General features: G+C 48.2%; 2 protein-coding genes across 7 annotated transcripts; one reads left to right on the top strand and one right to left on the bottom strand.

Annotated features, from left to right (window-relative positions):
• Positions 1–61521: 61521 nt before the first annotated feature.
• C16H10orf71 (chromosome 16 C10orf71 homolog) lies at positions 61522–89931 on the top strand. Of its 6 annotated transcripts, none has more exons than XM_057531442.1 (4): positions 63686–63966; positions 80478–80580; positions 84795–85019; positions 85391–89931. In XM_057531442.1, the coding sequence occupies exons 3-4, from the start codon at positions 85006–85008 to the stop codon at positions 89232–89234; spliced, it is 3858 nt and encodes a 1285-aa protein (XP_057387425.1). In that variant the 5' UTR covers positions 63686–63966; positions 80478–80580; positions 84795–85005; the 3' UTR covers positions 89235–89931. The 6 variants fall into 6 exon arrangements, with proteins under 6 accessions (XP_057387422.1, XP_057387425.1, XP_057387421.1 ...); XM_057531438.1 differs by adding an exon at positions 81316–81439 and having other exon boundaries at positions 84795–89931; XM_057531439.1 differs by lacking the exon at positions 63686–63966 and adding an exon at positions 61522–61613 and having other exon boundaries at positions 84795–89931.
• A 22905-nt stretch (positions 89932–112836) lies between these two features.
• DRGX (dorsal root ganglia homeobox) lies at positions 112837–142881 on the bottom strand. The gene is made up of 6 exons (XM_007178723.2): positions 142848–142881; positions 138349–138446; positions 137378–137479; positions 134253–134431; positions 134056–134168; positions 112837–113102 (listed from the first exon to the last, which is right to left on the bottom strand). Exons 1-6 carry the CDS (start codon positions 142879–142881, stop codon positions 112837–112839), a joined length of 792 nt encoding a protein of 263 aa, XP_007178785.1.
• Between the last annotated feature and the right edge of the window lie 1298 nt (positions 142882–144179).

Below are 144179 nucleotides of genomic sequence, written 5' to 3'. Positions count from 1 at the left end.
GCCTTTAAACTCACACACCCAAATCAATACTGTATTCAAGCCTATGGAAGCCATTACATACAGCATGATAACTTTGCACTCAGTAAACAAAAAAACTTCCAGTTAGCGCACTCATGTTTCTCAGAAGGCAGTAAGGGGGTATATATAAGAAAAGAACCCTTAGATTTGCTGCAGCATACATTATCACATATAATCTGTTTACACGCACACTCAGACCTTGCTGGAATGACCTTCATAGCCTAACACAGTGGAATCAAATGCCTGAACTCTTCTCAGCCATTCTGACATCAGCCAGTGGCCTCTGGCCATCCTGAGGCATCGAAGCAGATCTAGAAAGGCCAGGCTGGGGTGCAGGAGAAGAAAAAGCCTAAAGCAGGTGAAAGAGAGAACCAGAGGAAAGAGCTGGTTCGCTGGCCCACTGCAAATTTGGGGGATTCCAGCTCCACCTAGCCAGGTGAGTCAAGGTTCTAGACGAATTATGGCTATGGGAAAGACAATGAAGGGAAAAGTTGTCTCTGACACTTGAACCTGAATTTCAACTGCAGGCACTACCTGTACACTTGACTTTTCTACCAGAGCTGAGTAGAATTTGGCTGCAGCCAAATACCCCAACCCAGATTTTATCAGTAATAAACATGAAAATATAATCATTAGTCATCATGGAAATGCAAATCAAAACCACAGTGAGATACCACTTCATACCCATTAGGATGGCTAGAAACAAAAAGTCAGATAACAACAATCATTGTCAAGGATGTAGAGAAAAGTGAATCCTCATACACTGCTAGGGGGAATGTAAAATGATGCAGCCACTTCAGAAACAGACAGGCAGTTCCTCAGATGATTAAATACAGAGTTACCATAGGACACAGCAATTCCACTCCTAGGTATATATCTGAGAGAAAGAAAACATATGTCCACACAAAAATTTGCATACAAATGTTCATAGTAGCAGTATTCATGACACCCAAAAAGTGGAAACAGCTTAAATGTCCACCAGCTGACAAATGAATGAATAAAAAATGGTATAGTCATACAATAGAATATTATTCAGCCATAAAACTGAATGAAATATTGACATACGGTACAACATGGATGAACCTCGAAAACATCATGCTAACTGAAGGAAGCCAGTCATAAAACACCATTCATGTGAAAGTCCAGAACAGGGAAATCTATCAAGATATAAAGTAGATTAGTGGTTGCTTAGAGTAGATAACGGAGATGAGGGATAGGAGAGTGACAGAGTGTGGGTTTCTTTTTGAGATAACGAAAGTGTTCTAAAATTGACTGTGGTGATGGTTGCACATAACTGTGAATATATACTTCAAGTGGGTGAATTGTATGGCATGTGAATTATATTTAATAAAGCTATTAAACAAAAAGTAGATATAGACAGACAGAGATATAGATGTTATCAAGAGGGGAGAGACAGAGAAAGAGGGAATATGTCAATCATATAGGAAGGGTGTTAGTTTCATTTTCACTTTAACTTGTTTTGTTGCCCCCAAATTTGTAACTGTGGGCAAGAGCTGGGGATGAGGGGTGTTAAGGGTCCCACATTCTGAAAAGTCACCAAGGGCTTTCAAAAGAGTGGCTAGCAATTGGGAACAGACAGCCTCTTCAGAGGTAATTAAATGGAGCAAACCCACCTAATTACCCCAACTGTGATGGTTAATTTTATGTGTCAATATGGCCGGGCCACAGTGCCCAGATATTTGGTCAAACATTATTCTGGATGTTTCTGTGAGGTGGTTTTGGATGAGATTTACATTTAAATCAGTGAAATTTGAGTAAGGCAGATTGCCCTCCTTAAAGTGGGTGGGCCTCAGCCAATCAGTTGAAGACCTGAATAGAACAAAAGAATGATGTTCCCTGAGCAAGAGGGAATTCTGAAGCAGATGACCTTCAGACTTGAACTGCAGTATCAACTCTTTCTTGGGTCTCTAGCCTGTCAGCCCACTCCTGTAGGTTTTGGACTTGCCAGCCTCTATAATCATATAAGCCAATCTCTTATAATAAATAAATAAATGTGTGTGTGTGTGTGTGTGTGTGTGTGTGTGTGTGTGTGTAAAGTCTATATAAGCCCAAGACCAGGACTAGGGAGGAGATAGACATGTACCACTGGTCTCTGGAGGAATCTCCCCCTCCCCCATCCTGGGGGGAGTTTCCCTCCCCTGTCCCCTAATCCAAGTGGGTGAGGGGCTCTCCTAGGGATTTAGGTGCCAACAAAAGAGGAAATTGGCCTCTAATCCCTTGGTTGTACATCTCCTTAGGATTGTTCACCTCCCTTACACCTCCCTGAGCCAGAGAAAACAGAAAGGAAGAGTGTGACAGCCAAACAGCCCACACTCCTGTCATCTGAGCATCAAAAATATATGAGTATTCTGTGGTCAAGCAATACTCCAAAAGATGGCTCAGCTTGAGCTGTCTTGCTGATACCCCACCCATGAGCCTGGCCCCCACAAGGTGGGATGCCAGCAACAAGAGACCATTGGGGGGAGTGGAGGAAAGCATAGCTGTGGGAGCTGAAGGAGGAGAGGAGTGAAGGAGGTTGTGCCAGAGCTGGGTTTCCCATCTCAGGAAAGGCCCTGCAGAGAGGCCCCCAAAAGCACGCACACATGCCAGGGTGTGGACACCTATCACACCAATTGCATCAACGGTGATTCAACACTAACCAGAGAAGCAAAAGCAATGCCCAACAGAGGGCACACTGCCTGTCAATTACATAGAAAGGCTCTACCATTTTTCCTAAGCAACGGTCCTTGCCCGAGTCCTAAAAGAAGTAGAACCAAAAGAGGGCGGGAGAGGAGGGGTGAAAGACAGCAGACCATTCCCTCACACCAAGATGGAACCTGGGCATGTGGTGGGTGCACATGGCCTCATGGCAGCAGGAGAGAGGGGGCCTCAGACTCAGGCTGAGTCCTCACCCCCCTCTACCACAGCCTGGCTGGTCAGGTTTCCACCTGGGGCTGCTGTCCATCAGACAGACAGCCTTTCACTGCACTTGACCACAAGACATCCTGTGGCACCCAGGGCTGAGCTCTGGATTCCACCATTTCCACTTGGCCATGGAGTGCCTGCACATGACATCTCTTAGAACTCCACCACCCTGTGCTGCCACTGTGTCCTCTCACCAAGCACACAACGTCCCTGGTATGGGACAGAAACCCTGTTATGCATTCCTTTTCCTTCTAGGTACAGAGCCAAACTACATTGTCCAGACTCCCCTACAATTAGGGGAGTCATGTGATTTAGTTCTGGTCAAAGATGTGGATGGAAGTGGTACACACTGCTTGCTGGCCAAACCCCTGTAGTCTCCTGTGCCATCCTCCATGGACTTCCCTTCCTCTTTTTACTTGCTTGTTTTGGCTGGTCATATAGAGGGCATGTAGCAGAGAACTGAAAGCTAAGGGGGCAACAGAGCCACCAGATGCAAGAGCTTGAGCCCCTGCCCAGGCACCCGCCCTCTGATTGTTCCCACTGCAGGTCAGTTAAGGTGATGAATTGTCACCTGTCTTCTCCCAAGGCCCATAGCCTCCCAGGATAACACGCAGGAAGTGAGCTAGGAATTTTTGATATTTGAGGAGTATAGCAATGTTTCTAGCACCCCAACCCCACCAAGTTGTGTCCACAAGGTGGGCAAGATGAAGATTCTGCATTTGACCAGTTTGTCCTGATCTTTCTCTCTTCTTCTACAGCCCACCAGAGTGGAAGGGGTGAGCTTTGTGCTTCCTTTTCCTGTGTAGCAGGGTCTATTATTGTATTATACCCTGAGTTTCTCTAACCCATGTGTTATTGTAGCATTGATGTTCCTGTTGGCCCCGAACATGTTCATGGGAGCTTCAAGAATTTATAAGAAGCTTTCTCTCCCTACAAACCCTGGCTCTTAAGACCACTGTCCTGTTAGAGACTCAAAAAAGCATTTAATTTGAAAAGTCAGAGCTGAGTAATGACATGGTGTTCTAGCTAATATCTGCCTTCTGCCTGAAGCACTGAAAACTATTGCTACCATGGGGGGGTTGGCCAATCCGTAAGCTGGCCCCCTGAAAGCTAACTCCCTTCTCACTAGACATGCAGAGACTGGGGGCTAGACACTACATTTCCAGAGAGAGTTCTACGTACCACCTAGCATCTGCCAAGCTGACGCACCGACTTGGAAAATGAAGTGAGCAACAGTGACTCTGGCCACACAGCAGGACATGGAATCTTCCAGAAGTCTGATTGCAGAAGCAACTGACTCTTCTCAGCAGCTGAAATGAGATTTTGAGAGCCCGGTGTCATAGGTGTCAAGCAGGGGGTGGCAGGGGCTGTGGTATTTTATTTGAACAGTCCTGTGTGTGCTTGGGCAATTTTCCTGGCTGAGTGGTAGCCAAGATCATTCCCTGGTTTCCCAGGAGATCCTGTAAGCAAACAAATATGATTTTTAAACCCCCTTTCTGATTAAACTAACTAGTACCGATATTGTTTTCTCCTGGTAAGAACTCTGTCCAACACAGGTGGGGAGCCCAGGGCATGAAGAGTTACTGGATATGAAAATACTTCAAAAATATTATCCCCTTTAAACATGTTCTCTGAATGCAAGCCAAGTGAATTTATAAACATCTTGCTGAAATTGTGAGGAAGAGATATCTAAAGATTCTAGGGAGGAAGGAATGGTAAATGGAAATTAATTATAAACTTCCTGCTATTACAAACATATGATGTGTAAGAGGCCAATGCTTTTGCCTTTATTTAGTATGCTGCCTTTGTTTTATTGTACTGAAGGTTAAAAAATATATAGATGTATAGTGCTTCATGGGTTCATTTACGACCTCAGTCCTCAGCCCTATTTTTCCGAAAAGCTTCTCAACTACGGGTTCCCCTACTACTGAGGTTTCAAGGAAACTCACCATGAGGCTGAGCACAGATTCCTAGCCATACATCGTCAGGATGACGTACTCAGTAACTAATTAAGTATGACCTGGTAATTGCAGCCGTTATCTTGAGCAACCAGAAGATGTTCAGGTTTTTTCCAGCCACAGCACTTTACAGCTCCATATATACAATTTCTAAGGCACTGAGGTCTTGTTTCTCCAACAGATTGCAAGCTTCTCGCTGGCCAGGACACCCTTCTTAGAAAGCTCCGTGATTCCCACATAGATTGTCCTACATGACAAGCAGAATCTATGCCAGCGCCCCAGGAAGGGGATTTGGGACCCACAGGCATCTGTCTGAATTGTGAGATGAGGGAGTACTTTGGTGGGTAGCAGTTTTCCCCAGACCACCAGGAAGAGACGATGGACTAGCCCTCCACAGCCAGTCTGTGGACAAATCTCACAAAGGGAGGCAGGAAAGGATGCCGAGCGCAGTGGGGAGGAGCATCTCAGTCAGCCCTGGCACCAGCGCTTGGGAACCGTGGAGCCATGTGGCTTACTTCATCTCAGCGAGCCTGTCGGATTTTTATGAGAATTCACAGGCGATCATGGATGTGAGGGCTTTGCAAAGGCCATCCCTGAAGTGATGATTATTGTTGGGTGGTGGGGCTTCCCTCACCAGGCTGTGTTTCAGACATGCTCTAAGTGGCTCAGTCCATTCAGACTGTGTGGTTTATAAACAACAAACATGTATTTCTCACAGTTCTGGAGGCTGGGAAGTCCAAGATCAAGGCATCCACAGATTTGATGTCTGATGAAGGCCTGCTTCCTGGTTCACAATCGTGTTCTCACTGTGCCCACACGTGGCAGAAGGGGCAAGGGAGTTCCCTGGGGTCTCTTTTATAAGGACACTAATCCCATTAATGAGGGCTCCACCCTCATGACCTAATCAACTCCCAAAGGCCCCACATTCAAATACCATCACAATGGGGATGAGGTTTCAATGTATGAATTTGAGTGGTGCACAAACATTCAGTCTCTGTCACTAAGAAAACACACTTTGGAATTCCTGGAGCTGAGAGATTAACAATCTGACAGAGATGGGTGCTCAGATTCCTGTCTGCTGAAAATGTGATGATGCACACAGCAACCTGAAGGATCGCATCACCCTCTTGCTTGGAGCCTCTCGGAGGTGTTGCATGGGGAATAAAATCCCACCCCTCACCCTGGGGTTTGGGGCTCCATGGGAGCTGCTTCTGCTATCTTCTCTCAGCTCATCTCACATTCCCTCCCTTACCCAGCCATAGTGCTCTTCTCTCTGTTACTTGGGCATTCTGAAGTCTTCCCTTCCCCAGGGCATTTGCACATACCATCCCCTCCCTCTCCTACACGATCCCCTACTCACTCCCTGATCAGTGTTCCTTCATTCTTTGTCTCCCTTGTTCACCGCCAAATGCTTCACTCCTAAAACTGTGCCTGGCTTAGAGTAGGTGCTTAGTAAATATTTGTTAGTTAATGAAAAAAAGATGTATTGAAGAGCAGTGTGGTTTCTAACTAGCATGATTTATTAATGTATAATGGAAAGAGTAGTAGCTACAGCTTTCCCCCTCCTTCTTACCTTTCTACTCTTAGGTTCCCAAGCTAAAGGCAAGAATTTGATAGAGTCCCAGTGGGTTTCTTGGATCCAAAGCTTTCCTTTATAACATTTCCCAAAGGCTTGCCTGTGTCATCTTTGAAGCTGAAGTCTGTCTGTGCCATGACAGTAATTAGAGGCTTAGAGCTAACAAGTATTAAGCCTTTGTCTTATGCCATGTTCTCTCTATTTAATACTTCTGATCCTCAGAACAGCCTCCTTGGTTTTTCTATTCTTATGTGATAATCAAGGCCCCCGTGTTTCAGGAGCGTTAAGAAATGTGTTCAAGGTCGTACTTCTTATAAACTGTACCACCAGATTTTGACTCTAAAGCCAGTGGTCATTCCTTCACGATACAGTAGGTTGTAAATCTGAGAGCATTCCCCAGAGTGTCACCGAGGTCATAAATTACAGCCATTCCTTGCAGGATGCCTCACTGGAGGATTGGGGTGGGTTGATGACAAGGTTGTAAGAATGAAACCTGCAGGTAGCCCGAGGATCAAAGGCAGTGACTCAAGCCACCCGCGCTGGGTAACCCTGGACGAGGTGGCCGACCTCTCCTGACTTCAGCAACCTCACCTCCAGGTGGGAGAACATGGCAGCTGGAGTCCACTGACAGCTCTGGAGTGCTGAGAGAATTAACTAATAAATGATTGGGAAGTACTCGGCCAATGTAAAGTGCTATATAAATGCTTAATAGTAACAACCACCCTGTCAGGCATCCAGGGTTGCTTTTGAGCCCTGTGGTCCCTGTGTAATGATACTGAACCCTACAAAGTGCTTTACAAATAGTAAATAATTCATTCTCAGGGCACCCCAGGGAAGCAAGAAAGGATTCCTCTTACTTTAGAGGAATTGATATCCAACATTTGTTGGGGCTGCTCAGCCAGGAGTCCTCGCAAAGCCAAGTTTGGGTCTCCGTGGCCCTCTGCGTCGGGCCAGGCTGGGCCCAGCTGCTCCGAGCTGAGAGCAAGCTGTGTCCCCCAGGGCTCTGGTCAGGCATTTGTCTGTCAGGCTCCGGAGCTCAAGGCCGTGGCTTGGAAGGGTGAGAGGCACGGGAAGATGAATAAACATAGCTGGAAGTAGAAAACATACAGCGGCTTCTTGTTGATAAGGCACTTGGCCTTTGAGTAGGATGGACACTTCCCGGGCCTTGGGGAGGGAAGCAGCCAAGGAGGGGAGAGTACAGTGCAGGGTGACTGGAGCGAGGGGACACTGAATTCAGCCACCACTTAAGGTCCAAGGACTCCCTCACCTCACTGATGGTCCAGAGTCCACCAGGCCTTGAAGGGGGCCCTCCTCAGTCAGGAGTCATAACCTGACCTTGGCCAGCGAGGCAGAACTTGGAGAAACAGGAGGTGCCTAAGTTCCCTGGTATCAGGGCAGGAGCCCACCGTTCAGAGGGCTGCAGCATGGGGCTCAGGTCCAGGGGCCTGAGGTTGAGATAACGGGACAGGGATGGTCAGGCCTGGAGAGGGTGGGTGTTAGAACACTCCTTACTCTAGGGGGGCCTGGGGAGGGGCCCCCGGAATTGAGACCCCAAGTCTCTGCATGTCGGTTCTGACACTGTCTCCCTCCTCTGAGACCCCAGAGAGGTCAAGGACCCTGCCTGGGTCTCTTCACCCTTAGAAGGGGGATCAAAAGGCCTGACCATTGTCTTCCCAAGAAGTGTGAGTGTCAGACATGACCGAAGGTCCTTCACCTTTGGGGATGCTGCAGATGCAAGTACGAACTCAGGCGAGACCAGAGGACTCAGCTTCTCCAATGTACGGTCCTGAATTAATTGAAGATATTAATAACTCCAGCTTCCTACCGCTCGCTGTGTGACACAGGACGAACCTCTTAACCCCATTCCCAACGATAAAATGCGGATAACCATCACAGGTCACTCCGCCCTCTCATGTGGAGAGCAGATGCTCCATTATCAATCGGGTCGCTCCCTGGTGCTAGGGCAGCATTAATGTCCCTCTTCCCCAGGTCCGGCGACAGCACTTGGCACATCTAACCGTCAACAGTTCTAAGACGTCAGCCCACCCACAGGTCAGTTACAGCAACCCTCTGGCAGGTGACGTTTTGATTGCTGTTTTCCCCTGAAGGGTGGGACTGGAAGGCGGCCAGCGGAGCGACAGCTTCGTGTGGGGTCAGTGCCCTACGACATCATCTTCCTTATCCCCACAGCAGGTGAGCAGCCTGAGGTCCGGAAGAGTTAAACCGTGTCCTCAAGGTCTCTCCGCTGGTCAGGCCAGGGTTATGACCTGGGCACTGATTCCAAGCCGAGCTATGCTACGCCCCCTGCCCTCAGGGCCCTGCGAGGCAGCGGTGGAGCACACAGGCCAGGAGGAGGAAGAGAGACTGGAAAGCAGGCTTCTCCTACAGGACACAGCCGCAGGGGGCGGCCAGACGACCCCACCCTCCCGCCAGGAACCAAGGAGGGAGAGGAAAGAAGAGCAGGAGTAATCAGATTATCTTCAGATAAAACAAAAATCAAGGTTAAAAAATACTATTTAATATTGTCAAAGAGGGTCACTTGTTTCCCATTCCTTGACCACATGTTTATCAAGTGTTTTGCATGTGCCAGAGACTGTGGTGGGCACCGGGAGGAAGTGGCAAACTGCCAGGCAGGCCTGGCTCTCAGGACCTGTGAGGCACAAAAGGGGCGATGGACAAGGAAGAAGGAAACCAGGAACCAGTGAAGGGATCATAAGTGGTGAGGAGTGTTCCACAGAGAACAGGGGATGCGCATCTCAGAGAAAGCCACTTTCAAAGGGAACATTGAAGGCAACAAAAGAAACCATTCAGAGTAAATATGTAACACCCATGAAACTTCACCTTCAGAATAATACAGCTTCAGTAGATATGAAGCACTGAAAGGACTATGGAAATAAGAGACTAGAAGGAAAAATCATTGTGATAGATTTTAACATACATCTTTTAACCTCCAACGAACCAAGTAGTTAAAAACAAGGGACATAGAAATGAGAATTATAATTAATAAGATTGGATTAACAGGTAGAATTTAGATGTTGTGCCTTCCAGGGAATATACCTACTTATCAGGTATCCTGGGACATTTATAAAAGAAGACACAAAACCTAAACAGCAGAAATTATACATACAGCAATCTAAAAACAAACAGCAAAACTAGAAGTTGATAACAAAGTTTAAACAAACAAATGAAATTTAGCCCCATGGAAATTTTTTAAAAAGAGAGAGAGGGACCGCTTAACTAACTTGAATCATGGAGGTTGCATTTGCAATTACAGTTTTTTGTGGAGAAAAAATAAAATAAAACCAAAACAATGAATTTCAAAGAATATGGAGTGTGGCCCAACATGGAAGTAGTAACAAGTTTATAATCTTAAGTGCTTTCATTTCATATATATATAAATGAAGATTAATCAAGAACATGAGAAGTTAGCAGAAAATAAACAACCCTCAGTAGAACAGGGAGATGGAAACAATAGAGATAAAAGCAGAAATCAGTGCAGCAAACAAAACAAATAAGCAGAAAAGTCTCCCATCCTAAGAGGAGGTAATTAATAAATCCTCCTCAAACTGGGTCTTTGGGTAGGGGGGTGATAATCACTATAACATAGAGAAACCTCTGGTAAATCTAATCGCAAAAAGAGAGATAGACAAATATAATCAGTTATGTGAAATGAGATGTAACAAAGGTAAGGAAATTACAAAAATTATTATGAAATCTTACATTGAAATTTACTCCAAAAAAATACAGACTTCCAGATCAAGTTAATCAATTTTCTGGAACAAGCAAATGATTAAAATTGGCTTTAGAAAATTAGGAATCCTGTGGGGAATAATATTCATGGTTAAATTTTTTTTAATATTTCAAAATAACTCCTCAAGAATGCCCCCTGGCCAAATGACCATGTCTAAGTGTCCCCTTCACATTTTCAAGGAACAGTTAATCCCTATGCTATGTAAACTCTATCAGAGGACACAAAATATAGTAAGCTACCGTACTGGTTTTCTGAAATTAATATAAACCTGATGTCAAAACTTGACTGAAAAAACAAAGCTATGGACCAATTTCAACTTCATGTGTAAATATAAAAGCAAAAATCAGGGCCAGCTTCATGGACTTGTGACCTATGTACAACACAGGGCCTTGTGCTCGGAAGAGCCCCATGCTTCGTTTAATGCTCTCTGTCACAAGCTTGAAATTCTTAATAATTTTTCAACAAGGGACCCTACATTTGCTCCTTACACTGGGCCCTGCAAATTATGTATCCAGTCCTGGCAGAAATATCAGCAAATCAAATGTGACACTACAATAAAATAATCCTTACCTTGATCAAGGTGATTTTACCTGAGGATGCAAGGAAGATTAAATATTAGGAAATCTACTAATATACTATGAGATGTATTGTAAAATGATGGTGTTAACAGATACTGAAAAGACATTTGATGAAACCTAACATGAAGATGACTCATAATTTTAAAACTTGAATGATATATTTTTGAATGGTAAAAGCCAACCTTAAGCCAAAATAATACTTAATTCATTAATACACAGTTTTATTACCTTTGAAATGAAGTCCATAAAAAGAAGCCTGCTACCCCAGCACTAGTGAACCCTGATTGGAACGTTCTGGCTGGTGCAATAGGCATGAAGAGTGAGAAGTGGAAGGGCTCCAGGAAAGGAAAGTGCAGCGTTATGTTATCTACAGACAATATGATTAGAAACTAAGAAGGCTCAGGAGGACTGGCCAAAAAATCTGTTTACATCAGTTAGATTGTTGGGCGGATGCAGGATAAATAAACCTAAAACAAGATCATCGCTAAATACCAGTGATAATTACTAACCCTAACCCTAACTTCATAACAAATTTGTAAAGCATAACATAACCACGAGTAATTATTACAATACATATGTGGTCAACATAAGAGCTTACTGAAACATATAAAGTAATATTTTAATAAATGGAGAAAAATATTGCAAGTATATTGCAAAGTTGCCATAGGGTCCCGTAAATAGGCAGAAATAAATAAATAAATAAATAAATAAATAAATAAATAAAGTTAATTGCTTTCGAATTAAATAGTTAAGACAATTACTATCAATATGGCAGTGGAATTTTTTAATGAAACAAATATTTACAAAATAATTCTAAACATTATCTAAAAAAATAAACAAGTGAGAAAGGTTGGAAGCATTTTTAAAAAGCAGGGGGAATTGTTCTGCCAAATTTTAAAGTGTGTACTAAAGTTCCAACAATTAAGTGTTTTATTGGCAGAAGAATTTGCAAACAGATCAATGGAAGAGACTAAGTAAGCACAGAAAGAAATCTCCAAAATATATAAGAAATGAGAAGATGATAAAGGGACCATCACACCCAAGAGGAAAGAAATGGATTAGTCATCAAATGGAATTTTTACTTATAATGAAACCTTAGAAAATAGAAGTAAATATATGTCAATAATTACTGATATCAGGAGGGTGGAGGCACTTCTAAGATCAGCAATAAAAAATATCGCAGAGGAAAATATCGATCAATTAAGCTGCATAATCTATGTATGTATATCATATACAGGTTATATCAAAAATGCCACATTTAAAAAATAAAAGGACAACAAACTAAAAAAGTATTTTCAACAAATATGACAAAGGGGTTAATATTCTTACAACTTAAGGAACTCTTACAAATCAGAAATAAAAAGCTTATCAATATCCCAATAGAAATATGAGCTAAGTATGAAGGTAAATGGCCAATAATCCATACATATGAAAAAATGTTCAGCCTCACTAGTAGTCAATGGGAGGGGAATTAAGACAATGAGACATTGTCTAGTGCATATAGAAATGGAAACAAGGAAGGGAGTTGTTTTTGTTCTTGTTTTTAACATTGAAAGATGATTAATACTGCTGTGGGCAGCATAAAACAAATTCCAGTGGGTGCATAAATTGTGCATATTTTCTGGACAAAATTTGATAATGTGTATAAGAAGCCTTAGAAACGTTTCACCTTTTGATTCAATAATTCCATTTCTACAAATCTTTTCTGAGAAAAAATAACCAGAGAAGCACCAAAAGATATAAGTACAGGAACAATCAATACCGTTTTTCCAAATACCTTTGCCTTTAATTATTTACATTTATTCACATTTTCTAATTAGAAAATTCTATTTTTTAAAAAATTTCTATTTTGAGATCATTGAGATTCACATGCAGTTATAAGAAAGAAGATATACAGAGAGACCCAGCACACCCTTCACCCAGCTTCCTCCAATGGAAACATTGTATAACTCTAGCCCAATATCACAACCAGGGAACTGACATAGACACAATATCACTATTCATACTTCCCTGCTGTACTCGCTCATTTGCATGTGTATAATTCTATGCAATTTCATCACATGTGTAGACCAGTGGGACCATCACCACAGCAAAGATATAAACAGTTCTGTGACCAGGAGGATCCCCTGTGTTTTTATAGCCACACCCACCTCCCTCCCCTCACAGCCCCTAACCCCTGGCAATCACCCCGCTGACCTCCAACTCTTATCATTTTTTCATTGCAAGAATGTTATATAAATGGAATCAGAAAGTATGAAATGCTTAGGGATTGGCTTTTTTTTTCACTCAGCATAATTCCCTTATCATCCAAGTTGTTGCATGTGTTAGTATATTGTTCCTTTTTGTTGCTGAGTAGGATTCCATGGTACAGATGGACGGCAGTTTTGTTTAACTGTTTACCTGCTATGGAACATTTGAATTGTTTCCAGCTTTTGGCTGCTATGAACATTTATGTACAGGTTTTGCAGTATTATTCTTAAAACAAAAAAATATAAAATAAAAACAACTTAGAGAAATGTTCAACAATAGGGAAATAAATAATGGCAAATTGAATATTCCAGTGTCATTAAAAATTATGTATAATTAGTATAGTCAATGAGCTAGACTCAAAGGTACAAGTAGAAAATGATTTTTCCCCTCAACACTGTTTAGGAAGGGAATGTCTGATCACCCCTGCTTGCCCTGGAGTGTAGGGCAAGTGTAGGATACAGTGAGTGTAGCCCTTAGCCTTTCAGTCACTTGCAGGCTTTTAATAATGTTTTTTGGGTATTAAAAAGTCTCATGACCACCTAGAGGGGTGGGATAGGGAGGGTGGGAGGGAGGGAGATGCAAGAGGGAAGAGATATGGGAACATATGTATATGTATAACTGATTCACTTTGTTATAAAGCAGAAACTAACACACCATTGTAAAGCAATTATACTCCAATAAAGATGTTAAAAAAAAAAAAGTCTCATCCAATTGAAATCAAAAGCTCCATTTCTCATCCATTAAAAATCTTCTCCCTTCTTCCCAGTGGGAAGTGGGGCATGATGCAGCCTTTCTTGCCCAAGCTCCTGCACCCCTCCCTCTGCATTCTGCCGCTTCTGCATCCTTCAGGGCTGGGGTGGGAGGATGGAGAAGAACAGGGTGCCCTCCCACTACTGTGGGGTCCCTGCCATCTCTTGACGTCCTCCCCTCCTGTCAGCTGTGCAGTGTGAATGCTCTACCTCTCTGGCCCCCTCTCCCCTTTCCTACCCCTTTCTCTTTACTCCTCTCCCCCTTGTCTTCCTGCTGTTCTCTGTGCCCCCTACCCCCAGGGCCTCAGAATGCTCAGGCCAAGCTCTTCTAAAAACTCTTCCCCCGGCTCTTTCCCAATAGCAGGGACAGGAGTTTCTAAGCTTAGGAAGTATTCAGATCAGTGGGGGAGGACGAGACGTCAGTTTCCCTTCAAGCACACACTCCCTGCATGAGAGATTTCCCCAAGCACTCTTCAGTTGTCTTGAGCCAGGAAAGCACCCCACTCTGGGAGGGGCAACGCCACAACCCTCCGTATCTTTACTCTGAGGCCTTCCCAGCCTGAACATACACTAGAGGTTGATAATTGGCTAAAGGCACCAGGACCCATTGTGGTTGGTCCGGCCAAGTTCTGTGAGGATAGGTCTAGAATCTCATTTTAGGATATGTGTGCACTTCACATCTCTGTTTTTGTCTTTGTGGTCTAGTGTGAGACCCAAACAGAAAAGTGGATTTAACTCCCGTAGTAGACATGTTGGGGACCTGCCCAGATCCCCTGGGATCTTTTTGACCATATCTCTGCTCACTCTCCCAGCTCAGTAGTGCTTTCCCCTCCTCTTTGAAGGAGAACTGCCCTCAGGCTGCTGGAGCTCCTTTGCCAGCACACACAGAGTATCAGAAGTGCCCCTTAGCTGAGAGCTGGTGGGTTCAAGAGTCTGGAAGCCCAGCCCCAGGGCCTTAGGTTGGAACAACCCTGAGATGGAACTGACCCCCAGAGCCCTCTGGAATCAGCCTGAGGCTAACCTCTGAGGGATTTTGCTTGAAATCACACACTGACTGGCCTCCTCCCTTTCCCTGCCCTTCCCCCCCCCCCCCCCCCCCCCCCCCCCCCCCCCCCCCCCCCCCCGCTTACCAGTTTCTCCTTAGGAACACTTCCTTAACAAACCCTCAAGGTCTGTCCCTGGAGACAGTGACCTAAGAATTGTTTAAGCAGAGGATGTAAGCCATGCTTTGGGGATGTTCAAATAATGCATCCTTGCATTAGGTAGGAGCTTAGAATAAGGGGACTGAGTATGAATCATCTGTTACATGAAGGCGCTCTTCACACACTGTCTCATTCAATCTGTACAGCAGCCCAAAACATGGGAATTGTGTTCCCACTTTATAGATGAGGAAAGTGGGACTTACTATGAAGTTACGTACTTTCCCTAAACCAGGCTCTCTCAGAGTGGCCCTGACATATATAATAGCAGCAGCAGCACCTTGACAGGAGCTGGGCTGGGCGCTGTTCTCATGATGGCCCTGCCAAGTAATGGGCATTATCCTCATTTGTCAGACCAGGAAGCTGAGGCTTGCCACACTGAGGGCTAGCGCCAGCATCACTGTGGGGTAAGAGGCCAGGACTCTCTGGCTCCCAACCTGTACCATTCCCACCAAAACACGCTGCCCAGCATGAGCAGCCTCTTTAAGCAGCACCCAAAACATTCTTATGGCAATAGGACACTGGAAGACCATGGGCACCCCCCAACCCTGGCTGAATGGCTCTGCAGCTCCCTGCTTTGAAAACCACAAAGGAGCCATCGATGTGAAGCAGATCACTCAAAGAGACTTTGTCTCCTTGGAGAATGCCCATGCCTCCGTGTGCTAGCCGAGCCCTAGATCGAGAATTCCCTGAGAGTAGGGGCAACCTCTGCCCTAAGAGGTGGAGGCGCTGCATAAATGATTGCTGAATAAACAAGAACTGATCCATGTGCCAGGCGCTGTGCTAAAGACTTGGCCCCTGTTATCTCCTGGAATCTCATGGCAGAGAGAGTGATTGTCTACACCAACCATGACCTTCCTTTCTTCCCTAGTTAAAGAGCCCTGTTTTTTTTCTAGCTAGGAGAAGATAAACCAGCTAAAATCTTTGTTTACCTTCCTCCCTTGCAGTTAAAGGTAGTCTGACTGATTCTGGCCAACCGAATGGAAATGAGTTGCTCTATGGGAATGCTAGAAAATCTATTCAACTGGGAAGAACAGTCTCAGTCTCCACCCCGCCCTGCTGCCACCTTCCTTCTGGCTGCCAGCCTGGAATACTGACATGATGGCTGGAACTTTTCAACCAGCCTGGACCATGAGGTGACCTTGAGGATGAAAGCTACACACCAGGGTGTGAAGAAGAAAGAGGGGATCCTGCTTCTTTCTTCACCATGGGTAGTCATGGGATTGCCTTTCTAACGCTGGGTGGCCTGGCTCCAGACTTTTTTAAACCACCAAGATTTTAAATTTCTCTACTCGACTGCATTTTAACTTAACCCAAAACATTATGAATTACCTGAATGATTCTGAAAGGTAGACTAGGAAGGTTCAGAGTTGACTGCTAAATTTTCACTCCTCTGAAATCAGTGCATTTGGGGGCCTCTAATAAAGTCAGGTGGAATTCTCCAGCACTGTGGATACCGTGAGGTGTCCTGGAGATGTGCTCTTGCCCCCCACTGTGGGAAATGATGGCTGACCATCAAGAATTGGGGTTGGTGCGTGATATCCCACAAATGTGTCTCTTCATGACCTCTCTCTGCTGCCTGGGATTAAACAAAAGGCAAAAGTCTGCCTAAGCTTAACCTTGACATGAAAAAAAAAAAAAGACATTTAAATACCCCCTTCAGCAGACTGCTTTCAGCTATGGAAGAATTCACCACCATTAATTATGATGGTGATAATTACACAATGCATAAAATATACTATGTAGATAAAGTATGCAATTAAATAATTACCATTTTTCATGAGCTCTTATGGGATCATTCCAGGATAATGAGCAAGGTTAATAATTTTGTCAAATTAAACCTACCTCGTTTCTATGCCCATTGCCCAGGCGTTTACCTTCCTGGACCTCAGTATCCTCATCTATAAGATGAGGGGCTTGAACGAGATGCTCTCAGGAGCCTTTGGATCTCATGGATCCGACAGCTGAAACGTGACTGTTCTGGGCCCTGGGAGAGAGCAGGCCATTTCCTTTGGGTCATGGGATTTGACTTGGAAAACTGCGAAAGATCTTTACTACAATGCATAGCACTTTTGGCTTCCAACATTCAAAGCAAGCTCGCTGGGCTTCCCTGGTGGCGCAGTGGTTGAGAGTCTGCCTGCCAATGCGAGAGACACGGGTTCGAGCCCTGGTCTGGGAAGATCCCACATGCCACGGAGCAACTAGGCCCATGGGCCACAATTACTGAACCTGCGCGTCTGGAGCCTGTGCTCCGCAACAAGAGAGGCCGCGATAGTGAGAGGCCCGCGCACCGCGATGAAGAGTGGCCCCCACTTGCCGCAACTGGAGAAAGCCCTCATGCAGAAACGAAGACCCAACACAGCCATATTTAAATAAATAAATAAATAAATAAATAAATAAATAAATAAATAAAAACAAGCTCCCTATAGCAAAGTGGCTTAAATGTCACATCTCAACCTCCTCTAGATTACGGCACATGTGTCACGTGGGGATAAACAGAAGAGGCTGCTTGTGGTTGGAGGTGACCAGCTGCCCCTCCTCATGCCTGCCCGCTGCCCCCGGGGCCAAGGGAAGCAAGACGTTGGCACTTCTGTAACCCACTCGTGGCACACTAGAAGTGCTGAATTCAAGGACCAGAAAATCAAGAAAAGTAAATCTTTTTGCCATATTTGTCTGGTTATCAGATTTACGTTTTGCTTTGGTTTTGCCTCCAATGCAAACACAGGGGCTGAGACCTTGTAACAAACTATCCAAAGCTATTTCAGGGCAGTTTGCTTGGAACTCTCAGCCTACGTGTCCACAGGCTCTGTCCTCTTTGCCTGGACCCCAGAACCAGGCAGCCCCTTGGGCTGGCCAAAGCTGCCAAGCCACAGGGCAGACAGCAGGGCCCACCTTTCATTCTGGCAGTCCTCAAACTCGAGGCCAAGTTAGTCTGGCCTGCTGGAAAAGCCCCTGTCCTTCCTCTTGAGACCAGTGGCAATCCTCCACCCAAAGGCAGGCCTAGGAAAAGACCTCAAAAGAGAGAAAACCTAGCTATCTTCTTTGGATGTTGAAAGATGAATTTGATTTTTTTTGTACCTGGGGCCAGATGACCATCACCCGATGACCCCCTTCGTGTACTTCATTGTTCATGAGTAGAGGTAAGAGAGAGTGGCCAGGGCTGGGATTCTGGAGTTAGGGACCTTCCTTCTAACTCTAGTTACACCGTTTACTTCACTTTCCAAAGCCTTAGTTTTTTCTGTGTGAAAGGGGACTATTCCATCTATTGAATACATTACTAAACCTATCATGTGCCGGGAACTGTGCTAAGTTCAGGGGAGACTATGATGAACAAAACAGCAGAGGATGTTGCCATGTGCTGCTCAGAACCCCCAGTGAAGGCGGCCTTGCTGCCCCAGATGCTGGGAGTGCTGTGGGCAGGGGTCCCTTCGTGTCAGCACAGAGCCAGCCGGCACTAGGTCCTGCCTTTCCCAGGGTGGCCGCCATCCAATGACTGACAGAAGCCAAAAGATGAAGACCTGGCCATCTCAACCCATCTCAGGACACCTCTGAAGGGCCACTCCAGTCCCAAAGCTCCCAGAGGTGTCGGACAAGATCAAAGCTTGATTCTCCCTCCACCCACATCTGCTGCTAGCCCTTCCCTTTAACAGGGTTGGTCCCAAGACCCCTCCTTAATGGGCATCCTGTCAGTTAAACCCCGTTTCAGAGTCTGCGGCTCGGCAAACCCAACCTGCAAAAAAACAACTTCCCCTCTCTCAGGCAACCAACTTGGAGAAAGAAATGATAAAGCAATTTTATGAGGACTGTTGAGAAAAGAAAATGAGATGTGTGTGAAAGCACTTTAGTAGCCCAAAACTACCGTCGAAGCTGTGGGTTTCTTTTCTTTTTCGTGGCTTGAAGTGAGCTGAGTTGCAATGTGAAAACCTCTCTCATTTTCTTGGAAAGAAAATCTGCCAATTCCACCCCGCATCCCCATCTTCAAAGGCTCATTCTCAGTAGCCTGCAAGGGGTGACCCACCCAGACAGGTGTGGCATCATCCAGGTCCCCTCCGGAGGCAGGGACTGGGGGCACTTCAGGTATTCCAAGGAAATCTCTTGATTCATGTCTGCCAAGTGCCTATCATTAGCGAAGCCCAATTCCAGAAGCCACACAAAGGAGAGAGCCGCCTGACCCCAAGCCCAGCTGACAACTTTCCAAGTTCCCCAGCGCTATAACCGACTCTGCAGAAGCAGAATCCTCAGCTCCAAACCACTAATGAACTCCTTCTAGCTCCAGGTTTAATTAGTTTTCATTGCAATATTAATGATCCTAACAAACCATTTCAACTTTCCTGTTGCACAGCTGGAATTCTTTTATTTGGCATTTGTTCTCTTTACAAGAAAATCCCACACGCGCCCTCCTCCCCGCCTGCCCCATCAAGAGGGAATATGATCACAATCTTACTTTCCTTATCACTTTGGCCAGTCCAGGGACAGTAGCTTTAATAATTTTGAAACTGGGAGCGTTAAACACATCATAAACTGCCATACAAATAGCATATAATATAACTCCAGGATTTTAATTACTGTGACTAATATATGTACAAATCCTAAAATCTCTATAGTACCATTAGGCCACAGGCATGGACATTATTAGGAGGCTTAAAATTTGCACAAGGGTATGTCATTAGTTGATCCAACACCTTTTAGATCTGGAGTTCTTGCCTGGGACTCAGAATTCATTTGTTGGGCACTTTGAACTACCCAGCCAGAAGCAGCACTGTTTTCATTAGTGACTATGAAAAATGATTAAACATTGCTACCAGTTCATATTGGTTTGTGTTGAGGACAGGTCTGACTGCATGGCTGAGCAATGAGGCATTTGCTGCTGGATTCCAATGGTTCTATTTTCTCTGCCTTTCCAAAGCAAGAGAGAAGCAACAGCAAACTGACATGTGATGGAACTATGTCCCGCCTGCTTCCAGAAATTCTCTAGCCCAGGCTTAATGGAAATTGATCTGGATTTATAAGGGAATCCACTGGATTTTTGGTACAGTGTTCTTCCAGCCAGAGACTTGGATTTGGGTGGAACTGCTGGGTGATGACTGATAGAAACTGAGTTAAGTCCCCCAGTGGGCTTCTCCAAAGAAAGGCTAGCAGCCTGTGCTGCAAGTCCAAGGACACACAATGAACTCAAGTTCAGCTCAGCCAGCACCAGCACCCAATGGTCATGCTATGTGGGGCAGCAGTGCTGAGCTTGTGGTAAGGGTCCAAGCTCAGAGATACAGCCAATGTGACTTGGTTCCAGCAGACACCAGGGAAGGAACAAGGAACAGGGAGGTAAACTGGCCAGAGAGATGGAGCAAGAAAAGGCAACAGTCATGGAGTTCACACTGGGTATGGAGAGCAAATGATTCCATAGTCTGTTCTCTAGTGTGGAAGGAGCTCTGCCTGTTCTTCCAGCACTTAGACAGTGAAGGCCTTTAGTGCCCATAGCTGGGGGAACAGCTTCAGTCAGGGTCACTGGCCTAGCCCCCTTAGGGAGAGGCACCTACCCCCACTACAAAGTCAGCCAGGCTGGAGCCCCTCCTGTGACAATGCTCTCCAAACCAGTGTCCTTGCCTCTGGCATGGTCCCATTCCCCCAGGCCCCTGCACACGCACACACTACAGCCAGAAGACCCTTCATTATACTTAGATTGGACAATGTCTCTCTCCTGTTCACAACCTCTCAAAATTCATAAGTGCTGTCAGCTACTTTGAGTGAAGGGAACCCAGGTCCTAGAGGTCCTCATAAGACCTGTCTATTTCACTGTCCAAGACTTCAAAGGGGTCGCAGAGCCCCTAATGCCCTTGTGAGATCTCAGTAACCAGTCAGAAAATGGAAAAGGATAAAAAGCCCCATGCACAACCACAGCTATAAAATGTTTATAAATAACCTGAACATGAAATGTGTAAGATCTATATTCTTTAAAACTATTAAGTATTAATGAAGGAAGAACGAACAAACTGAGAAGTAAAGGAATATACCTTTTTACTGGAAGGAAAGTCTTATTCATTTTAATACATCAATTCTCTCTAAATTGATCTATATATTTATTTCAATCCCAAGTAAAATCCCAGGAGGTTTTATTTTTGTGGAAATTGACAAATGATTCTAAATTTACATAGAAATGCAAAGACCTGGAGTAGCCAGGTCAATCTTCAAAGAAAAAGAACAAAGTTTAAAGCCTTACACTACCAGATTTCAAAACTTATTATGAAGCTATAGTAATCAATACTGTGTGGTTTTGGCATCAAGATAAATAAGAATACCTTAAAGTTTTCAGAAAGAAAATATAAAATTGAGTTGCCTACAAAGGAAGGAAAACCATCCATGCTTCTGACTGTGCATCAACCACACTGGGTGCTAAAAGATTATGAAGCAATGCCTTAAGAATTCTGACAGAGGGCTTCCCTGGTGGCACAGTGGTTAAGAATCCACTTGCCAGCGCAGGGGACACGGGTTCAAGCCCTGGTCCAGGAAGATCCCACATGTCGCGGAGCAACTGAGCCCGTGTGCCACAGCTACTGAGCCTGTGCTCTGGAGCCTGTGAGCCACAACTACTGAAGCCTGTGTGCCTAGAGCCCGTGTTCCGCAACAAGAGAAGCCACCGCAATGAGAAGCCCGTGCACCACAACGGGGAGTAGCCCCTGCTCGCCGCTACCAGAGAAAGCCCCTGTGCAGCAACGAAGACCCATTGCAGCCAAAAATAAATAAATAAATTTATTTTAAAAAAAGAGAATTCTGATAGAAAATTAATTTTCAACCTGAAATTCCATACTCATACTCATACTAACAGTGAAGTGTGAGAGAATAAAGACATTTTTTACAGATGCCAAGATTTGCCTCACACTCTTATGTGTTACTTAATAATGCACTCCAGCCAAACAAAGGAATCAACCAACAGACCTCAGGGACCTGTTGGACAACAACAAAAGATCTAACATTTGCATCAGTATAGTCTCAGAAGGAGAGAAAGAATGTGGGCTGAAAAGTTTTCAAAGAAACGATAGCTAAAAACTTCTTAAATATAGTGAAAAACATAAACTGAGAGACCCAAATAGCTGAGCATATCCCAAACAGGAAAAACCAAAAGAGATCCACACCAACATACATTATAAGTACACTTCTGAAAATTAAAGACAAAGAAAAAATCTTAAAAGCAGCCCAAAAGAAGTGATACTTTTCTTATAGGGAAACACCAATTCGAGTGACAGCAGATTTCTCTAATGAAGATGTAGAGTCCAGGAAGAAGTGGCACGCCATTTTTCATGTGCTTAAAGAAACGGGCTGTCAACCTTGAATTCTATATCCAATGAAACTATCCTTCAGGAAAATTCATAGCACTAAATGCTTACATTAGAAAAGAGGAACAGTCTCAAATCAATAATCTAAGTCCTATCTCAAGAAGCTAGAAAAATAAAAACAAAATAAATCCAAAGCGGGTAGAAGCAGGGAACTAATAAAAACAGGAGAATCAAGAATTTGAAACAGGAAATCAATAGAGAAAATCAATAAAATCAAACAGCTACTTCTTCAAAAAATCAATAAAATTGGTAAACCTCTAGCAAGACTGACAAAGATAAAAAAGAGAGAAGACACAAATCACCAATATCAGGAAGGAAACAGGAGATTTCACCACAGACCTACCTTGCAGCCATTAAAAAGATAAGAAGGGAAGGCTACAAACAACTTTACACTCATGAATTTGATAACAGAAGAAATGAACAAAGTCCTCAAAAACTACAACGATAAAACTCAACCAAGAAGAAATAGATAGCCTGAATAGTCCTATAAAGATGTGCAATTAAAAATTTCCCTCAGAATAAATCTCCAGGCCCAATAGATTTACCACAAAATTTTGCCAAGTATTTAAAGAATTACATGAAGTTTATATAATGTCAGCAAAAAAGTAAAAGAAAGAACAATCCTCAACTCATTTTATGAGACCAGTATTACCTTGATACCAAACCAAAGATATCACAAGAAAAGAAAACTACAGACCAATATCTTTCATGAACTTAGAGGTAAAAACCCTCAGTAAAGTGCTAGAAAATCTAATTCAATGATGGTATAAATAGGATTACACACCATAACCAAGTGGAATTTATTCCAAGTATGCAAGGCTTATTCAACATTCAAAAATCAATCAATGTAATCCATCAATAGTCTAAAGAAGAAAAATCATATGGTCATACCAATTGACACAGGAAAAACATTTGACAAAATCCAACACCCATGTATGATAATTAAAAAAAGAAAAACCTCCCAGTGAGCTAGGAATAGAGGGGAACCACTTCACACGATAAAGAGCATTTACAAAAAGCCTATGACTACATCATACTTAATAGTGAAAAATTGAACAAGGGAAGGATATCTGCTCTCATCACTCCTCTTCAACATAATTGAAGTTCTAGCCACTGCAACAAGGTAAGAAAAAGAAACAAAATGCCTACAGATTGAAAATGAAGAAATAAAACTGTCCTTATTTGCATATGACATGATTGTCTACATAGAAAATCCCAAGAAATACACACACACACACACACACACACACACACACATAAATTAGAACTAATAAGTGAGTTCAGCAAGATTGCAGAATATAAGGTCAACACACAAAAGTACACTGCATTTCTACATGCACAAATGAACACCTTGAAACCAAAATTTAAAATGCAATACCATTGATTATTGCTCCAAAGAAAATGAAACACTTAGGTATAAACTTGACAAAGTATGTACAGGACCTGTATACCAAAAATTATAAAATGCTGAGGAAAGAAATCAAAGAAGACCTAAATAAGGGTGACATACTATGTTTATGGGTTGGAAGGCTCAACACAGTGACCTGGATTCTGGCCTCAGATCCGCCTTAGTTGGACCCAGTGCCTGGTCTCTCTCTCTCACTGCCTGATCTGCTCCATCCTTGTTTCTTTACTTTGGCACCATTGCCATAAAGGGGACTCACCTACTAAGAAGCATTGGAGGATGTGGCAGGCTTCTCTGGCTGAGGTATTCAGTCAGCTCAACCCTTGTTAGGGATCTTATGTTAAGCAGTCCCTATAGAGACCAAGATGAAGGGCTGATGTAGATAGTTGTATTTGGGGAGCATCCCCGGGATGTGGAGTGTAGGACCAGGGAAGTGAGCAGAGAAAACATGAGAGGTAACTGGGAGATGTGTTGTGGGCTACCCACTGCTGAGGGGGACTGGTACTCCACCTGACCAGAAACTTCTGAAGGACTTTTTGAAACGCCTTTCAGAATTGCCCTCCTGGGACTCGGGTGGAGAGCAGCTTACCTTTTGGCTGTCCACCTCCACAGGTCAAGAGCGGGCCCGGTACACAGAGCCCTGCACTTTGGGCCCATACCTGTGTGAGTGCTCAGTGGGTGCCCACAGGCACTGCCACATGCCCTGGCCTCAGGAAGTCTGAGACAAGAAGCTAGAGGCACGTGGTGTGGAGGCCAGGAGAGGGGGCGGGGTGGGGGGGTTTCCTGCAGGGCTCATTTGTCGCAGATGGAGGCAGCAGTAACTAGAATGAGAGTGGTGGACAGACAGATTGGCCTGGTGCTCCGAAGGTATCCAACAGCATGGAAGCTGGAGGTGCCAGGCCCTGGAAGGTATCGACAGCCATGACGTAGTCCTCCCCGTCTTTGCACAGCTCGAGGCCTCTGGAGGGAGGCCGTAGCCCCATCTGTGTCTCTAGCGGGTGAGGAACTCCTCCTGTCCTCTGACTGCACCACACTTCCCTTATCACACGGCATCATGATTGCTCATCTTTTCTGACATCCCCCAGGCTGTCAACTCCATGACAGAAAGGGCTCCCACTTAGACTAGCACACGCCGCCATCCTCGGAGGTGAGTGTGTGCTAGTGTAAGTGGGAGCCCTTCTGTGAGTGCATGGAGCCAGTCACAGAAGCTTCACAGCTGAGGAAAACAAGGCCCAGAGAAGTGAAGTGATTTGCCCAAGGGCACACGGGCAGTTCAGTCCCAGACCCTGGCTCCAGAGCTTGGGCTCTGGACCATGACCCTCCTCACCCCCTGCGAGAGCAGTCTGGGAGTGCTGTGTACACTGCAAGGTTCCAGAAGAGGCTCAGTGCAGTGTGGTGTGTTTATGGGAAGTTCAAGGTGCTACAGGAACACAGAGAAGGGCAATGGGGACCATGGGGAGGGAGGGGAGGAGGGGAGAGAAAAAGAGAAGAGGGAGAGAGGGAGAGGAAAGAAGAGAGACACGAGAGAGATGCAGGAGGAGGAGGGATGAGGGAAGCAGGCAGGACTGAGTGAGAGGAGGCAGGAGGAGAAGCAGCTGGAGCAGGGCTCACAGGCGCTGGAACGCAGGGCGTGAAAGAGGAGCAGTGATCCCTGGGGCTGCCATGTGGGCAGGGCTGATTCGGAGGGGCTCTGATCCAGGATCCAGCAGGGGTGAGAAATCATCAACACACAGAGGCAGAGAATGTGACAAAACCAGAGCTGTCGCTGGCATTGGCTGCTGTGCGAAGCAGACCTACAGCAGGGAGCCTGAGGCAGTGAGAGTGGTCAGGAAACTGCTGCAGGGACCCAGGGGAGCAAATGCATGGCCCAAACCAGGGGACACAAGGGAGAGTTCAAGACATGGTAGAACTCAGAGAGAGGGAGATGGGAGGAAGGAGGCAGTGGAAACGTCCAGGCTTCTGCGGATGGTGGATGGTGGCCTTCCCACCCCCAAATGGAAACAGCCATTTAATGAGTGCCTACTACATGCCAGGCCCTGGACCAGGCCCTTGAGATAGAATCTAGCTTCATAATTACAACAATGCCTCCAGATGGGTTTGTCCCTCCTCATTTTACTAAGAGGAAGCCTCGAGAAGTTCCCGTGGGCAGCGAGCGATGGCAGGGACAGACCCACGGGGTCTGTGTGACTCCAGAGCCCATGTTCTTTCCATGAGCCATGAAATTACACTCAGGTCATTTCACTCGGCAAAGAGCATGACACTGTGACAGCTGACCAGGCTCTGTGAGTGTCATAGTGGCCGTGAGCCAAGCTACAAATCACACCACGTCACCACGAAAGCCAAAATAACCAGTGCCTATCTGTGGTCTGCTTACTCCAGATGTCTCAGCTCAGCCGGATCTATTGACGATTCACTAATCCAGCCAATAGCTGGGCACTGACCCACAAACTCAGCCGAGCCGGAGACGACACACAGCCTGTTCCCGAGCCCTCGGCTTTGCCAGGGAGAGCCCACCATTAAAGAGTCTCCTTCAGAAGCAGCAGGATTTACCTGGCCCCGGGGGCGCAAGCATCAGGCACCCCAAATGCTTGCATCTCTGTTACAAATCCCTTTTCTCAGACTTCCTCATTTGACACCCCCGTCAATGGCCATCTGAGTAAATTTCATTCGTAACAAGGAGCTGCAGTGGCTGAATGCTGGCCCCCAAAATATATGTCTGTGTCTTAATTCCTGGGACCTATGAATGTGACCTTATTTTTAAAAAACGGTCTCTGCAGATAGACTTAAGGATGGTGTGATGAGTCCTGGATTATCCTGGTGGTCCTTAAATCCAATGGCATATGTGACCATATGGGTTGGAATGATGTGTCCACAAACCAAGGAATGAATGGGGCCTCTAGAAGCTGGAAGAGGCAAGGAAGGAGCCTCCCCTAGAGCCTTCAGAGAGAGCAACCCTGTCGACCCCTTGATTTCAGACTTCTGGCCTCCAGGACTGTGAGACAATAAACGTCTGTTGTTTAAGCCACTCTGTGTGTGGTCATTTGTTAGGGAAGCCGCAGGAGAGTAGCCCATAGGCAGACTTGTGCTTCTGACTGTCCAGCATGAGTTGCTATTTGCAGGAGAATTTGTGATCTCATCCCTCAGGCCCACGAGCCCATCGGGTCCTGCTCTGCCCTTGGCTGGAAAGGGAATCCTGAGGTTGCATCTGCCTCTTGGGTGTGGAGTTCTGGACTGGAGCAGGATGAGAAATGGGCCTATTTATAAACGAACAGAGCCAGAGGGCGGGTTCGGGGTCGGCCGAGGGCTTCACCAAGGTCAGAGATCCAGTCCCTTGGGATGGGGACGTTGCAGAGAAGGGCCAGGCTCCAAAGGAAGCAGGGAGCGGGGGAGCACTTGGGCCTCTCTGAGCGGTGGGGCCGTGGTCCATTTCTGAGCAGCCTAATGCAGGAATGTCCAGCTGGCTTCCAAGTCAGATCTGGTGTCTCAGGCAAAGGGCAGGCCCAGCTGGGTGGGAGCGGATTCTTTCCCACTGTCTCATTGTCGCTCCGAGAAAGGAAGTGTGAGTGCCCAGGGCAGGAGCCCTGCATGCAGCCCATGCCCATCTTGTGCCCTTCACGCTCCTGCTGCTCGAGGGAAACGCTGCCATGGTGAGTGAGCCTCTGTGCTCCCCTCATTTCTCACTGTAAAGACCACTTTCCCGGCAGGGCCAGGTTGGAGGGACTTACTGGGTGATATTTCAGCCCCAGGTTGTCTCATGGAGGGTGCGAAGCTGGGCGGCAGTGCCAAGGATGTAGATGGAAGGGACTGCTGATTAGTGGTTGAGTGGGACCAGGGTCTACTCCCAGCACGGCTGGTGCTGGGCACCACTGTTCAGAAGAAGTCATAGCATACAGGCTGACTTACCCAGCCCCTCCAGCAGGCCTGTGCCTGGGAGATGCCCGGCTCTCCTGCACCAGGGGTCTTAGGAGCTAGCAGAAAGCTGTCCTCCACCGCAGGAGCGGCTTCTGACCCAGCTAGGAGGCCTGCCTCAGTCACATCTGTGACCATATCATGTCTCTGAATCTTGTATGTCTTTAAGCACTTCTCCCTGCAAGAGTAAATTTCTGACTGAGTAGCTACAGCAGGAAGAAGAATGGGGCAGATTTTTCACCTGCTTGGGTTCAGAGGCACAAGTTTCAGTAAGCGTTGAATCTCAGCTCCACCTCCTTCTTGCTGTGTGACCCTGCACAAGTCACTTAACCTCTCTGAGCCTCATTTCCCAGTCTGTAATAAGGGGATAATACGGCCTACTTGCTGAGCTGCTGGGGAGGTTAGATGAGACAGTATGTGTGACCAAAGCTCCGATCTCCATCCATAGAACCTGGGCTCATTTCCCAGGTCTTTGGACAACTTCTTTTCTGTTTAACCTTTATCCTTGAGAAAGTCTGCTGGAGCTGCAGAGGCCCCATCCACCCCGGTCAGGCACCTGGTCACGTGGAATGCTCAGCATAGCCCTGTGCTGTCATGGGGACATTCATGCAATCCACATGGGACTTATAGGGCTCAGGTACCTGTAGCCCACAGACCCCTCCTCCAACCTCCTCCCCTGACTCTGGGCTCTGGCCCAGTTGCTCATGATCAGAAGACCCAGATTCCAAGCCTGAAACCAAACCTGTATCTTTATCACTCACTTGTCAAGCCCTGTCTTTCCTGCAGAAACCTGGCTATGACCTCCTTAGGGTTAAGTCTATATTGAAGTAGAAGCAGAATCTGCAATGGTAGGGATCGTCTATGGGAAAGGACTTAGCACCTCCGCTATGGAGCCAAGGGGCGTTGTTCCCTGCTGCTTATGTGGCCTTGGACAAGGCATTTTTTTTTAAATTTTTATTTATTTATTTATTTTTGCTGTGTTGGGTCTTCGTTTCTGTGTGAGGGCTTTCTCTAGTTGTGGCAAGCGGGGGCCTCTCTTCATCGCGGTGCGCGGGTCTCTCACTATCGCGGCCTCTCTTGCTGTGGAGCACAGGCTCCAGACGCGCAGGCTCAGTAATTGTGGCTCACGGGCCCAGTTGCTCCGTGGCATGTGGGATCTTCCCAGACCAGGGCTCGAACCCGTGTCCCCTGCATTGGCAGGCAGATTCTCAACCGCTGCGCCAGCAGGGAAGCCCCGGACAAGGCATTTTTTTCCATTCAGTTTCTTCATCTTTAAAATGGGTATAATTTTATCTAAGTCTCAGAGTGACTGTAGGTTGATCATTAATCACCTGGCCTGGCCCCTGCCATGTATTAGGTGCTCCCCCTCGTCTTGCCCCGAGCCCCACTTTGCATGAGTACAGCGGTGTGGCTCAGGCCCCTGACACAGAAGCAAGCTGACTCAGGGCGGGCCCAAGACCCAGGAGACCTGAGGAAGCATGAGGGGCGCTACGTCCCCTTCCTGGGTGCTGACAGTCCCAGCAGGGGCTCACCAGAGGGATCTCACCCCCAAGAGGGGGATGACAAGGGCGAACACTCAGGCTTACAGCAGGAAATAGAGGCAAGTCAGCTAGCCAGGCCCCCTCAGAGGTGCCTTCTCTGGTGCACATCCCTCAATGGTGCACATCCATCCCCGGGAAACCCACAAACTGTTCTCGTGTATTAATCAGATTTGCAAAGCAGCAGACAGGGCAACATCACTCAGGAACCTCACTCGTGGCTCTGGCCACAAGGAGAGGTCAAGGGTGCTGAGGAGGGTTTTGTCCCACAGACCTCAGTGAGGGGGCAGGGCAGACCTGCTCGGGTGTCTCCTGGGGAAAGGAGAGAAGCTGGGGACAGTGGTCTGGATCCAGCTGGTGCTGTTGATACCCGTGGCATCTGATGGAGGGGACGGTAGGTTCAGACAGCAGGAATCCCCGGGGGCAGAGGGCTCACACCTGCCATACTGCGAGTGTTGGCTCCCTTTCCTCCCACCCAACTGGTAGGGCCAGATATGAGGATAGGGTCTTGGGGGCCTGTCTGTGAGGGTGACTGGGCCTGGGAAGAACAGACAGGAGAGAGCCATTGTCATCAGACACAAAGAGGTCATTAAAACAAAAAGTTTAAAAGGTGACTCCCATGTAGATAAAAAGATGTTCAGACAAATTAAATGTATTTAGGCCAAATGCCTGGGATAGAATCCCAGCTCTGCTACCTGAAAGCTTGTGACCCTGGGCAAAGAGTTGGACTTCTTTAAGCCCTGGGTCCTTGGTTGCAGTGGGCTGAATGGTGGCCCCCAAAAGATATGTCAACATCCTAACCCCCAGAACTTGTGAATGTGACCTTATTTGGGAAGAGTCTCTGCAAATATAATTAAGGATCTAGAGATGAGGAGATCAGCTTAATTATCCAGGTGAGCCCTAAATCCAGTGACAAAGTCTCCTTTTAGAAGCATTCAGAGGAGAGAGACTTACAGAAAAAAAGAAGGCCATGTGAAGACGGAAGCAGAGACTGGAGTGATGTGACCACAAGCCCAGAAACACCGGTGCCACCAGAGGCTGGACCAGCCCTCAAAGGCAGCTCGGCCCTGCCAACACCTTGGTCTCAGATTTCTGGCCTCCAGAACTGTGAGAGAATAAATGTCTGTTGTTTTAAACCCCTCTGTCAGCACTAACATGTTACAGCAACCACAGGAAGCGTTCATAAAAGAAAGAATGTAAAGATCCAACCAGAAGGGATCATTACAGGTCACTTGCATTTCTACAGAAGAATAGTATGCAGCCATGCAAAGAAGTTCATGGACAGTCATTAATGATGAGGCAGATATTCACATTATGATATCAAGCCGGAAAAACAGAGTACCAGAATATTAATTTGTAAATGTATATGAATCTAATTTTGGTTTTAAAAGTATGCCAAGAAAAAGGGAAAAAAATAACTTTGACCGTCTCCGGGCCATGTGATACCATGTTCTTTATTTTCTTCTTTGCTATTTCCTATACTTTCCAAATTTCCTCTCAACGAGTATAACTTTTATTATCAGAAAATAAAAGAGCTGTTCTAAAATCTTCTGCCTACCATGTCACGTAATTGCGCAAGAGCCACTGGAGGCCCACTTTCTTTCCACATATAACCTCATGAGATCCTTACAAAAGTCCCCCCAGAAGCTCAGCTGTGATTCCATTTTGTAGGTGAGAAAATCATGCTTCAAGAGGTGAATGGTGACCACAGAGCCAGCCTGGGGCCAAGGATGGGAAAGGAACTCAGCCTGCCTGCCTTCTGAGCCTTGCGTGGGAAGCCACACTCCCCTAACCCACAGAGACAGCCGCTGCTCTGTCCTTGCCTCCCTCTCCTGACCACGCCCAGGACTTGGCCTGTCCTTCAAGTCAGAATGACTGATCAAAGTCTCAAGTGCCCTCCAGGCAGAGATAAATAGCAGAGAGCTAGATCCTGGGATTCTGGTTTCCTATTTTTAAATGGAATGAAAAATAAATCATTTCTGCTAACTGTTTTTACCCGGCTGCAGGAAATGATGCATCACCATCTTTTAAAAGAAAATTAAGCCTTTAATTCCATGGCACATGTAATAAAATGGTACTTCAGCTCTCTGCCCTGAATATATGGCCCGCCATGTCCTAATTTACTATTTTGATGCTGCCTGAAATGTTCTGAAGTTATTAATGTGGCAATATAGTCAAGCACCAAACCTGGCCTTCCCATGTTGTCGAAGCGCTCATTTAACACAACGGATGGCCATGCGGGAGCCAGAGGGGTCATATTGAGGGGTAGGCCACGTGGGTGGGGGGCACAGCTGGCTCTGCCATGGAGCGCTACCATGAGCCGGATTCCCAGTTTCTTCCTCTGGAAGGTGGAGATTATGGTACCTCATTCACAGGGGCAAGGTGCCAGGTTCGGTTCCGTACCTGGATCTCCAGCTGCACCACCATCTCATTCTCTGCCAAGAAGGCCCCAGATGCCGTTCTCTTTATTCTGGTTCTCTCGTGGTCCACAGGAGAGCTGTGAATGCTTCCACACGCATAGCAGCGCTTAGCATGTGTGCACAGGCTCACACATGGGGCAATTCATCTTAAGGCTTTGAGTAGGCACATCCCATTGTACTTTGAAGAGCAGCCCTTTATGAGCAGGGAACTGCCCAATGAGCCATGCAAAGATACACTGGGGCAAAGTTTCAAAGCAAGATAAAGGACAGGGGTCTGGGGGCTTCTAGGCCCGTGTTCATCATCTTGTACACTTCTCTTCTCTCCCGTGGCCATGTGATGCTGACAGGGAGACCGTGTGCTACTGTCAGCTGACCTCAGGAGTCCTCCCTGCTGGCACTCGGAACAGCCACTTCATGTGAGCACCTGGATGGGGCTACTTGAATGAGAGCCCTCGTGTTCTGCAGAAACCTCCAAATGGGCTCAAAGACACTGCTGGGGTCTCTGGGGTCAGGGACTTCAGGTCTTTCCATGGGGCCCTCAGCAGGGCGCCCAGCCCCCTGGGAGGTTCAAGGCAGCCCTGTGGCCTCTACAGGGTAAGGCTTGTCTGTTTCAGGGACAGGGAGTTGGGATAGTTCATTTAGCTTTCAGCAAACTCATAAGGAGAATAATTGCAAACCTATGTCTGGAGGGGAAGGCAAATGTGAAATTCTCAAATGTGGACCTGATCCCTTAGCAATGGGCATGAACCAAGCTCCCTCCGATACCCAGAGCTGGTGGCCCGAGGGAGAGACGACACTTACTGCTGAGACAAATTTTCTGGATGCTTGGGCAACCAGACAAGTGACTTGAGCAAATTATTTAGAGAACAATAGCAGCTTTCTTGTAAGATTGTTGTGATTATTAAAATGATTCAATAATGGCGATCAGTCACACAGATGCACTCACTACCTGTTAGCTGTGGAAACCAGCCAACTGCATGGTTGTTTCCTAAAACTGAAGCTACCTGTTTGTGGCAGACAGTGTGAGTATGTACTCAGTGCTGGGAGTCCTGCTTGGGTCTCCTCTTCCTCGTCCATCACATCCAAGCCTCCAGAGCCAAATTCAATCCCAAATGACCTCTCCCTCCCCTCCCTGAGCCTCTAGGCCACCGGCTGTCTCCCCTGAACCCCTGCAATGTCCTTCTGACTGGCCCTGCCCCTCATCTCATCCTACAACATTCTATTTTCCATGCAGCAGCCAGAGAAATCTTTATTTTTTTATTGAAGTGTAGTTGATATATAACATTATATACATTACAGGTGTACAATATAGTAATTCACAGTTTTTAAAGGTTATACTCCATTTATAGTTATTATAAAATACTGGCTATATTTCCCCATGTTGTATAATATATCCTTGTAGCTTATTTTATACCTAACAGTTTGTACCTCTTAATCCCCTACCCCTATATTGCCCCTCCTCCTTTCCCTCTCCCCATTGGTAACCACTAGTTTATTCTCTATATCTGTGAGTTTGCTTCTTTTTTTGTTATATTCACTAGTTTGTTATATTTTTTAGATTCCACATATAAGTGATATCATACAGGATTTGTCTTTCTCTGTCTGACTTATTTCACTTAGCGTAATACCCTCCAAGTGCATCCATATTGCTGCAAATGGCAAAAGGTCGTTCTTTTTAATTGCTGAGTAATATTCCATCGTAGTATATATACCACATCTTCTTTATACATTCATCTCTTGTTGGGCACTTAGCTTGCTTCCATATCTTGGCAATTATAAATAATGCTGCTATGAAATCTTTTTAAAATGTTCATCAGATCCTATTGGCCCTGTAACTAAGCCCACCATTGGCTTCCTATAACACTGAATAAAATGTAAACTCGATGGCCTGGCCACCAAAGCTCCACATGGCCTGGCCCTGTCTGCTCTCTGCTCTCATCTTGAAACTCCCACCCCCAAACCCCAAAGTTCCGTGAAAGCAGTGACTCTGCCTGTCTTGTTCATGGCTGTATTCCATTGCCTGGCCCATGGTATTTACAAAACAAATGCTTCTAGAATCAACGAAGGATTCAAAGCCAGACAAGCTATACTGCATTGTACCACTGGACAGGGGAATAGACGTTAAGGAAAATAAATCCCTTCAGCTAAGCAAATTTCAATCCCTCCTCCTAAACTGGGAGCCTGTGGGGCTCAGAGGGCTGAGGAAAGAGTTTGTACACACCCAGCCTGTATCTCCAATGTGCCAAGATGGCTTCAGAGGAAAGTGGCCCTAGAGGGACCAATGTATTCAGCTGCACAAATCCAGGGATGACACTGACATAGAACAATGCCCCTAGAGTTTTCAGATGGGTCAGTACAGCAGCCCTGGACCCCCCAACCTGCTCCATCGGGGGTGAGCCCCCTTGAGTCCCCTCCCTCAGCCCTGCCCAGACCCAGCTGTGCCCCTCTGTCCTCAGCTGGTTTCCTGCTTAAGAATTCTCAGACCAATGAACCAGAGAACAATACAAATGATCATCACTGGGTGAAGAGGGAGGATGGAGTATCAGATGGGTATCACCCTGTCTCTGCTGCTTCCTGTCTGCGTGCCCTTGAACTCATCGTTTTTCTGAGCCTCAAGCTCCCAGCACACAGAGATGCTCAGAGCACTTTGTCTGGGCTGAACCGGACACCTGCATGGCAGGGCTGATGGAGAGATGGCAAAGTCCATACCACGTGGCAGACTCCAGTTCCACCAGTGTGAGGAGCTTCAACAGGACCCAAAGTCAGCACATCCTTGCTTTCCTTTATTCACCGTAATGGTGAGCATGAAGTTACCATGACTCCTTCTTGCACATGGGGTCACTGTGGCTCAGAGGTTCAATGGTTGCCCGAGTTCCCACGCTGCTGGTGGTGAGACAGTGACTTACCCTGGCCCTACGGATGGACCCTACAGCTCCTGTGAGGCAGCCGTGTTCCCAAGGCCATAGGGCATAGGAGTCAGAGACTTTGATCTTGAGGACTCAGCTCGCTGTCATGCTCAGGTCTGCAGGTCCAGGCTCTCTCCAGCCCCACCCTACTTCCCACCTGCCTTCCAGATGGCTCTGTGGGGTCTGTCCCTGGGCCTACAGTTCGAGGGGAGGAAGGTGGGATGTCTGAAAACAAAATCCCTGTCCCATAACTGAGCTTAACTGTCAAGTCCCAGTCTGAAAACCTGGGACACACTGCTGACAATCTAAATGACAGCCCATGTGGAAGGGCGGCTATATTTAGCAACATGCTTGACCTACCATGTTATCGAGAACAGAACCAAAAGGTTGGGGAGCTGAAGGGAGATGGCAGAGAGAACCTCCACCCCTCGCCCCCCCAGCCATGCAGCCTTGAGGAGCTGCTCCGGAAAATTTCCACTTTCTGACCACATCTTTTTTCCCAATGTTAGGGAGCTTCTGTGACCTGCCCAGTGCTTTCGGCCTGGAGATAGAGGACAAAACCAACCAGCTCTGTTTGTAGCAGGAAGAATTTCAGCACAAGGGAGTTAAGAAGCATGTTGGCTGTGGGTCACAAAGCCAAGATTTCCTTCCGCACCCCTGGGTGCTCACAACGATAGGAGGGCGTCTGTGCAAGCAGCGCGTGGGCTCTGGGGAGGGGACCTGGGCTGTAAGGAGGTGGATCCACATCCCAGGTAATGACGCTCCCCGCCTCGCCTTTGAAAAGATCTAATGAAGCATAACGTGAAAAGTATGCAGCACAATAAACACCGTGCCTTTCTCTCCTCTTCCCTAGATCCTCATAACCCAGTGAGGTAGGATTTAGCCAATTTATCCCCATTCTACAGATGAAGAAACTGAATGCAACATTCAGAGAAGGTGATTTCCCTAAATTCTCAACAGGGATTGAGCAATATTTGTGTTGCAGATACATCAATATTTCCCATCTCTGAGTTTGACATGTGTGTTCAGTGGTCCAAGAAAATCAAGGTTGGGGGCAGGGGTGATGGTGCTAATTTCCCAGAAGCAATCTTACCTCTGCTCTTTGAAGTGTCATGAAATTGGCTGGAGACTGCTCCCGTCAGCAGCACTGCACTAGGCTGCTGAAAGCACTTTTAGCACCTGATTAAAAAGGAGCCTTATTTTCCTGAGCAATTACCAGCCTGCCTCTCATGATCTCATCCCAAAGACAAGGAAGAAAAATGATGGAAGGCTGGCCTCCAGATGCTCCCCCCCACAGAACACTGAATGGCCTGGCCTCACTCGTGTGTGGGATGTACCAGGCACGGCTTGGGCTGCGGCAGCCAGAGCTGCAGGGCAGCAAGTGGTGCTCGCCATGGATGTAGGTTATATCCTTTCCAGCTCCAACGGAGATCCTGCTCTGGCCTGCATCCGGCCGTGACCTGGCTCCTGGGGGATTTGGGAATGAAGCGAAAGGAAGAAAGGGAAGAAAGGAACTAGGCTGATTTGAAATCCTCCTGTGGGGAGGTCATCCCTTTCATTTCCCAAAACAGCTCTTCCTAGGAGCATTTTAGCCTCAAGGCATATTAAAGGAAACAGAGACTCCTCAGGAGATAACTTCCTGCCCAAAACTACACAGCCAGGAGTTTAGCAAAAAAGGATTCAAACCCAGGCAGAGCCCTAAACAGCACACTGCATTACACCATGCTGCCCTGTAGCGTCCCTGGGCTGCATTTATGAGTAGCTAGGGGCTTGTGTTCACCTGGGCTTGCTCCCTCTGGTCCCACAGTGGGTAACAGGAAGGGTGCCCCACCCTAGGCATGGCTGAAGACTCCTGCCCCCATTTGTCCTGTAATTGTGTCACCCCAAGGGCACTCCACACCTGATCTCAGTCATAACCAGGGCTGTCTCTTAGAGCTCATAGTAGCAAGGAGCCATAAAAAGGAAATACCCAGTGCTGCCAAAGATGTGGTCAAACAGGCAGGCTTACTCATTGCTGGTGGCACTGGAAAGCAATTTGGCAAGATGTATGCATAATGTGAATCTCTTTGATCCACTAATCACACATCTGCAAATATATCTTTTTTTTAACATCTTTATTGGAGTATAATTGCTTTACAATGGTGTGTTAGTTTCTGCTGTATAACAAAGTGAATCAGCTGTGTGTATACATATATCCCCATATCCTCTCCCTCTTGCGTCTTTCTCCCACCCTCCCTATCCCACCCCTGTAGTTGGTCACAAAGCACTGAGCTGATCTCCCCCTGCGATGCAGCTGCTTCCCACTAGCTATCTATTTTATATTTGGTAGTGTATATATGTAAATGCTACTCTCTCACTTTGTCCCAGCTTACCTGTCCCCCTCCCCATGTCCTCAAGTCCATTCTCTACGTCTGTGTCTTTATTCCTGTCCTACCCCTAGGTTCTTCAGAACCATTTTTTGTTTTCAGATTCCATATACATGTGTTAGGATACGGTATTTGTTTTTCTCTTTCTGACTTACTTCACTCTGTATGACAGTCTCTAGGTCCATCCATCTCACTACAAATAACTCAATTTTGTTTCTATTTATGGCTGAGTAATATTCCATTGTATACATGTGCCACATCTTCTTTATCCATTCATCCGATGATGGACACTTAGGTTGCTTCCATGTCCTGGCTATTGTAAATAGTGCTGCAGTGAACACTGTGGTACCTGACTCTTTTTGCATTATGGTTTTCTCAGGGTATATGCACAGTAGTAGGATTGCTGGGTCGTATGGTAGTTCAATTTTTAGTTTTTTAAGGAAACTCCATACTGTTCTCCTGTATCAATTTACATTCCCACCAACAGTGCAAGAGGCTTCCCTTTTCTCCACACCCTCTCCAGCATTTATTGTTTGTCAGTTTTCTGATGATGGCCATTGTGACTGGTGTGAAGTGATACCTCATTGCAGTTTTGATTTGCATTTCTCTAATGATTAGTGATGTTGAGCATCCTTTCATGTGTTTGTAGGCAACCTGTATATCTTCTTTGGAGAAATGTCTATTTAGATCTTCTGCCCATTTTTGGATTGGGTTGTTTGTTTTGCTGATATTGAGCTGCATGATCTGCCTGTATATTTTGGAGATTAGTCCTTTGTCAGTTGCTTCATTTGCAAATATTTTCTCCCATTCTGAGGGTTGTCCTTTCATCTTGTTTATGGTTTCCTTTGCTGTGCACAAGCTTTTAAGTTTCATTAGGTCCCATTTGTTTATTTTTGTTTTTATTTCCATTTCTCTAGGAGGTGGGTCAAAAAGGATCTTGCTGTGATTTATGTCAGAGTGTTCTTCCTATGTTTTCCTCTAAGAGTTTTGTAGTGTCTGGTCTTATATTTAGGTCTTTAATCCATTTTGAGTTTATTTTTGTGTATGGTGTTAGGAACTGTTCTAATTTCACATGTAGCTGTCCAGTTTTCCCAGCATCACTTATTGAAGAGGCTGTCTTTTCTCCATTGTATATTCTTGCCTCCTTTATCAAAGATAAGGTGACCATATGTGCATGGGTTTATCTCTGGGCTGTCTATCCTGTTCCATTGATCTATATTTCTGTTTTTGTTCCAGTATCATGCTGTCTTGATTACTGTAGCTTTGTAGTATAGTCTGAAGTCAGGGAGGCTGATTCCTCCAGCTCCATTTTTCTTTCTCAGATTGCTTTGGCTATTTGGGGTTTTTTGTTTTTACATACAAATTGTGAAATTTTTTGCTCTAGTTCTGTGAAAAATGCCAATGGTAGTTTGATAGGGATTGCATTGAATCTGTAGATTGTTTTGGGTAGTATAGTCATTTTCACAATGTTGATTCTTCCAATCCAAGAACATTGCAAATATATCTTAAGGCAATAAGTCCAAATTAAAAAATCTTACCTACAAACATCTTCATCGTAGCATTTCCTAAGGAGCCAAATACATTGAAATTCTATAATGTGGAATGTTAAGCCATTAAAAATAACGTTTGATCTTGGATTGGAAGAATTAATATTGTTAAAATCACCATAGAACCCAAAGCAATCTATAGATTTAATGCAATCCCTATCAAATTACCCATTACATTTTTCATATAACTAGAACAAATAATCACAAAATTTATATGGAGTCACAAAAGACCCAGAATTGCCAAAGCAATCCTGAGGAAAAAGAACAAAGCAGGAGGCATAATCCTCCCAGATTTCAGACAATACTACAAAGCTACAGTAATCAAAACAGCATGGTATTGGCACAAAAGCAGACATATGGCTCAACAGAGCAGAATAGAGAGCCCAGAAATAAACCCACACATCTATGGTCAATTAATCTTCAACAAAGGAAGCAAGAATATACAATGGAGAAAAGACAGTATCTTCAGCAAGTGGTGTTGGGAAAGCTGGACAGCTGCATGTAAATCAATGAAGTTAGAACACACCCTCACACCAAACACAAAAATAAACTCAAAATGGCTTAAAGACAAAAATAAGACAGGACACCATAAAACTCCTAGAAGAGAACGTAAGCAAATATCTCTGACATAAATCATAGCAATGCTTCCTTAGGTCAGTCTCCCAAGACAATAGAAATAAAAGCAAAAATAAACAAATGGAACCTTATCAAACTTATAAGCTTTTGCACAGCAAAGGAAACCATAAACAAAATGAAAAGACAACCTACGAACTGAGAGAAAATATTTTCAAATGATGTGACCCGCAAGGGCTTAATTTCCAAAAGACACAAACAGCTCATACAACTCAATAACAAACAAAAGCAAACAAAAAAACCCAAATCAAAAAGTGGGCAGAAGACCTAAATAGACATTTCTCGAAAGAAGACATACAGATGGAAAACAGGCACATGAAAAGATGCTCAACATCACTAATTATTAGAGAAATGCAAATCAGAACTACAGTGAGGTACCACCTCACACCAGCCAGAATGGCAGTCATTAAAAAGTCCACAAACAATAAATGCTGGAGAAGGTGTGGAGAAGAGGGAACCCCTCCCCTACACTGTTGGTGGGAATGTAAATTGGTGCAGCCACTACGGAAAATGGTATGTTTCCTTAAAAAACTAAAAATAGAGTTACCATATGATCCAGCAATCCCACTCCTGGGCAAACATCTGGAGAAGACACTAATTTGAAAAGATACATGCATCCCATTGTTCATAGTAGCACTATTTACAATAGCCAAGACATGTAAGCAACCTAAATGTCCCTCGACAGATAAATGGATAAAGAAGATGTGGTACATATATACAATGGAATCCTACTCAGCCATTAAAAAAAGAATGAAATAATGCCATTTGCAGCAACATGGATGGACCTAGAGATTATCATACTAAGTGAAGCAGTCAGACAGTGAAAGACAAATACCATATGACATCACTTATATGTGGAATCTAAAATATGATACAAATGGAGTTATTTACAAAACAGAAACAGACTCACAGACATAGAAAACAAACTTATGGTTACCAAAGGGGAAAGGGGGGGAGGAATAAATTAGGAGTTTGAGATTAGCAGATGCAAACTACTATTTGTAAAATATATAAACAACAAGGTCCTACCGTATAGCACAGAGAACTATATTCAATATCTTGTAATAAACTATAATGAAAAAGAATATATATGTATAACTGAATCACTTTGCTGTACACCAGAATCGAACACAACATTGTAAATCAACTATACTTCAATAAAAAAAAAAGTTTCAGAAAAATTCATAATAACATGGAAACTCTTTTGTTATAAAGTTTAATGGCAAAAGAAAGTTATGAAATTGTCCAGATGGTGTGAAAACAACTATGTTAAAAAAAAAAAAAAGAGTGAATGAATAAATTGCACATGGGACTTATGGGTGGAGGTTTGTTTTTGTTTTTAATTTACAGACTTTATTTTTTATAGCAGTTTTAGGTTCACACCAAGATCGAGTAGAAAGTCCAGAGATCTCCCATATACCCCTACCCCACACAAGCATAGCCTCCTCCACGTCAACCTCCCTGGGCGGGGTTTTTTTCCTACTTTCTTTCACCCTCCCCAAATTGTCAAATTGTCTATAATGAGAAAAATAAATTTTATTAGGGAGGAAGGAAAGATGGGAGGAAGTGTGGGGGAGGGGGAGGAAAGGCAAGAGGAAAGGCAAGAAGAGGGAGCCCTCAACCCAAAGGGAGAACACAAACGGCTCTTAGCCCTTTCGATTTCCGATACACCTTTTTATTTCACCAGCTGTTGGAATTCCTCACCATTTAAAGTTTGTGACATCATTTCCCACATCCACATACTTTCTCTCAGGGAGCAAAGACCATTTTAATGCTTTCTCAACCCTAAAACCATCCCTCAAACACCAAATTCAAGCCGACCTTTGAGGGAAGCCTCTTTAGCTCACTCTGTGCCTCCCTGTACCTTAGAGAAGTTTTCCTGTTGATGTTGAGCACCCCCTAACCTGCAGCCTTGGAGCCTGGGCAGATTCTCTGGCTTTACCACACGCACACGCACACTCACACACGCCTCTGTGGTGACAGGGAAAATATGACCTGCAGTGCGGGCCTCCGGCCAGCAGGGGGCAGAGTGGGTGGGGGCCAGCCCTGTGTGTGCATCTCAGGGTCCCCAGTACCCAGAACCAGAGAGGCACAGGCACGTTGAATGAATGAGTGGATGCTTCAGCAACCCGTTTTTTGGCACTCTTTGGAACTTTAAATTGGGAATGGGTTTTTCTGGGCAGTGATGGTGGAGTTTACATGCGTTAGATCACCGCACAGGAAGAATGGTTAATATCTAGCCTGCTTTGGTCTCTAATAGGTCATTCTAAGGGCCATTTCCACCCACTTGTGTGTCAGAGGAAGGAGGCCAGGACTGGGGATTGCCATCCACACACCACAAGGCTCCTTTCCCCCTAGGGGCCTTGTTTCCCCAGTTATAGGATGAAGAAGTGAGATGCCCTCCAGGGCCTTCCCACGATGCTGTTCTATGACCCCATTAAGGATTGCTTGACTATATAACAAACTCTTCATATTGAAGCATTTCCAAAACATGAGACATTTCAGGGGATACATTTTATTTTTTATGTCATACATAGTAACATCTACAAAGAATTCAAGGTGAGATTCTTAGAAAATTAGACCCCAAAACAGTAGAAATCAGTTTCTTGTTCTCTTTTTGGTAAGATGGTAATACAGAGTCTGATCCACAAAACTGTCTGCACCCACCTCACACACACACACTTAGCCATGCACACACACACACATATTCACACATACACACACACACTCATACACATTTCCCATAATCACCACCAGCCCCCAAATGACTGTACGGTAAGTACACATGGAAAATTTCTAGGAATGGGACCACCCAATGGAACTTCAAAAGGAAAGGATGCAACTTGGATGTGAATTAGGAGGAAATGACATCAGGTAAATGGAGGCAATAAGCTCTCGATTAGGACTTAAAAGAGAGGAAGGACTGGCTATTGTTGTCTTTCTGGAGAGGGAAGAACTGAGGGGTGAGAGGATTGACTTTTCCCCCAGTACAATTACTAACAGCAACGCGGCATCCGGGCACTTCTTTCTGTTGCTTAAACAGGTGGCCTCGCCAAAAAAAGAGGCAAGGTCTGCCCAGGGGGCCTCTTTCTAGGACCGCAAATAACAGAGCACTCTCAGAGTCTGAGCTGCTTCTCACTGAGCGCCAGCCTGGGATTAAGTATGGAACCAGTTCAGACGCCAGCCGAACCCCCCAACGCTGCGCTCCAGGGCAGACAAGACGAGCACCCAGCACCCCGCATGACTCAGACCCTACGCCCGGCCCTCAAGCGACTGCACCTGACCAGGAAGCCCCTGACAGGAGGCCGCCCCTCAGGCGTCTCCAGGACTCGAGGAGAGGAGCCCCCCACAGGATACCCGGCCCTCAGGTGACTCTGTGACAGGACAGCTGCCCGAGCTGTGTGGCTGACAGGGTCTTGGTGCTCTGGCCTGGTGTCAGGCCTGAGCCTCTGAGGTGGGAGAGCTGAGTTCAGGACATTGGTCCACCAGAGACCTCCGGGCCCAACGTAATATCAATCGGCAGGAGCTCTCCCAGAGATCTCCATCTCAATGCTAAGACCCAGCTCCACCCAAAGGCTAGCAAGCTCCAGTGCTGCATGCCCCATGCCAAACAACTAGCAAGACAGGAACACAACCCCACCTATTAGCAGAGAGGCTGCCTAAGATCATACTAAGTTCACAGGCACCCTAAAACACACCACCAGATGCAGCCCTACCCACCACAGAGACAAGATCCATCCCTACCCACCAAAACACAGGCACCTGTCCCCTCCACCAGGAAGCCTACACAAGCCACTGAACTAATTTCACCCACTGGGGGCAGACACCAAAAACAACAGGAACAACAAACATGCAGCCCGTGAAAAGGAGACCCCAAACACAGTAAGTTAAGCAAAAAGAGAAGACAGAGAAATATGCAGCAGATGAAGGAGCAAGGTAAAAACTCACCAGACCAAACAAATGAAGAGGAAATAGGCAGTCTACTTGAAAAAGAATTCAGAGTAATGATAGTAAAGATGATCCAAAATCTTGGAAATAGAATGGAGAAAATGCAAGAAGCGTTTAAGAAGGACCTAGAAGAACTAAAGAGCAAACAAACAATGATGAACAACACAATAAATGAAATTAAAAATTCTCTAGAAGGAATCAATAGAAGAATAACTGAGGCAGAAGAACGGATAAGTGACCTGGAAGATAAAACAGTGGAAATAACTACTGCAGAGGAGAATAAAGAAAAAAGAATGAAAAGAATTGAGGACAGTCTCAGAGACCTCTGGGGCAATATTAAATGCACCAAAGTTCAAATTATAGGGGTCCCAGAAGAAGAAGAGAAAAAGAAAGGGTCTGAGAAAATATTTGAAGAGATTATAGCTGAAAACTTCCCTAACATGGGAAAGGAAATAGTTAATCAAGTCCAGGAAGAGCAGAGAGCCCCATACAGGATAAATCCAAGGAGAAACACGCCAAGACACATATTAATCAAACTATCAAAAATTAAATACAAAGAAAAAATATTAAAAGCATCAAGGGAAGAGCCACAAATAACACACAAGGGAATCCCCATAAGGTTAACAACTGATCTTTCAGCAGAAACTCTGCAAGCCAGAAGGGAGTGGCAGGACATATTTAAAGTGATGAAAGGGAAAAACCTACAACCAAGATTACTCTACCCAGCAAGGACCTCATTCAGATTCAATGGAGAAATTAAAACCTTTACAGACAAGCAAAAGTTAAGAGAATTCAGCACCACCAAACCAGCTTTACCACAAATGCTAAAGGAACTTCTCTAGGCAGGAAACACAAGAGAAGGAAACGACCCACAAAAACAAACCCAAAACAATTAAGAAAATGGTAATAGGAACATAATCAATAATTACCTTAAATGTAAATGGATTAAATGCTCCAACCAAATGACATAGACTGGCTGAATGGATACAAAAACAAGACCTGTACGTATGCTGTCTACAAGAGACCCACTTCAGACCTAGGGACACATACAGACTGAAAGTGAGGGGATGGAAAAAGATATTCCATGCAAATGGAAATCAAAAAAAGCTGGAGTAGCAATTCTCTTATCAGGCAAACATACTTTAAAATAAAGACTGTTACAAGAGACAAAGAAGGACACTACATAATGATCAAGGAATCAATCTAAGAAGAAGATATAACAATTATAAATGTTTATGCACCCAACATAGGAACACATCAATACATAAGGCAAATGCTAACAGCCATAAAAGGGGAAATCGACAGTAACACAATCAAAGTAGGGGACTTTAACACCCCGCTTTCACCAATGGACAGATCATCCAAAATGAAACTAAATAAGGAAACACAAGCTTTCAATGATACATTAAACAAGAGGGACTTAATTGATATTTATAGGACATTCCATCTAAAAACAACAGAATACACTTTCTTCTCAAGTGCTCATGGAACATTCTCCAGGATAGATCATATCTTGGGTCACAAATCAAGCCTTGGTAAATTTAAGAAAATTGAAATTGTATGAAGTATCTTTTCTGACAACAACGTTATGAGACTAGATATCACTTACAGGAAAAAAACTGTAAAAAATACAAACACATGGAGGCTACACAATACGCTACTAAATATCCAAGAGATCACTGAAGAAATTAAAGAGGAAATCAGGGGCTTCCCTGGTGGCACAGTGGTTGAGAATCTGCCTGTCAATGCAGGGGACACGGGTTCAAGCCCTGGTCTGGGAAGATCCCACACGCCGCAGAGCAACTGGGCCCGTGCGTCACAATCACTGAGCCTGCGTGTTTGGAGCCTGTGCTCCGCAACAAGAGAGGCCGCAATAGTGAGAGGCCCGCGCATCATGATGAAGAGTGGCCCCCGCTTGCCACAACTAGAGAAAGCCCTCACACAGAAATGAAGACCCAACACAGCCATAAATAAATAAATAAAAATTAAAAACAAAACAAAACAAAACAAAAAAAAAAGAGGAAATCAAAAAATACCTAGAAACAAATGACAATGAAAACACGATGACCCAAAACCTATGGGATGCAGCAAAAGAAGTTCTAAGAGGGAAGTTTATAGCAATACAATCCTACCTCAAGAAACAAGATAAATCTCAAATAAACAACCTAACCTTACTCCTAAAGCAATTAGACAAAGAAGAACAAAAAAACCGCAAAGTTAGCAGAAAGAAACAAATCATAAAGATCAGATCAGAAATAAATGAAAAAGAAATGAAGGAAACAATAACAAAGATCAATAAAACTAAAAGTTACTTCTTTAAGAAGATAAACAAAATTGATAAAACACTAGCCAGACTAGTCAAGAAAAAAAGGGAGAAGACTCAAATCAACAGAATTAGAAGTGAAAAAGGAGAAGTAACAACTGACCCTGCAGAAATACAAAGAATCATAAGGGATTACTACAAGCAACTATATGCCAATAAAATGGACAACCTGGAAGAAATGGACAAATTCTTAGAAAAGCACAACCCTCCAAGACCAAACCAGGAAGAAATAGAAAATATAAACAGACAAATCACAAGCACTGAAATCAAAATTGTGATTAAAATTCTTCCAACAAACAAAAGCCCAGGACCAGATGGCTTCACAGGCGAATTCTATCAAACATGTAGAGAAGAGCTAACACCTATCCTTCTTAAGCTCTTCCAAAATATAACAGAGGGAAGAACACTCCCAAACTCATTCTACTCATTCTCATTCTTGGTATCAGGGTGAGGCCACCATCATCCTGATACAAAAACCAGACAAAGATGTCACAAAAAAAGAAAACTACAGACCAATATCACTGATGAACGTAGATGCAAAAATCCTCAACAAAATACTAGCAAACAGAATCCACCAGCACATTAAAAGGATCATACACCATGATCAAGTGGGGTTTATCCCAGGAATGCAAGGATTCTCCAATATATGTAAATCAATCAATGTGATACACCATATTAACAAACTGAAGGATAAAAACCATATGATAATCTCAATAGATGCAAAAAAAGTTTTCAACATAATTAAACACCAATTTATGATAAAAACTCTCCAGAAAGTAGGCATAGAGGGAACTTACCTCAACATAATAAAGGCTATATATAACAAACACACAGCCAACATCATTCTCAATGCTGAAAAACTGAAACCATTTCCTCTAAAATCAGTAACAAGGCAAGGATGCCCTCTCTCACCACTATTATTCAACATAGTTTTGGAAGTTTTAGCCACAGCAATCAGAGAAGAAAAAGAAATAAAAGGAATCCAAATCAGAAAAGAAGAAATAGAGCTGTCACTGTTCACAGATGACATGATACTATATATAGATAATCCTAAAGATGCTACCAGAAAACTACTAGAGCTAATCAATGAATTTGGTAAAGTAGCAGGATACAAAATTAATGCACAGAAATCTCTTGCATTCCTATACACTAATGATGAAAGATCTGAAAGAGAAATTAAGGAAACACTTCCATTTCCCATTGCAGCAAAAAGAATAAAATACCTAGGAATAAACCTACCTAAGAAGACAAAAGACCTGTATGCAGAAAACTATAAGACACTGATGAAAGAAATTAAAGATGATATAAACAGATGGAGAGATATACCATGTTCTTGGATTGGAAGAATCAACATTGTGAACATGACTATACTACCCAAAGAAATCTACAGATTCAATGCAATCCCTATCAAACTACCATTGGCATTTTTCACAGAACTAGAAAAAAAATTTTCACAATTTGTGTGGAAACACAAAAAACCCCCCGAATAACCAAAGCAATCTTGAGAAAGAAAAATGGAGCTGGAGGAATCAACTTCCCTGACTTCAGACTATACTACAAAGGTACAGTAATCAAGACAGCATGATACTGGAACAAAAACAGAACTATAGATCAATGGAACAGGATAGAAAGCCCAGAGATAAACCCATGCACATATGGTCACCTTATCTTTGATAAAGGAGGCAAGAATATACAATGGAGAAAAGACAGCCTCTTCAATAAGTGATGCCGGGAAAACTGGACAGCTACATGTGAAATTAGAACAGTTCCTAACACCATACACAAAAATAAACTCAAAATGGATTAAAGACCTAAATATAAGACCAGACACTACAAAACTCTTAGAGGAAAACATAGGAAGAACACTCTGACATAAATCACAGCAAGATCCTTTTTGACCCACCTCCTAGAGAAATGGAAATAAAAACAAAAATAAACAAATGGGACCTAATGAAACTTAAAAGCTTGTGCACAGCAAAGGAAACCATAAACAAGATGAAAGGACAACCCTCAGAATGGGAGAAAATATTTGCAAATGAAGCAACTGACAAAGGACTAATCTCCAAAATATACAGGCAGATCATGCAGCTCAATATCAGCAAAACAAACAACCCAATCCAAAAATGGGCAGAAGATCTAAATAGACACTTCTCCAAAGAAGATATACAGGTTGCCTACAAACATATGAAAGGATGCTCAACATCACTAATCATTAGAGAAATGCAAATCAAAACTGCAATGAGGTATCTCCTCACACCAGTCAGAATGGCCATGAACAAAAAATCTACAAGCAATAAATGCTGGAGAGGGTGTGGAGAAAAGGGAAGCCTCTTGCACTGTTGGTGGGAATGTAAATTGATACAGCCACTGTGGAGAACAGTATGGAGGTTCCTTAAAAAACTAAAAATAGAACTCCCATACAACCCAGCAATCCCACTACTGGGCATATACCCTGAGAAAACCATAATTCAAAAAGAGATATGTACCACAGTGTTCATTGCAGCACTATTTACAATAGCCAGGACATGGAAGCAACCTAGGTGTCCATCAACAGATGAATGGATAAAGAAGATGTGGCACATATATACAATGGAATATTACTCAGCCATAAAAAGAAACAAAATTGAGTTATTTATAGTGAGGTGGATGGACCTAGAGTCTGTCATACAGAGTGAAATAAGTCAGAAAGAGGAAAACAAATACCGTATGCTAAGAAATCTAAAGAAAAAAAAGTGGTTCTGAAGAACCTAGGGGCAGGACAGGAATAAAGACGCAGACATAGAGAATGGACTTGAGGACACAGGGAGTGAGAAGTGTAAGCTGAGACGAAGTGAGAGAGTGGCATGGACTTATATACACTACCAAATGTAAAATCGATAGCTAGTGGGAAGCAGCCACATAGCACAGGGAGATCAGCTGGGTGTTTTGTGACCACCTAGAGGGGTGGTATAGGGAGGGTGGGAGGGAGACACAAGAGGGAGGGGATATGGGGATATATGTGTATGTATAGCTGATTCACTTTGTTATACAGCAGAAACTAACACACCATTGTAAAGCAATTATACTTCAATAAAGACGTTAAAAAAAAAAGTATGGAACCAAGGATTGAGTATGCATTGTTTCACTTAATCTACAAAGACTTCCAGGTCGATATCATGAAGCCCACTTTATAGATAAGAACACTGAGGCAGAGGGTGGATCAATAACATGCCCACACCCACAGATCTCGGTAAGAGGCCCAGCTGGACTCTAAAGCCAGATGCCAGGTATTTTCCCTTCTTTGACTACCTCGAAGTCCCCTTTCATGTGGAAGGGTTGGGAGGGGTGAGCAGGGTTGGCCAACATTCCTTGGAGGAGGTGGAAAACATTCCCTGAGGTCATAGCTCTGCCTTGAAGTCTCGCTCCTCTTTCAAGCCCAGCCACTCTGGAGGTTTCCTCACCATTCTGGGCTGACCTGGCATTTCGACAGCAATCTCTTTTAAAATAGTTCCTGAAGGGCGTGGCCTGTGTCTGGTGGTTTGATCTCACTCCAAATTAAAGCTATAATTAGTGGCAATCCCACTTTATGGCGTCCATGGTTCTCCCTGATGCCCTGGGTGGTGACATCATTTTCATGTCTGACTTGCCTACTTATGCAATCCTTTGTTTAAAGAGTTCTTCCTCTTTAGTGTAATTCAGAATCCTAGAATCTAATTGGTGGAGCATTTTGTTTAGGGAGTGGGGAGGGTTATCTTTAGATGAGGGATGATTTGTGTGTTTATTGGCCAAATATACTCTAATTTAGGTGAAAGGCATGTCTGGGTGGCACATACTTCACTCCCTCCATTCTTGTCTCTCCACATCCCTTGCAGTAAAGTGAGAATCCGGCGTAAGAACCTTCTGAACTCCCGCTACTGTGGGGTCCGTCTTTATAGACAGGGGTCCCTGGATCCAGAGTCTGGAACCCTGGTCTTGAGTTGCAGTTCTGCCCCTTGTTTCACTGACTGATATTGGACAAGGTATGCTGTCCCTCTGGGCCCTGGTTTCCCAACTGTCAAACATGGGGCTGAATGAGGTGGTGTGTAAAAATGCTTTAAGACCCACGGTTGCAGGAGAATCCCTCGGAGGACTTGTAAAAACAGAACTTTCTGGGCCCACACCTAAGAGTCTCTGATTCATTATAGCCTGAGAATCTGCATTTCGCACAAGCTCTGAGACGCTGATGCTGCTGGCCCAGGGTCCACACTTGGAGAATGTCTGGCTGAGAGTGAAGGGGTGTGCGGTGAGAAGCGCGTTATCATGGTGCCGGACAGGGGTCTACAGCCGAGGGAAGCTGCTCCCCTCCCCACCACTCTGCACACTACACTACACGGCAGTGTTTTTCCTAACTCCAGATAAAGATCGTCTGGGGTTGCTTGTTTCAAAACAAAACAGATGCTTTGGCCCCCAACCCAGACTTAACCGAATTAGAAGTTCCAAGGGAGAGGCCTGGTAATCTGTATTGGAACCAGCCTCCATACTGGTCTTACCATCAGAGGTGATTGGGAAACTCTGCAGCTAATTCCAGACTGCAAAAATGTTATGTGAAGGCAAATGGCCCATGTTCCCTCCGAATGGAGATGTGGATAATCAGTGACAGGTTCTTTTCCACAAGGAAGAGGTATCCCCGAGCCTAGTAATGAATACACGGTAAGGCCTGGAAGCCAGACCTCAGGGGTTTCTGATGGCATCAGGGCAAGTGACAAAGAAGACCTGAAGTGGACTTCAGTGTGGTCCTCATCCCCAGCACCAGGAGAAACCTGCCCAAAGCAAGGCACTCATCCACTTCTACGCAGGCAGCTATGCCCCATCTCTGGCCCCTAAGGATCCCACACCAAGGAAACAATAGCACAACTTGAAGTAGTGGTTCCCAGCCTGGTTGCACATCAGATGTACATGGGAAGTTTTGTAACCCTCCCCTATGTATGGCTGAGCTTTGCCCCAGACCAATTAACTCAGAAGTGTGCGGGGTAGGATGCAGCCTCGCAATGTTTAATGTTCCACAGATTATCGTAGTGCACAGCTGGCACTGCATTAAAGGGAAGACACCACCACAGTTTGCACACCTTCCCAGGATCTTGAACAGATATTTGGACATCCGTGTTTACAGCAGCACTATTCACAATAGCCAAAAGGTAGAAACAACCCAAGTGTACGCTGATGGATGAATGGATAAATAAAATGTGATAAAATGGAATAATATTCAGCCTTAAAAAGGAAGGAAATTCTGAGACATGCTCCAACGTGGATGAACCTCGAGGACAGGATGCTAAGTGAAATAAGCTAGTCACAAAAAGACTGGATGATTCCACTTACATGAGGTACCTAGAGTGGACAAATTCATAGAGACAAAAAGTAGAATGGTGGTTGCCAGGGGCTGGGGGGGACGGCAATGGGATATTGTTTAATAAGTACAGAGTTTCAGTTTGGGATGATGAAAACGTTTTGGAGATGGATAGTGGTGATGGTTGCACAATAATGTGAATGTACTTAATGCCACAGAATTGTACACTTACCAATGGTTAAGATAGTACCTTCTATGTTATATATATTTTGCCACAATTTTTTAAAATCACAACATTAAAAAAAAACTGCCATTTTGTAGAAACAAGTAGGGTCGCCTCCACAATAAAGTAGATTGTTTCTGAACCAAATGTAAGAGTCAGGGCTCTTGCTAAGGGAAGCAGGACAGGCATGTGTCAGTTTTCAAAACATCTCCTACCAAAGGCACCAGAGAACCCAAGGAACATGCCACTCCCTTCCCAAACACAGAAATAATCTGCTAGGGAGAACGTGTAAGTGAAGAACGTTGGTCACAGAAGTCCATGTATCAACGCTGGGTACACATTTACAGTGTGTTGCATTCATTGACCCCTTAGTGCTTTCATTCATTCATTTTCTCTTTCACTGTATAAATGGCGCCCAGGCACGGGGGGCAAGGAGAAGCCTGAGAGCCCAACCTACAGGCTCTACCTTGGCAAGCTCCCAACACAGGAGGTCCTTTTAGGGAGAAGCAGCCCAGTGTGGGGTAAGACAGAAGAAGATGGGAAGGGGGAACCAGGGAGAGGAGAGGCCCAGACCTTCCACAGGCTGTTTTGGAGCAGTGGGACGGGGCAGAGGGAGGAAGCTCCCTGCGGGACCTTGTCTAGGGACTGGCTTCCGGGAAGCCTGAGGCTGTGTCTGCTTCCCTCTGCAGCCCCTGCGCTGGCACAGAGACCCAGCCTAAGTTGCCCTGTGACATGTCAGAGTAGGGGCTAATTTTGCAGGAAGTACAAAGGAACAGCACAGTCTGGGCTTGGGAGTGAGTTACAAATGCAGAGGAAGCTGTCCACACCTACTGCCCTGGGGGGCCCAGAGGAAGCCACAGCCCTGCCCACAACTGGGTTCTGAGATGCCTCACTCCTAGGAGGAGGCATTTGGGGTGGACAGCCCCTCTGCACTCCCATCTCTCTTCTAAGCCAGCGATGGATGGTTTTCATTTCATTCCGATTGAACCACGAGACTAAACTGGGCCCAATTTCTCATCAGCATCATTTCTCTCAGGCTTGCTCAAGGAAGACAAAATCCATTCAACCCCCACCTGCTCCCCTATGAGGAGTGCTGAGCTCCCCATGACAGCAAGATGGCAGCTCTGGAGGGTAGAGACTCATTTTATGTGGATCAGTGACTGGCTTATTGTAGGTGCTTAATAAATATTCAATCATAATAATCTTAATTACTGGATTACATCATGTCTGTCTTAAGGTAGGATATAAATAAATAATGCCATAATAATAATGAGGCTCTAACAGAGGGCTGCTCAGTTTGAGTTCCCACTTCTATGCAGGCAGTTTTAATAAATTTGGGTGGATTTCATATTTCATGAAGACATATCTGCTCACAGCAGGTAAATGTTTCTGAAGATAAGCCTTATTTAGTATTAATGCCGGCAGAACACTTCCTGGTTTCCTAGTTTATGTGCTCTTCAAGGTTTAATTCAACTCAACGTGGCACCCAGTTCTGTGACTGTTCGAGGGTGTCTGGTGGCAGAGAGGGTGGTGGCCAGGGTGTTCGGGGTCCGGCACCCCAGCTGGCTTTAGGGGAGATGTTGAGACACGTCAGCTATCCCTCTCCAACACAGCCTAAGCCGTCCCCTGCTCAGAATGGAGTTGCAAACAGTCCTGACAGGTTATGTAAATGATAAAGTCAGCTGGTGGCCAGCAGGATGGCGTGCGCCCTATCTGAAGGGGCAGCGCCACTCGGCCCCAGCTCCTGCAACCCGGTGGTGCCCGGCCTTCCATTAAAAAGAGCCAGAAACGCCGTTGTCACCCCCAAATCTCCCAAATTTTAAAGGCTGCTAACCAATCCAAATTCTTTTAGAGCAAAAGCCTCCTGCAGCCTTTTGGGTCCCATCGGACCACAGACGGCACTAGGTGACTGGGCTCTGGAGCTGAGAGCAAGGGATGTTCAAGGAAGGGAGTGTGCTGCTTCCTCCAAGAAAGCCAGGAAAGAGCCAGAAAGCCTCTGGTGGAATTGTTGGGCACCCCAGGTCTGACACCAGCTCTGTTATCTGCTGGACTCGCCATGTGCCTTCCATAAGTTGCCAAGACCCCACTCCCTCTGCAGGAAAGTGGAGAATGACAAGCCTGCTGAACCCTCCTCCAAGGGCTGCACGGAGAGCCAATGCCCCATAAAGGGGTGGCGAGCCCTCTGCATGCCAGGCGGTACCATTCATGCCAACAGAACTCCAACTAGTAGATGCCCATGAAGTCGTGCAAAAGCCTCACAGCTCTATGAATCTGGGTTTCTGGAAGCCTCTGGAAGCCTCTGGAAGCAGAGCTAGTCTTGGGAGTTGGAACCCAAACGTCAGATAGTGAACCTGGAGGGGAGATGGTGACTTGCAGAGCTGCTCATCTCAGAGTGTACAGTCTGGCTCTGTCCCAGCCTCCCAAGGCTCCTGAGCCAGTCCCGGTCCCACTGTGGGTATCTGCTTCCCGCTCTGTGCTCTAAAACCGGACAGGAGAATGCAAAAGAACCTCCTCTGATGGAGCCGAGGGGTGGGGAGGGGGTCTTGACACCCTCCATTCCCCCTAAGGAAGCCAGAGCTCTGAAGGGTTTGAAGGTACATGAGCTGGGCAGTACCCCCTATCCGTGGTTGTGAGCTCACCCTCCTCCCCCTTCCCTCTGGAGGCCCGAGGTGACCCTCTGCAGCAAAAGCAATGCCTATAAAGGGACCTTCACACGTGCAAGGGTCCAAGAAGCAGCTTTTGCCCCAGACACGGTCATCACATCACAGCACTGGCCACTGGAGAGTGACTCCCCAGCCCTTGGGAGAGAGTAGACAGCTCCGGGCTTTCTAGAGAAACTTCCCCTGCACTGAGTTATTTTTAGCCCCCATCCCATACATCCATTCCCGGGGCGTTAACATCACTGGTGAAATTAACCACCCACCTCGGCCAGGCGAAGGTGGATCCGGCAGGGTGTGTGGGGCGAGGGAACGGAAAGAGTCTCACTAAAACTCTGGACTCAGGTTTCCCTGCAAGTTGGTCCAACGATAATCTCTTGTCAAAAGTAGAAACAGGTTTCTTAACCCTGATGCAAATCATCTCCATGAAAAATGCACTATCATTAAAAAAAAAAAAAAAGGAAAAATCAACACATGCATGTATTCTGCTTACGAAACAATATTTGTTGGTTTTAGGTATCTTTTTACCTAATGCTTGGTGATATATTATTTGAGAACTTTTTTTCCCACAACTACATTTTTACAGTTTTTAAAAAATTTTTCCACGACTATGTACACATTTTTACATTAATATATAAACTCCATTTTTTACTTGGTTACTTAACACTCTTCCATCAATATTTCTTCTATTTTAATGTCTTAATGTTTAAGGGTAGCCTTAGTCAACCAAACTCTAAAATTGGACGTTTGTTTCTGATGCTTTGTGTACCTGCCAATATTTGTAGAGTTGTTGGCCTCTCTGAAGCCACTTTATATCAGATAACCCTAAGTGAGGTTACGAGACAGACTGGAGTCTGAGGGATGGGCCAGGCAGGCCCAGGTGCCACCTCCTCGGCCATGTGTCCCTAGGGACAGTCTCAGGTCTCGCTCTGGCTCCAGCAGAGCCTGCCAGTGTCCTCTGGCTCCCTGCTGAGTCTCTCTCCTTCCCGGGAGCTCCCATCTCCCCATCAGCTCGCTCTGACCCTCATTCTCTCCTTCCTGCCGCAGGGAATTTTCTATTTTTTTAAATTATGGAACATTTCAAATGTATACAAAGGTTCAGAAGATAGTGTAACAAATGCCTAACTTCAAAAATCTGGTATCATATACTCCAATCCATTTCCCCATATACTGCATTACTCAGAAATAAGTCCCAGATGTCATATTTCATTCATAAATATTAGTGTAGGTCTTGCTAAATATTAAAGCTGCTTTTTTCAAATACCATTATCACATCTAAAACATTAGCAGTAATCCCTGAATATCATCAAATACCCAGGCAGCATTCATAGTGGCCAAGTTGTCTTATAAATGTTTGCTATGGATGGTTTGTTGGAATTAAGATCGAATGAGGGTCTGCGTATGGCATTTAATCACTGTGTCTCTTCAGTGTCTTTTAATCAATCGGTCCCACCTACTTTGATTTCAATGGCTTATTTGTTAAAGAGATTGGTCACTTGTCCTATAGAGTTTTCCACACCCCAGATTTTGCTGATTGCTTCCTCATGGTGTCATTTAACAGTTTCCTCTGTCCCTTTTATTCCTATAATCTGGTAGTTAAATCCAGAGTTAGAGGCTTGTTCTGATTTAGGTTTGGTTTTTTGCAAGAACACTTCATGAGTGTTGTGTGTTTTTACAGGAGGCCCCTTGGGGATCATTGTCTTGGTCATTATTTGTCAGGGGTTTGAAAAATGATAATATTCTAGTTCTACCCTTCCTTCTTTATTAGAGAAACTCTCCTTCATTCATCACTTGGCTCTTTGGACTATTTGGTACAGTTCATACAGGAAAGTCAGGTGAGGTACTTGACCCTGTTCAACTTTTCAGAAGGATGAAGCTGCTCCCTACATCCTCCAAGGAGATCACAGAGGGTTATTTAAGTTGTTTTGTTTTGGTTTTTTTTCAGAATCATTATGAACTCATGAGTTCAAATATATTCAATGTTTCAATCTATTGTGGATTTTATTTGTACTGATGTAAACTTCTCCATCTGTTGCTGGTGGAAACTCTTCAAAGTCAGCTCCTTAGTTGTTTTGATATCAACCCAGCCATCTTACTTAGGCTGCCTGCCTTTGGCGTGACAAGAGGTTTCAGACTCTTCTTACACATTTTCTGCTCCAGATAAGAGAATGTTTGTTCTTTTTAACGAGAGTTCATATTCAGAGACAAAAATCTTGGTACAAAGGAGAGTCATTGTTATGATGTTACTGTTTTTAGGTCTTTTCACTAGGAAATACTTTTCTTTTTTTAAACGAAAGTATATCTTGATTTTACAATTTTGTATATTTGATTTTACACTTTTGTATATTTGATTTTATACAATCTCTTTACTTTATATTGATATCAAATATACAGGTACTGAGTTTTACTTACCATTTTGATTTTGTATCTGCAGCTCTTTTCTCTAACACTAAAAAAAAAATCTTGCTTTCTTATGACATTAACATACTTCCTAGTTCACTTTATCTATATCTATCTACATTTCTGAGAACGACTTAAGATTTTACTTTACAGGTAATTTTATGTTCAGGTATATCCTCCTTATGAATGTTAAGACAAACTAATGTATTTTAAAATCATTTGAAATAATTCCCCTTTGTGAAATTATGCCCCCTACATATTAGGTTCACTTGTTTCATTTCGCTGTCAATTTTTAAGGACTGCCTTTTTTTAACTTTTGGTTTGGTTTAGTTTGATAATTAGGTAAGGGGCTGACATGACTCCACGTCAAGTCTACCAAACAAGGCAGAATCTGCGAAGTCTAGCTCCTTCTCCCATTCCCACACCTGTGCACTCCTGTCCCCAGAGGTAACTGTTTCAGTTTGGGGTTTATTCTTTTATTGTTTTCCTTTAATATAAGAAAATACATATAAATGCACACACATTTGTATCTTCTACTGCTTGAGTAAATGGTAACATAACATGAGATACCATGTTTCTCCCTCTTGCCCTGGGAATTGCTCCTTACAAGTATGGAGAGATGCCCTTTGTCCCTTTCTACAGCTGCGTAGTACTCCACTGGGGTGTCTCCTCTCACCACCTCCTCAGCCCCAAGCTCCCAGATTTTACAATCACTGCAGACCTGCTCTTGCCCACCTACCAACCCTGACATAGGCAAGGCAATCAGAATTATAACAGAATAGCTTCATCGGCCTGTTGTGCCCATTCATGTGTAGCTTCCTGTGCTAGGCACTTGCCTCATCCCCTTTAACATTTGCAGCAGTCATCTGAAGTAAGTAGCAAATGCAAGTTTGAAGAACTCAAATCACATGCCCAAGGTCACACAGCTGCTGATCTGGGAACAGAACCCTTACATCTCTGAGGCCAAAATCTACATTCTTGGCTGTTTCGCTTCTCAGACCCTCCTGGCTGTGCCTCCAGAAGTTCTGTGTGGCTCTGCCAAGCGCCAAACAGAGAAGGAGTGGAAATGGATCTACCTGGCATCTGTGACCCACACCAAACGCTTCTGGGAGGCAAGACCTCAGAGAGGCAGCAGGACAGGATGGGACCCTGCTTGGGCTGAGCGAATCCCTGAATCCAAGCCCCAGCCTCACCTTCTCCTGGTTCTGTGACCTTGGGCCATTTATTTACCTCCTTGTGGCACAGCTCTCTTACCTGTAAAGCTAACTCAGAGGTGCAATGAGGATGAAGGGGGAGGATGAGTGAGAAGGCACCCAGTAGTGCCTGAGGCACAGTGAGTTCTCAGTAGATATTTGTTGAATCAACTTGAATAGGAAGCAGCTCTTGAGCAGCCGCTCCCAGGGAATCATCTATGGCAACAGTGGAAGGGCAGAGCCAACCCAGCTCATCCACAGCAGGTGTGTTTTCTTCTCCAAGTGTGGTCCTTGGACCAGCTGCATAAGCATCATCTGGAAACTTGTTAGAAATGCACATTCTGAGGGAAGGCCCCAGCAAGCTGTGTTTTCACCAGACCTCCAGGTGATTCGAGAACCACCGCTCAGAGAAAAGCCCAGCAACCTGAGTCCATAATGACAGGGAGAGGGGTGAGGCAGTAAGGAGCCTAACCTCCAGAGTTACCCCCTTCATTCACTAGCACATAGTGGGTGCAGAGGAGAACAAGGAAGATAAAGTTTGAAAGTCTTATTGGAGCTTGCATTCTGGGGAAGATGTAGACAGAGCGTAAACCCAGGACCAAAGAACTGAGACGGTTTCTGTTAATGATCAGTGCCATGAAGGATATAAACAAGGTGGCATGACAGAGGCTGAGGGTCTTTAGATGGGATGGTCAGCTCTCTCTGAGGAAGTGACCCCTGAGCTGCCGTTTGAATGGGAAGAAGGAAGCAGCGTGTAAAGATAGGGGCAGAGTGCTCCAAACACAGGGTCAGCAGCTGCAAAGGCCCTGGGGCAGGACAGAACTGCATACATTCTTCTCCAGGTGCTGCTGGGGGGAAGGGAGCAGGCAATGCCTGGGTGTGCAGAACAGCAAGAGGGCTCACTTGAGTGGGCTTTGTACTCCAGCCCTGCCTCAAGATCCTCCTCCCCCAGAGCCAGGCTGCTCTGCGCGATCCCTCCGTTACCTCTCTGCACCGCAGGGAGAAGCAGTTCTTCCAGGAAGGCCCTGTTTCCATGGCATTTTAATGATTATGGCACCGGGGCAAGAAAAAACGCAGCCTGGGGAGGCTGGGACACCGGACTTTGAGACCAGCTCTGCAACCAGTTACATAATTTTGGGCCAGGGATTTCACCTCTTTGACCTTGTTCTGCATCTGGAAATAGAGATGGGCATGGCTTCCTCCCAGGGTGGTTGTAGGGATCAAAATACACAGAGTGTACAAGACAGCTAGCCCAGCATCCAGTGGGTGCTTGAAAAAGAGCAGCTAACACCATTTTCTTCTTCATTAGCAGAAGGTTTAATTTCTTCAGATCCAGTATTTTGCAGATAATAGTGGAAGCAAGTAGGAGCAATAATACTAGTGATGTAAGAATACAAAGTTCCTGTCTGAACTCAGAGCAGTTGATGATGGAGAAGCTGAGACATTTCCACCATGAGCACATCAGCCCTGACCCCAGGAACGGACCGCCTTCACGGGACACTGAGGCCTCATGGCAGTGAGGGAGAGGGCCCGTGACCGGGAGAAGAGCTAGCCCAGCACTGTCCTAGAGAAATTCATGTGTCATTTAAAATTTGCCAGTAGCCCCATGAAAAAAATAACAAGAAACTTGTGAGAACGATCTTAACAGTATATTTTATTAAAGCCGAAATATTCAATGTGTTACCATTTCAACACAGATTCAACACAATACTCAATACAGAATATTACTGAGAAGATATTTTATATTCTTTTTTTTTGTGCTAAGTCTTTGAAATCCAGCGTGTATTTTACACTTACAACATGTCTCAGTTCAGACCAGCTAGGTTTCCAGCGCTCATTAGCGACACGTTGGTGGTGATGGAAATGGAAGGAGTGGCTCAGGAGTCTGCACACGACGGCCCCTGAGCCAAATCCATCCCGCCCCTGACTTTGTACAGCCATGTGAGCTAAGAATGGTGTTTACATATTTAAATAATTGGGGGTGGGGGAGAATCAAAACCAGAACATTTTGTGATATGTGAAAATGATACGAAATGCAAATCTCTGTGTCCATAAATAAGGTTTGATTGGAACGCAGCCCCACCTCTTCATCTACAGAACATCTCTGACTGCTTTTCACAGCTGAGTGGAGCGGTCCTGACAAAGACAATCTGACCCACGGAGCTAAAAACATGTACTCTCTAGCCTTTTACAGAAAAAGTTTCCTGGCCCGTGCTGCAGGGAGTAGAGCACACCTCCCCCAGCCCCTCCTGACTCATTTCCAGATCCCTCCGTGGGCAGAGATGACTCACGGACACTCCAGATGCCCTGGTGGCCATCGTCCCAGCTGGTCACCGTGATTTTGTTGGTGTTTGGGAGTGTTTTAATAAGGTGGATTTACTTCATCTCCCAGCACAGGTTCTGTTTCTTTCATTTAAATCTGTCATTATAAAGTCCTAAGCCAAGAGCCCTGAAGGAAAGGCTTCAAGGAGAGCCTCCAGACTGGGTAGCCCTCAGCTGACTTTGACAGCCACCAATCTGACACCAGGTTGGTCAGATGGGGTGAGCAGCAGCCCTAAGGAAGGGGCCTCAGTGACCTGGGCCAGTGGGCGGTTTCCTAGCTGCGAGTTGCAAACAGAGGCCCCCAAATAAATCCAGCCCCTCTGAGCTAGGCACTGGATGTGCATTATCATGCACATCCCTTCACAAAGGCACTAACTCAGAGCTCCTGGTAAGGGGATCCATCTGAAGGAGGGGTCCGATTAATCAGGCCCCTCAGCAGGTGAGAAGTGTTCTCCTGCAGTGACACCCCATTCTGCCATCAGCCCTGAGGACAACCTTTTACTGTGCTGACAGGTACAGAATCTCCTCAGTTCCCATAACAAAGCAGTAGCTAAAGAGGTGCCCTGGCCAGACTTTACTCTCTCCCCAGAGAGACACAGGAGAACAGGTGGATGGAAGGAGGCCATGTTCCCTGGACTTAGTCTGGGAGAGTGTTTTGTTAGGGAGGGTGAGACAGAGACGTATAGTCCAGACAGGCTGGAGAACAAACCCTCGTCTGTATCCTCAGTGCCAACATGAGCTGCATGACATCCAGAACCTCTGCAAGCCTCCGTTTTTTCATCTGGAAAGAGGGAGTATGAACAGTCATCACGTATAGTGAGAAAAGAAATCAGACAGTGCCTGGCAACATAATGGGTGCTCAGGAAATATCAGTTGCCCCTATCTTATCTTTCCCTAGCTCCCCGACAGGGAGCAATTCATGGGGATAGAGCAAAATGGTACTGGCCCCTAAGATAGAGTGTACAGTGTGTAGGTTAATTTACGTAAGGGCTCAGAACAGAGTAGGGCACAGAGTAAAGGTTTTATATGTGTTTACCGGCATGACTATTTTGTTGTTATTATTATTATTAAGCCTGGGAAATGCACCAACCTCCTGAAGACGTTTATGGAAACAACTCCTAAAGAAGGCCGAGCAGTGGTGAAGAGACCTCTGACAAGCAGCTCTACAAAACCACGTCGCAAGCGTGGAAGAATCAGGGGGGTTGCCTCATGTTATTTGCAGGGATGTGAACTTCAAACACCAGCACCAGGAATTGGCCTGAAGGACCCATTCTACATTGCCCTCCTTACCAGCTTTTGAATGTTTCTAATTAGTACAGATGCAGAACGGAGCAGATCTGTCACAGAATTAAATTAGCCAGCATCACGCATGTCCAGGCAAGAGCGAGGCCATTTTCACCCATGCCGTCAGGCAGCTGGGCAGCTCTCACGATGCTCCAGAGGTTTGGCGGAGAGTCAGAGCCAGTGAAGTCACTGCAAGGTGGGGGGGACACTGTAGCACGCCGCCTGAGGACAGCTTTATTTATGCTCTTGCAGAATGTACAAGCGGGTCTTGTTTTTCTGGATGCTGAGGGAGCCGGCTCACATAGCGTTCGTGATTCTACATTTAGAATTGTGTCTTCATTCACATTCTTTCCATGCAGCTCACAGCTCCTGGACTGGAAGAGAGTGGTCACTTTGCCTGGGCCCATCCCCCCGGAAAGATGCCAGCTCTGGCTCATGCAGACCCTGAGCTCCTGGTGGAGCTTGGGCTGAGTTCGCTGGCTGTGTTTTGTGCCTGGGGTGGTCCATGCCAGTGCCCCGCCAGGAGCGAGCCACACGTGGTGTCCGTGGCACGGGGCAGGTGGAGGCATATTCTGGGAGAAATCAGATTCTGCCGCAGTCAGCTGTGGTCAGGCTAGCTGGATAGTCTTGGACCAAGCTCTGAGGGCTCCTGCTCCCAGGACAGCCTCTTGCCAGGTCAACTGTGTTTTATTGTTCTCTCCCGACCCCTCCTGCTGACGTCGTTGACAAAGCTGCCAGCCACAGCCCTGCCCCCTGAATGTTCTCTGGACCATCCTTATGGTTTTCTTTTCTCAATCAGTCACTTGAAGCAAACACCATCAGCGCCTGACACACAGCAAAGCTCACCGCTTCTAGGATCCTAAGCCAGACATGAGGTCATGTTCACCACCTGTGAAGAATTAAAAGTAAGCTGGGGAAGAAATGTTGTGAGGAGCGGGAGGAAAGGAAGTGAGGAAAATCAGGGGCCCTGCTGAATCATTTCAGCTCAGGTTACCTGCGCCCCAAAGCAAACTCCTGCATAAAATGGGATTTAGTAATGCAACTATTCCTAAAATCTGGAACAAAATGACTTGGGTCAAAGCAGATAACATATGAACTGGCTATAAATTTATTTCAACATGTAATCGGAAAAAGAATTAGAGCATCAAATCCATGATTTCTCAGGTATTGCTGTTGACCAGAAAGCTGTTTTTTAAAAAAGTAAGTCAATTTAAATTCTCTTTATAGAAAGATAAGTTAAAAATAGTACAGATGGTTGAAGATGTGGCAAAAATCATGAAAAAAATAACAAGTAAATAACTACCATTTGAGAAGCTTTGCAATATAGAAGCATATCCGTGTACATGAGCTCATTTGATCTTCAACCCCACAGAACACAGGCAATCTGTCTATCTTAGAGACGAGTAAACTGAGGCACAGAGAGGTTAAGTGATTTGACTGGTGTCAAATAGCTAGGAAATACAAGGGGCCAGGGCTCCAAATCCTGTTTTGTTTTTGTTTTGTTTTGTTTTGTTTTGTTTTGTTTAATGCTGGCTCATCTCTCAGATTGATCTACCAGTTTGGCTAGTGTTGATTTTGACAAGCAGGGGAGGTAGGTGGGGTGGGTAGAATCAAGGGGTTCACTTTGGGTCTCCCTCAAACCACCTCCGAGTGCTGATCAGTGAGCAGGTGTCCCCACAGCCAGGTCCTAAGTTCTTAGGGCAAAAGGTAAGTTTTGAGGCTTCCAGGAGGAGGAGGGGCGGGATGGTCTTGCTGGTTGGGGGTCTGAGCCCTCCATCTACAGGGCAACAAGGAGCTGTTCTTTCTAACTTGTTTGAACTGAAGTGCATAGACCCTGCTCCCTGGGACCCTGGCCACTGGTGGGTTCAAGGCTGGAGGTGGTGCCAGGCCTTGCGCTGGGGCTAGAACTGAGGTTGCTGGCTGTGAGGAGCCCCTGGGGGTAGGCAGGGCAGTCCACAAATAGGTACGGAGGTACAGTACGATACAGACTTCCAAGGGCTTTGGGCATCTCAAAGAGCAGAGCACTTGTCTGGGACTGGGCACCTCTGCCTTCCCAGGCCGTGGGGCAGGGGAGCATGAGAAAGGATCTTGAAAAGAAAGAAAAAAAAAACCTCCTGCATTAAAACTCTTGTGCTCCTGGTAGTGAGCGGATTCTTCCAGGGTCAACTTGGAGAGGGTAAAGAGGGCACCCAGGAGCTGGCCCGGCATAAGCAAAGGCAAAGGGGTTGGCAAATGTCTGGGGGTCTGCAGGCAGTTTGGGGAGCAGGTGACCCCAGGCCAAGACAGGAAGTGGCCATTGGGAAGGCCGATGTAAGCCCACCTTGGAGCTGTGGAGGGACCAGCCCCTCCCAGAGATGGAGAGGGGAGCTCTAATCTGGCAGAAAGGGGTCGATCCACTGGCATTTGGACCTTGCAAACAACCAGACCTGCCATGGCCAGGCTCATCAAGTGCCTACTTACCTTGCCTCTTCTCTGATTATTTCATATCCTTCTGCAACTGTCACCCTGAAACCCCAGGCTGGCCTTCCCCCAGCCTGCAGCTGGGCGTGTTATTTTGCTCCAAAAGCACAGCCCAGTACGGCTCCTTACTCGAGGAATGCAGGCTGCGGTCCTCTGAGCCGATGATGAAACGGGCTATTTCTGCCCCGGGGCATCAGCAGGCCTCCAGGCGCTGGCTCCAAGGCACACAATATCGTGTTTTTAATGTTTCCCTAAACAAATGTTTTCTTTTGCACCTCGGGATATTTTTATTTGAATCTCAGTGCTGGAATAGTTTTAAAAAGCATTCCGGATTGAAGTTGGAATCGTGGTTAGGGTCCAGCTAAGAGGCAAGCAATTTCTCACTCCCCAAGTTATCTATTACCCGGTGGCCGATCTGGATGTAAAAATAGCTGCTGAGGCTGTTTGTTTAATCTGACTGTTACTTGACACCACGCGGGTGTTGCAGTGGGGACTGTTTGCCTCTTCCCCACCAAGAACACCATTTGGTTTCCCCCGGCTGGGTCTCTATTTAGGTGCGCTTCCCGAACTTCCAGTGTCTGGCCAGCTTCTGGTCACTGATTTTCCTCAGGTGGGCAGGTTTGTGAACAATAAGAGGTCTGGGTCTTGAGTCCGTTCCCCTCTATCTTTGGGCAGTCTGGATGACAAGGGAAGAAGTTTTGGCTGCTGGGCAGAGCCGGGCTGCTGGAAGAGTTAGGGTTCTGTCCGGTTCCTGGGAGGCCTGAAGAGCAAGCCGCCGGGACTAGCGGAGAGCGGAAGGTAGGGTCGGACGCTTGTCTGGGTCCCTCGTGCAGGCTGGGAGGCTCAAGCTCCGGCCGGCCCAGAGGGATGTGCACTCTGCACCGGCGGGGTTGGGATGTTGCTCTGTGCCAGGGCGCTGTGCAGGGCGGTGTGAGTGGCCAGGGGCATGTCGGGGGCTGAGCTTCTTCAGTGCTGGGTGTGCCGTGGTGCTGGATTGCCGTGTGGACTATGAGGGAACAGGGTACATGGTATAGACGTGTGTGACTTTGTCCTTCCGTGCATCTGTCAGGGTGCTCTGCTCCCACATGGCTGAGCGGGTACAAGCCTTGGGTGTGCCCAGGGCACTGTGTTGTCAAATGGGGGCAACCCCACAGGTTCTGTTCTATGGCAGGAGACTGGCTCTCTTGTGTCCCCCAATGCTGCGCCAGGCAGGGTCCTACCAGCTGTAACAAAGAGGACAATTGGTCATCAGGACATTCTGGCCCGTGAACTCTGAGAGCATGTGTGGCCTCAACAGGGAACCCACCCACAGACTGTGTGTTCTCCCACATCCCGAGGGTCCCCAACCAGACTCCTGCAGGGTGGGCTTAGCCAAATCTAAAATCATATCTTCTTTTCCTCGTAGAGGAGAACTGATCATTGAGAAGAGCAATATTGAATATGTGTGGAAATCTAAATACCCTTTAAAAAATTATTATTTAGGACTTTATAACACCCCCATGGATATTGATAATGGAGGAGGCTAGGCATTCGGGGGGCAGGGGCAGGGACTGTATGGGAAATCTCTGTAACTTTTACTCAATTGCCCAATTTCGCTGCAAAGCTAAAACTGCTCTAGAAAATAAAGGTTATTTAAAAAAAAAAAAAAACCTTAATTTATGGATCATTTCTTTGAACATATCTAACCCAATTATAACAAACAATATTTGAAGTAATATTTTTAAAACCCAAAATTATAGGAGTCCTAGAAAGTAGATTAAGCAAATGTTCACATTAAATGAAGTCTGATTTTCCTGCATTTTTGTTCCCTTTACTACAGTGGTAGGTTAAACCAGGGCCGTGGGCTGGGCTCCTGGTTTTGTAAATAAAGTTTTATTGGCACACGGCCACGCTCGTTCATTTACATAATGTCTACGGCGGCTTTCACACAACTGTCCAGGCTGTGTGGCCGGCAAAAACAAGATATTTACTATGCAGCCCTTTACAGAAAATATTTGCTGACCCCTGTTGTACATGAACACTCCTTGAGATGGGTCAATCCGGTGCACACACAAACAGCAGTGAACGTTCTAGCTTGTACAGCAGCCTGTGAGCTGGACCCTTCAGGACCCGTGGCTGGCTCTGGAGCTCCCTGCCCCTTCGCTGGGCCGGTTTTTCCAGTCTAGCTGGTACAGGAAATGTTCAGTTTGCCCCTGGGAGGATTAGCTTTGCTGTGGAGTGTGGCCTGGGCTGAGCAGGGCAGATTGTGCTTATCGGAATGCTTTATAAATAGACGTCTCTGGGTGACCCAAGTCCAGCATGCGTCTGCCCCTTGGTCTTCAGGAGGGGAAAAATTGTGCCTGCTCACTGGTGACCAGAAGCTCGTTGGGATGGGAGCACCTGTGCCCCCTGGGAGGAAAGCCGAATGCTGGGTCCTGGAAACAGAGGGACTTGGATCCCCTGGGAACCCAGGAGACAGAGGTGTGCGGAGGAGGTAGGGAAGGCCCGATGGCCCCCAGTTCTCCTAGGAAGAGTATGTCCACCCCGATGTCTTTTCACTGGGACTCTAGCGAGTGACCTGGTGTTTTCTGCTTTTTGCTCCTGACCCTAAGGAAGCCCCGGAGACCCTTGCAGAAAGGGGAAGCTCCACATCTAGAATTAGCCCTATTCCTCCAGCCTGTGCCAGAAATCTCAGTAACTGAAACCCGCTGGCCAGTAGAGCCAGGCCTGGGCCATCGTCCTCCTTGGCTTTCAGGCCTTCACTCCATCTGCCCAGGATTACTGGAGAGACGAAAAGGGCTTTCAGAGAAGGCTGCCTTGTGGAGACACCCAGTGCTGACATTTCCCAACAGGCTGCAGTGGTCTTGGTTTTATCTCCATATGAGGGTTTATATCACATTTCACCAGATCCAGCCAATCCAGAGCCCTATAACTCAATCTTATGTCTCATTTCATTAGTTGGGAAAACCCAAAACACATCTTAGTTTCTACTTGATCCCAGGGGTTGCAGGACCTGAGCTGGGGGTTGGGGGGGGGGGGGAGAACAAGGGATCATTCAAAGCCTTGGATCAAGGCCCCAAAATGGAACATGTGGAGCACTGCTGAGATGTGTCCCCCCCAACGTAAGTCATCGCTATCATTCTGGAACACTCCCTGGAGGGGGCTGCATGTGTGAGTACTACGTGACAGCGGATGTCAAGGTTGAGACAGAGTGGGTTCACAGCTGGCCTAGGTCCCTAGGCTGAAGGCAGAAGGAGGCTTGGTGCAAAGCGGTTTCCCGTCCGAGCTGCGGATGCCAGAGTGTTTGGGAATCTGAGTGCAAGAGGGGCCAAAGAGTCAATGGACCATGAATGGCTTTCTCCCCAGGACTTGGTAGACCTCTCTTTCTCATAGGAAGGGGAAAGGGACCCTTCTGGACCACAGTCCATGAAAGTGGGGAGAAGGCCTTCCCTATATCCTCCATGCTCTGCTTGGCCCTCCCTGGAGGCTCCAGGCTTGGCCCTCCCTGAAGACTGCACAGCAAAGGGCTTTCGATATCAGTGGGAGTCCTTGGTTCCTTTGGGCCTCTGCATTCTGGATGCTGTTCCCTGGCCTCAGTGGGTCCCTTTTGTCCCTGAATGGCCCCTTCCCAGGTGGGCTTGAGCTGCTGAGGAACTTCAAGGCTGAGCTAAGAGAGGGATTTCATCTCAGCCATGTCCCATCTTAAAGCCTTCATCTGAAGCTTAAGGAAGGCAAGGGGAGAGAGGAAAGTGAGATTTGCTTGAGCAACCCAGGGCTTTCCCTACATGCCCAGTCTAGAGGCTGGTTTCAAGCCTCTGAGCCCTGCCTGCGATGGATAAGTCATGCTGGAGCTGCCCCTTGGCTTACCCTGGCCTGGGGCAGCCTGGCCACATGTAGCACCACCAGCTCGTCCCTTCCCCTGGCCCAGTCTGCCCCTCTCTGAAGCAGGTTAGCCCCAAAGGCTGCAGCGATCAAGGGGTCAAAATTCAGACCCACTGGGCTAAACCCACGGGTTCAGAGCCATTTCTCACCCTCAGTGTCCCACCAAGTTCATCACGGCAATCTGGCTGCGTTACTCCTGTATACAAAACACTTAACGTAGATCTCTGGTTTTATTCTCACATCCAGCATGCAAGGTTTCCCCAGATTAGTTCCAGTGATGGCCTAGGAGATGCAGGCATAGTTTTCGAGGGGAATGCCCGCCATACAAACACCGAGGCTGCTAAAGGTCAGCTGATGCCCATTCAGAATGAGGGAACTGAGCGGTTTGCTCAGGCACAGAAACCAGACAGAGAGGGCAAAGGTACAAGGTGGTTCCGAGGACAGGGAAGCCTCAGGGGTTCTGGGCAGCCGCTGCCTCGCTTCTCTCTCTCTCTTTTGTGTTGGGGAAAGGCAGTCGTCCTTGTGACCCCGTGCCCTGGCCCTGGCTTGAGCAGGTTGCGTGGTGGGGATGGTAACCACAGGTCGACAGTTGCTAGGTGTCAGTCACCTCACAGACACGAATTCACTGAGCCCTCCCAAGGACACCAAGAGGCAGGTACTACTTTAGTCTCATTTTACAGGTGAGGAAGCCAAAGCACAGAGAGGTTTTGTAATTTGCCGGGGGCCTGCTCACAGCTGGTACAGCAAAGAACGATGCCCAAGGAGGTTTGGCTTCAGTCCAGGCATTTCCCACTATGTTATAGCGCCCCCGTCTGGGGATTAGAAATGAGGCAAGCGACATTTAGTGAGCACCTACTATATGCTTTACATACATGAGCTCACTCTGCAATTCTTTTGGCCGGTGTTAGTACCACAGCGGTAGATATGGAATTCCTTCCCAGCATGGTCTGTTTCAAAAACTCAAGGTCTCTAGCAGTGGAAGCTTCCATTTATTGAGTCCTTACTCTGTGTCTCTTCTGGGCTCTTGATATTTTTTACCTCTACCCTTCACAACCACCCAGAGAGGTAGGGATAGTTACAGATGAGGGAAGGGAGGCTCAGAGAGGTGAGGGAACTTGCCCAGGTTGCACAGGGCTAGGAAACGGCAGCATGGTCTGACCCTAAACTTTCCACCCCCCTCTGCTTGGTGCCCAGGCTGGAGCCAGCTGGGTGCCTGTGCACAGACTGGCAGCAAACTCCCTCCCAGCTGACTTCAAGCAAGCCCTGCCGGTGAGATCACCCTCTTCCCGCCTCCTGGACACTGCAGCTCGCACTGACCTCTGCCCGTTCTCCCCTCACAGATGACTGTCCCTTGGAGAGGGCACATTTCTGATTGATCTCTGCACCTCACACATGCATGGCCTGCCCAGAGCCAGGCCTAGAGCCAGGCAGGCACAGCCCAAACCACCGTCATTGACAGCTATGAGCCCCAAGTGGCCCAAGTGCCTATGACTTGTCAGTACAACCTCCCAGAAATGGGTCCAACCTCCAATTGCTCAAAACCTAGGGCAGCGGTGCTCCAAGTGTGTGGCCCCAAGACCAGCAGCACCTGTATCCCCAGATGCTGTGGCCCAGCCCCGATTTCCTGAGTGAACATCTCTGGGGTGAGGCCCAGAACTCTGTTTAACAAGCCCTCCAAGGCATTCTGAAAAGCAAGGACCACTGACCTAGGAAAGAAAGAGGAGACAAGATTTCTTGTTGTTCTCAAACACAGTAGAAGATGCTCCAAGAAGCTGATAATTTTTCCACTTCAACTCATTGTTGAAGCCATTGTTTCCAACAACATTGCCTGTTGAAAGAGCATTTTTCAGTTTTAATTTTTAGAAGGATAGCCTGGATGGCCATGTCTGAATTCCTTTTCTTGATGCTGTAAGCACTCCACGAGGAATTCATGAAGAAGGAAGGATGTTTGTCAGTTCCATGACTGTGTCCCCAAAGCAGGGAAGTTCTCTCTTTCCTTCCCTGGAAGAGTTGGGCTCACAGCTGCCACATGGTTTGGAGAAAGGACAGCTGTCATCTACCAACCAGCCATCTCCCTTCTACGTCCCAGCCTCCAGCAGGAAGTGAGGAGAAGGCCAGAGAGAGCAGGGCTCTGCTGTGTATGCGGGGTTGGGGTGGTGTTAGAGGTTCCCAGTGGCATGGGAGGCTCCTCCTCCAGCCCAGATACACGTGCCTTCCTGGTAGTCCAGGGACAGGGAAGAGGGCGCCCTGCTGGATGCTCCCATGGGACAGCCACTTCCAGCGGTTGCCTTCTCTAGCTTTACTAAAGCAAATGCTCCTTGGTGGGAAGAGGAGGGTGTGGGAGATGGAAGAGAAGGTGCTAGGAGAGAGGTCTCCACCCCTCCTTACCCTGCGGGGACACCATGGCAGAGGGAAACGCCCGCCCCATAATTCTCTCTACTTTGGCTGCACAAGGAGGGCAAAACCATTTGGCACAGAGATTTGGGTCTGAATCCCAGCTCTGCCACTCCCTGGCTGTGTGGCCTTGAGCGAGTTCCTCAGCCTCTCTGCCCCTCAATTTCTCCACCTCAGATTCCTTTGGCACGGGCCCTGTCTAGCTTCCCCAGTGGTTGTGACCACTGAGCGAGATCGCACGTGTGAAGTTCATGGCAGTTAGCAGGAGCTGGGAAAGCAGTGCTGGCTCTTCCAGCTCTGCTTCTCCCCCTTTGCCACCCAGCCCTGTGGTACCAGTTTACAGGTGGGGAAATGGGGTCCGTAGATGGCGAGGGAGCTCTGCAGCCCCTCTGCCTTCTCGTGGTTCTGGGAGCCCTCCCTGGAACCTCCTCTATCTGCCCAAGCCTGGGACACCCCAGGGCTGCTTTGCAAGGATGCCCCTTCCCATATGGCCTGGCTCTCCTCCCAGGGGCTAGAGAAAGGATGGTTACTAAGGGACACCCCACTCCCAGCAAACCCAAGTGCCTCTTCCTCTGGGAGCCTCTGAGAAAGCCCTCTCTGGACAAGGCTCTCCAAAGCAGTGTCTGGGCCATCGGTTACAATTGTCCCTGCAACACCCACTTCATAATCCATAGGGGCTTCCTCGAGGACCAAGCTGCTGGATATGCCTTCCTATCAGCCCCAGGTTACAAAAACAAGACTGAGGCTCAGATGGATTGCGTGATTTGCCCGAAGTCTTACTGATTCCACAGCTCTTAAATGGAGAGTCAGGTGTCCGTCAGTGAGGGGCAGGGCAGGCTTTCAAGGGCTTGGCCCATCAAAAGTGGACTCCTGGGTGGAATGGGATGCAGGGGATAGAAGACTCCCTGTAGTCGTGGGTCTTAAAATGAGTGCCGGGGAGCCCTGAGGGTGAGAACCAGGAGTGAGGGGGCCTGCAGGGCGCCCAGAGGTGGGGCGGTGCTGAGCAGAGGTTCTCAGCCTGCAGCAGGCATTTCAGAAGCTCCTGGAGGCACCTCTTTAAATGCAGGTCGCAGGGACCCTCTCCCTCTGCAGCAGCCTCAGGTTCAAGCCCTACATCGCCAAGTATTAAACACCTCTGGACTCGAGGTCTTCCTCTGTGAAGAGCAAGAGTGATTTCTACCTCACAAGGCTGCTTCGAGTACTGATTACATAATAAAAAATAGGAATCAATAATACTGGAGTCTATAAAGTGTCTCTTATGCCAGGTGCTCTGTAAAAGGGGATTTCTTTTGCACATTCATTCAACAAATGAATGGCCCTCTGTTAGGCCCAGGTACTGTACAGGGACTGGGGACACAGCACTGAAGCAGAAAGGCAAGGCCTGGCCCGTGGACCCACCACCCCGGGCGGTCTCCTCCCTTCCCCACAACGTGAATCTGGTCAGACCCTGCCAGTCACTGCGTTTGGGCCTTGGGTCTCCATTTCTCCATCCAGATGAGAACCCAGTATCACTAAAAATAGGGCAGCAGCAAACAGAGCCTGATCAGGAATGCCTGGAGATTCTGGTCTAGGACAGTTAAAAAAAAAAAAACACACACTGCAGACTCCAACTCATTATTGGGTCCTGAAATCACTCACTACATTGCAAATGGTTTTTTTTTAAATGAAAGACTACAACAGAATAAGATGAAAATATCAGAGTGGTACATTTAAGCAGAGTAAGTTTTGTTTCGTGAATTTTCCTTGTTTTATATAAATATATGTCTCTGAGCTCGTTGTACGCTGTGCTGTAGATGTATTTCTTACTGTGTGTTGAGGGAAAAACAAGTGTGGAACCTCTGCTCCTGTGAGATATGTAGAGAAAGAGCGTGCACATAATTCCCTTGCTGCCCAGGGGCCTGCGTGCGGGTAAAATTCAGGCTCAGGATGGCCAGGGCTCACAGGGCTCGCTGGGCCTCCTTCTGGTGTGGGTGGCCCCCTGGCTGGGGGAGAACGCAGGACCTGGTGAGCCCAATGGCTCCAAGCATCTGGAGACTTTCAAGCAGTGGCTGCCTCGGGGACCAGTGTCATGACCATTCCTTTGCTCAGCCTGCTCCAGCATGGGGAGCAGCCCCAGGTAGTTGGGGTGGCAGAGCTGGAGTTGATTTTTATTGACCCAGTATCACAGGTGTAGGTAGAGGTGAAGTGACTTGCCCAAAATGACACTGCCTTGGAACAGGGCTTCACCCAGGTCTCCAGCTCTTTCTACTGCCCAGAACTGCCTGGTTGATTCCTATCTTATGTCAGTTCCTACTGTTTCCAAAATCCAGGGCAGGATGTTCCTGGGAAAGGTGGAAAGGATGAATGAATGAGTGAATGAACAAACAAAGGATGCTCCAGAGACTCTCTCCTTGCTTCTGTAAAGCAGTTCTCAGCCAGGGGTGATTTTGCCCTGGGGGTCATGGCAAAGTCAATGGTGCTGAGGCTGAGAAGCCCTGTCATTAATACACATGGGCAGATCTTTAGCTCCATTTTACGGATGAGAAACCTGAGGCTCACAGACTTGCTGTAAGTTAGCCAAGGTTGTACTCAGCGAATGCAGAGTAGCGCTGAGACCTGGCCCAGATCCCAGTGCACTCATCATTTCAATGGCCCCTGTGTTTCTGAAAGAGCTGCATGTCCCCCTTCTGGCAGCTGCCCTGCCCTGGCCTGGCAGTGGTGTGGACTTTGGGTTGTGTCTAACAAGGAGGCTGAAAGGTCATAGGGCTGAGCATCTAAACCATTTCTTCCAGTTTGGCCCCTTCTCATTTCCCAGCCTTTCACCTCTCCGTCAACTTCCCTATGACCCTCCCTGGGCAGTGGAGCGTGGCCGGCACTCACCCCAGCTCCAGGAAGGCACGAGGGAGGCGAGGGCAGAGTTGTTTGTGGTCAGATCTCTTCTGCTCCTATTTTACCTTTGATGGCAGCATAGATGCTCTTATAAAAGTAAATCGGGGCCCCTCTCAGCCCACAAGAGGATCCAGTGCCCCTTGTCCAGGGGGGCATCTGGTCCCTGAGGCTGGTCCCCCAGCATCTGCAGAGAGCTCCCAGTGGAGCAGTGCTAAGAAGCTGGGCAATGTTGGGCTTGAGCTCCTTCCGGTGGAAGGGAGCGTCCAGAGACAGCACTGACCAAGTCCAGCCCGTCCGGCCACCAGGAGCTTTAAGGAGTGATCCTCAGCAATGCCCAGCCATCAGGAATGGTCAGAAACAGTGCTGCTGTTAGTTTTTGTGGAGTGAGACCCTTGCCCAAGGATCCTTATAGAAGCAACTGCAAATTCGATGGGAGCCTGCAGGATTCTGAGGTTCCAGGAGCTCATGTGCATGCCTCGTCCCAACTCTGCTTCGGACGCTGGGTCATAACAGAAATCAGCCATGGAAATCGGTCAGTGCTACAAAGCAGGGCTTTGGCCCCAGAGAGCAAAACATTGTTCTGTCCCACTGGTCACACAATTATGAAACAGGAACGGGACCCAGAAGAAGCAGGTTGCTGGGTCCTGGAACCCAGCCCATCTCTTCATCCCTCTCCTCCTCTCCTTGCCTCCATGCCTTGCTTCTCTGCTTTCCTCCCGCAACTTGGTCCCCCCCGAGTGTGTGATGCCAGGTGCTGGCATCTTCCTGTCCTGGGGAGCGCTGGTTGGGTCAGGCCCAACCTTCCTTGTGCCAGGCTCCCTGGCCTCTAATTCCAGACACAGCCCCAGATCTGGGCAATGCTCAGAGGCTCCTGAGGAAACATCCCATCCAGACACAGTGGACCAGGGACCCAGGCAGGAAGTGGGAGTCAGGCTGGGCTGAGCTCCAGAGAGAAAGCATCTCTGCCCCCGAGCTCTCTCCCAAGGGCAGCAGAACACCAACAGCAGCTGCAGCTACAGCTCACAGCCAGCTCTGTGAGCCTGGCAAGCCCAGGCAAGCTGATTTCTTCAGCCACATCCCTGGGATGTCCTGGACTCCTACATGCTGCAGGGTTTTGAGGCCCCCTGTACACATGATGTGATTCAGGGGGGATTCAGACACATGCCAAGCCAGCGCTGCTGCCGGGGCCCCCAGTGCTAACCAACCACGTTCCTGGGGTTGGATGAAGGCGGCCTTGTCCTCTCCCAGCGCATGGAAGCCTCAGGGTCCATCTGAGAACCCTTGCCTTGCCCAGTCTTGCCCGTAGGTTGGGGCCATTTAAGCGAGGCCAAGCCAGGATGCAAACAGAACCCCCCACCCTGGGGTGCCAAGAACCAGACCAGTGGAGCCAAAATGGCCAAACCAGATGTGTGATGACCTGTGCACAAATCAAAGGTGCGTTTTACGTTTATAAGAGACACTACCCAATGGAAACCTGTCTAAGGCAACATGAGCGTGGCGCAATGCCATCCCTCAGTTCATTCCAGTTCCGCAGGGAGAAGGCCCAGGTCAGCCCTGCCTCGGCTGTATCCCCAGCACTAGAACGGGGTGGCACATAGTAGTGAACAGCTGTTGGGTGGATGGATGCATAAAAGAGCTTCAAGCGTGGCTTCTGAGAGCCCACGTTTACCTCTATTAGAATATAAATGAACCTGAAATTTCTGATTTCCAAAAGTCCAAAGGAGTTACAAGGACAGAGCAATCATTGCATTGGGAGAGAGCTGGGAAGGAATCATCACGGGCCGGACAGCGGGGTCCTGGAGCCAGAGGCAGGTGTGATCCCACCTCCAGCACTCTATAAGGGACAAGCTGCCCAGGTAGCTCCAGTTTCCCAGCCATGAGGTGTAAGTGTTAGCGAGGAATGAATGAGGACAGTCACATGCAGCAGTGGCCCTGGACACTTGACACGAGTCTGCGCCCGTCTCCAACTGAGGATGTTGATTTTGCCATGTAAAATGTAGGACATAGACAAAGACGTTCCCTCTGAAACAGCAAGCGGGAAGGCTGTTGGAAATTGCACAAAGAGGTCAAGAGCTTGGCCCACAATGGACCAGCAGGGCACACGTCCAGAGCAAGGCACCTGCCCGGTGTGGGGTGTGTGGCAGAAGCTGTGTGTCCAACGTGTGTACGTTCACAGGCTGGAACAAGCTGGCTGTGTTTGGTTTCACTGCACCAAACCACTCCTCAAGGCAACCCCAAGTCAATGTCTCAAAAAACCACCCAGAAAGAGGAGCGAAAAGAATCAGTTCCAGTTTGTCAGGGCCTTCTGGGTGTGATAAAGCCAACCCCTGTCATCTCTACCAGCTTCCTGCTTCGCCTTTACTGAAAAGTGAAAACACCATTCAATTAAGGTAATTAAATCCACCCAAAGAGCTAGAGCTCAAAAACCACACTACAGGCAAGTGGTCAAACCCGGCAACAAAGCAAATCTCAACAGCTTCCTGTGGGATGTGAGGAGAAAGGAAGGGCCTGCTTAGCAGCCGGAGAGCATCCCTCCCAGCTGTGCAAGGACCGGCCGCCTGAGCCTCCCCAGACAGGAGGGGCCCTGTGCTGCCCGGTTGCATTGTTAGTTCTACTCCTGTGGTTGTCGTGAAAATGCTGAGCTGAGAAGATTCTTGGGAGGTGAATAGAATGATAAACCCTCCTTTTCTCCATCAATCGTCAATTCTCCCTTGAACCCCAGCCCAGGAGCCCAGGACACACCCTTCTGTGCCTGAGCCCAAGGACCAGCGGGGTGAGGGTTTCATCCTGGAGAGAGTGTGGGGTGGTCAAGTGGTGAACCCGAGCTGAATCCCAGCCCCAGTTCTCTTTTCTACATGCTGTGTGATGCTGAGCAATATTCTGCACCTCTCCGTGCCTTTTTTTCTCCACCTAGAAAATGGTGACAATGAGACCTGTTGAACCCATCCCATAAGGGTTATGAGAATCAAACAAGATAATGGATCCCAGAGTGTGTCTTGAACCGCAGGGTAACATGCAGATATGAGTCATCCCAGGATTGACTTGCTGGATTGGCCTCCTCTGACTGTGATCCACTTTGGGTCCTAAAAGTTGGTGAGGACCTCAGCTTGCCAGATAAAAAACAAGATTTCCAGTACCATTTGAAGTTCAGATAAACAGTGAGTACCTATTTTTAGTATAAGTATGGGATGATTAATTTGATAGAGAAATTTGACTAATACAAAGTATAGCCCAAATATGGAACATACTTATACTAAAAAATGTTCATTGTTCTATCTGAAACTCACATTTCCCTAAATGTCCTGTTTTTTAATTTACTCAATCTGGCAACCCGGCCATGCCAGGCCACCAGCTGCTACCTCCCTTGCTGTGTCCTGACTCCAGGACCACCCGGGCCGGGGTCCCCAGCCCAGCTCCGTCACTCAGCAGCCGTGTGACATGAAACATTCTGAGGCTTCTGAAGCTGATAGTGCGCAGCTGCATAGAGGAATAAGGAACTGGGGCCTCCCTGGGGCACCAGGCAGGGCTCTGGTTCTGTGGGCCCATCACACTTCCTCAGCCCCAGGGCTCAGATGAGTAGCTGTGTGTGGCAATCTGGATCAGGGTCCCCTGGCCACTTCCTGTCATCACAGCCTGGGGCAGGCCAGCAAAGGTTGGGTTGCTTGACCTGTCGGGCCTGGGCTGGCTGCCAGCCAGGAGTCCCGTGGGAGACAAGGAGAACGTGAGGCAGCAGAGCTTTTGGTCCTGCATTCCCACACCACACACTCGCGGCAAACCTCTGTCATCACATCCTTGTGGCCCAAGAAGCATACCCAGCAATGGCAGCTGAAAGCTTTGACAAGTGGCCACCATGCCCCAGGCATCCTGTCAGTCAGAGACGAACCAGGCGGGGGACCTCACCCCCAAGGAGCTCAAAGCCTTCTTGGAAAGTTGGATTCATAGCAGATAAAGTGGAATAAAGCAGCGCAAGTGATTCTTTTAGAACTCTATAAGGAATAGGAGAACAGAGGAGGAAGTGGGCAGAAGCTGGTGACCTGGGAACAGAGAGAGACATTCCAGGCAGAGGGACTGCCACTCCAAGGAGGCAAGCCAGGACCCAACTGGGCCTGCAGGTCCCTCATCTAGGGCACCGCAGGCCTGGCGGGAGGCGGGCATGGGGAGACTTCCAGCTTCCCCCCCGAGAGAGAGCCTTGAGGGTCATGCACAGCCATACGCAAGGGATCAGAAGAGAGAGAAAAAACTGAATCTGCCAAAGCAGCCTATTCCAGTCCATGATAATTCAACAGCGTTGTGCAGGATGACATGGAAAAAAGCACCATGTGAGAAAACGTTTTGGAAGAGTCCGAATTTAGTAATGACCGTGCAAAGGCTATTTCATTTCTCATGGTGACAAAAAGCTGACTCACGGGGATGCTCACTCAGATTTGGTTTGTTTGACATATTCTGAATCAAAAAGATGACCCTGGCAATGAGGAGAAGACAAAACACATCCTCAACAGTAATTCTCCCAGCCTCTGGCTACTGGGGCACATACATGCCCCCAGTTTTCCCCAAGCATGTCTTCACTATGGTTGTGTCACCAGAGCCTTTGGCCCCTCCCTGATGGCTGAACTGGAAAACCTTGTCCATTCATTCCTGTTGGGGACCCCGTTTCCCCTTGTGCGCTCCAGTGCTTTGCAGAACCTGTGCCCAGCATCCAGCATCTGTGGATGGAGTGTTGAAAGACCAGTTCTCAGAGGGCTGTTGAGCCTCCAGGGTTGCCTGTACAACACAGGGCAGATGCCAGCACTTCACCTTCTGACACCTATAATTTAGGTATCGTATCAGTTAATGGCCATTTGCAATGTGGCTGTAACCAACACCCCAGTTAATGTACACCACTATTATTTGCTAGACTCTAGCCCTCCAGAGAGATTCAAAACCATTCCCCAGCTTGGAACACTGAGTGCCATTAGAGAGACAAACAGGAAAATGGCAAAGTCATGAAGTCACTTATTTCTCCCTGATGCAAATGCTAGCCTATATTCACCCTGAAACTCAACCCTAACTTAACTGGTACACGCCATGGTGTGAGTGAACACCTTCTGCCATCCTGTGAGCTGGCTCTAAGGATAACTGCTCTGCCTGCTTCCACCTCCCACCACAGGCAGATTTTATATGTTTTAAGGCTAGGAATCAAAAAGGAAATTAAATCCACCTGGATTCACATTCACTAATTTGAAATTTATGATAATTCTGAAACTACTGGATTATAACTGACTTTCAGTACAGTCCCACTAAGCCAGTCAATAGTGTGAATAATATCATGACAGAGGTGGAGGGATTTGCTCATTTTTAAACAGATATTTCTTGTGCTGTGCACTATGCCACAAGAGGAGATAGCCTGGAGAGCCAGACAGACACGGACCCTGCCACAGTGAAGCACCCAGGCTGGCAGGAGAGACAAGAATTCAACAATAATCACCCAGTTAAATACTTAATTACAATTATAATAAGTACTTCAAAGGAGAGGAGTATAGTGTGCTGTAAAAACAGATACCAGAGAGATTTAAAACAACCTGAGGAAGCTGCCTTATTGAAGGGGCATGTGAAGTGGGTTCTGAAGTATACATAGGAGTTAAGCAGGTAACAGGAGAAAGGTAGAATTAAAGAACTCCAGGCAGAGGGAAAAATATGTGCAAAAGTCCTGAGGCAGAAGGTAGAACGGCATATTGAAGAAGCTGGTAAAAGGCCAGGGTAGCTGGAAAGCCAAGCATGTGGGGGAAAATAGTCCAAGATGAGGATGAAAAGGGAGGCTTTGTTACGAGAGATTGATTGTCATTCTTTCAAACTGGAAAGCCATTGAGGGATTCTAAGTAAGAGGATGACATGGACAGATTTGGTTTTTAAAAGCTACTTCTGGGTATAGTGCAGAGAATGACTATGGGCCCCTGCGGTAGCCCGAGGTAGACATGACAGCAGCTGGGGCCACACGGTGGCCGTGGAGATTAAGATCAATGTGCAGGGGGGGGGGCAAGAGACCTTTCAAAGATGAGACTCGTGGGACGTGGAAAGGGATCAGTTTCGGGGAGGCATGGAGGAGGGAGAGGCAGCCGTCACAAGTGACTCAGATTTCTGGGATCCTCAGAGGAAGAACTGGCTTGTGGGAAGGTCACGGGTTCCCTGTTAAATGTGTGGGTTTGTGGAGCTGTCCAGGGGCAGATGGAAACAGAGGCTGGAGCCCAGACAAGCTCCCTGGCCTGGACATGCCGTCAGCGCGTGTCTGCTCGTGGCGACACTGGGTGTGGGTAAAATCGCCCAGCGAGACTATCACGGGAGAAGAGAAGAAGCCCCAGGGCCTGGCGCAGAGGAAATCCAACCATCCAGGAGAGGAAGATAAGAGATGAACCGTTAGGCCAGGCAGGGAGATGTAAAGTGTGTGCGTCCCACAAATCAAGGTGGGAGAGCTTCCCAGGAAGATAGCGGCCAACGGTCTTGATTGCAGCTTAGAAGTTAAGTCAGATGAGAAACAAAGTTACCCCTTGGGCGATCCACTGGGGGAGGGGAAACTAAAGGCAGAGTAAATGAGTCAAGGAAATAACGGGGGTGAGGAGTCAGGAAGCATTTAAGAGAGCAAACTGATTTTGAAGGCCATAGACATAAATAGGATCTTACCGTGCCATGAATAAGTATTCATTCTTATTTCTATATATTCATCAGGGCAGATTCCAAGACCTTTTTTATAGCATGATTTAACAATATGCCATTCTTTCTCACTCATGTTACGTGAGGGGAACTGCACCCTTTCACCTGAAAAGTGCTCTTATGAGCCAGACTTTTCAGCAGTTCGGGTTGCCTTCCATCAAACAGCCCAAAGCAGGGAGCAGGATGGTTTTGTGCTGGCCTCTGGAAAACGTGTTTCAGCAGCCATGACAGTGAGTCCATGACCCCCAGAACAGAGTGATGGGCTCCCTAAATGTCCACGAAATAAATGCACCATGTCCTTCTGCACCTCTGCCTCATCCATGTGTGACATGAACTGATTTCATCCTCATCCCTAAATTGTACCCCAGTGGTGCTGCAGGCAGCAGAATGGGCTCTCTAGTTAGTGACACAAATCTGAATTTTCCAGATCGTCTTAAAACCCAAGACCAGGGGTCCTTCTCAGTAGAACTTCTCCATCTTTCTTGCTCCTTCTTTTCTGTGTCTGTTTGCCCTCCATTAAAATTCAGGATGAAGACACCCAATTCAGAGCATTGCCACGAACATTTATTCGGCTTCTGTGTTGGTGTGTTCAGTACACAAGGGCAAATAAGACTCCCTTCCTGGACTCATGGAATTTTCTTTCTAATTGAGGAGAGAATGAAGCAATCAGCAATTCCTAAGACACGTGGGTTATAATGTGTGGCAATACGGCATGAGCTATGGAAAAGGTGAACCCAGCGTGCGGTGGGGACACAAAGGACCGCCTCGAGGGTCAGGGACGGGGCTAACCGGATAGTGAGCAACACAAAGTGCCTCTGTGCATCTCCAAAGAAATGCACTCCACAAATGTGAGTTATTATGAGTATTAATATTTCTAATAAACCACCATGGACTGGATTAATATCCAGGAGTTACAAGATGAGGACAGTCTTCTGGGAACCCCAATGGTCTGCATTTATAATTTGCATAGTGGATTTATTTTAATTACTTCACACTTCATTCTGAGCACTCTTAAAATTCTCTTGGGCAGCTTTTTGGTTCTTTTAGCTGTCAAAATAGATGTTCAAGCCTCCTGCCAACAGTAAATCGAACAGTACTGCCTGCCGAGTGGATTCAAGTTCAGCCCACTCTAGTTCTCTTTGCTGCAAAACCTGCATTATTAATTCACATGGGAAAAGGGCCTTTGGTCCAATTTGACTAGCAAAAAATGATTCACAACTGGGCCATTCATATTAGAAATCCCAAAGACTTAAAACAGGTCCCTAAAGATTTCTTGGACCAGAGACAAATTAATGAATATTGGAAGGGATATAAATCTATCTTGGTTTCCCCCAAAATGCCTGCATTTGGAATTTTGTTGAGTTCAAGTATGAGATCCAAAAACAAAAAAATTTGAAAGCCAATTGTATTACTGACATTTAAAGATAGCTTTTGTACTGAACTCGTGCTTGGCTTTTTGGTCCTTAGGGTTCTAATGAAATTATTTTTCTTCTTCTTTCTAGATGGGCAGCAATGACAGCGAATGTAATCATGAAAAGAAGTTTTAAAACTACAGATCCTAAAACCCAGGAAGGCAGGCACCCACTACCCCCACTCCTGTAACAGGTATGTATCAACTCATGAGTCGGCCCCTGGAAAAACCTTCGGTTTGGGCTACCCTGCCGAAGGTTCCATTGGGTATCAGGAGACTAGGGGATGGGAGTGGGGGAATGAAGCCAACTTTATATCGTCCCATCTGACCCCAGGTAAATCAGATCAGAGTGGAAGAAATAATCTGAATGAAGTTAGCAAGAGGGAGGTCTCTCTTTTTCCTGAGGCAGAAGCAATGTGGTTATCTTCTGAATACTCCAAATATCAGTGACCATCTTTTGTTACTGTTTGGAAGTATGACACGAGCCCAAGATCAGGTTGGGTTTTTTGGTCACACGCAACAGAAACAAAAACTGGACAAGTGAAGCAGAAAAGGATACGTATTATGAGGAAAGGGGAACCCTCGTCTACTCAAGGTGAAGGCTGAAGCTCCAGGCTGGGAAAGGACAAACAGGGTGCCTGCTGCTGCTGGAAAGCAGACGCCCTCCTTGCATCACTCCAGGAGAAACAGTCCAATGGGCTGGCCTGGGTCTCACGTCTGCACTTGGCCCTGAGAGGTCTCTGCAGGCTCCTTGACTTTCAGTCCCACCAAGACTGAACGCCAAGGGGAGAGGATATTCCCCAAAAGGTACCAAGTGTTCTTACTCGAAGGAAGGGATGGAAGCGGAGTGTTTAAAAAATAACAAATATCTGCTAATAGTAGGTGGTATTTAATTGACTGGGGGTGTTAACTCTAAGATTCTAATTTAGATGTCTAAGTACGCTGTTTCCATCTTAACGTGGAAGTAGAGAAACCCCAGTGTTACTGAGTTCAGTCATTGCCAAGGTCAAAACCCCAGCATTCGGGATACCAGAAGACTCCCTGACTGTATCGGTAAGACCTCAAGAACAGAAAACTTGACTTAAAATGTCCAAAGTCACGGAGGGCCCCCAATTCAGCCCAATAACACAGATTCCAGACGGGGGGTGATTCTGGCCCAGGCTCACAGCCCAGCGGGGCCACAAGGACTCAGGAATGTTCTTCTGTCCACCAGGCCATCCTCAGCAAATTGGCCTTGAGTCATCACTGTTTGTCCCTCAGAGTTGCAAAGTGAATGCTTCAGTGTTATGAGTTGAATTGTATCCCCCCCCAAATTCATATGTTGAAGTCCTAACCCCTCATGACCTCAGAATGTGATTTATTTGGAAACAGAGTCATTGCAGATGTAAGTAGTTAAGATAAGGTCATTAGAGTGAGTTCTAACCCAATAGGGCTAGTGTCCTGATACACAGAGGAAAGGCAACATGAAGATACACGGGAAGAAGGCAACCACCTGCAAGCCGAGGAGGGAGGCCTGGAATAGACCCTTCCCTCACGGGTCTGCCTCTGCCCTCAGAAAGAACCAACCTTGCCCACACCTTGATCTGGGACCCCGAGCCTCCAGAACTGTAAGATAATGAATTTCTGTAGTTTAAGCCATCAGTCTGTGGTACTTTGTTACAACAGCACTAGCAAACAAATACAGTTTCAGGCTCCATGTCTGCACTAAAGTGAGAAAAAGGGCACCAAGAGAATGGAGACGATGGGGATCATTCCCTTGATCAGAAAGGCAAGAGTTTTCCCAGACGTTGGAATGTTTCCACCCCTGTGGCCAGAACTAGCTGTGTGGGAGTCTGAGACCATGAGCATTTAGCCTCTGCAGTTTTTTGAGAGGAAGTAGAAGAGAGAGAAGGGGGTGGGGACAGGGGCAAGGTTGGCCAGGTGCAGGGGCGGGGCTGATGCTCTCCCCTTTCTGGTGCCTTCTAAGAGGCACCTACTGTGCTTTCTGGGGAGCAAGTGGCCCGATTTTCAAGGCAGGGCTGAGGAGTATGTAAATACAGGCTTTCCCAGGGCCGTCAGGGGTGCCTCATCAGCTCATCCAGTTTACTAGAACGTGGGGTCCTCTGCTTTCTCTGGCAGCCCCAGCTCAGTCCTTTCATTCATAAAAATGAGTCGGCCTCCCAATGAATCAGCATCAGAAACCCACCGGAGTGCTGTGGTCAAGAGACAGGAAACAGAAAATCCCAAGGAAGGCTGGCCTCCAGGACCAAAACACAGCAGTGCTAGCACAGCGGCATCAGGCCCTGTGGGGCACCTGGTGGGCGACCCTCTATGAGGAGCCAGGATAGGATCAGGACCCCTGCCGTGCAGCCCCTACCACCCTGGTGGCACATCTTCATCTTCCATCCCTTACAGCCTTGTTCAGGCCCCTAAGCTTACTGCTCAGGCCAGCCAGGCAAGCAGGGGAGCGTGCGGGCTTGCCAGTTTCCTCTGCTGACGTGAATGGGGCCACTGTGTGACAGCGTTTCATCTGTCAGCTGAGGACTCACAGCACCCTGCTAGAATGTTCACTGTGCCAAATGCCCCCACCTTGAGCCCACTCTAGGGTCTATACTTGCTATTTTATCTAACTTTCCATGTACTCACGTGCTCGTCCCCTGCCCTGGCCAGGCCTGTTCTAGGCCTTGGAGGTGTGTACCCAGTGCTAGTAATCAGGGTCCCAGCAGGAAGTAGCATCCCTAGACAGAATCCAGAAGGGAATGCAATGAACCACCTCATACCTATTAGGATGGCTACTATCAAAAAAAAAAAAAAAGCAGAAATTGGAATTCTGTGCATGGTTGGCAGGTGTGTAAAATGGAACAGACAATGAGGAAAACAATATGGCAACTCCCCAAAAAATTAAAAATAGAACTACCACATGATCCATCAATTCCACCTCTGGGTATGTGCCCAGAAGAATTGAAAGCAGGATCTTGAACAGATATTTGGACACTCATGTTCATAGCAACATTATTCACAATAGCCAAAGGGTAGAAGCAGCCTAAGTGTCCATTGACAGATGAATGAATAAACAAAATATGGTATATACATACAATGCAATACTATTTAGCCTTAAAAAGGAAGGAAATTCTGACACATGTTGCAGCATGGATGATCCTTGAGGACATTATGCTAAGTGAATAAACCAGTCACAAAAAGACAAACACTGATTCCCCTCATATGAGGTACCTAGAATAGTCAAATTCATAGAGGCAGAAAGTAGAATGGTGATTTCTAGGGGCTTGGGGAGGAGACAATGGGGAGTTGTTGTTTAATGGATACAGAGTTCAGTTTTGCAAGATGAATGCACTTAATACTACTGAACTGCACACTTAAAATGGTTAAGATAGTAGATTTTATGTCATGTGTATTTCACCACAATTTAAAAAAAAAAGAAGAAAAGAATGCAGTGAAGGGACCATCACAGAGGTGTAGGCAGAATTAGGGAGACCCCAGGATGTGGAGTCACTGAGGAAGTGACCGCCACTCTTCCGGCAGCCCCAGGGGGCAAGGGCAGCAGTGTTGCTGGGCCCAGTGAGAGTCAGAGCGCAGGGGAGGGGCTGTAGTTAGAGAGGACTACGGTGTTGCCAGGACCCCACTCCACAGTCAGAAGCAGGAAGTGGGGGGACAGAAATGCCAAGAAGGCTGGCTCTCCCTTGATCCAAGCTCCCACCAGCACCTCCCACTGGCCACACCCAAGGGCAAGTCAGAGAGTGAAGGATCCCTGGTGAGGCAGGCTCTGGGGGACTGTGCCCTCTTGGGGTGGCTCTGGGACAAGGGCAGTCAGCGAGCAGACAGCCTAGTGGCTCCTGAGCTCCTGGTCCTTACAGCCTAAGGAGGGGATAAGCAACAAAGAAGTACATTTAGTTTTAGATTGTGCTCAGTACTCCAAAGAAAATAAACCAGGCCCTGTGAGAGACAGTGAGGAGGGAACACCCCGTGGAATGCCAGGGAAGTTCACTCTGCAAAAATGACACATCTGGACTTTAGGCACTGTATTAGGGTTCTCCAGAGGAACAGAACCAATAGGATGTATGTATACATACACGGAGGGAGGAGGAGATTTATTGTAAGGAACTGGCTCATGTAACAGTGGGACTGGCAAGTCTAATATCCTCAGGGCAGGCCAGCAGGCTGGACACCCAAGGGGGAGTTGAAGTTGCAGCTCCAGTACAAAGACTGGAGGTAGAATTGATCTCAGCCTTGTGGATGAGGCCCACCCACGCTGTGGAGATTAAACCGCTTTACCGGCATTTGACCAAAAACTGGGCACCATGGCCCAGCCAGGTTGACAAGTAAAATCGACCATCCAGACCAGCGTGTCATTCTTATATGGACCCGCTAAGTTGAATATCATATTGATACCCTGCACTTTTTCCTTTTGCAGAGAAAAAAAATTCCCACTTTGTAATTGCATCTGGTCAACGGGAAGCTCTAGTTCTGTGGGGAGAGGGCTGCATCCAACCCTTCCTAAATCATCACCCAGAGGCGCCCGCTGACTGACAGGGACGGTCTTCCTGGCTGGCAGAGGATGCAGGGGAGTAAGAAGTGCACGGACGGCTTCAGCGACTCCTCGAGCATTGGCAGCGTGCTGGACGATGCAGACAGGGAGGTGAGTAGCCTCACGGACCGGGCGTTCCGGAGCCTGTGCATCTCAGAGGACGCATCCTTCCATGACACCGACCTGGCCCTGTCCCCAGATATCACCCGCCAGGTGTTCGGGAATTTTCACCAGAGAACGGTGAGCCATACCCACAGGAAAAGCGGCATTTGGAGCCAGTTACCATCCCAAGGCACGGAGCATGCCGGCTGGGCGGCCACGTTCCAACAGCTGCCCAAGTACGTTCAAGGGGAGGAGAAGTATCCCAAGAGCAGCCCCCCACTGACACCAGCCCAGAGGAGACTGGAAGTGCCAGTTTCCGGCCTGAGGAGCAGCAACAAGCCTGTTTCCAAAGTGTCGTCACTGATTAAATCTTTTGACAGGACCGAAAGCCAGCGTTGTGACAGCAGGCCTCCTACCAGCAAGCCTCCAGCTCTCAAAAATCCCCCCAAATTTGCTCCTCTTCCAGAAAGCAGTGTCAACTTCTGCTTCGATTCTGCCTTTTTGACGGTCAGGAGGGTGCCTGCCGAAGTCTCCAGCACCCATAAGACTAGCCACCAGCCTGGCAGGAAGCACGGAGAGCAGGAGTCCCCCAAGAATCCTGAAATGGCCTGTCATGGCCCCAACAGCTTCCTGCCAACGCCCGAAAATGCAGCCAACTCATTTGTGTCAAAGTTCCCCTCTCCGGCCCACAATGCAGCCACCAGCGAGACTGGAAGGGGCCAGGAGTGGGCTCGCAAAGGGACCTTTCTTCATAGTGAAAACAGTGCTTTTGAGTCATGGAACGCCCACCAACCCAGGCTGCCCGAGAGGAAGGATGCCGCTGACACAGTCGCAGAAAGCAAGGCTCCCAAGCATTACGAGGACTCGCCCTTGTTAAGAGAGCCCCCGGCCTCTGAGCACAAAGCCTCCCCCTGCCACATCCGGGCCGGTTGCGGTCAGGAAGAGAACAGGCTGGCCGCAGGGACTCTCTCCACATCTGGAACCTGGGGATCTAGGGATCTGGGAGCCCAGGTATCTGCTACGGAGGGAAAAGCTTCCAGCTCACAGCCTGAGCCTCCGTTGAAACCGACCCATGCCCCCTGGAGGAAACCAAAGTCTGGCAAGGGAGGGAAAGAAAGTCTACAAGATGCTTCAGAAGAGAAGAAGCAGACCAACTGGAGAGGCCCAGCCTTGTATGCAAAGCACAATCCCCAGGGGCAATTTCCAGAAAAGGATGCTCTTGACATGCCTGTGGACCCCCATGAGCATTACGATCCTCCTTTCAACATCAGTAAGCTTCTGACCCCCGTCATACCTAGCAAGCATGTGCTGGAGTCATGCCACAGCCAGCCAGCAGAGATAACCCCGTCACCCACAGGACAGCTAAACGGATACCAGGAGAAGGAGCCCAGTGAATGTCAGTCCCGGGACAGTTACAAATCCAAAGCCCCCAGCCTGCTGTTCAACCTCAAAGATGTGCGGAAGCGTATGAAGAGCACGTACAGTCCCTCGCCTCTCTTGAAAGGCCCTGATGAGAAAACCAGAGGCAAGCAAGAATCCCTGAGCAACGGCGGCCTCCTTCCCAACGGGCTCGAGGAAGGCCCTCCAGGTGAGCTTTCTAAGGAGACACCCGCTGATGCCCCTCCTGTGTCACTCATCAGTACCCAGAAGGACCCCAAAGCTGACCCCGGTGCAGCCTCTGCAGACAACTACCTAACTCTCACCTCACCATCACCTAACACCAAAGCCCCCTTCTGTGTCAACGGCGAGGCCGACGACAGGAACAGCTATGAGAAGGACGATGCCAATGGAGGATCGGAGATGGGTGGTGCCAGGTCCAGCTGGCATCCAGACTCCAGGGAGCACTGCCCCAGGAAACATCTGTCCCTGAAGTTTTGCAGTGGAGACCCTGAGGCAGGGAAGGCTGCGGAGACCCCAAAGACCTCCGGCCTAGAGAATGGATTCTTGAGATCCGTCTCTCAAGATACAGAACCCGAGAGAGAGGCAAGACTTCAGAATCCAAACTTCAACCAGAAATTCTCCCCAGGGCCCCTTTCTCCCGAGGAGGAAGATGTGTTTTACAGCGACAGCCAGTCTGATTTTATGCCAGCCCTCAAAAGTAAGGCCAAATTCAGCACCAGCTCTTCAGATCAGTCCTTTGCCTCGTTCGAGGATCAGCAGAAGACGTGGTTCGCCGAGAGCCAGCAGGAAGACAGGAGGAGTGACGTGAGCGTAGGTGACGGTCAGAAGGATGAGAAGGAGAAAGTGATGGAGGAAGGTGAATTACAATACTGCACCTTGAGTAATGGGCACGCATGCGTGGAGGAGCACAGCAAGCGGGAATCCTCGCAAGGAGAAGAGGAAAGTTTGCCAGAAGGTAGCCCCGGGGACCCCGGGAAGGCGCCGAGGGAGGAAGCTAATTTCAGAGGCACTGGCATTGGGGGAAGTAAGGATACAGCTCTTTCAGATGCCAAAGATCTAATCCCTTCCCCATGTTCCACTTCAAACAAGCACATACTCTTTGCAGTTAAAGACAACACCCTCAGGGCCACCCCCATGATAAAACCCATCATGCTGCCCCTCCTGAGATCCATGTCCTCAGAGTCCCTGCTGGGCAATGGCCACAAAGAGGAGGAACTGCCAAGGCCAGGCTGGGGCAGGGATGCTGGTCTTTGTGCCCCCGAGAGCCAGGAAATGCCCAGCACTCTGACACCCGCCAGCGTGCAAGGCACACACTTGAAGGGGGCGGCCTGTGAGGATATGGAGGACCATGGGTGGGATCCCAACGCAGCCAGGTCAGAGACCTCCCAGGCAGCCCCAAAGGGGTATGTCCCATTTTCTCCACTCACAGGAGAGGGCCAAGGGTTGAAGCCACCCCGAGAGGCCATACATAAAGTCGTGGCAAACAATGGCAAGAGCAGTTCCATAGACCAGGGGAAGCTGGATGCTCCAAGGTGCATCCCCACGATTGCTTTGCCAGAAGGCGACCTAGAAGACCAGCCACGCCTACAGAAGCTTGGAACCTGTTGGGAAGAGCAGGTGCAAGGCTTCAAAAGTCACTTTTTGTCTACACCCAGAGCACGGCCCCCGGGGAGAAGACTGGTCCCTGGTGAGCTAGCAGCTTCCCCCAACGCCAGCTCCCTGGAAGAGAACAGTGCATGCTCCCCTGCCACCAGCAGCATTTGGGGTGATGCTTACCAGGCCCCCAGTGAGCCCAGCCTGCTGCCAGGGGAGCCTCCCCGCAGCAGCCCCTGGGCCAGCCCCCGCCCTGGCAGGGTGGCCCAGAGGGAGGACCTGACACATGCCCTCACGTGGGGGCCTGGCTCCGACCCCCAACTGGAGCCATCAGCAGAAGACCTCAGGACACTTTCTCCAAGAGGCTCGTTGTTGGACGTGGCCACCAGCTCAGCTGGCCTCCTGGAGAAGCCGGAGCCTCCTGCTCAGCTGGAGAGGGCGGCTGGCAAGCCACCAGCAGTCCCACCCAAAACAGAGAAGGCCCTGCGGCGGGCGAAGAAGCTGGCAAGCAAGAGGAGAAAGACCGACCAGCCACAGGAAAAGCATGGTGAACGCCAGGAGGAAAAGCTGTACCCCGAGGACTCAGAGCGTAGGCCACCGTCCCCCGGAGAGAAGCCCCCAGCCAGGTTCCCCATGGTCCGTTCCCTGACCCCTCCCGTGCGCCGCCACTCGGTGTCCGCCTTCTCAGAGCCGATCCAGAGGCAGCCTGGGGGATCCCAGTCCCTTACACCCCTGTCCCCTTACCCTGCCACCCAGAAGGTCCTCCAAGACCCCCAATCTGGAGAGTACTTTGTCTTCGATCTGCCGCTCCAGGTGAAAATCAAGACCTTCTATGACCCAGAGACGGGCAAATACGTCAAGGTCTCCATCCCATCCTCTGAGGGGGGTTCCCCTGAGCCAAGCCCGCCGGATGCCCTTGCTGCTCCCTACGTGCTGTACCCGGGCTTCCGGCCCCTGCCCGTGACAGCCTTGATGCCCCTGCGCTGCTCCTCTCAGCTCTCTGCCCCCACCTTCCTAAGGCAGCACCCTCACACCGCCGAGGCAGCTGGCCCCAGGCCCCAGAGCGCCCAAGATGCTGGCCTGCAGCTGGCCTCTGAGCCTCCCAGTGACCCCGCCCAGCACTCCGAGGGGCACCCCCAGAGCCCAGGGGAGGAGGTGGGAGATGCTCCAAGCCTGGATATCATCTCCACTAACGACCTAGAGGACTTTGCCATGGAAGGCATTTCTTGAGAATCACAGCAGCCTAACCCACCCCCCGATAAACCCAGAAGAGCTTACTTCTCCCTCCCCCAGAACAATCAAACACACACACACACACACACACACACACACACACACACACACACACACATACACACACTCATCAACTCATACTCAGCCATTTGAGATCCCTAAAGTTTCAAAGGTAGTGGGGATCCTCAGAAAACCCAACCTGCAGGGCTCCGCAGGGCTCCCCTCCCTGGGAGGGCGCTGCTCTGCTCTCATAACAAGTCCCTTCTGAGCCCCTTCCTGGATCCAGGATCTGCTCCACTTCTTTTCTCCTCCCCTCCCTGATCCCGGTTCTCCCCTGGCCCTGCCACCAGGGTGGGTCCAGCCTGACTCCCTAACAAGCTGTTCCCCCCAGCATTCCACCCACTCCTCCTCAAGGGTCAGCTCCCACAGTGGGCAAACCCCAGGGCCCCCAGAAGCACTGCGCCGCGCTGAGCCCTGCCCGGCCAGCAGACCGCCCAGTACACCCCCTCCTAGGTCAGGTGTGACACACGGTGGCCCCCCACCCTCGCTCAGACACAGCAGCCCTTTCCAGCTCACCTTAGGGGGGAAATGGCTGAGGGCTGAACCAAGGCAATCTTGCAGAAATGTTTATTTGAATAGAATGGGTTTTCTTTACTGAGGAAAAGTGAAACAAGTTTGCAGATGCGGTTCTGTCCGTGGACTCCTGTCTTTCTTCTGTGGGCAGTGGTGCGTCTGTGCTGGTGAGTAAAGTGTCGTGCCTTTTAGGCCTCCCATCACGACTTGGCAGCCACCCAGGGTCTCTACTCTGAACAGAGTGGCCTCGACACCCACCGCGGTCCCAGTGTCCCTGCTTGATCCTTTAACACCTGTCCGAGCCTTCTCGGGCCAGGGTCTCCACCAGTGCTGGGGCGGCAGAGATGAGGAGGACCCACGTCCGCCATCAAGGATGACCTGGGACCTGAGTCAGGCCCTGACGGTCCCAATTTAATGACCGGTACTTGTGCCCTATGCTCAAAAGGAAATCGTGTTTCCCCCAAGTCCCTCTGGGAGTTGGAGGGAAGTATCTGAATCAACTGAGGGGAACAGAGTGCAGTCACCGCCTCTGCACCTCTGAGAGCAGTGAGGGTCTGTGAGCAATGCCCACTGTGGGCAATGTGCTAGGAAGGAAACAGACCGGCCTCGTGGGCCTCCACCCGGGGCTTCCGCTGAAGTCTCTTAATTCTGCTGTGGGAAAGACTGGGGCTAGAGTGCCTTCATCCTTGTTTAGAAGGGGCAGCTGTCAAGGCAGCTGTCAGGACTGCACTGCTCACGTCCCAGGAGACCACACAAAATGTATCACCCTGGTCCTTTTGGCCAACATACCATTTCCAGGCTAGGAAGATGGGGAGGCACCCAGCTCACCATGTCCCAGACTCATGCAAATACTGGGGTTTTGAAGATATTCTGGGTTGTAATTTGGATTCAGAATTTTACACCTGTTTGTTTTTCCCAAAAGTGCAACCACACCTTAATTTCATTCTGAAAACACTACACAAGTCCCCCAGCCTTGGCATAGCTTGTCTATGCCTGGTGAGTCAGCTGGATAGTTAGCCAAGAATTCAGGCAGGCCATTGTCTGAGAAATCTGGTTCGCACGAGTCACTCACTGGGATGCCAGTGAAGCGAGTTGGGACCTTGGCTCTGCCACCAAATCACCAAGCATCCTCTCACCTGTTTTCATCTTACTCAAATAAGAAAGATAATATCTCATTTCAAAATTCTCAGGGCCCAGGAAAAGAATTACCTAACAAAAAAAGAGTCCCCCAGTTAAAAAATAACCGTAGTTACAGTAACCACAAGGAAAAATATACTTTACATAAGAGGAGTTTATGTTTGGGGACCAGTCATCTTCTGTCTTAGAAGCAATATGAGCAAGGATATTGAAGGAGCTAAAAGCATAAAGGTAGATATTTGGAGATCAAGATCAACTCCCCAGTCCTCTTTGCTCCTGTGAGTGTAAAAGAGGAACAGGGCATCTGGCAGAATGCAGCATCCACTCACAAATCTAGAGTAAGGATTCCTTGGACACCTGGCTCTCCAGCAAGTCAGCTAGAGGGAAGGCTTCCATCACTTACAGCAAAGTACATAAATTCCTAAAAAGCAGATAATGTCTCCAGGGGACAAAAATCACTGAAGACCAACTCATTTGCAAATGAGTTTCTTTCTGTTTCTTTCTGTTTGGGGTTGGGGGGAGTCATTTATGCCTCCTTCCTTCCTCCTCCCCCCCACCCCGACCCCACTTCCTCCCTCCTACCCTCTTTTTTTCTCTCTTCTTTCCTCCCTCCCTTCACAAACATTTTCAGAGTCCCTGCGCTGTGCCAGGCGCTACACTGGGCAGCAATGATACCATGATAATAAGATCTGATCTCTGTGCCCAGGGAATTAAAATCTAACAAAGAAAGACAATTACAATCCCACATGGTAAGGGATGTAATAGGGTGGTCTGAAGAGCATCTGACTCATATCCTGGAGGGAAAAAGGGCTTTCCTGCAGGAATGACACCTGAGCTGAGCCAGGAAACACAAAGTGGTGCATCAGCTTGTGAAGAAACAAGAATTTCCCCACCTTTAATCTGTCTATCAAACAAAAGTGACATGTATTAAATACTAATAGATCTGTCTTGCCATATCAAAGTGTATTGGTTTAGCTAATTGTTCTTTCGCAGTTCTAATCACCATGAGCATAGAACCAGCGTAGCCTGGCAGGATAGACCTTTGCTGATATGTCCTTCAACTTCTGAATTGAAATTTCACTCATCTGAGTTGCCCAGAAAAACCACTGTTTCTATCATTGTGTTTAGTAGGATAGTGGTAAGAATTGTGAACATATTGTTTGTAGAAACTGTAGGTAAAGACCACGCCTACACTTTCTGTTTAGTGGGCTGGCCCTTTACTATGAGTTATGGCCCTTCCAAGTGTCTCCTGGGGAGGGGACATAAACACAGAGCACCTCGAGGGAACGATCAAAGGTCCTGGGGCTGCTCAACGGAAAATGACCAAGAGCTTACACTGTCCATCACACAGGCTGTGCCAGCCCCTGAATGGGGAGATTTGAGCCTGGTCTCAGACCTCACTACAAACCTATGAGAGGTACCCTCATTAGCTTCATGTTACTGTAAATAAGCAAAGGCACTGAGATGTGGAGTAACTTCCCACAGTCAACAGTCACTGAGTGAGGGGCCCACACAGGAACTCAGGTCTCTCTCACTTCCAGGCGTGCACTTGAGCCCCCAGTCATGCATCTCTAAGTGTGGTCCATAAACCAGCAACCTCCACATCACCAGGGAACTTGTTAGAAATCCAGAATCTCCATCTGCATTTTCAAAAGATTCCCCAGTGATTTGTTTGCATATTAAACTTTGAGAAGTGCTAGCAGCTCCTGTTTGGCCTGGAAAGGAGAAGATTTAGGGGAAACAAATCGATATTTTCATGTCTGTCAATATCACCATGGGAGGGAAGAGAAACTTACACGTCTGGGTGGGAGAGTTGCAGGGATGCTGATTCACACTGACTATGAGAAAGGCATCTCTAATGACTACAGCTGTCTCCACGTGGCGCAAGTGGCTTGGGGAGAGCTAAGCTCCCTGTCACTGGAGATGTTCAATAGAAGCCAATGACCCCTCTCCCAAGGCAGGGATGGATGCCGATGTCAAAGGGGGCCTAATGCCAGCTTTTGAGACCCCAGGCTCTATGTGGGGCTCCAGCATGCCAATGTCATGAATCCAAAGTCTACACAGGGGATGGCCATGTGAGTGAAACATATGAGGGAAATGATTGCATGTAAAGGAGGAGCTCTGGGCAAAACCCAAATTCTATGTATGTGGAAAGCATTTTGGCCCAGATAACAAACACCCTGACACTGGACACAATTATCTTGTGTGGTCCTTCCACATCATTGCCATAAGTGGAGCCCCCATCTCTGCTCTTCCTTGCACTGGTAGCCTGTCGTGTACCTGTGTTAGGTATATATCTGAGGGCCCTCCGTCCAGCCAGGTGGCCCACTGTATGGGGCAGTGTGATTTCAAGGGGCCTCCCCATCTGTCCTGATCCACACACGTTAACCACCCTTCCCCTGCCAAGTTTGCTGACTTCCCAGAGGGTGGATACCTTCTGATGGAAACCTTTTGACCAATGTTCAATATCACTAAGGATGTTCAAATCAAAACCATAATGAGATGTCACCTCATACCCATTAAGATGGCTACTATACAAATTTTAAAAAAAAAACAAAAAAACAGAAAACAGGTGTTGGTGAGGATGTGGAGAAAGTGGAACCTTTATGCATTACTGGTGGGAATGTAAAATAGTGCAGCTGCTGTGAAAAACGGGATGGCAGGTCCTCAAAAAGTTAAACAGAATTACCATGTAATCTGAAAATTCCATTCCTAGGTATATATACAAAAGAACTGAAAGCCAGAGTTCAAGGAGATATTTGCATACCCACATTCATAGCAGCATTATTCACATTATCCACAAGGTGGAAGCAACTCAAATGTCAATCAACAAATGAACAAACAAAATGTGGTATATGCATGCAATTGAATATCATTCAGCTTTTAAAAGGAAGAAAATTCTGACACATGCTACAACATGGATTAACCTTGAGGACATTATGCTGAGTGCAGTGAGCCAGTCACAGAAGGATAAGTACTGTATGATCCCACTTTTATGAGGCACTGAGTAGCCAAACTCATAGAGACAGAAAGTAGAATGCTGGTTGCCAGGAACTGAGGGCAGAGGGGGTGGGGAGTTGATATTTAATGGGTGCAGAGTTCCAGTTGGGGAAGGTCAAAAATGTCTAGAGTTGGATGGTGGTGAATGTACTTAATGTACACTTTAAATGGTTAAAATGGTAAATCTTATGGTGTGCAAATGTTGGCACAATTTAAAAAACAGAACAAAAAAAGCCTTTTGACCAGCACAAACATCCCATTCACCCTGAGGCCCCAACGCAGGGTTGGAGGTTAAAGAAAACGCTGCCCCTGGTGTGGCCAAGCACAGACTGGTCTCCACCTTCTCCTGGAGACAGAGGTGCAGGGTTCGGGATCATGGTGGGTGGGCCTGCTCAGATCCACACTCTCGTGATTCCAAAACACCACTCCCCTCAGGGTAGCCCAAGGCCCCACCTAACACCCCAGGGCTCCCTGCTCACCCCAGCAAAGAGTCAGGCTCCAGAGGAGGGCGTGCAAGGCTGCCACATGCTGGGGACCCCCATCCTCTCCGGCCTCATCTCCTGCCTGCTCCTACAGCTCCTTTGGACTCCCACCAACTCGAGCTTCTTTGAGTTGACCAAGTGGGCCATTTCCAGCCCCTCTGCACGCTCTTTGACTCCTCTACGAGAGACGGGGTCTGTGTCCTCTCACCCACCGGCTGTGCCCCACAGAGTGGAGTCGGTGTGCAAGTCGAAGGTCAAGTCAGAAAGCGCCATGCCACTTCCATCGGTCCCCTGGAACGAGTGCCCTGGGAGTCCTCAGCTACCACAGGGCAGTCCACGTACCCTGGTTCACTCTGCTATGGAGAAGCCCACCCTGGCCCACGTGGAGATGGCCTGGAGAGGCCCTGAGATGATACAGAGAGAGAGGAAAAGATCCGCCCCCTCCTGTTCCAGCTCCAGCTTCTGGCTGCCCAAGACAGAGCCACCTCCCAAGCCATTCCCAGATTCCTGACCCACAAAGCCGTGACAGATAACAAAGTGATTGCTGTCATTTTAAGCCACTAAGTTTCAAACTTACCCAGCAACAGGTGACTGGAGCCCTTTCCTTCCCCCAGCCTCCCTACCCTCTCCACGCTCACCTTCTCCCTGGACCCTCTGGGCCCTCCCCTCCCCACCAGCCTGCTCCTGCCCACTCCTGCGTGCCTTAAGGTGCTCTACCTTAGACCCCATCTTCTCTAGAAGGACACCCCTGATGCACTAACTCCTGACCATGCACCTCACTTTCCAAGTCCACCAGCATGCTGTGTTTCTCCCACCCCAGCCCGTGTTGTAATTGTCTGTTTAACTGTTTGTCTTCCTCGCCCCCTCAATGCTCACTTTTGGAGGGAGGGATCTTGCCTGTCCTCACTGCATCCCCAGCAGCTAATATGGTGCCAGGCCCAAGGTAGGCCATAGGTAAACATCACTGAATTCCATGGAATTCTTATTCTAAATTCTAAAAAGAATCTTTTGGGAGAAGAAATCGATGTCATTTTGACCTTATTTCCTCACTTTCCAAACTAGTTGTTAATACTAACTAGATGAGTTAAGCCAGTCCCACACCAGAGCAGTCACTCTGCTCCCCTGATCCTGTGAGATGTGCAGCTGCGGAGGCTGTAGCCCCACAAATGGGGTCTCAGGCATCCAAGGCCCAGGAACAGATGTTCCACGATGTAACCCATAAGTCAACATTCACACTTAACTAATGTTCTTTGATGAGAAATTCCAGGCCTGCCAACAGAAGGAGGCCAAAAGGGTTACCCAGGACTCACAATAACATCCAAAACCCAAGTTAGAACCAAATTATTATTTGGTCTTGTGATGATAAAATGATGAGGACATTAGACAAGTTGTATGAAGTGAAAGTGGTGAGTGTACCTGAATTCTATTTACTGACACAGGGAGGACTCGGCATCAGACCACAGTCTTCTGAAGTATTTCATCATGTTTGACTGCCAAGTGGTAAGGCCAGGTTAGTACTGATGGGGTTTTAACCCTTAAGTCACCTAAGAAAAATCAAGGGTGCTCTCCTTTAGGACAAGGAGGATAAATTAAGCCGGTTATCTCTCTTCTCATCTCCCCTCAAAGTGTCTACAGTTCCATAGATGGAGAAATAAATATTATTACAAGAAAAAAAAATGGCTCTAAAAGGTAAATAACATCACCACCTAAGGTGTCCACACATCCAGGTTTAACTCTCTAAGTAGGATTTGAATATTATCAAGCATGGAAGAGCTTTAGAAAATTCTAGAGGAGACACTGTTTGACATCTTCACATCTCAATTAATTTCTCTATGAGTTTTTGAAACAGGGTGACTCCGAAGGTTGTTGGGAAGTCAAATCAGCCACTAAGATTTTCATGTTGCCAAAAGTTCCAACAGTTTCCTCTGAGTATATTCTTGAGGCTTCAAAAACTTAAAACTAGTTGACCCCAGCTAAGCACATTTGTTAAAGGAACACTGACCATGTTATCTTTTCTGGTAACATGTCCAGCCCCAGGAGAGACCTTTCCCTCTTATACTCTGCATGACAAGGGGGAGAGGGGGCAGGGCAGAAGCCACCAGAAGCCAGGAGGGAGGAAGGAAGAAGCCATATGCTATCCCCTCCAAAAATGTCTACCACATACTTGAATCTAATCTGAATCCTCCAGGCTGTTGGCAGAAGATGCTAAGAGAAAGGGTTTTTCTGAGTAAATCTGAGCTCATGTTGATGGCCCTGGTCTAAAATAACTCTCAGTGCAACTCCCTTCTCTCTGTTGCTTGAGCAGGGGCTCCAGCAAACCAGAAGAGATGTGTCCTTCCAAGGACATTGGAAACATTGGATGTGTCCCTCCAAGGACATTGGAAAACACTGTATTCTCTTAGTACAAAAGAAGTTTTCAGAGGCTGATCATAATTGCAAAAATTAAGGTAAAACAAAATAAATTATAAGTCAGTAGAGTAATTGGAATATAAAATATGGACTATTCCTACAATTGAATATCATATGGCAAGAAGCGTGAATAAACTTTATGCATAGAAACACAGATGACTCTTACTGGCTAAATGTTCACAGGACTAAAATCAAGTCATAGAAGAATAAAAATAATTTTTTTAGAAAATAGTAACTGATATCAATCATATTAGAACAAGGAATAAATAGAGACATTTCATTATGATGAAGGAGCCAATTAATCAAGAAGACATAACAATCCTAAATGTATATGTATCTAATAACAGAGCTCGAGAGTACAGGGAGCAAATTAAAGCCACAATGAAATGGATAATGGGTAGCATTACCTACCCAACAGATTGGCAAAATTATAAATTCTGACAATCCCAAGTGTTAACAAGGATACAGAGCAATGGAAATTCTCATACACCAGTTGTGAGAATATAACTTGGTACAAACACTGTATTAGTTATCTATTACTGTGTAACCAAATACCACAAAACTTAATAGCTTTAAAAAAAAACTTAATGGCTTAACAAAACAAAACTTTATCTTCTCATGATATCGTGGGTCAGGACTGTGGGAATGGCTTAACGTCCCTCATGAGATCGAGTCAAGATGTCATGTGGGGCTGTATTTATCTGGCCTTCCTCAGTCAAGGGATCTGAGAGAAGGTAGAGGCCACCTGCTTCCACCCCCTCCTCAGAAAGGGAGCCCTAAAGACCTGCCACCCAGGCATGCCAGAGGAGTAAACCACCTCCTCTCCCCAACCCCACAGAGGCACCTCACAGGCATTGCTGAGAAGAGGCCCTCACCCGTCCAGAGCTAAGGCCCAGGCCCGGAATCAGGCTGCCTGGATTCACATGCCCACTGGTCCACTTGTAACTGAACAAGTGGGCTCATGGCCCACTGTACAACAGAAAGACCAAACACTGAGGCAACAGTCTTTTGCAGAGAGAAGAGGCTTTATTGCAGGGAGGCCAAGCAAGGAGACAGGAGGCGAAGCTCAGATCTGTGTCTCCAATCAGCTTTTTGAGTGGGGTACATATTGAGGAAGTAGGGAATAGGAGGGTGTCCAAGCTAAGAAATGCTTGGTGGAGGGGTAAAGGGAAGTTTCAAGAGTCCTCTGCACAGGCGTGACTGTCTTTCCCGTCTCTTCAAGGGCCGCACGTGCACATTCGGGAGGTTCTGTGTGTCACATGCCATGGATTTGTGGCCTGTGACATCCAAAGTCCACTGGTGGGTTGTCTAGTCCCTCAGTGCTTCTGCGCGGTGGGCTGGAGGAAAGTCGTTAGCAAGCTGCTTCCTCATCTGGGGCTTCTTAAGTGTACTGCAAAACAAGCTTTAGAGATCATGAGTGATCATCTCTCATTTTTATTTTGTGGCCATGGGGGTGCCGTTTCACATTTAGTGATTGAGCAGACCACTCTGAGCTTCAGTATCTTCATCTGTAAAATGGACATCATTCTAATCCCAGCCTCCTATGATGGTAATGAAGATTAGGTGCTTTAGTATGCAGAAAGCACTTAGCCCACTGCCCAGCACCCACTCCGTGCTCATCAGCCTGGTTCCCTCGACCACAGTCCCTCAGTGTTCGGCAGAGGTCTGGGGGTGGTCTCGCCGCAGACTCAGAGAGCTTGGCAACAGACAGCTCGAGGCTGGCTGAGAGGTCCTGCTCACCGCACCCACAGCTCCCATTCCTGAGTGCTGAGGATGTCACTGCTGGCGGGCTTCCTCTCCCCAAGCGGGCCTGAAAAAGCTTCGAGAGGAAACCCTCCAGGAATGCCGGGCCTCGCGGCCCCTGGGGGACAACCCCTGATTCTGCTGCAGCTGCAGTTCAGGCCCAAGTTTACTAAAGGGTAATTCCTAGACTGAGGGACTGAAGGGGAATTGGATTTGGTTGACAAAGCGAATGCAGCGTCATTGGAAAAAGTTTGCTCCCTCCCTCCTTGTGCCGAGTCCAAGACCAGAATCCTAGAAGCAAGCCTGGCAGGGGTGGCCTTGCTCCTGAGGCAGGACCGGAGATGATGCCCAACTGGTGGCCCGGCCAGAGAGCCCTGCGTCAGGGACAGTGTCCAGGGCTGGAGCACGGGCCGTGGGGCGAACCTCCCCACTCTCTCTGTGAGAAGTGCCCACTGAGGGATGGGGGCTGATGCTCTGCCCAGGCTCCCAGAACAGGCCGTGGACTTTGAGGCACCTGGTGTGAGAAAAGTTGAGGACCAGAGGGATTCAGGCTCCTACCCAGCCCCCTCTCCCATCCACGAGGGCTCCCAGCCCTCACTGTCACTCTCTGGCTTTGTCTCCAGTTACTCCTACATCCTACCTGGCACACTGGCCTCCTGCTGTTCCTCTGATGCTGCGACCTCAGGGCATTTGCACTGGCTACACTGGCTGTTTCCTTTGCTGAGAATGTTCTTCACCAGACATCCACTTGGCTCCTTCATTCCCCTCCTTCAAGGCTTCTCTCCTATTGCAACTTCTGGCCCAAGCCTACTCTGATTACCCCACTTAGTGCTGAAATGTGCCTACCTCCCCACCCCCATGCCATCCCCCTCCTCTATTCTTCTTTGTTACTTTTTCCACAGTTTTGTCACCTGCTAACACACCGTATAATTTAGGATTAAATCATGTCTAATATTTATTGTCTCTTTCCCCTATGATAATATAAGCCACAGGGCAGGGATCTCTGTCTATTTTAATCTCTGCTGTATTCAAAGCACCTAGAACATAATAGATGCTCAGTGAACATGTGTTGAAAAGAGAAGGAAGGGAGGGAGGGAGGGAGGAAGGAAGGAAGGAAGGAAGGGAGGGAGGGAGGGAGGGAGGGAGGGTGGAAAGTCATGGATGCTTGGACCCCTGGCCTGGCCCCATGGACCCAGTTAGCATGACTGGAGAGGAGAGAGCTGCCAGAGCCTGTCCCAAGCCTTCACACCAGGAGGGACAGGGCTGAGGGAAATGATAAGGCTCCCAAATGCACACAGGAAGTAACAGACAGGAGTGTGGCTTAGCATTAGGAGGTAGACCTCCAACCACAAAGCAAGGTCCTAGGCCCCTTGCAACCCAAGAAGAGACCAGGGCAGCTTAACAGGCCAGCAGGACCTGCAGCCAGCCAGGCCTGGGCAAGGTGGGAAGGTCACGGTCAGAGCCAGGTGGAAAAAGGAAGGCTAGGACTTCTGTGGGGGAACTGTCAGAAGGACAGAGGAATAAGAGCTTCTCGTCACTGCTCCTGCCCATGGACCGGCCAGAGAGGAGGTTCAGTGCCCTCTGTAGGGCCCCAGGATGAAGCTGTGTGCCTGCTGGCACCCGGCCCCCGGCCGGCTGGTGGAGGCCACGCAGTCAGGCCACGCAGTCATTCGGAACGCCCGTGGCGAGAGCAGGTCTTCCTAAGCCAAGGGGTTTGTCTGACGTCAATCACGGGGAAAGAGGCAGGTCCTTCCGGCCCCAGCCCCTGTCCCAGGGCAACCACATGAAAAATCCAGAGCCAGAGCCACCAGCCAAGCTGTCCTCAACTTCCTGACCCACTGAATCCATGAGATGTAATAAAGCATCAGGGTCTTAAGCCACTAATTTTAAGGTAATTTGTCACTCAGCAAGAGATCACCAAAACAGTGGAACCTTCCAGCTGGTCTCCTCTGTGCTCCATTGTGCTAGAGAGAACAGAGGAAGATGGGAGTATCTCTGCTTGGGTTAAAGGAGGAGCATCCCTCAGGCTCAGAGTGGAGGAAGCGGCTGGTCAAGCAGCAAGGGAAACCTCGCGAGTGCCAAGATCCGGCCAGCCAGCCCTCCTTATTTCGAAGGGCTGGGCTCTTTTTAGAAGCCTGGTGAGCCCCTTTCAGGTAGGCTATTATTATCTCCATTGTGCTGAAGAAAAACCCAAGGCCAAACAGCTCAGGGCACATACGGAGTGGAGCTGGGATCCGAACCCCAGGTCTGTGCACCTGCGAAGCCCACTACAAAGGGCTGCTTCGCCAACGCCTTGGGTCCTCAAGGGAGAGCCCAGCCACGCTGTCCAGCTTGCACGGGTGTGGGAGGGGTGGGGAGGGGTCCTGAAAGGGTCACTTGAAACCAGCTCGGAAGCCAGCCTGGGGCACCCTTGCCTGGCTCCTCAGCTCCCCTCACACGCAGACGTAGTTCCATCCACCCACAGAAACGAGCTCCTCCCCACACACCCCTCGCTGCCAACCTGCCTCACCCCTGCAGCTCCCCACACACCTTCATAAGAACAGGAGGGGCTCAACTGATGGCCCGTTTAGCTCTCAGCAGTCAGACAGGGAACAGGTACCTCCAGAAAGATACACTGCACCTAGGCGAGTTACACTGGGGGTGAGAGCCCCACAACTTGGGCCCTAGCCTTGGGTTCTGTAGGCTTCAGGCAATGCCCAGAGGTAGAGCTGTCATTAAGGGACACTGCAACAGAAGGTCAGGTTCACTCAAAGTTAGAAAGCTCCATTGCTGGGACCCAGGTTGGGTGGGCAGCAATTGTGGGTCAGGCAGTGAGCAACCTTAGAGTGCGGGGCTGCCATCAGCGAACGACCCTCAGCCCCAGGTCTGCTATAGCACCTCTCCCCAGCTTCAGAAGCCTCCTAAGAATGTGGGGTCAGGAGATGGTGCTGGGGGAAGGGCAGAGAGGGATGCTCAGAGGGTGGCAGGATTCTAAGTTTCCCTAGGTGGGGGAAGGGAGAGAATAAAGCAAGAAGAGTTCACACACTCGCTTCCCTGGGCCCTCTGGAGGATGATGAGGCAGAGCTCAGTCTGCAGGGGTGTCTGAGGCCCAGCCAGGAGGGGAGGCAGCCCGAGGCGGTAGGGGCACCAGGGGACCTGGGCTGCTGGGTGAGGGGAGACAAGCAGGGGATAGGCTCCTGCACACACCAGCCCCCTCACTGCAAGTTCATCCCACCAGTAAACGAGAGGAATCTTCCCCATAAAGAGTGACTCCAACTGATACCATTACTAATCACTGGCCATAAAGCTACTACATAAAGAAGAGAGACAGAATGATAAATCTACAGGAGGGCTGCCCAACAGAACAATTAGACTTGGGAGACAAACATTCGTTCACAGACATCACCACCAGGCATGTATTATTAATAAAATAGACATTGAGCTCAGTAGATAATGAAAGGAAAGGGGACCCCGGCCTCCCCCACCCCAATAAAGTCTCCCACCATCCCTCAACCTTGGCATTGAGCTCTAACTGATATCCGCTCCCTGAGACTGGTGAGGCTGTCACATGATGCAGGGGAAGTCATGCTCTCTGTTTCTCCCACTCCTGGGGACAGGTACAACTCACTCAATTCCTACTGCCAACTTACATCTGGGTCCAGCTCCTCTATTCCATGTTTTATTGTCTCCCCTCCTATTATTATATAATAAATTATCCCCAAATTTATCAGCTTAACACAACTAGCTGCTTCACTCTGGATAAGTCACTTAAACCCTCTGAGCCTCACTTTTTTCAGATGGAAAGTGAGAAAAACAATAGTAAATTTATGTGAGCATCAGAAATAATATGTGAGGGACTTCCCTGGTGGCGCAGTGGTTAAGAATCCACCTGCCACTAGGGAAGTGGTTAAGAATGCAGGGGACATGGGTTTGAGCCCTGGTCCGGGAAGATCCCACATGCCTCAGAGCAACTAAGCCCATGTGCCACAACTACTGAGCCTGCACTCTAGGGCCCGCGAGCCACAACTACTGAAGCCCACGTGCCTAGAGCCCGTGCTCCGCAGTAAGAGAAGCCACCGCAATGAGAAGCCCGCACACCACAACGAAGAGTAGCCCCCGCTCACAACAACTAGAGAAAGCCTGCACACAGCAATGAAGACCCAACGCAGCCAAAAATAAAATAAATAAATTTATTAAAAAAGAAAAAAAGAAAGAATATGTGAGAAGCATCTTATAGAATGCCTGGCACATAGACGGTATCCATTAAGGATCATTACTTTTACAGTAAAAGACAAAGTCGACCCAACAGCCCTTGATATTCCGATACTGCCCTGCATCACCTGTGGGGTAGAGCTCACCCTGGCTCACAAGGGCCCTCCTGCCTGCCCTCAGCCTGTGTTCCCCACTCCTCTCCCTCCACCCCAGTCCTCCCCGGCTTTGCTCTTCTCACTTGGGACTACATTGACTCTTGCCATGAAGACATCAACTTTCCCACAGGCAGAATTTCTATCCATTATACTGCAGCCTCTAAATCAAATTTCTTGCGCCCAAGGTAAGACTTTGGAACATCAGCTGATGAATGGACATTTTAAACTAAATAGTCAAGAATTTAGTATCCACATATTTATCCATACAGCAGTGTTTGTGTTATATGGACTATTGGTTTTTATTATCTTTTTTTTAAAAAAATAAAGTGTAATGGAGGACGTCAGTCGCTAAGTGGAATTAAAGCAGGAAATGATCAAAATCATTAGGCACACTGCCACCACCAACACTCTGTTTTCACACTGATGTTCATTGGACCAGTCTGGGCGCTGGGTGTTCCTCTGTGTAAGGAATAAGCCAGTTGAAGCGCATTGGCCAGATGCTGGGAGAAAACATGGAGGGAAGCTTCTAGAGGCTAAGTGCACTGGTGGAGGAAACGCAGGCATGTGGATTGAGAATTAGCTTCAGAAGAACATTCCAGAAGCAGAACCACACACACTAATATGGAATGCTCCCCAAAATACGTATTTAAGAGAAAAAAGCAAAGACCAAACAGTGTGTGTGATATACTACTATTTATATGACAAGAGAGATATGTACATATTAATATCTCTGGACAGATATGAAGAACCAAATATTAGAGGGCATCTCTACACAGAGAAACCAGAGGAGGGAAGGTTGGAAATGGGGAGAAGATATAATTTACCCCGTTTCTGTTTTTTCTTACCGTGTGATTGTAGGTTGTAATACAATGATCCAAATGCAGAGAAAATTCATGCACCCATATGTTATGCTTATACCTTGCCACAGATTTCTCGGCCAAGACAAACAGGCTGGCATTTCATCTCCTCTTGACAAGTTATTCCAAAAAGTGAATAAAACATCACCGAAGTCAACTTTACATTCTCTTACTCAGTCCTTTCCAGAACCCCCATCAGCAAAGCTTTTTCACATTAAAAGATGTTCAACAGACACATGAAAAGATATTCAACATCACTAATCATTAGGGAAATGTAAATCAAAACCACAATGAGATACCACCTCACACCCATTAGGATGGCCACTATCAATTAAACAAAACAAATGCTGGTGAGGATGTGGAGAAATTGGAAGCCCAGTGCATTGTTGGTGGGAATGTAATATGGTGTAGCCACTGTGGGAAACGATATGGTGGCTCTTCAAAAAGTTAAAACTACCATATAATACAACAATCCCACTTCTGTGTATGTACTCAAAAGAACTGAAAGCAGGGTCTCGAAGAGACATTTTCACACCCATGTTCATAGCAGCAATATTCACAATAGCCAAAAAGTGGAAGCAACCCAAGTGACCCTTGATGGATGAATGGATAAACAAGATGTGGTATGTGTATACATACAATGGAATAACATTCAGCCTTAAAAAGGAAAGAATTGACACTATAACGTGGATGAACTTTGAAGAAATTATGCTAAGTAAAATAAGCCAGTTACAAAAGGATAACTACTGCATGATTCCACTTATAAGAGATACTTAGAGTAGTCAAACTCATAGAAACAGAAAGTAGAATGGTGGTTGCCAGGGGCTGGGTGGAGAGGGAAATGGGGGGTTGATGAATGGATAGAGTCTCAGTCGTGCAAAATGAAAAACTTCTGCAGGCTGTTTGCACAGTATATGTTAAGAATATGTGAATATACTTAACACTACTGAACTGTACACTTAAAATGGTTAAGATGATAAATTTTATGTTGTGTGTACTTAACCACAATAAAAAATAAAAATAAATTTCCTCTGGCTCATAAATGTCACTGTACTGATGGTTATCTGACAGAGCCCCTTAGAAGTTATGTTGTATATAGTTAATGTTTACTCTCTGTAGTTAATGTTTTAAATCATGATGACTAGCACATCATGTTGAACACTTGATGTTTAAAAAGCATGTAGTCACTCTATGATCCCAGGTATATAACATCCTTGAAACGATGGCGAACAGACCAGTGGTTGCCAGGCTTAGGGTTGGGGGAGAGTCTCTTAGAGGTGATGGTGAGTTCTGTATCCTGATTGTGGGAGACGGTTACACGAAAACATGCAAGTGATAAAATGTCTCTATCCTCCTACATAAAAAAATGAACACATGTAAAAACTGGTAAAACCCAAATCAGGTCTGTAGTTTAGTTAATAGTATTGTCCCAATGTCAATTTCCTGGTTTTGATCATTGTACTAGGGTTATGTCAACATTATCTTTGGAGGAAACGGTGACAGGGACAAGGCAACTTTGTACTATTTTTGCAACTTGCATGTGAGTCTAAAAGTATTCCAAAATAAAAAGACTTTTTAAAAATTATGTATCCAATATTTGGAGAACTGGTGATATTTTGTAGCTCTCCAGAGACAGAACCCACTTTATAAGGTATAAGTTGCAGCTGGACCTCTGTACACAGGACTTTCATGCCTTCCCACAAGACTCAGGTGAAAACAAGGCCTGTCTGCACTGCACGCTGGGTGCACCATTTCACCGCACTCTTGGGTCCCCTCCACCTACAGGGGCTTCTCCCTCGGCCCATAAGGTTGTTCCTCCCTCTTTTTCATCATCATCACCTGGGAGAGCTCACGGCCCTCCTGGGCAGCAGTCACCCTTGTGTGCTAGGCACAGTGCCCCCACAGCTAAGCCTCACTGCCTCCATTGTACAGATGTGGACACTAAGGCTTGGAGACGGCAAGGGACTCGCCAAGGTCCCACTGACAGCGGGTGGTACAGGGTCCTGGATTCAAGGCCAGATATGGTGACACCCTCAGCTGGCCTCCTGTGCCCCCTTACTGGCTACCTCAGCTGCCACCTGCAGACTGGCCTCTGGCAGCAGGTGCGAGGCAAGCCAATGGGGACAGGGTGCTAATTCAAGGTTGCAGGCAGAGCAGCTGTTCTTTGAGTCCCGGTGGCCTGGGGCCACGCTGCTCTTATGTTCCCGGGTAGATAAAGTGCTCTACTTAGGAGAAGCTCTCTCCCGGCTGCAGGGCCATTAGCTGGCTGACTCCTGGAAAAACCATTTGGCCAGCGCTGACAGATGTGGCCATTACACAATCACTTAGCCCCTCTCCCTGCCCCATCCAGACCTTTGGAGGGGGAGGGGCCTCGAGGCGTGCAAAGCCCTGGGGAGGGTCCACACAATTCACTTCCCGGCCACCCGCCTCCTTTCTGCCCTTAGGCTGCATTTCTCCTGGCCCACGTTGCTGCAGCAGGAAGCGGCTTCAGACAGCGTGGTTGCAGTGTGCTGCCAATGACCTTGTCACCCTGAGAGTTGTTCACAAACTGCCTTCACATGCATCATCTCCCTTGATCCTCGCGAGAACCCTATGAAGTCAAAATCAGGATAATTACTTCCACTGCACAGTTAAGAAATGAGGCGCAGGAAGGTTAAACAGCTTGCCCAAGGTCACCCAGCCAATAGAAGGGGTTGACCTCAGGCCTCTGATTCCCAGGTCTGTGGTGTTTCGCGCACCCCATGCTGCCATCACCCTGTTGGGATGTTACCTTGTGCTGGGAACTCAAACAGCCCCAAAGCAGGGTCTCCAGGGCCAGGGGAAGGGGAAGGGCTGCTCCTGTCTGCCGAGTAGAGGCATCAGGCGCCAGAGTCTGCAGCCTTGCCCCCTAGCAGCAACTTCCCATTGGCAGAGCCTGGGCAGCCCTTGACCTGGAGGCCCCATCTTGGGTCATTTCATCCTACACCTCTCGAGCTCTCTGGACCCTTTACTCAAGCTGGATGAGTGCCTCTACCACCCGTGTGCCCCAGGCAGGGCTTCACAGCCATTCACCAGCTGGCAAACCTCCTCTCCCCACCAGCAGCACAGGCATCTCAGCATAGAGGTTGCTGGGACATCTGGGGCACCCAACTGATCCAGGCCAGGGCTCCACAGCCGCAGCCCCAGCACTGTCTGACGATGCGCCCGGGTCCCCGGCCCTGCATCGCAGCCAGGATGCATCCAGCAGAGTCAGGGGAACCAGGGGCTGGTGGGAGGGGGCAGTGCCCACGTCCTGAGGAAGAGCACTAAAGCGCAATGGCCCATCTCCTGCACAGAGCCAGGCTCAGAAAACAAGCAGCTTTGCACAGCAGCGGCAGCCCTCTCAGCTCAGAAGCCGGAGAACAGAAGGCAGACAGCAGCAGCAAGGGAAGGCTCAACCCTAAAGCCCAACCTCCAGTGACCTGTCCGAGAAAGCACAAAGATAACACCCAAGATGTTCCTAGGGTACCCAGATGCTGCTGCTCTCCACTGAGATACCCCGCTTTGCCTCAAAGTGACTCAGAGAAAGGTGACTTAAAAGTACACATACAGGGGCTTCCCTGGTGGGGCAGTGGTTGAGAATCCGCCTGCCAATGCAGGGGACACGGGTTCGAGCCCTGGTCTGGGAAGATCCCACATGCCGCAGAGTGACTAGGCCCGTGAGCCACAACTACTGAGCCTGCGTGTCTGGAGCCTGTGCTCCGCAGCAAGAGAGGCTGCGATAGTGAGAGGCCCGCGCACCGCGATGAAGAGTGGCCCCCGCTTGCCGCAACTAGAGAAAGCCCTCGCACAGAAACGAAGACCCAACACAGCCAGAAATAAATAAATATATAAAAATTTTAAAAAAAAAGATAGTACACATACAGGTAGGGGGCAGCCCTTTTCTCTAGAATGTCCTTCCTGGTGGATTAGGGGATAGATCTTGGTTTATCCAAACCGATCACCCTGCCTCCTGCCGCGGGACTGAGGGAGCACATGGGCCTGGCTTGGCCAGGAGAACAGCTCATGCTGGGGGAGAGGATCCTGCTCTCCACACAAAGATGGCAGACCCCTGAGCCTAACTCCCCAGCACTTAGCTCACTACCCACCTCGGACAGCAGTTGGTGGTGCTGGGGCCCTGGGGGTCCAAATTCTGAATCGAGCCTTATTGTCACTGGGAGGGGGTTCTAGACAAGGACAGGCGCCGAGGATGGCTCAAGGGGATCCCTGGGGTGTTGCACAGCCCCAGGATCCATGAATTTCTTGGGCTCAGAGCCCAGGCACACCCCGATGATTTATGTTTGTACACAAGCTCACTGCCAAGGTGTTTAGCCAAGTCCTGGAGAGAAAACACCAAATGTTGGATTCACTGAAGCCTGGCTGTGTCCAAGAGTGGAGCCCAGAAATGGAGCTATCATTTTTTTTTTTTAATGAATATTATAAGTCCCTTATAGCCCTTGTCTCTAAAGAAAATAAATATCCTCCTTGGGTTTGATGTGCCTAAACGGGTTGGTTTTTTCACATCTGTGCCCTGCTCTGCCTCTGGTGTGCTCTCCCAGAAGTGGGCATACTTCCAGTGTCCGCCCAGATGGCATGCCCCAGGGCAGGACTGGGGCCACCACAATTGGCCACAGCTGATAGGACCAGAGGTGGACAGCCAGGCCAAGCTGGGCCAAGCAAATCCACTCTCCCAGGTGTCTGGCAGGGGTTCCAAAACTACAGGGAACCTCTGCCTGGTGGAGAACCTGAGTGAGGTGCTCTGTGAGGGATAAAGCCGGGTGCAGGGAGGAAAACAGAACGCACAACCAGAGAGGAGCAGAAAGGAGGGACGGCCCCACAGCCCCTGGCCCTTAGTGCCTGTCCTACTAGAGACCCAGGACCAGAGTCCCCGCCGTCCTGAGCTCCATGGTGTGTCTCCTTTCCTTTTCTCAAAGTCATTTTTTTGACTTAAACTGACTCTGGCCGTTCCATTACTGGCCACTAAAAGAGTCTTAAGTAAGACATTCTCTTTGCCTCTCACCCGACATCCCACACACATGCCTCCCAGCACTGCAGGTTCCCATCCAAACTCTCGGGTCCCAAGACCCAGCTGGCAAGATGCCAGGCTCTCAGCCATGGATGAGTCTGCAGAGGATTTGGGGGTTGCCACACCCACTTCCTAAGCAAATTATGTGGGCTGTGGAAGGGGGCATGACTTCCAGGAGAAGGCAGGTCCTCAGGCTCTGAGAGCCAAACCACTTTGTTTCCTTCTTGAGAATATGAGGTTTTTACCCGAAAAAGGTCTTCAAGCCCTTGATATGTGTGAGGCTTGGTGGAAGAAGAACTAGCATTTATACTGCATTTCCTCTGTGCCAGGCAGCACTTAGGGATCGATTCATGTAACCTTCAAAGAACCCTACAAGGCTGGTACCATTATTGTCCCCTACCGTACGAGGCTGGTACCCCTTTACAGGAGAGAACCAAAGCACAGAGAGGTTAAGTGACTTGCCCAGAGTCACACAGCCAGTAAGAGCTGGGATTTTGAACAGGTAGAATGAGCTTTTGACCACTTTAGTCAGGTTCTGAATTCATCAAAGTTCTACTTTACCCAGTGAAGCCAGAAAATTAAGAAGAGAGAGTGAGGGTCCCTGATGTGGAGTGGTTGGCCCCTTCTTGGTGCTCCTCTTGCTGGAAAAGCCATTGGAGGGGCCCCGTAGCTCTTGGCACCATCAACACTGGCAATCCCTGCTGGGTGGGTGGGCCCTTGGACAGGTAGGCACGATGCAAAGGCCAGGTGTGCTAGCCCAGGGGCGGATAAAATGGGTTCAGGCTGACCTCTGTCCTTGCCAGGCTGGACCCAGGAGAGGGAGATGCTGGGATGGCATGTCCTCCCCTTCACAGGCCAGCCCAGCCCCAGACAGAGCCCACAGACAGTGAGCAAAGGCAAAGCAGAGTTACCCGAACTCTCCACCTGTCAAACCTGCCAGGACAAACTGGCCCTAGCTATGCCTCCATTGCCCTCTTGGGGCCTAAAGACTGAGCCTAGTTACTCTCGTGAATTCATGTATTCAGCACTCTCTGTGTGACAGGTAATGAGGCCCAGCTCTCCCTCTTCCCATTGGAGGCTACCATCCATGTAACTTTGGAGAAGTTACTGTGCCTCAGTTTCCTTATCTGTGAAATGGGGTAGTAATACTTACCTTGTGAGTTGATCATTCGGATTAAATGAACTAACCTCTATAAAGTTCCCAGACAATGAGACAGTGGCAGAGTCTTAATAAAGGGGATTATTTATTAAGGGAGATCCTTCTACCTATTTGAGAGAACAAGCTCTGGGTATTCCTAAATCAAGCACCAACTGAGGGATGGAAAAGGGAGACCCCGCCCAATGTCTTATGCCAGGGCCACCCACCTCCGATTCCCTGCCACCCCCACTGATGTTCCAGTCCCCGTAGGTCGTCACCCCCAACGAGACTGGACCGCTGCCCCCATCATGACTCCAGATTCCTTTCCTATAACCTGGAGTGCATTAAGGAAAGCTCTTCAGAGGGCTTCAACCAATAGATGGATAATAATAATTAATCACTCAATCCCTGGGGCCTGCGCCTCCTTCCCAGACTGAAGGCTGGCTGCCTCTTTAGAGTCACATTATGAAATTCTGCAGATGGGACAATCTATAGGGGCTCCATCAACGGCTGTTCTCACTGCCCGAAAGGACAGTTCTCACCAAGGACAGCCAGCAAGGGGATCCAGCGAGGCCGTGTCCGTCCATCCATCCATCTGTCTGTCCCAGGACAGAAGGCCGACTCCTACATGCGCCAGCACTGGGGGAGGTTCTGACCTGCACAGAGGCCTGTCTTGTCCCAGAATCTGCTAAAAGGTTCCCGAGCCAAGGCCTCCAACCACCCCACCCCGCCGGAAGTTTCAGAAAGATTCCATTTGCATGCTGGCCAAAGTGGAGAACCACGCCCCTCCCAGGCCTGCAGCCGGGAGCCAGGAGAAACAGAGAGAACCTGAACTCTTTATATCTTTCTTTTTAACTCTTCTAAATTTATTCGGGTATTTAAACAAACAGAAACTACATCATGCACAGTGACTTTTCGCCTTTGTACAACAAAACTAAGTCCTCCATATCTCTGAAGAGGCTTGGTGCTTGTTTTTTTTTCCTTTCTTTCAGTAACATCAGGCAGACTTTTCGATGTTATCCAGTTTTGCACAGTCACTAGAGTGTCGCATCATGAATTATTAAATCAGTGCTTCGTGGTAATACATAATTTCTTATCAATTATTCATGCTAATGTGTGTGTAGTTTACTTAATTGTGTTATTGACGATCAAAAGTAATTTCCTGAAAGTCCTCAAGGACACAAAATTTAATCAGCGTAACTACTTTTCAGATGCAATGCTGTTAAGTATTCTTAATTTGCTCAACAGTTCACTTATTTATGTACCTTTCTGGAGGAAATACGAGTTTAATCAAACAATTAGATTGAAGAGTTAGTGTACATAAGGGCTTGAGCTTACATCGTTCAACAGAACATTCATAATTACAGGGAAACGGAAGCGACTTTGCCGCTTTTTGGCAAATCGTTTCATCTCTGTACTCAACAAGCAAAATACAGCAGGAAGAAGGACTTGATTTTTTTTTTTTTTTAAGGAGACAGTGTATTTTATCAAATGCTTTGCAGTAATCAGAGACGAGGCACAATACACTTAAGAGTATTATTTGAGGGGGTTCTGGAGGGAGGGTAAAAAAAGGGGGCAGGGTGACCTGAAGGTAGAACCTTTGATTATAATAACTGAAAGGAAAATAATCATAAAAGTAGTAACAGTTTGCATGGAAACACCATCAGCAAGCCATCAGACACTGCAAACTATCACGCTATTGCACATTTCCCCTTTGATCGCTTCAAGTTCACTATCCACACGAGAGAGAACAGACACATTTGACTGAAACTGAAACCTCTTATGAAATTTGGCCCTTTAGAATTAATTCTCTTCACACCACGAGGAAGCCCTCTTCCCCATGCTCCATTTCTGCATGTACGCCATTCTTGTATCATTTCCTACTTTTTTTTTCTTCCACTTAAAAAAAAATAAAAACAAACCAAAAAACCACAACTAGAGAGCCCCCTCCATGTGCCAGGGACCTGTGGACAGGTAGTTCATCCAGACACGTGCTTATTTCAGAGGCGTTCCTGGGGGGTTTCTTCCTCCTCTGAGGGCTCTCAGCATCCCCTGGAGCAAAGCGCTGCTTTCCAGTTGGTCCACTCCCACCCACCTAGAGATTTAGTCCGGAGAGGCAAGGGCTGCAGGTGGGCGCTGCTGCTGTGGGGACCACACTCGCTCCGGGCCTGCAGCGTCAAGATGGTGGCCCCAGGTCTTGGAGCTGACGGTCTGTCTGACCGGCCGGGCCTCCCTGGCCAGAGGTGCCCAATGGCAGAGCTACCATATACCCCCGGGGCAGGCTGCATCCTGCCAGCCCCTCCCTACTCCACGTCTTCTCACCTTCTAACCTAACCAAGCCCACAACCAGCATCCTCCAGCATGAGAAAGGAGGGCATTGCTGCTAGTCTTGGCGGAGGGAAGAGAGTTGGTTGGGATCACACCAGTTTCCTGGTTCTTAATGTAAGGGGGGACAGTCCCATTTCATAGCATGAGACTTAGCTCTGGGAGTCTCTCAAAGATGACCCATGCCATGGTTCTTTGGGTTGACAAGACCTTCAAAAGTGGCCCAGGAGAGGGACAGGAAGGTGATGGGGTGAATAACTCTCCTTCCCTCCAGACTTCTGGGCCAAGATGGAAACCCCAGGGGTCTCACCACGGAGCAGACTCTGGTACCCATGAGTACCATCGGTACCTGTCGCCAGAGAAGCCAGGACAAAACAGCCCCGCTGGCAGGACTCCAGAGGCACGCTCCAGAGACCGGGGAGCTGTGGGTCTCGCTTCCTTTCCTGAGTCCGAGAGGAGGCCCTGGACAGCAGGCTTCTTCCTTGCTCTTTGGAGAGTTTTCCATGGGGGCTGAGGCTGGGAGAAGCAAGGGGGGAGGGCACGGTGGGCTTGGGCACTCGGGACCCTCATACACTCTTCTCACCCTCGCTCTGTTCCTTGCTGGGAGGGGTCTTGTCCTGGCTGCCGTCGGGGGGCGCCGGCTTGGCCGCAGGGCTGGGGCTGCTGCTGGTGGACGGCAGGAGGTTGGCCGACTGCAGGACAGCCTCCGAGTGCTCGCGAGCTTTCATGCGCAGGGCTGCCACGCTGGCCGTGCGGTTAGTCTGGCAGCCGTAGGGGGGGAGGAAGGAGAGCCCCATGGGGTCTGGGACACAGCAAGAGCACAGTGGGCCCCCTGGAAGAAGGAGAAACAACAGGCTGCCATCACTGTCCACATTTCGGTCTCTCAGACTTGGGTGCGGGCAAGGGGCTGATTGATCCTCTTTGGTTCCAAACACTAAAGGGACAGGTGACAAGTGCTCAGGACCCCAAAGATGCACAACTCAAGAGATCCAGTTGATAGTCCAAGGGTTTACCAGAGTATCAGGGAGAACCGACCAGTCTTGGTTCCCTTACCAACCAGCTGTGTGGCCTTAGACCAATCAATATCTTGACTTCTCTGTGCCCGGGCTTTTCCTTCTGTAAAATGAAATGATCCCCACCTCACAGGATCATTATGAGGATCCAGTGAAGTAATGCCACACACCCCAAACTATGTGTCAAAGCACCCCTAAGAACTCACAAGGGCCCTGCAGGGATATTTTAAATTTTCAAAGGCAAGGGGAAGCCAGCCACATCTGTCGGACACTGTGAAGCTGCTGGACGAGGCAGCTCACAGCTTCAGCAGGAGATCTCACCGCACTCCCTTCAAGGATGTCATACGTTTGTGAAGCTGGATTTTGCAAGCACCACACAAAAATCCACACGGAACATAAAATGAGGGGTGGTGGCATCCCACGTGATTCCAAGTTTAGAGAAGCCGTGCAGGGCCCATTGGTGTACATCCCATTAGAAAGTAATGGTAGCTATTTAAGAATAAAAGAAAAATATTACTTTTCTTTCAAGTGATAAGTGATATTTTTCAAATGCCTACTAAGTTGTTGGGACATAAACACTCACTGAGTTACTTGGACCTAACCATTTAATGAACAGAACTAGTAGGTATTTTTTATGGCCCAGGAGAGTCACGAAACATTAACCTGAGGTTCAAGGGACCCTCAGGGCACCGTGAACTAAGGTTTGAGAAGCTCTGACGGCCTCAGTTTGGGAAGCACTCAGCACAGGTCCGATATGTGAAATGGGACTTAGGAACAATCGCCTGGCCCCGAGCCTGCCGGCCAGCACTGCATAAACCACTCCAGGGACAGAGCCGGGAGGGCCCTCTGCCGGCCGGGTTTGAGGAGCCTCCCTTTTCACAGGTCACCCTCAACTGTGCATTTATTCAATGACTGGCCCATGAACACCTGGCACTGGTCTCGACCGTAGTGACCACTCAGCAGGAATAAGGCAGCAAGATCCCCGGCCTCATGGAGCAGTTCCAGTGGAGAGGCACACCATAGCCCAGGCATCCCTCATGCAAAGGCAGGCGGCAGTGAGTGCTATTTAAAACGGGAATGGAGTGTGATGTTTGGTAGATACATGAGTGCAACGTCAGAGAAACAGACACGTGAAGGCCCAGGAGAGAGCACGGCAGCTGGGGAGAAGACCAGTGCAATGGCACCGAAGTGGGGAGAGCACGGCCTCAGAGAGCAGCAGGGCATTCAGAGTGACCAAAGCCAGAGGCTACAGGGGAGGAGGACAGCAGATGAGTCGGGGGCCGCCAGGGCCAGGTGGGACTCAGGGAGGGGAAGCCCCAGCGGGTTTGAGTAGATAGTGTCTGGAGCTTCACTGCATCGGGGAGAGGATGGGGAGGCTACCGCGATAACGCAGTCCCAGCTGATGGCGGCTTGGTCCAATGTGGCTAGAGGGGAGGTGATGAGAGGTGGCCAGATGCTGGTTTATGCTGAAGGTTAGCACCTGTGCAAATTGTCCTCAGACTGCAGGTGGAGGCTGATGGGAAAGAAGGATTCACAGACGACACCTAGGTTTGGGCCTGAGCACCGGAATGAATGAATGGAGGTGCAATTTCCAAGATGGGTACAAACAGAGAGAAAGGGGTATGTGTGTTGGGGGGGGGGTGGAATATGGAGAGTCTGGCCGTGGAATCCTGAGGTCCTGATGGCCGTCCAATTTCTGAGGGGACAGTTGAGCAATGCTGTCACCACCAAAAGTGCAGGTGTGGTGGCAGGAGTCACACAGACCTGCACCCAGACTGGGTGGGTGGACACGGCTGCTGGCATGACATAATTTGAGAGGCTTCCTGAGCCTCTGGACAGTTCAAACGGTGCCCCTACGCACCACGTGTGATTCCTGCAGGAGACGAGCACTGCCACAGCCTCCGCCCCCAGCCGGCTCCAGAGCCCCATCCCACCAGGGGAGCAGGAGATGGTGCACCGTGGCCCTGCCAAGGACAGTTGGGAGTCAGTGCCTGTCCTGGAGGCCCAAGACCTGGGAGGGGCCAGCAAAGCCAGCCCCTCCAGGCTCCACCCACCCCTCGGCTCTTCTGAAAGTGCACACCAGCTTTGGAAGAAGCAGCATTGCAAGTGGGGAGTATTTTTGGACCAAAATCCGTATTTGTTGAATGAATCCAAATTCCTCCCTGTGGCCTTCAAGCCCTTGAGTGCTGGGGCCCCCACCGCCCTCTCGTCCTCCTTCTCATGTGCCGCCCAGGCCTCCTTTCAGATGCTCAAACCACCGTCACAGCGGAGCCCTACACAGGAGCTGTACTCACTAGAGCAAACACGCGTAGGTACCAGGCACCGCGCTTGTAAGCACATCATGACTTCACGCATCTCAGCTTTGGAACAAGCCTAGGAAGGTGGCTCTGTGATTATCCCCTTTTGCAGATGAGGAGACTGAGGTTGAATAGTAAGTGGCAGAGCTGGACGTCACACCAGGCATAGGGCTGGCTCCTTAACCAGTGTGTCCCTCCGTCTGGAAAGAGGACACATTCCTCCCCCGCCCTTGGGCCCTTCGCCGAGCTCTGCCTGGGAGTGAAGATACCCTCCCTCCGGCTTGGGGCTCCCTCTCTCTCTTTAGGGCTCCACTGGACCACCATGTCCTCAGGGAGCCCTTCGGGACCTCCTCCTCCAGGGCGGGATCCCCGGTTATGCTCCATCAGAACACCACACTCGCCTCTTCAGGCGCCGGCCACGAGCCGGAAGTGGATCCTCAATGGCTTGTGACTGGTTTCTTGTCTGCCTGCCCCTACAAACCCCCAAGGGGGCGAGTATCTTTCTGCTTCATTCACTGCTTTGTCCCCAACACCTAGCACAGTGCCTGGGATGGGCCAGGCCTATGGGAAACATCTGTGGCAGGAAGGAGGGAGGCAAGGGAGGGCCGCCCAGCCCCGGGGCCCACGTGTAGAATCAGCCTTCAGCTACGCCAGCAGCTGGGACGTTACCACCCTCCTCTCCCGGGGACAGGCTTCCCTGTGCCGGAGCCAGCCTCCTTTCTCTCTCTTGAAGCACATTTGGGCATCTTTCTCTTCCTTTCCAAGCCTGCTCAGAGGCAAAAGGAAGCTCACCCTTACCAGCACCTAGTGTGGCCTCTCGTCACCATTCTGGCCGCCCCGAGGGCTGGGCATCACTCAGCCCCATGTTCCAGGTAAGGAAACGAGACTCCAGTAACTGCCCAAGTTCTCACAGTTGGTGACAGAAGTGGGACCAGAACCTTCTGGTGGCCTTTCCCTGCTCCTCTAGTGTAATAGGAGGTTAACGTGCAGCCATCACTTCCTGCCTCAGTTTTGATGGAGGGGCCAGTACAGCAGGCAGCAGATGGCAAGATGAGCGTGAGACGAATCACAAGTGCCCAGTTCACACAGGAAATTCCGAGAGCCCGTTCCACAACCCACACCCCTGGCTGGCTCTAGCCTGGTCATGTTTCCAGAGATAGCAGGAAACAAACACAAAGTTACATGGGGTCAAACCCCATTATCCTGATGGTTCCCCTTCTCCCAGTGGCTCAAACAGACAGCCACACCTGACAGCAGTCTCAGCCCCTGGGTGGGCTCGGTCTTGGCTGGGAACAGTGCCTGTGCCCTGAGCCTGGGGAGCCACCCCGAAGGCGAGGACCCTCCCCTCAGGGGAGGCCTTCCTCCCCTCCAAGTCCCTCCCAAGGGGAGCTCATGTGGGAAGAGAACAGAATACAGAGCCCAGTGAACCCCCTCAGCAGTGGGCGCTTGACTGAGGCTATGGGCTTTGGGGGACCTGGAGGGGACACTGTCTCTAGACCCAGGCCTGAGCAGCTGACCCCAAGTCAGGCCAGCCCGAGAGGGGCGCAGACTCAACGTGCATGTCTCGGGCTGTTCTTGTCCCCAGCAAGGCCTTGCTCTGATGTAACATCAAAGAGGGAGTTAACTGGTCTGTGACTCAGTGATGAGCATTTCACCTGCAAGATGAAGAAGTGCCCCTTGGACAAGACAGAGCCTCCTGGATCCACAGCCTACGCCTGCTAGGTCACAGCTGCAGCAGGCAAGTCCCCGCAAAAGCCACCAGTAACTATCAGTGTATTCCTGGCCCACAAAACCCAGATTCAGAGGTAAAGAAAGAAGTTAACTCACAGAATGGAGGCTGCAGGAGGGACAGAGTCTGTGTGGCTCGCCTAGTTCACCCCCTACACTAGACAAGGGGAAACCAAGGACCAGATGAACCCAACGACTCTGGGAGACCCTGGTTTAAAACTGTAAGGGCTATGCATACAGTGGAATATTATTCGGCCTTAAAAAGGAAGGAAATTATGACACAGGCTACAACGTGGATGAACCCCAAGGACATTATGCTAGGTGAACTAAGCCAGTCAGAAAAAGACAAATTCTGTATGATTCCATTTGTATGAGGTACCTAGAGTAATCAAATTCATAGAGACAGAAAGTAGAATGGTGGTTGCCAGAGGCTGAGGGTATGGGAGTGAGGAGTTAAGGGGTAATGGGTACACGGTTCAGTTTGGGAAGATGACAGAGTTCTGGAGATGGATGGTGGTGATGGCTAATAATGTATAATATGTATAATATCAAGGACATGTAAAATAATAAGGTCATATTCAACACTTCTGAACTATATGCTTAGACATGGTTAAGACAGAAAATTTTATCATATGTGTATTTAACCACAATTAAAACTAAAACAAAATAAAATAAAATAAATTCTTAAAAACAAAACTGTAAGAGCTAAAAGAGAGTTCAGGTCAAGGTCATCGGGAAAATGAGGACTGCTCAAGGCTGGAACTCCTTCTTGCCCCTCCAGTGGGTGAGGACCCCCAAAGTGCCTCAGGCCACCCACACACATCCGTGAGAGGCACCCTCAGCCGACCCCACCCACCCCATCTCCAGCTGAGGAAGCATCACGCGGTTTGTACACCTCCCTTGAGCCCTGCCTCTGTCTCATGACTGCACTGTGCCTTTTGGATGGGCATTTCTAAAGCAGGTCAACAGACCCTGAGAGGTGCACGCAGGCCAACAAAAGTCTTTGGCATGAAGCCCCTCACGGACGTCAACCTCTTTCCTCATCAACACCCCAAGTCTGAACAACAGCTGAGTGTCCATCAAAGGGGGGCAATACTCATAGGTGGACTCAGAAACCTCTGAACAGCTACCTGGAGGAATGCTGAAAACATGAACCACTGGAGTCGTCTCCTCTCCACACTGCCCTGCCCTCCCTGGAGGAGAACATGGAAGACGTGCCGATCTAGAAGGCAGATGCAGGCAAGACTAAGACAGGCCATCTGGACAGCAGACAAGATCAAAGGCGAACAAGGAGACAAATCTAATTCGATGATATTTATCAGGGAAACGTGTGAAGTCTGTGCTCTGCACCCAAGGATCCAACTGTCGAGAGGGGCATGTGTCTCAGCAGCAGAGCATGTGGTCCATATGACTTCACAGTAAGTTCACTGTGACGCCATATTGTATGGGTTGCCGAGGCAGAAGCTGCAGAAAAAGGGAGGGTAAAGTCATGGTCAGACCGTCAGGCCAGAGGGAGGGAGTTGGGGGGAGGAGGGAAAAGTGAAAGAACCGGGGCCATTTAGGTACAGTGGATATGAGGTAACTGCCTCTCTCTGGGTGTGGGTTGAATAGAAGTAGTGGGTGGAGTGAGAGAAAGAAGGGTTTTCTTTTCTTTACCGTCAGCATGCTATGCATGTGTGGTGGGCTCTCTCTGGGGGCTGATGGGTTTCTGGTCATAATATCCTGAAGCTCCCTTGACAGGATGTTGTAGAAAATCTTCATGTACAATATGGGCTATTGGACAAGTTTTTTAATCCCTTTCAACAAAAAAATGAGTGGTTTTAGGATGGGATGTGAATTACAAAGCTAAGTTTTCCTTCCTACTTTAACATGTGTTCAGAATTTCAATTGATTTCAATTGAACTTAAATTGTCCAACAACCAGCATCTCCCTTAACCATTTTTTAACACAGGAAAAAAAAAAGTGATTTCTACAAATAGGATCCTTTTAGACCTAACTCTTGATTTCTCCATGATTTCACAGTACCAACAGCAATACGAGATTTCTCCACGTGCCCCTGCCTAAACAACTTCATCAACCTGGAGCATTACTGAAAACCAGTAGTAGCAAAATAGGGATGCATCCTTTGCAATGCTCAGGGCAGCAGATGAACAGGTAGTTACCGAGAAAAAAATCCAGACTCCACAACGCATGCGCTTTTCCCATGAAAAGCAGTCTCAAAGCCCTCACCATGTGCTTAAAGACTCTTCCAAGTGCACTGCTAACATAAGTTGTTTGTCTTACAAGGCTGCCACAAGCTTGAAAGCGAGCTTGAAAGGTAATAGCAGAAACATTAATGGGTAATATTGAGAAAAGAGACAAAAAATTATAAAACAGCCCCCAAAATTAACATGCACAGTAACCTGGGGCCATTTAGTACAAGGCAAGCAAAGTAGCATGCCTCAGCATGGCCGGAAGCCGTCCGTCACCGGCCAACAACACAAACCATCACAAGAGATGACATTTGAAAGGGCTTTGAAAACCGAACAAAGCTTGCGTCTATTAATGACGGGGCGACACAGAGTCAGCCGTGAGAGAGGCTCTGTCCTCCTCTTTATTATGTCAGGGTGGTGACAGACACTTTAGAAAATATCTACCCCAAAACCAAGTCATAATTATCAAAATCCTACAAAATGAGAGTGGCAATAAGACATCTCTGGGGTCTGAAAGCCGGATACAGCCTGCTGAGGAGGAAGAAAGTGGGCTTTGAAGTTTGGCTCCTGACTCCACCATTAACTAGTCATGGGACTTCTCACCATCTTTCCAAGCTCCAGCTTCCTCATCTGTAAGAGGAGGTCATACACCTACCTTAGGAGAAATTCTATAAAGCACCTAGCACTAAGTCCTCCAACAATTATTATTTCCATGACCCCATACAAAATAAAGGGCAAGAATAAGTCACAATTCACAGCTTATTCAAGTTACCCATTCAATTCAGCAGCCAGTGAAGAACTCACTTGCTCTGAACATCCCCGGGAGGACGCGAAGAATGAACAGTGCCTCGAGATGCGTGACTGTGCTGTGAGCGTCCTTCACCCTGCGTATCCCTACACTGTTTTCACAGCTGTGTGGGTTCATTGGCGAAGCCTTTTCCATGAGACCAGAAAGTAGAAAAATTTATTCTGCCAATAGAATCTTGAGGAGTAAGCCAAACAAACTTTAAAAGTCTCATCTTTTAATGACCAGATTTCCAGACTTGGGGCTCTAGTTCTCTCTTCTTTTCTTTTCTTTTTTTAATCTATCAAAAAGCTACAATCACCAATGGGCTAAAAATTAAATTAGCTACAAAGGAAGTCATCCCCATGTGGCACATAGCACCAAAAAACTATGAATAACCTAGCCGCCCAATACTAGAGAGTTGACTGAATAAGTTATAATCGCCATATTGAACGCACTGAAGCTATGACAAAATTATGTTGTAGGAGGATATTTGGTGCCATAAAAAATAATAATAATAAAACATTAGGTTTAAAAAGTAGGTTAAGAAACAGTAAGTCAAAATGATCCCATTTTGGTGTATGTATGTATATTTATATACATACATATACATGTATACACAATACATACATATATTTGCATAGTACATATGTATATATGCATACATGCAGCCATATACCATATCCATATGTGGTCACAAGTATGTATAATATATAATTTTATTTGGTAACAGAAAATATTTATAAATTTAAACTTTTTAATTAAAATTTAAAAATTCTAACTAAGTTCTAAAATAAATAAATTTTTTTTTCTTTTGGCTGCATGGCTTGCAGGATCTTAGTTCCCTGACCAGGGATTGAACCCAGGCCCCTGGCAGCGGAAGCACCGAGTTCTAACCACTGGACCACCAGGGAATTCTCTAAAATACATAAATTTATTGGCGATATATATTTATAAATGGGAAGAAAGCAAATGTACCAGTAACAAATATTCATAGTGGTTGATTCTGGATGCTAAGATTACGAATGATTTTTATATTTTTCTTTGGGTTTTGCTGTACTTTCCACTTTTTCTAAACTGACCAAGTATTACTCTCACAATAAGAGTGTGTTTTTTGTGACTCATGATTTCCCGCCTCCTTTCATTCAAATGATGGGATAGACGTTCTCCTTTAGGACAGAGTTCCACTGAGGTTTCTAAGGAATAAGAACTGTACCCTCGGCACCCAGCTGAGACTCCATGACTGCTAATGGCCTCAGTCTGCACTAGAGTTACTGACTGGTGAACATGGAGCTGAGGGCTGACCATGGAAGACCCACCAGGAACATTCTGTCTATCTCCCATTCGGCCGGGATCGAAGTCAGTGATCCCTGGCATGGGATGCGACCAACCATCAGCCAGCAAAGCCCCTAAAAGGCCACAATTTCTTCCCTCTCACCCTTCCTTGTGTGCCATCACCAAAGCCTGTACAAGAGCCTCCAAGCCCCCAAATGCAGCCTGAAAATTATTTTGTTTGAAGAACTTGCTACCTCTTGGACACTAAATTAAAACACACAGTTAGATTTCCATTAAGTTACAGCAAATTCTGCTGAATTGGTCGAATCGGCCTACATTCCTATATGACATCATGCTTTAAAGGCTTGGCCTGAACATAAATACTTAATGTAATAAATACAGTCTGAAATATTTGATCTCCTTGGCAATTTAATTGATCTACTACAGAGACTGACAGGAAAAATTAAGTCCGTTCTGTCTCCTCTCTGCCGAAAGCACATTTTCACCATAGAAAGGCACATGAATGATAATTTTGGTTACAAGTAGAGCTCTCACACATCGATTTCTTGTTGAACGTTCAGGTTAAAGGTAGGAGTATGGAGCAAGGAAATGAGTAAGTGGATTTATGAGACCTTTCACATAAATACTACAGTTCATTTCTTTTTTTTTTTGCTTTATAGCAAAGTAAATAAATGAATAAACATATTCTGTGATTCCTAATACCAGTTCCTTACAGTTTACAAGGAATATTTGGGTGACAGTGTTAGTAGACGCCTACAGTATTTAGGCAGAGATTTTTAGATGCAGTGGCTAAGTGTATTCACCAGTAATCAAATACACAACAGGGTCCAATTCACTCCTGGGTGACTACTACCACAGAACCCCCAAAGTGCTTTCTCCTGTACCTGTGTTATGGTTTTTATTGCCTCTTTACCATGAGTCGTGTTTATTTTTGTACCCACCGCACCTCCCAAACATGCAGAGTAAGAGCTTTCACCTACCCTCACCCACACAGCCCTGATTCCAGAGCTAAACTTTCCAATTTGGGTACAAAGTAAGCACTTGAATATTTGGGGGAGGGAGAAAAGGAGGGAGAGTCTATCTTTCCTGACTGAGGGGGCATATTTTAATTCCTCAAAGGTTGCCAACTCCCAGGTTCTAAGCTTCCTCAATACCCCATGGAAAGAAAAACTATGGTCATCACAGAGTTACCCAATCTGATTAATGCCAAAATCCCCAGGTTAATTCAGCAGGTTACGCTGGAGGAGTGGACTCTAAATCCCTCCCTGTCTTAATTCCACGTGTGCACGCACTGTCCCAACATCTGCTTATTCACTCAGCAAATGCTCCCTGACAGGAGTCGGCTCATTCGACCGTCCCTCATGCTGTGACCCAGTCTCGGGGCCAGCGCCAATGTCCCATTTCTGCTTGGATACCTCTGAAGGGGCAAGCAAATGATGACAGCACCCAGATTCAAGGACCCTGGCACAGCCAGAGGAGCAGCAGGGACACGCGTTCTAGGTGATCCGATGCCAGTGAGCGTCACCCTCCCTCCTTCCGGCGGCTGCCAGAACTCGGGACGGGCAGCCTGCTTCCCCGCTGCCTCTGGGCACAAGCCAGGAGCCCTCCGCTCAGCTCCCTGCACTCCAGGGCCCCATTGATTAGCAGGAAGGGCAAACCCATCAGCACCCATAGGAAATGGCTTCTGGAAAGTGAGTTGCAGTTTTTAAAGCCAGAGAATGACAGCAGGGGCCTGTAAAAGGAACGGAATCAATACAGGGTGTGGGGAGCTGGCAGGTGGGACACTTGGGTGTCTGGCTTGTCTTACCTCTGGCAGAGGCACCGTGTGACCTTGGGCAGTCCTAGCCCCTCTCTGAGCCTCAGTTTCCCCCACTGTATCCTGGAGAAGTGCTGGTAGCATATACTCATCAAGGAGATTCCTTCCAAATGTTAAGTGCTGGGGTTCTCCACCCCTGCCTTCCTGACATCGGCTAGGCACCGAGAGGCTAGGGCTGACCAAACCACCTCCCCCATGAGGACAGACCATGTCCTGGCCCTCAGGTGCCCTGTTCCCCAAACACCTGCACCTTCAGAAACAAGCCGGGAGCCCCTGCAAGGCTGTGCTGCTTTCCTAAAGCTGCACACACTGTGGACCTCAGGCTGAGAGCCTCTCCCATTGAGGAGTGAACGCCTGCAGGAAGTGGGATCCTCTGCCCCAGAAACCCAAACGCAAACCCTAATCAGATCCCAAGTGTCCCCTTGGCCTCATCCTCATAACCCTAACAACAATCACCAGCGCCTACCGGGCACTTGGATGTGCCAGGCACAGATACACTCCCGACAGACCACAGGCAATATTGGGTATGGCCATGACGACCCTCATTTTACAGATGAGGAGACTGCGGTCTCCCCTAAGTTGGCCTTATAAAGGGAAGGAGGCAGTAAAGGGCCATGGCTGGTCTGACTCCAGAGCCTGGGCTCATCTTGAGGCCACACCATCCTCTCCAAGGACCGTGGCTCCATCCAACCTCACACTTTGCCCTTTCCTCAACCAGCCAGCCTCAGTGCCTTTGCTCATGCTCTTCTGTCAGATGCCTGGAGTGCCCACGCCCACTGGTCAGCTCCTACAGCTCCTTCAGGCCCAACTCAAGCATTTCCTCCGGAAAACCTTCCTCACTCCTACAGAGAAAGAGTTCCTCCCTCCTCTGGGCTTCCCCCACACCTTGCATGCCCTTGTTGGCCTGTATGAAGGCACGTGACAGTGTCACAAGTGTCTCTCTCTCCAAGCCCACAGCCAGCCTTGAGCCCCTTACGGTGGGATTGTATCTAATTCATCAAAGGATGCTCAGCCCCCCATTCAGAGACTGGCAAACTAGGGTGCTCAGTGGGTACTGAATGAAGAACAGAAGGGCCCAGCAGTTTCTGGGGCCCAGCAAGTGGCCCACAGTACAGGGCCAAGGCCAGTAGACTGGGGTCTCCTAAGTGAGGTGGGTCTCGCAGGCCCAGAGCAGCACGACTTTCTTTCCTTCTTTCCCCAAACGTCACTACCTTTTACTCGGCACCAGACCAGACCCTGTGTAAGGGGCAGAGGTAAGTGGCTTGGAAAGATCTAGAGGTGAGTCAGATAAGGCCAGTGCCCTTAAAGTACGTATAGTCAGGATTGGGAAGTTGGGTGGGTTCAAAAATAAACATCCCAACTCATGTCACGAGGCCAGAGTATCCTCATTACCTATAGAGTCAGTCTCTACAGAGGGCCTTCAATGAACCACCCTCCCAGCGTTCACACCGGTGCGCAGTTCCCTCCACCTAAGTCTGGGCTGGCTCTGTGAGCAGCTTTAATCAATAGAATACAGCAGAAGTGACACTGTGCCTGTTCTAAGTGTAACTCTTAACAAGACCTGGCATCTTCTGCTTTTACATTCTCAGGATCCAACTGCCATCCAACTCCCGCCATGGGGAGAGAGAGAGAAAGAGAGAGAGTGCTCCCAGCCTCCCAGCATCCCTGCCAAGGCACCAGGCACAGAAATGATGCCATCTTGTATGTATCAGCCCCAGCTGCCATCTGACTGCAACCTCATGAGACGCCCCAGGCAAAAGCAGCAGCAGAACTGCCCGGCTGAGCCCAGCCAGTCCTTGGAATCAGGAGAGATAATAAAACAGCTGGGCAGTTCTGCTGCTGCTTTTATTACACTAAGTTGGGAGGTAAAGTAAAACAATACTGAAGCCTGGAATGGAGATTATAAGAAAAAAAAAATCATGAGCCAATTTCTTCATGATCATAGATGAAAAAACCCTAAACAAAATAGCAGCCAATCCAGCTATATATAGAAAGGATAACATGTCACATCTAATTTGGGTTTATTCCAGGAATGCCCAGTTGGTTTAACATTAAACAATCAATCAGTGTAATTTACTGTATTAATATATTGAGAAAGAAAAATCATGTGATTGTCTCAACAGCAGCAGGAAAAATATTCGATGAAATTCAACATCCACTTATATTCATGATTTTTTAAAATAATAATTAAAATACAACTCTTAGAAAACTAGGGCAAGAGAAAAATATCTTTACTTGATAAAGGGTATCTTAAAAATAAAAAGGCAGACAACAGACATGATTGTAAAACTGTGAGAGCTTCCCCCGAGATCAAGAATAAGGGCATAAGCCAAGGATCAGTCACAAAGACCAGATATTGTAGGATTCCATTCAATGAGATATCCACAATGGCAATAGCAGAATGTCCACAATCTATAGAGACAGAAATATTAGTGGTAACCTGGGGCAGGGAGGGTTGGAGGAAATGGGGACTGACTGCTAATAGATCTGGGGTGATGAAAATTTTCTAAGGTCGATTGTAGTGATGGTTTCCCAACTCTTGACTATACTAAAAATCACTGAGTTGTACATTTTAATGGGTGAATGGTATGGTATGTGAATTGTATTTCAATAAATCTGTTATTGACAAAACAAAAAAGAACAAGGCAAGGATGCCTATTATCACCACTTCTATTCAACACTGTACTAGAGGTTATGGCCAGCACAGCCAGACAAAAATAAAGAGAAATAAAAACTATAGTCTGCCCTTCTGTATCCGCAGGTTTCGCATCCCCAGATTCAACCGACCAGTTGAAATCAATCCGCCAGTTGGTTGAATCCAGGGATATGAAACCCACGGATATGGAGGGCCAACTGCATTCATTATACTACAACATTTTATATAAAGGACTCAAGGATGGGTGGGTTTTGGTATGGGGGGTCGGGGTGGTTGTCCTGGAACCAATCCCCCACGGATACCCAGGGATGACTGTATAAGGATTGGAAAGGGAGAGACAAACCGTCTTTATCTGCAGATGATCTGAGCATGTACACAGAATATCATTAAGAATTGACAGCTAAATCTAATTACATGGATAAATCTCCCAAACATAGTGCCGAGTCAAAGTAGCCAGGCACGAAAAATACAACGTGTATGATTCCATTTATATGTATATACATGTACAGTTCAAAAAAGTTCAGACTAGACAGTAGCGTTTCTGAATGCCTATGCAGGTGGTCGGCAAAGCTGCATTACCATAAAAGTCAGCATAGTGGTTTCCTTTAGGGGGAAGAAAAGTGACATTAGTAGAAAGGGGCACAGGGATTCGGGGGTTTCTGGGGTGCAGGCATAGTTCCAAAGGAAGGGTAGCACATGGGTGCTTAAAATCATTCATTAAGTTCTAGATGCATGTTTTCTGAGTTTTTGATTATCATATTTCATAATAAAACAATTTTAATTGTTTATTAAGATTGTGATTTTTTTTCTTTAATCACAGCACAGGAAAAAGTGATTAAGAGAATTAGGGGGAAAATGTTTTCAGGGGACTTGAAGGAGGGAGAGGCTGCCTCCGGCTCTGAGTTTAGCCCTGGTGGGCAAATGTTCATTGGCCAGTAAAGCCCTACCAGTCTCAGACTCTGGACACTTTACCCTGGCCTGGAAGCCCAAGGGCCCATGCCAGCGTGAAGCAGGGAAGGCACATTCTTGGGTAACTAAGGGGCCCTGCTCTCAAGAAGGACATGGCCAGACCCCTTCCCAGCACTGGACACCCTGCCCCTCGCCGGCCTGCTCATCCTCACACACATGATGCAGGCCCAGGACTGCTACTCTGATCGCTAGCATTGACTGAGCACCCACTGCGTGTCAGGACATCTCCGTCAGTCCTCACGGCTTTGGAGGCCTGGATGGATGGAGCTCAGCTACGGAGGTGGGACCAGGTCTGTCTGCCTCCAGACTCCTCCCTGCCTGGGCCGCATGTGGGACCACAGGAGCCATCTGGCCTCGCCAGGAGCCGATGAAAGGTCAGCCGTGATGCCCCGCCCAGCCGGGGAGGGTGGCTGTGACTCCCGGGCGTGAGCGCGGACTGAGTTATGAAAGCTCTCCCCTGGCAGCCGTAATGAGTTTCCACCTCACACCCAGCTCTCCGAATCACAGGTTAGAGGCAGCTGGGCTAAGTGCACCAGGGAGAAGGCCTCCGCTGACTGTGGCCCGTTCTGTGGCCAGCACTTCCCCGGAACAAACCCAAGCGCTTCCCTCGGCCATTAATAACCTCCTCTGCATTAATGAATTGTGAACAGGAGGCTGGCCATTAAGACAGTGCAGGAAAGCTCTTTGTGTTGCAAAGGCTTTTTCTCTGGACACCCATTATTGTTATGCAAACCCTGACTTCATGGGGTAGGGTCCCACTGCCTTTTTATTTTTAAGTTTCCGTGGAACACTCAATCCAGAAACACACTGACTGCATGCCTGGCCAGGATGGGCCCTCTCTGACCACCCCAGAGTACAAAGCACATCACTGGCTGCATGAAGCCCCAGGGAGGGAATGGGTGCCCTGACCAGCAAATCCTACCAGGGGCGGGAAGGAGCTCCCATCACAGCCAAAAATCAGAACAACGAGGGGTTACGAGGAAAAGGTGAATGTCAGCAGCGATACAGTTCAGAAAAATGGGAGAAGTGTGGGAGAAAAGACATTTCAGTTGGTCTTTTAAAGATGAGTGGGACCCAGTGACTTGAAAATGAGAATGGAGGAATCTGATTAATAATAACGGTGTTAACTCACACCTCCCACTGGTCCGACTTACACTCTCCCCATTTGGTCCTATAAATCCAGTCCTGTGATGGTCAAGATCCCCAATTTACAGATGAAGAAGCAGAGGTAGAGATTCCCAGCACTTAACTCAAGACTTACATGGCCAGAGAACGGAAGAATGAGGCTTCACACCAGGCAGGCCGTCCAGAGCCTTGCTCAACGCTACTGTGCTTGTTGACTGCTTGATAATTAAAGGATAATTAACAGAGGAAACTTCCACAAGTGCCTGGTTTTCAGTTACCTGGCTCTGTCGCTGGTGGGCAGTTTTCTGGCCCCCTCTGATGGGCACAGCCCAATGCCCATCCACATCTCCCTGCCCAGCAGAGCGTGGAGGCAAGTCTGTCACACCTCTATATATAGACACTCTGCTTATCCAGCCACCCTGAAGGGGCCATAACCTCCTGTCCTTCAAGGGCGCCGGCCCCACCTCCCACCCTTCCCAGGCTCCCGATCGCTTGAGCAGCCTTGCTCACCTGGCCAGACCCATCCCTCTGTGAACAGCCCCATCCACACGCCCCAACACTGAACCTGCTGAATAGGTGTCCCCAGGGCTCCAGCCCCAGAGCTGCATCTCAGCTACCTGCCCAAGCCTGGGGACCTGGCAGCAGAGCACAGTCCCCCAGCACAGGATGTGGCAGAGGGCGAAGCTCCGGAAGGTCTCTGCCCTCACCCCTTGGCCCGAGGCAGAACCGCCAAGCCAGCTCAGTGTGCGCTGTGGCAGTTCTGAGCTGTGCAGATTTTTCAAAGCCAGAGGTCACTTCCAGCCTCATCTTGGTTTCCCTAGCTCTTGAGCTGCTTCCGAACCCCAGGCCCCTGCCTTCAACAGGTGTCTCCAGGGAATGAAAATTAGGGCCTCTAATTTCCTAAGAAAACCATAATCTGCCACTGACTTCTCAGTCTGGGTGCTAAAGCTCAGCAAAGCGGCTGAGTGACCTGTTCCTCTTCACCTTTTCTGGGCCACTTCCCCCACAATCTAAAAATAAAAAAGCAGAGTCTAGATCCACCAGCACGTTCTGGGCCACAGTCATGGAGCTGCCAGGGCCCAGCCCACCCGGCCGTTCACATTGGAGGCAGGGCTTGACGACACCCCACAGCTCCGTGCTCTGGGAGTCCGGTCTCTTGGGCATCCCCCCCCAGCACATTCCCTCTATAGCCAGCACCCCGATCTGCCCCTGCTTGCCCTTTTCCTCCCCGCAGTGCCACCTGCTCCAGGAGCTGATAGCCAGTATTCCAAGAATGCCCTTGTTTTCAGAGCACATTCAAAGCCAAAGTGTTTCCAGGGAAGTGAATTCAACAACTACTTAAAGGACCTAAGGACTTCAAGGACCAGTACTTAAAGGAATTCAGCAAACCGTACCTCAACAACCCTCAGGCTCCCCTACAAACACACCTGGAGGCTCTCTCAATGTTTCCCCGGAAGAGACTTCACATCTGTCACAACAACACCTAGAGCCGAAAGACCAGGACCCCCAACTCAGAGTCCTTCGACTTGTAACTCTATAGAATGCTCTGCAGGCAGTTAGCTCTGGGACCACTTGCTGGGGTGCTCCATGTGTCCCCAGGGAGAACGGATCCTGCCTGGGCACTGGGAGCCCGGATTCCCCTCACACCCAGGCCGGTGTAGAACGGTGTGCTGGTGTAGCACAGCTCAGCCTTGGCTTGGATCCTCAAGCCGTGGTCTGGTGTCTCAGGTCTGGAGTCTCGGGATCGACACCGAGAGTGTTGTCTGGGGCAGGGCCAGAATAGTGCTGGCCTCTCCAGGACACCTGCTGTCTTTAGCCCAGGGCCATATGATCCCACTAGGACCACAAAGCCTGGGGAAGGAAACCTGAACACTGGTTTGAGTCCAGAAGCTGAAATTCACTTTGTTTCTTTCTTGGGGATGATTTGCAAGTCGCCTCAGGCCTGGAGAAGTGGGTTGGGATCTCTGGGCTGGAAGGGGCTGCGGTGCTCAGCTCACAATGGTTCTGGTCTCTGAGTGAGTCCAGATTCTTCCCCCAGGGCTCATGCCCAGTGGACCGCCAGCTGTCCTCACTTGCCAGGCAGAAGCAGGGCGGGGGTCAAAAGCCCCTACCAACAGGTGCCCACCCAGAGGAATGAATGAATAAATCATGCCTGGAGGAAAGAGCACACCAGGATCCTGTGGAGATCAGCCTAGATCTCAAAGGGGAGACTTCGCTGATATGAGTGACCTTTGAGCAAGTGGCTTTCCCTCTGGGAACCTCAGTTTCTCATTTGTAAAAAGAGGGATGGGCATGGAATCCCAGGTGTGTGCCTTCTAGCACACACGTGCATGAAGCTCCTCGCAGCTTGCTGAGGGGGCCCCCTTGTTGGCCAGAGGCCCCTGGAAGCAGAGCTCAGGCCACCAGCTCTGCCAGCACCTGGCCGCCCAGCCGCCTCTGGGGGTGAACTCAGGAAAGGGAGGCCAGGTCACAGCCCAGAGGTCCGGGCACTGAGCCAGGCCTAGAAAATTGGGACTGCTCCTCTCTTGGGCCTAAACTGGGCCATGCACTTAACTTCTGTGGCTGGGGAACCCTGGGAGAAGAAGACGTAGGCTGCAAGAGTCTGGAAGATGTAGGCCTCAGTAGGCTGCAAGAGTCTGGAAGATGTAGGCCTCAAACCACTTAACAAATGTTCCGGAAAACAATCGAGAGTTGAATCCCGGGGCATCCAGAACCTGACTTGCAGGTACATGCTTGTTACCCCAGGTTCTGAGGCAGAGGCAGGTCCCCCAAGCACATCTCCAAGGACGGCCGAGCCCACCTGGGCTGGAGCGAGGCTGTGCTGCCACCTCACAGGGTCAGGCACTCTTAGAATGCAAAGATACCCCACCCAATGCCAGCTGTTATCTCAGAGCCATCCCAGCTCCACTGACCCGCTGAGCAGCCCTGGAGCCTCCCTGATACATCGTTTGCTACGCTCCTCTACCGTGAGAATTAAACGGGACTACACGTGAGACCACCGGGCAGAGGACAGAAAAGGTTTTCAATTATCACTCATTTCCCTCCCTTTCCAACACCACTTAGCTTGCCAGAGACTAAAAAGCCAGCTGCTCAGAGGGGCCAGAGAGCAAGGGCCTTGGTGGGTAAAGGGGTCAGGATGAGCTACAGGAGGGGACCTTTGCCGGGGGCAGGCCTGAGGAGGAGCTACGAATGCAGGGAGAAGAACACAGAAAGCAGAGATGGGAGGGGTGGAGGAGAAGTGCCCCCCACAGAGAGGCAGTCCGCAGGCTGGTCTGACCAATGATGCGCCCATTTGGCCCAAAGACTTGGAGGTCACATTTAAAAGATGGGACTATTTCAAATAAAAATCCAGATTTCCAGCTTCTCCTGAAATTCCAATAGTTCTGGCAATGTTGGGTCCACAGAACCACTTGGCCACCATCGGCTGACGTGAGCAGTAGCTGACCCTTGAGTGGGCAAATGCTCCCCAGCCCACCTCTGCCGAATCTCAGGGAGCCCCTTAGCGTTCTCCTCGCATAACTGCTTCTGATGTAGAGAAATGTGCCTTTTCCCCACGCCTTTCTCACAAGTGGGAGAATGACGTATAGACCAAGACGGCTGCGTGTCCCGGATGAGCAAGAGCTCATTTGTCTCCGGGGGAGCAAAGACAAAGCCTACACATACTCGCTTCGCTCATCGCCTGCCTGGCTCTGGAACTATCAGAGTGTGTCACCTGCCCCAGCACACCTCGTGTCCCTGATCGTAGCCAGGAAGACCCAGTGGGGATGTGCAAGCTCTCTGAGCAAGTGCCACCCCAAGGCACAAAGATGTGCCCTGGTTTGGTGAGCACACTGTGATTTCCATCACTTCTGCCGAATCCTGACACCCCAACGCCCCATCCCTCCATCAAAGGAAAGTCTGTTTCCAGTGAAGCAGGCACAGGTCAGGCCCCAAGGGAAGTGCTGGGGTTGGGGGAGTACATAGGAGTAAAGGAAGAAGAGGAGAATGACAGATTTACCTGCCCCTCCCACCAGCCCTGCTTCGTTCTGCTCTGTCCTCTGTCTCCCTCTTATCAGTGCCTTCAGCCTCTCAGTGGCAGGCGGGCACTCCCACCCTCCCTGCCAGCAGCCTGGCCCTCTCTCCACTCTTTCAGCCACCTCAGGCCTCCACCAGGGCCTGGGCTTTGCCCCAGACCCCTCCCAGCTGCCCCAGCAAAGAGACATGGGATTCACCTTCAACTCGTGAGGCTGGAGTGGGGCAAGCAGAGAACACTGATAAAAGAGATGGTTACTCTCAGGAGCTGAGCTGGGCCTCACTGAAGCAGAGAGGATTTCATAGATGGACACAGGATTGCTCTTCTGCCCAGAGCAGCTCCTTGAATGATACCCAACTCCCATTGGTAATCTCCTTCTGGAAGCCCCTTCCAATTGGGACCCCATCTTCACAGTGCCCTATCAGCCTATTGTGTCTGTGAATATGTCCCAAGGCCACTCTGCGGCAGGGGGCTCTACTTGGCCCCTGGAGCACACAGACCTTGGAGCTGAAGGAAGCACTAGGAGGGCACGGGGTGCAGAGCTGGACCATGGGTTCATGGGTTGAACCTCGTCAACCCATGCCGGCCACCTGAGCACGGTGACTTGCCCAGCTGCCTGGACCACTCAGAAGTGGCTCCAGGCCTCAGGGTCCCGCCTCCTACAGTGGAAAATCCAAATGCAGGAGTGCGGCATCCAAGGTCTACAAGCTCTGGCCCCTCCACCTTATCTCTGGGCACTCTCCTGTGGGCACCCAACATACCAGCCATTCTCCAGACAAGCCTGGTTCTTCTCCCTGCTCCTGGCACTCTGCACGTGTTTTTCCCTGTGCGTAGAACACCCTTCTCTCCCTTCGGAGATTCCCTAGACAGGCTCCATCATGCCCTTATTCAGGCTCCAGAAACTACATTTGCAATGCAGATTGCCCGTGTGCATGTGCATGTGTGTGTATGTGCGCGCGCCCGTGTGCCCACGCACATGCAAGACCAACCTGCAGGAGGGAGACCCTCTCGAGGGCAGGAGACCCCAGACCCTAAAACAGAGCACACAGGAAACATCCTAGGGGGGCCTCTCCCACTGCCTATTATGGGGAAAAAGCCTACAGCCCGCACCTGCACCCCCATCTCCCAGACCCGCTGTGACAGACAAACCCCAACACTAACACTCACTGCCCCAGACGAACTCTGGGGCCCAGCCCCGCTCCCGGCCAGCACAGCTGCTTGGTTTCCTCACAGGAAGAGTGAGTTTGGGGCCAAGAATTGAAAGACACTGGATGGACCCATTCATCCAGTGGGGTTGACCCAGAAACCCCCAAAGGACAGCCCCACCAGAGTCCTTCTCTCTGGGCCTGACAAAAATGCCCCAAATGGTTTCCATCCTTCAGACAACCACAGCCTTTGAGAAGACAGCAAATCTTAGAAAACCACAAATCCTAACCCCTGACATCAGGAGGCCCCAGGGAAGGCAGGTGGGGAGGCTGCACGTATGGGGAGGGTCCTCATGAGCTGGGACAACGGTCCATCGCAGGCCTCACCCACGAGCTGCAAGCTAGCACCTAAAACTGGTACGGACAGGAGGCAGCAGTCTGTGAACATGCAGTGGCCCCTTCTGAAATAGCCACCTCTCAACCAATTCCGCAGCTGGTGCAGTGATACGACATTCACCTACGTTCTCAGGCCATGTAGAAATCAAACAAGATAGCATGTGTGGAAACAGATGCTGTTCATGACCCTGGCTGTGATTGACAGAAGGAGAAAAGGAGCTACACCAGCCCCCGATGCAAGGATGGGCCCGCCCAAGAAAACAGAAGAGGCAAACCATCTCCATGATCCCCTTGGAGGTGGCGCAGGCAGGCAGAGCCCCGGCCCCGCACCAGCAGGCAGCAGAGCCCAAACTCACCTTTCAGGGAAGCAACGTGTGACAGGGCCTGGGCGTACGTGGCTGTATTCAGGAGGGTCCCCGGCAAGCAAGAGGGGAAGAAAGGCCCTGTGGGACCGACAGTTCGCCCCAGGCTGGCAGAGAAGGAAAATGACACACTGAGTTCCCAATCCTGGGTTCCCGTCAGCCCTCCAGGCCCTGGGTTCAGCCAGCCTCACCTCTGCTGGGCCTCCAGGACCTCCTTCTTGCTCCGGGCCTGGTCCCCAGGGGGCGGGGAGTTGATATTTCTCACAGGCGGTGGTGTCACCTCTGCCATGGGCTCTTTGGCTCCTGGCTCCTGGTCCGAGGCCCCTCTCTCCGTTTTCCTCCATTTGGCTCTTCGATTCTGGAACCAAACCTGAGTCCCCGAAGGAAGCACACACCCAACAGAGGCAGAAAATCAGACAGAAGGAGGCAACCAGAACCTAAACCCAAGTGCCTGGTCCCCATGCCCCCGGCTCACGGCTCCCCTGCAGCAGATGTGCGGGAGCACAGCGTCCTCTCTCTAAAGATCTAGCCAAGCAGTGCCCTCCGAACTGCAGCTTCAGACTCACGGGAGGGTCAGAAAATCAGAGTCAAAGGTGTGACAGGCATTTTTTAATGAGTGTGAAATCATAGAAAGTATCCAAATGCACTGCCCACAGTAAGGGTAAAAGCACTATCTTGTGGAAATTCTCAGTGTATGCAAGTACACTTATTTGATGTGAATGTGTTTCCTAGGGGGAGAGGGGGGATTCATCATCAAAGCAGTTTGTGAAACACTGCCCTGGGGTTTCCTCATCAAAAAATACTCATTCTCTCATCCAGCAGGTTTGGCTGGAGTGTGTCTGGCCTCATGCGTGTGATTTAACACTGACACATCACGGCAAGTTCATGACCATCAGCCTAGTGCATCCACTAGAAACACTGACTCTGGAGTCAGTCCTGGTTGAGAATTCTGGACCCCGGTGAATCTGGTTTAGAATTCACTGCAATCCTTTAAGGCAGATAGTTCTACTACCCCCACTTTACAGATGAGAAAACTAAGCACAGACAGTTTAATTAACTTGCCTGAGGTCATCCAAGTGCTAAGTGGCAGATCCACAATTTGAAGCCCAGTGGCTTGGCTGGGTACCGTGATCCAAATTGTCTGAGAGTAATAATAACAGCCACCCGCAAGCATTGTTAGGAAATTTAATGGAGACGCATGCAAAATACTAAGCACAGTGCCTGGCACACAGCAATCAATCACTCGGTGAACATTAGCCAGTGTTATTATCTCCACCATCCTCAGGTTAGGAGGCGGCTTGTGATTCACCTGCTCTGAGTGCCTTCTTAGAGGCCGGTGTGGAATTCTTTAAGCCTTAGAAACCAAGATTGCATTTGCAGGACAGCCTCAGGGCAGTCAGGCAGCCTGGGCCCAAGGTGTTCCCAGAGGTCAGTGAAATCCTGCTGCCCTTTACTCTGTGTGCAGCTAAACCTCTTCCCCCTCTCTCCTGGAAGATAATTCCTGGCTTTTGAGAAAAAAAAAGGGGGGACTTGGCTAGACCTCCCTCCTATTCCCCTGGGCATCCTCTCCTCCTTGCCTGTCAGCAGACTGGCCCAGGAGAGAGCCTCGGTCTCCAGGCTCACCCCACCTCCAAATTTTCATTCTCCTTTAACTGGGTTTCTTTCTTTCTTTTTAATCTAGTTGATTTTTAATTGCACATATCAGCAACCACTGAATAATGATTTTATCTATATTCTAAATTTAGGGCAGTTAAATGCAAAGCAAAATGCAGACACTTTCTGGCGTCTTAATTGAATGAAGGTCACAGCTATAACAACATTTAATTGAGCTATTTTTCATTATCATATTTTAATGACTTTGCACTGACAGTTCGCCTGCTTCTGAGGAAAGAGCATGATGGAGTCGTTTATTTCCCTATTTAGTTATTGTTTGACAACATCAGCTTCGATTAAGACCCTGCTTTATAGAACATTAATCATATTTGAATGAGCAAGGGGTATAAATGTAAACACATCTCCCTTCCCGCCACCAAAGCCGTGTCCCCACATGGAGTCTCACTAAACAAATGCTTCACAGCCATTGTCTGTTTGCATAATAGCCAACAATAGCCCGAACAACAATTCCCAGCTTTAATTGTCACCACCCCTATCTCACCCTTGCACCTTTCAGGGAGAAGTTATGATCTTCCACTTCTGAATGCTCAATAATTGTGCCATTTATCTCAATTTGCAGTTCAGTCTTTAGGCAGCTATTGGCAAGCTGGCATTAAAAAAAGAAAGGATAAACGGCATCCTGGCCAAAGGAGATTTTCATTTCCAAATAATAATCAGTTTAATTTGCCCGCATATGACCAATGATTCATGTTCAGATTTAATAATCAGGATCACATAATCTGATTATAGGGGAAATAATTTGTTTACAACCCCCAATTTACTGTTCAGAATTCCATTATCTCTCTTCAGCCATAGGTTTTTAAGAGATACTAACATGACCCAGGGGAACCGAAAGCAAACTATTATATTTCCTACAATTAGATCTTTGCATAGTCTTAACCCCAAGCCCCTACATAAAAAAGAACAGAAACAGCATGGAGGAAACCCCATAAATAAAATGAATATATAATTGTGCTCAAAGAATAGCTCGCCCGGAGAGGCGCTGCTGCGAATCTGTTCCTCCTGCGTTCAGGCACATCTGCTGGGCTCGACGGGTTTGTGCACTTAAACGTAATCACCGTGTAGCTTCTAAAAAGAAATCCTGCTTAGAGGCAGTCATCACGGGCCACACTCGGCTCTGAGGCAGCCCTTTTGCTGCTGCCGTTTAAAGATTTTTAAATTGCTCATGTTCTTCGGACCACTCCCATGAAAGAGTCCGCGTGCTGGGGAAAAGTTGGACATGATGCAATTTCTGGAAAGCAGATCCTACTCTGTTCCCATATGAAAACACAGTTCTCTGCAATTGACCGGCCTTACCCCAGAGCGGTCAGAGCTGCTTTGAGAATAGCATCTCAGTTCTTTTTTTTTTTTTTTTTTTTTCCAAAGCAAGGAAATGGATGTGCATTGATGTAATTTAGTACCTTAGAGACGCGGACAAATTAGTGTAGAACATTATCACTAGTTAATTATGAATGACCGATTAATCAACCTAATCTAATATTCCACATTATGTTGATGTTATTAAAGTGCATCATGAAAATGACAGATAGTCTTCATTTGCTTTCTTTGGCCAAATGTGCACTCTGCAGTCATGATGTCAAGAAAAAAAAAAAGTTTGCCAGTTTTAATATTAGAGAGTTAAATAATTAAAAAGAAGGTTTACCTGCACTCTGGCTTCTGTGAGGTTGATTTTCATGGCTAGCTCTTCTCTGGTGAAGACATCAGGGTAGTGTGTTTGGGCAAAAACTGCCTCCAGAGCTTCCAGCTGGTAAAAGGAAAAAAAATATTTACTGGTGAGAGGATGTGGCTAGGTGAGAGGAAGCAGATGCATATTTCAAATTTGCTATGTGTGGTGAGGAAGTAGTTTCACAGATCAAGTAGGGGAAGAAGAGGGAGAAAAATGCTCTTTGAAAAGATCCCACAGTATTAAAATTTCAACCGCGGAAGACTTGGGAACTAAGACTTACTAACAACCTCAGTGCTACCCCAAGAGGTAGAAATAAGAGAGGCACAAACATCTGAATGCATTTACATTTAAAGTGCAACCCACGCAGCTTTCATTATAGGGCTTGGAAGAACAGAATCAACTTGCAGAAGCCCTCACTGGGTCAGTCCCACAGAAACCGCCTAGGGTTTCTGCTCCAGTGTGCTCTGGGAGACAAACGGATCTAAGGGAAGGAGCCCCGGCCCTGGAAACACAATATCTAGGTTCCAGTTGTAGCCCTTCCACTTATGGACGACAATACCTTCTACAAATCAGTCAACCTCTTGGGCCCCGGTTTTCTCATTTATCTACTGGGGATGAGAATACCTGACCTGCCTTCCTCAAAAGGTTATTTCAAAGTTGAAATGATGTTGCTGTATTGCTGATGTGGAAATGTTCCCCAAACTCTCAACTTGAGACAAAAGGGAGCCGTCATCATTGCCTCTTCACTGACTATCTGGGATCATAACGTCACAGTCCTCTGCCCTCTCCCCAGACAGATTCCTTGACACATAAATTGTTCAAGAAAACAGAAAGATCCAGTTAACATGATCAGTTGGCTTTATTTTAAAAGACAAAGAATTGCTGCTCAATCTCTGATTATTTTGGAGGCAGGAAGTGACTGGCTCTCAGAAGGGGAACATCATTACCTGCTGAAGAGTGAACGTGGTCCGGTTCCGGCGCTGTTTTCTCCGCAGAAACCCATCGTCGAAATCTCCTGTAGAGTGGTTGCCAAAGGGCGCAGTGCCTGCAGGGAGCAAACTGGATCAGCCTGAGCACAGGGCCCCCCAGTCTTCACACTGAGCCCCTGCCATGCACACTCACTCGGTGACCCATCCCACCCAGACGGAGCCCTGTCTGTCCTAAAGCATCTTTCTCTGCTCCTGTAATTAAGGCTCCCTCTTTTTCACTCTCTCACGCTCTCTCTCTCTCCCAGTAACCTCTGACTTTAGGCCTAACTATGCCTATTTCACAGGGTGAGTGGAGACCTTACTCCCCTAGACAGCCAAGTCCACCTGTGAAATTCTAGACTCTGAGCCAGGAAGGGTCACTAACTTGAGACGGAGCCTTCATCGGCCCTCTGGCTCCCAGCTGCCCGCACCTCTGTCCAATGTGCCTTCAGCTCATCCCTTCTACCTCTGATCCTTTAATAAAAGCCTCTACGTTTCCCTTTTGCTCACTTGTTATTTTACTTTCCCTTGTTTCTACAACAATAAGAATTAAAGGCTGGGGATAGGGGAGGAGAGAAATCACCAAGAGCTTTTCCCAGCACTTTTCTCCTAGAACTTCAGGACACGAGGAGGTAAGAAGTTTATAAATGAATATTAATACTGTTGGTCACAGCTCATCAGCACTCTAGTGGATCCGTTAAATAGATGTCAATTAACAAGAAATCTGCACCAATAGCGACCGTCCTGAATTCCAAGCAGACTTAAACAGGAGCCTCTGGCCAGGCTCATAAAAGACCCACTACTCCCACTTCTGTGCAAAGAAAGCCATCCTTTCCACAGTCCTCCCTGCCAGCCTCCAAAGCTCGGATTAAGCCACAACAGAGTTTGGCCCCAAATGTGCATTCAGATCATTTTCCAAATGTGCACCATTAACCTGACAGTCCACCATTTACTTGGCTTCTTAGGAAAACAAGTGAGCAAGTTCCCATTAGCCAGTGAACGCTGTACCTGCCATGGGCTCCGGTCTCAGAATCACTGCATGTTCGCCATTAGGAGCTGGCAAGCGACACTGCCCAGGCGTCATCCCTCCGAAGGACCTCAGTCCCAAAGAAGCAAGGTCCTTCGGCTTTTTAAAATTCTATCTACTAAAGGGAGTCCCTCCTACTTATTATTCAACTCCCCAGTGCACATCCTTTGTCACAAGACCTCCACTCTCTGGTGAAGACTTCTCCCTCCACCATCCCATCCAAATTGCTTTCTTCCTCAAAATCCTAGTTACAAATATTTCTCTCCAGCTCATTGGGAACTTCAAAGGGACAGCCTCAAAGCGGTCTTATTTCCATTATTTTGTGGGAAACCAAACAGTTTCCTTTTAAAACAAAGCACTTGACTGGTGAGGATGAAATGCAATCTCTGAGGCTCTCAAATCACAATCAGCCTCACAAACTTCTACCTGCTTGTCCCAAATTGTTTCACAAAGTGTACATATAATATCTTTAAGTGAAACACTGCATGTCAAACTGGATCCTAAAAAAAGCTGACAGTTCATCAAGTTAATAAGAACAACGATTGACAACGTAATAGAAAAGAGGAAATTTTGAGAACAGCCTTCTTACTTAAAAATAAATAGAATGGTTGATAATGTTATGAAAATGTTAAACCTTGCAATAATTAAACAAAACATTTTTACCAAAAAAATAAGCTGCACAATTATACCCAGTACAATTAAAAGCATAATGAATTGTACACACTATTCACCATTTGTAGGAGCATGAATTTGTGCAGACTTATTAGAAGGTAATTTGACAATATCCATCAAAAATTTTAAGTGCACATATAGGTATGTAGTCTATGAATATACTTTAAAAGTGTGCCAAAATGGAGTGAGAATATTGTTCCTGGAAACATGGTAACAGAAAAAAAAAAAATGGAAACAACCAAAGTGCACAATTGTAGGCACCCTCTGAACAATATATAATGGAATACTACACAGCTATTTAAGAGAAGCCAGTCAGGCTTCCCTGGTGGCACAGTGGTCAAGAATCCCCCTGCCAGTGCAGGGGACACGGGTTCGATCCCTGGCCCGGGGAAGATCCCACATGCCACAGAGCAACTAAGCCCACGTGTCACAACTACTGAGCCCGTGCACCAGGCTCTGCAACAAGAGAAGCCACCACAAGGAGAAGCCCGCGCACCACAACAAAGAGTAGTCCCCACTCACCGCAACTAGAGAAAGCCCGCGCGCAGCAACGAAGACCCAACACAGCCAAAAATAAAACCAAATAAGTAAATAAATTTATTTTTAAAATAAATTAAAAAAATAATAAAAGAAGCCAGTAGATCTGCATACATTGACATGGAAAAATCGCCAAAATCTGTATTATGAAGTGAAAAAAGGAAAGTCCTGAATGATGTGGCAGTATGATCTCAGCACAAATAAGGCATAACATATAGAGGAAAAATACATAAATGAGGGTAAATGCAGGTGATAGCATGTTTTTCTTGAAGGAATCACAAGAAACCAACAACAGGGAATATCTTTAGAAAAAGAGGTAGAGAAGGAGGATTTCACTTTTCAGTGTATAAGTTTCTGTTCTATTTGAATTTCCTAAGCAGGTAGATGTAATACTTTTTAATTTAATATCAGCAAAATTATCTGAGAAGTGAGATTATGAGCCATGCTTTGCTTTCTCCTATATGCCTCTCTAGATTCATAAAAAATTACAATTAAAAAGCTGATAGGCAATAATGAGAAGTCAGATTCCAAGGGTCTGTCCTCAGCCTTTCCATCGGCCGCAGGTCACCTCCCCCCCCAGCTATATTAAGCTAAAATAAAACACCCGATTCTGTAAAACTGCCTTTGAAACACATCTGCAGAGGAATAAAAAAGTTCTTAAAGACCCATCTTCTTTTCTTCTGGTCACAGCAATCAGAATAAGCGTTGAGGTGGGATGTGCCCCAGGTGTGGGAAGGCAAGGTGAGCTAAGCTGAGCTGAGAGCAGCAAGCAGCTCAGTGTGCTGGGGCCACGACAGGCTGGCCAAGGCTCTCCCCAGGTGACTTCTGCAGCCCACCCTGCAGACAGAGCTTTCCCCTTCAGTCACCCAGGCAGCCCACCATCTGCTAAATGCCCAAACCTCAACCTTCCCACTTTAACTGGAAGGGTGGGCTGCCGAGTATCAGTCAGTCCAAACCTGAGGTTCAGAGATGCAGAAAAGGTGTGTCCACTGCACAAGCAGAGGATCTCCCTGCAGTCCTAGGTGTCAGGGGATGAACCTCTCAGACCTTGAGCACTGGTGCTCATTAGCCTCCTTTAGAAAATCCTACTGAACTCTTAAAAGCTTCCATGGGAAAAACAAAACAAACTTTCTGAAATCCCTGTGTACACTGGCCAGCTGAGGCCAGCTACTACTCAAGGTAACCAGGGCAAGGTGAAGGAGCATGCTCTGAGGTTTCAGGTCCCCCCAGTGTCTCACCACTTTTTGCCCTGCCCCGTGCCTTTCTCGATTTCTTCCCCTCCAAAATTCATTCACTGCCCCCCCCCCCAAAGGAGTAGGTTGCCAAAGCCAAGTCCTGGTACTGCTCCCAGTTATATAAGTCCCAGTAGCCCATGGCTGAGACTACTGGTCTGAGGAAGGCGCTGTTAAAGGACCAGAGTGTGTGGCTTTGCATTTGCCTGACACATAGTAATCCCCTTCTTGTGTGGAGGGCCCACCCCTGGGGAGCCCCCAAGACCAGAAATCCAAGCTATTTCCTTCTCACCAACCTACTACCCCTGCCTAACAACCCAGTGCAGAGACCATACCAAGGATCCTGAAGCGAAATTTCTCCTAAGAACTGGAGACCCTCAAAGACCCAAACCCTGGTCGTGGGCTGGCCCTGGGAGTGGGAAGTGGTTAGCATCTGAGGTCAGAAACCCAGTGAGTCACAGAGGAGGAGCCATGCCAGGGCCCTTCTGGCAGTGGTGAGCAGGGCCACCCTGCTCCTGAGGGCCACATTGGCCTGGCCGAGCAAGATCGCCTTGGGCAGGGAGTGAGAGCAGCCTGGCAGCGGGGGTTCCTGCTCACGTCCGGCCCAGGACCATGCGGGCTACCTAGTCCACCTCCGCTTATCGGGATGTTTGCAAAACACCGTGAAAGATTGATGCGGCCCCCTGGGCAGGGGAGCCCGGATTAGAGGCGTGACACCAGCATCTGTGCTGGAAGGATCCGCCGGTCCTGGCAGCGCTCATAGCCCGGGGGCCAACCCGCCCAGGCCCGGTCGGGGGGCGGGGGGGGGGGCGAGGTAGGAGGCAGGTGGCGACGGGGTGGAAGGCTGGAGCTGGATGTGGGGAGAGGGCCAAGGGCGCCTCTACCCACCTCCGGCGGCTGCGCCCCTCGCTGAGCAGGGACCCAACCACCAACCAGCCCCAGCTGCTGCTATGGCCCTTTCTGGCCGGCGCCGGCCTTTTGGAGCAGCTCCTGGCTCGGCGCTTACTCACCCTCTAGCTGTGGCGGACAGTGGAAATAAAACATCGCCGACGGCCGGATCGACCGGACGGCCAGGACTCGGGAGGGTGACTGCGGGACCGACAAGGCACGCGTAGATCTGGCCTGGCTGCAAAGCAAACAGCGACAGAGCCTCAGTCTCCCTCTGCCTTCGCCCCCCGCCCGGCCCTGGAGTGCCCCGGGCGCTCCTTTCGTGGAAAGACCCCTTCCAACGCCTTCAGCCCACTCTGGGGACTGGAGGGGAGGTGGCAGCGCCGTCGCAAGCCGGAGACCCCGTGGGACAGCCCTTCCATTCGGGTCCACCACCCGGACAGACGCCCCCCCCACCTCGGCCCCAACACCAAGCCCACGCAGTCTGGTACCCGGCTCTCAGGGGTCCCTGCCACAATCCTGCACCCAAGCCAACGCAGCCGAGTCCGGCGAGCGCGCCAGGCCATCTGCGCGAAAGGCAGCCCCCGCCAGGAAGGCAGCCGAGCCCCAAGGCCAGGCGCGCAGGGCTCGGTGTGTGGGTCGGGAGCCGCGCGTACCTCGGCGGGCGGCGGGCGAGGAAGGCCGGAGCGTGACCGCCTCTGGTCCGCTCGCCCGGCTCGACTGGATACGGGCGGGGCTCCGTGCGGCTGGCGCCCGCAGGACCAGAAAAGTGACTCGGGAAGTGGCCAGATGTCTTGCTGTCTGTCTACAGCGCGCGCCGCCGCTCAGCACTCGCCTTTATAATCTCACGCGTAATTGGCCTTAATCTGATTATTTCCAGCGCTGTCTACAGCGAGTAACTTGGATAGGTCTACTGGGCCTTACAAATGGCCCACGTGGTGTAAAAAAAAAAAAAAAAAAAAAAAAAATCCGTCATTTCTCAGCAAACATCAGGAATGTTTTCCCTCTTTTCTTTTAAAAGAAGGTTGAAACAATCACCACCACCACCATCCCCCAAAAAGCATTATTTTCTGAACACTCCACCCCACCCCCACCCCAAGTTCCCTCTGACTCAAACCTTCTTTCTCGGGGAGAGCTTGGTTTTAAGCTCCCCTTGTCAGGCCTGGTGACTCCTGGGCTGCAAACTGACAAAGCGCTGCTAATTGTCACCACCGGATGGGTTTTGGGGGGACTCTTTGCACACGGCTTCCCTTTCCAAGCGACCGTACAAAAGGAAAGTTTGATTTTGTTCTCAGCAAGGGGTCCCAGAATTTATGTTCGCTTCTCCATGCAAATGATATGCAGTGGGACCCTTCGCAATTACTTTTAAAATGCATCCGAGGCAGACACTCAGCGGAGAGAGACCGCCCTTCCCTCTGCCTGGGTGAAAATTAAACTCTAAAGTACCGGGCTGA

The sequence above is a fragment of the Balaenoptera acutorostrata genome, chromosome 16, assembly GCF_949987535.1.
Source record: "Balaenoptera acutorostrata chromosome 16, mBalAcu1.1, whole genome shotgun sequence".
NCBI classification, from domain to species: domain Eukaryota; kingdom Metazoa; phylum Chordata; class Mammalia; order Artiodactyla; family Balaenopteridae; genus Balaenoptera; species Balaenoptera acutorostrata.
The sequence above is the reverse complement of the archived record's forward strand: the minus strand, read 5'-3'. Positions and strand labels throughout refer to the sequence as shown.

Coding starts and splice junctions, on each gene's coding strand:
- C16H10orf71 (XM_057531439.1), top strand. CDS start 84,939: ATGCAGGGGAGTAAGAAGTGCACGGACGGCTTCAGCGACTCCTCGAGC.
- DRGX (XM_007178723.2), bottom strand. CDS start 142,881: ATGTTTTATTTCCACTGTCCGCCACAGCTAGAGG. Junction 137,480..138,348: donor CCACGTTCACTCTTCAGCAG/GTAATGATGTTC, acceptor TCCTTTTACCAG/CTGGAAGCTCTGGAGGCAGT. Junction 134,169..134,252: donor GTCCTGGAGGCCCAGCAGAG/GTGAGGCTGGCT, acceptor CTTCTCTGCCAG/CCTGGGGCGAACTGTCGGTC.